A 120,870-nucleotide genomic window follows, 5' to 3' on the forward strand; every position below is an offset into this window, starting at 1 on the left:
AAGATAGGTAAGTTTTTTACCTATGAAAGAGTGATTTTTATTTTTTGAGATGAATTGAACTAGGTTGGCAAGAGGATTACTTTTGAGTACTATATTCAAGGGCTAGCTTAATTACACTCAAGACTTGTTTAGAAATGAGCTCTAATTGCAAAGGTAATTTGATCAAACTGATTGATTAATTGAATTTTAAAGATGATTTAAGATGAATGAAATACACATGAATTAAATTGGTCTTTTGGATTAAATTACCTAATTTGAAGAAAAATTAGATCTAGATTTAAAGCTAAATAAAAAATGAGTTTATATGAGAATTTAAATTCTTAATCTAACTTGATGAAAAATAGATCTCAACACCTATTGACCGTAGAGATTGTTTTCTAGAAAATTCTAACTCCAAGAATTTCTTTTCCCTATTAGTTTTCTCTAAAAATTTGGTTGTTTTACATTGAATTGTTCTTCCCAATTTGAAATCATTGTTATTTTCATAATTAAATGTCAATCCAGTTTCACTTGATCACATTCATTTCTTTTTTCCTATTTAAGTGTTAATTATCAGAAATAATCAATTCCAATGGACAACTCCTAAAATCGCTATGTTATTGTAACTTTTGCTAAAACCCTTTTTTGATTGGCCAAAATTTTGTTTTGATATGATAAATGACAAAAATCCATCGATCAAAAATAGTGTCATTGCAGGGGATGGTGCTAAGATGATCGAGGCAATTTTTCAATGAGGATTTGCCTATGTGATCCACATTACAAGATTGATGAAGTTCTTTTTACCAATTCTCCATTTCTCATCTTATTTTTTTAATTCCATTTTTGTCTTTTATTTATCATTTTGTTTGTTTTGGTTTGATTTTCTTTTCTTAGCTTATTTTGTAGGCTCTCTATTGCATGCTACACTGAGAATAAAATTTGAGGGATTGCAAAGGATTATTATAGACCCTCTATTTTGTCATCTTGGCACATTCCATCCAAGATTGCTTTCCTACATCCTTTGTTGCCCTATTGTGCACTTATGGTCATTTTCCAAGTTGTTTTTGAGCTCTTACTGATGGTATATTGTGACTCTTTCCGTCATTATCTTTGGACTTTGATTTTAGTTTAGGATTTTGTTTGTTTCTAATTATTTTTCTTGGTGCACTTAGGTTTGATTTTGTTTCCTTTCTTGCTTGGTTTTAGGATTAGATGAGTATTGTATGTGGGATGTATTGGTATTCGATCACATGCAATGGATAATTTGATTTTATGTGCATGATATGGAAATCTTGATATTTGATTATATTGATTTAATATATATTGATTTCTAATTACATAGCTTTGATCTTTGTTGTTGATTACGTGAAGTTTATTTTTAATTTTAAATGGCATGTGAATATATTTAAATTTTATTTTGCATGAGAATTAACCTTAGCTATATTTTTGCATGTAATCACTTTTAATTCTCGTTAATGTGTGACTTGCTTTATGGCTATAGATATGTATTACTTACTAGTGTTGTGGTACTCTTTATTTACTTAAGGATTTGAGGATGTAGGTTCAACATAGCTATGGAGTCTTTGAGATGAATAGATCAAGACATTTGAATGATTTTTGACCATATGCCAGCTAAGACCACTTGCTTGCATCTTAGATGTATGTCATCATATCACGTGACCATCATGTATTCTGAGAGGGGTCACCTGTGTGCATTTTGGTTACACCACAACTTCACAGAATAGGGATGTGGAGAGTTCTAGAGACTTTCCAAATAGATAAATCAAGATTACATAAAATAAAATTAACGAAGATAAGAAAAGTTGGCTTGGCTTGGTAAAACACATGAGAATAGAGACCTAAAACTATCATCGCCTCCTTATGTGTGAGTGCCAACAATTGATAACAGTTCCAAGATACAATCTCAATTGGCTTACAATAGTATCTCTTTTATGGGCATGTCCATAAGAAGATGATGAAGAACACAATGAAGAACACATCCACAATCAAGTTGCCCAAAAAAATATGAAGATTTAGGATGAAAAGACATAAAAACTATGAGATATGGAGAAGAGAAGAATGATATGTAAATATTTTAGGATAATATCAAAGATAAAAGGAAAGTATTTTTTTATTGAATAAAAGATAATCATTGTGTATATAATGGATAATAATAACAAGGCTCATAATTCCTTAATGGTTAGAAATATTTGAGGTTATTGAATTACATATTAAGTTTGTATTTTTTAACCTTAAAAATAATTGACTTTCCAAAGTGAAATATATTATAATTATCCTATTTTTATATAATCAAAGTTTTAAACTTTTAAACATTAAATTTCCAACAATCCCCCACAAGGTTTAAAACTTTATAATTAACAATAAACAAAATAAATAACAAAAAGAAAGAATTGAGAAACTTTATATTATGCGATCAGTATAAGTGTCTTTCGGACTTGAACCTAAACTTAGTATCGGTAGTTTTCATTTGAGGATTCATAGTAAATTGTGTCTTGAACTAGGTCCTTAAACCAAACTTCTCCATGTCACATATATAATATTGAAATGAGAATTGATTTTAAGCAAGTTAACACTATTAATGATCAAGCACTAGCATCTTGATTCTCATAAGAGTTAACAGGGAATAGTTCAACCCTCATATTTGAAAACTTTTGAGATATTTGTCACAATAAATATTTTCCTTATAGGACCAACAATACCTTAAAGAGAGAATCTTGATTGCATTTCATGTGATAAGTTGAAATGCATTTACCATTGTTAATATTAGATATATTTTTTTTAAAGTGATCCGTTTAGAAAATATATTTTTTCCAAGTTAATAAACATGTTTTTAGTTATATGGTTTTTTTTTCTCTCTACTTTCATTACCATTCACAAATTAATTCTCATACCACTATATAAATAATTTGCTTTTCAAGTATATTTATATAGTCTAAAATTATCCTAGTTAATCAATATAAAGATGATCATAATACATTCATATTAAGTTGATTCCAATAAACAAGTATATATGAATATTTAAAAATTAAATATATTTTCTTCATTACTTCCTTAGAAAATCGAACCTTCTTAATGTTTAAATGTTATTTTAATATCTGCCATTGTATACTTTTTTCTCTATTAATATCAATTAATCACTAAATTATCTTTTCCTTAAAAAAATGTAATCTAGATTATTTAATGTATTTTGACCATTAATCATTTTTTTCTCATCCTATCATAATCACAAAAATATTTCCTTTTTATTTATTTATTTATTTATTTATAAAATAAATATTTAATCCATTATATGTAATATTACCTTCTATATACGTTTTGAATATATATATGAAATTTTATTAGAAGATTATTACCATTTACAAAACAAAACCAAAATTTGGACCTTTATTACTTAATATTAGAGACTATAACAGGTTCAAATTCTTTAAATCTTTAGTTCTTCTTATATATTAATTGATTTAATAACTTATAATTTATAAATTAAATTCTCAATAAAATATTAAAAATATAAAAATTTTAAATAACTCTTAAAATTTGAATCTATCAAAACAAATCTTAATCCAATGATTTTGCCTAATCTACTTATAATAATAATAATAATAATAATAATAATAATACTTAATATATAGGAAATATTTCTTAATTGTTTTTCCTTTTTCCTTAATTTCTCGATCAAGAGATTAAAATTAATGTAGGATTTTTGATATGGAAAATTCATTTTTCTCCCTTCTAGAACAAAATTGTCAAATCTTTACCTTTTACATAATCTATCAAAATTTTACAACTATATATGTATAAAAGATTAAGAGTGTGTTTGATAGTGATTATAAGAAATGTTTCTAACATTTCTAACACTTGAAAATTTTTATCTTTCAAGTGTTAGAAGGGTTAAAAATGCTTTTTATAATCACTATCAAACAGACTCTAAATCCTTTAAGGCTATTTGAATTATACATGTAATTTTCAATACTAAAAACTTAATTTGATAAATCTTTTATACCTTTATGATAGATTTTTCCCCACATAAGAGTTGATGTTGTAGATTAAGGAGAAATTTATAAACTTTATAAAATAACTTAGCTAATAACTTTAATTTCTTAATAACAATTTTCAACAAATAAATTATAAATCAAACACATATAGGACAATTTCTACAAAACAAATAAAATTATAGCATATACTTTTAGTATCCAACAATTTCAAAATAATCTTAGGAAAAATGAATGAATAAATAAACCATCAATAATATTTAAAAATTTCTAACGAGTATGTCAAGGTAGAATTAATTTCTAGATTTCAAGAAATTTTCATTTCTTTTTGCACACATCTTCATGCAACTAGAAGGAGCAAATAGCTCAAAAGAAGTATAAGAGCATGATCTTATTTTTCCTCTAATAACACTTGATTTATTCAAACACCAATAATACTAATGTCAAATGAAAGGAAAGATGATTTTTAAAAAGGAAAAAAAAGAAGGAATTTTAAAACATTTAAATTAAATAGAAGACAAAAATTTATTCCTTCTTACAATAATTTATAATCCAATGTCTATTAATTTGAAACACTACATAGTTACCTATATAGAAATCAAATATGCTATATTTTTCTACTTAGGAAGAATAGTGGTTAAATTGTTAGGAAATTTTCCTACTACATAAAAAACATGTAACTTTTAATACATATAACAAATGATAAATCAAGATTACGTAAAATAAAATTAACAAAGATAAGAAAAACTAGCCTGACTTGGTGAGGCACATGAGAACATGTTGTCTTAAAATTGTTATTGCCTCCCTACATGTGGGTACTAACAATCAATAGCAATTTCAAGATATAACCTCAATTGACTCACGTTAAAATCTTCTCTATAGGCATGTCCATAAGAAGACAATAAAGAACGTAACCATAATCAAGTAGTCCAGAAAAATATAAAGAGTCAAGATGAAAAAACAAAAAATAAAAAACAAAAAACTATGAGATATGAAGAAGAGAATAATTATATCTAGATATTTGAGGGTAATTTCAAAGATAAAAGGAAAGTTTTTTTATTGAATAAGAGATGACATTGTGTATATAACGAATAATAATAATAAGATTCATAGATCCCCAATGTTAGAAGTATTTAAGGTTATTGAATTACATAATAAGTTGGGATTTTTTAAATTTTAAAATAATTGACTTCCAAACCAAATGAAATATATTATAATGATGGTTAGGGTTTTTTCTCTGAAGGATGGAAAATGAAAAGTTATCTAACCTTAAACACTAAAAGGGTTTATATAAACCATTAGTTGGCTTAAATGACTAAGGGTCATCATATGGGCTTAGGCGCCTTTGGAATTCATTTTCATGGTTGATTGTGATTCTCTGTTATTCAAAATATAAGACCTTTTAATGTAATAAATTTTGCCAAGAAAAATCAAAGAAAGAGTCATTACAACTTTTGTAGTACTTTGGGTGTTATCCTTAAGGGTTGACCTATAGAAGTTTTGTGGGAGGGTTCACCAACAACTTCAATGATTGAATTGAATTTGAAAGAATGAGTTTACTTAATGTTATGTGGTTGATATGCAATAGACAAATTTCCATGTTAGGATTCATTAATTTCTTTTTTGTTCTTGTTTAAGAAATGAAAAAGTAATTTTAGTGGATTTGTGTTTTTAGGTCTATGTGATTGTAGGTTTATAACTACTTTATGTATAAATATTGATTTTTTTTATTTTATAACAAATCACATGTTTAGCAAACATGTTGTTTTCAAAATGTTTCATGTCAATAAAATTTTAAAATTCAAATAGTTTTATGAGGTCCTTTGTCTTTTCTCAGAAAACAAACATAGTTATGAATACGTAAAAATACAATTTGGGTATAAAGGAAGGGTTAAGCATGCAATTAGAATGAAATAAATTTGGTTTTGGTTAGAGCTGTTAGTATTGTGAGGAGTTGTCTTAATTAGTTGTCAGTGTGAATGAAAGTTGAATAGTTTTTTTGTGAGAATCATTTGAGGTTGGTTTATTTGCTCATATCAATAAGAGCGGGTTTTTATGCATGTTGTTTTAACATAATTTTAAGGTCAACATCGTGCTTGATGTTTTGATGTATCCTACTGTTACTTTTGTCCATCCTTTAGGTTTATAGATGTTTATGAGAAATGTCTTGTTCATTATGACAATTAGGGATGGTAATGATTGGGTCCTAAAAGTAATCTTTTATTTTTAATGTTTCTATTCTTTTCATTAATGTAAGTTTGTTTGAAGTAACACTTATCGAATGTATTTAACCTAAGTTTTTAGAAGCTTATGGGCTACAAATTACATCATTTAAATGAAGTTGAGTTTTGAACAAACAATTTGAATCTTTACTTTCAATTCTTTTTCTAACTTGTTCAATCTATTATTTGAATTGACCATTAAATCTATAATTGGTTGTTTGATATAGTAAATCTGATTTCGAATCTGAGAGTGAAAGACTATCCAAATCCTATTGTTGAGAGTTAGGATGGTACTATTTACTTTAAGAATTGGCTTTAACAAGAACATGATAATTAAGATGTCGTTCATTCTATAAGTTGGTTGCAATTTCCATATTGGTAGAGAATTTGTCCAAAAAAAGTTGAAATTCTCACAAAATATGCAACTTTATTGTGGGTTAGAGAATTTTGGCACTCTAGATTACAGGTTGGAAAAAACTTTTTTTTCTTTTTTTTTGTACCTTTTGACCTACCTCTAAAAACAAATGCATGGTAAAGTGCTGAGAAAAACCGACCACATTTATAATTTCATTGTGCTTTGAAGTATCAATTGTTTAGCAAACTTCTTTTTCTTTAACCTAATAACAGGTAAGAAGGCATACCCCAAATTTGAATCTATATTATTAGTCCATTACTAAACCGTTGAAGGTTTGGAAGAGATTGTGTGGTCAGTATGTTCACCTTTGCTATAGTAGTTATTGTACTTTAGGTACTACCTTAACCATTCTTAGATACTACCTTAATCAACCTTAGGTACTACTTATGCACATTTTGGCTTACCATGTATGTGAACCTTAGTTACTTTGTTCGGTGGTACTTATTACTTTATTGTTGCATAGTATCTTCACCTTAGTTGCTTACCAAACCTAATTCTTATGTAATTCATTGTTTTATTGTTTGTAACAAATTTTGTTATGATTAAGCAAATCAAAGAAAACATATTCTATTACATTCACGAAGGCGATGAGGTTGTTAAGTGTGTTGATGGGTCCATACAATATAAAGGTGGTCAGACCAAATGCATTATTATTAGCGGAAATATCTCACATGCAAAATTTGTTTCAAAATTGTGTGGTAAACTGAACATTAACCTAAAATCAATCAAATTATATTTCACGGTCAAGTGCTATGTTCTGAGAGCTCGCCACTCTAGCCTTTAGAAGGTAACTCCGTTTGACCCATCATGTATACTACTATTACATGATGAAGTTGTTGTACTCAAGATGTTTAGATTCAACAACATGTTTTGTCGTGTCTATGTTTTCCCATGTACAAAAGTTGGTGAAGGGTTGAATGCATATACTAGGTACATATGGGCTTAGCATCATCATATTAACTTTGTTTAATCACTTTTGAAACATATGTAGATAATTGACAAATTTGTTTCCATGTCTTATTTTTAGTGGCCCAACACCTATTGTTGGTTCTAATTCGATACAAGTAGTTTCCTCTCATGTCGATGCACCAATGAAAATTTGTAATGACTCCCCTATAATTGACTTATACGGGTTTTCCCAAAGATGTGCTTAATCAAATATAGTTCAACTTTAGTCAAGACTATTTGAAAATGCTGTTATAGGTAGTAGACAAACCTTTCCTAATGCTGCTGAGTTTCGAGAAACGGTTTATTTGATGTTCTTGGCTTATAGATTCTGATATTCCTTTAAGAGGAATAACCCAAAATACATGACAGAAGTTTGCATAATTGACGAATGTCCTTGGAAAGTCACTGCTCGTGCATTAAGGGGTTTCAAAATCATTCAGGTTCACACATTCCGAAATGTCCACAACCATAGTTTGGAAGATGTCGCCTCCTCCCAACCTTTAATGAGATCCAAGCATACCTCATTAGTCATAAATGATGTCAAAAGGTCATCTCCTAATTACTAACCAAACCAAATTTGTAAGGACTTCGTAAGACAACATGGGATGTAGTTGACTTATCTTTAAGCATGACAAATGAAGGAGAAGACAAAGGATCACATTTATGGACAACCCAAATATTATTACAAATTGTTGCCTTAGATGTGCAAGAGAATGGTTAGTATTAATCTAGGAATCATCGTTGAGTTCAGTCATTCAAGTGATGACCATTTTTAGCAACTCTTTGTTGCTTATGCAATATTTATTCAAGGGTTTGCAATAGGGTGTCGACCTATCATTGTTATTGACTCAACCCATATGAGTGGCCTATATGGGGGTGCGTTATTTTCAGTCACCGCATATAATGCTAATGACTCCATGTTCCCCTTAGCCTTTAGTTTGATAATATCTGAAAATTATAAGAATCGGTCTTGGTTTTTTCAAAACTTGAAAAAAGTTGTTGGAGATAAGGAAGTTGTTATCATCTCCGGTAAAAATTCTACCCTCCATCGTAGTGTTCTATAGGTGTTTGGCCTTGAAAACCATGCCTATTGTTACTGTCACTTGAAGTAGAATTTTAGTAGTTTCTTGAGTAACCATAAACAAAAGGAACAGGGGTAAAGAAAATGCACTTCAATTCCTAGATAGTATTGCCTATGTAAGGTTAGAGCATGATTATAATGTTTTCATGTATGAACTACAAAAATACAATGATGTTTTAGCCACATGGGTAGAAGAAAATGCACCCGATCATTGGGCCATGTCAAAACTCTCAAAACAAAGATGAGATAAAATGACCACCAACCTTGTCGAGTCGTTAAATGTTTGGTTAAGGAATGAAAAACATCACTCGATTTGTAACTTTTTAATATAGCACATGGCTAAGTTAGGCTCTATGCTTGTGAAGCATAAAAAGGAGTCCAACAATTGAAAGGGTCTATAGGGCCAAAAATTGAAGATAAGGTGCTGAAGAATATTGCCAAGGGTCAGGTACATCCAGTCACTCCTTTTATGAATGACATTTTTGGGGTTTATATCGGGAAAACCTTCTTGAATGTGGACATTATAAAGCGTACTTGCACATGTGGGGGTTGACAAATGTTGGGAATCCCTTGTGAACATGCAACAACTGTTATTCTTTCCATTGGCCATTATGTTGCTGATTTTGTAGACAATTGCTACAAATTCCCAATGCAAGAGTTGATCTACACAGACTCCTTTTCCGATATAGAGACCCATTACATGTCTTTTGTGGATGACGATGGTTTGGTACGAACTATCATCGATGAGGTTTTCTTCTCTCTAAAGCCTCTTCATACAAAATGTCCCAATTTCAAGATAAATAGAGTGTCTATTGCTTTCAATGTCATATGTTCAGAAATAATAGGAAAACGTGAAAGAATCATTTGTCTTAAGTCCATTATTGTCACCTTCTTCCATTATTAAACCTTTGTATTACTGTATTGTCATTACTTTTTTGGGAAAAACTGTACACAGGTTGTTACCAAGTCTGTAAACTTAATCATGTGTGTGTTGTCATTGTTAATATTCCTTCCAAATGGTGATCACATTCACATTTCATTTACTTGTCTTCGCGTTCACTTATATTCTTTGTTTGAGGTTATTAAACTAGTTCCTTGTGCTGAACTGTTACTGTGTAATTGTTCTGTGCCTTTTCCTATCATTTTCCGTCTTCTATGTGAAATTGACAATTTACGGTTACACTGTTAGTGGAAGTGTCCCAACCGTGTAAACTTTTTTGGGGTTTGTTTCATAAATTTTGTTGCTCTATTCCATAAATATCTAGAATGCATTAAGGTACTATTGGAGGGCATCAATTACTATAGACTTCCTGTTGTGAAATGGATGACATGGTAGATGACTCATGATGATGAGGACCACCCACCCACTTATTTGCTTTGATACATATCTTTGATGAGTGATATGTCTAGAGCATTGTGTGAAAGAAAAGACCTATATGACCACCAATGAACCAACATTCAAGTCCCACATGTGAGCAGTTGAAAACCTGGAGAAAGAACATAATCCATTTTTTTCATGATAACATCTCCTAAAAACACCATACTCCCATGCATCAAATATAGGGTAGAGGGAATTACAATTCATTATCAATTTGAAGTGAGTTATTATATATCATGTGAATTCTTAATGTCCCACGGTATTTAACAGTTGATGTCTTCATTGTTCAATTACTGTCCAATTTCGATTTCCAATTTGCTAATGACCCAATAGGATACATGAGTAAATTTGATGTCCCTAATTATACCCTGAGTTGAACAAATGGTTTCTTACAGTCATATATGTTTGTGTTGACAGATTGTCAATCAAATGACTTATTCTTCACGAATCTGCAGCTTTTGCATGCTTTAATTTTGATAACTTTTGGAAGTAATTATAATTTTAAAGCTACCAAAGTTAATAGTTCAATGGTACATATTATCTGGAAGAAGTTCAGGCCTATATTGTCATTGAATGGACTCTCATCTTTATTCTAACTTCCAGGATGGTAGGATGAGAAAATTGTGCATTAATAAATTTTGTTGTCATGTAGTTTGTGATGTCAAAGGTATGATGATCCAGGTAATTGGTGGGTTGTAAGGGACTGTGTTAGCTTTTTAAAATCAAGGTATAGGTATCCTTCTTTTCATTTATACCGCCAACTTGCTTTTTTAGGTAATTGTTCTATTTCTAGTTAAAATTACCAACCTTGTCATAGGCTGTCTTTTCTTTTTACCATGGTCTACTATAATGGTATCTATTGCTTTGGGTTATAAAGAAGGAGATTAAGGGAATTCTTCTCCACATTCTCTCACTGTTAATTTTACAAAGCACATTACATTTTTTTTTTACTTTATTATACAAAATTTATGTTTATCTTCAAAATGTCTTTATTTGCCATATGAAACTAGTTGTATGGAAATTACACTTTACCATTCATGTTTTTCATTGTGTTATATTCAACATCACTAGTATACTTTCCTTCTTCTACAATTCTTGGTGTATTTTTAATGAAATTATTTATTTAGATTTGGTTTCTTACCAAAGAGGCCATACAACTCAAACAATCACACAACACAATGCTTAACTCTAAATTACCAACAAAGATAATCAACTAATGTTAAAAAAAAAAAAAACTATTCTTGGTTAGCTAAAACTTTGTGCATTTAACAAAAGATACAAAATATTTTATTCTTTTGTCATTATAACAAACTATCAGATCTATTGCTCATATAGCAGACTAAAGTTGGGGGATTAAGGTGGGATGTTAAGACGAAATTGACTTTTAGTTAATAATTAGCATAATATTGTTGTATGAGCATACTAAAAATAATTAGCAAACCTACTTGTAAAAGCTTATGCTTTTCAGCCAACATTGTTTTGTAGAAAATTAACACCAATATTCACTAACAAAAATTGAAGTATATTAAATTTCCTTGCTTTAGATAATTTATAAAGTTAAGTTTGTCATTGTATACACAGTTAAAATTGTTGCTAAATTAGTCGGTTTGGAATGATGGAGTGCACAATATGGTTGATGTTGAACTGAACCCCATTTGTGGGAACCAATGGTAAGACCCTACAAATGGAGAATAACATAGAGGACACTATCCATGGTTTAAGTGTCATGTTGGTCAAATTGATTGACAAAATCAACATGTCATTAATCAAAGTACACCAAAACATTATTCTTAATAATAGAAACATTAGAACATGGTAACACAATTTCATATATATAGTTTGATTAATAAAGTTATAACCATTCCAAAATCACCAATCCATAGGTAAGTGAATATCACTGAATAAGGTAGGCCTAAATGAGATAACAAAACTTAGGGCAACATTAAGGTACACATTGCTTGTACCTATACATCTAAAGGATAAACTAACAATGTAACATTTGGTAGGTGAAAGAAACACGCATTTTGACAAGACCATTTAAGGCTTTCTCAAACAAAATAAGATAAAAACAAATAATGGCAGCAACACATCAAATAAACATCATAAACTTTTATTTGGAGGAGGCAATTTACTCTCGTTTTCTTTAAAATTGTGCTGAAGAAAAGTGTCTCCTCTATTCATGTCCATAACAAGAGCTACATCATTTCCACCAACTTATAGCTTCAGGAAAGTATGTGAGAACTCCTTCACAATACCTATCAAGGTCTTCTTACTCCTCTAGCCTACCATGGTCATTATTGTAGTGTCTTTAGTGTGGCAACTCACCATTGATGAAGCCATTCCGACCAATTGAATAGTCTTTGGCTTCTCAGGAAGCAAATTTAGACCATTATTGACAACAACTTCATCTTCCTTGTGTCTTCCCAATTTTCCTCTTCAATTGTGTCATCTACAAGATGGGTAGTTTTCCTAGGTTGTGGGGACTATACATCAAAAGGTCCTATCGTAGGAAAACATGACCTACTGTTCAAAGAAAATGAGCGTACAAAGGTCCAACTTCCATTCTCGTATTGTACTTTAAGAAGTCGTATGTAGGCTGCTTCCAGTATAACATGATGAAGTGAAGCTAGTATTGGTTTTATAGTAATAACAATTTTCTTTTTTGTATGTTTATTAACTTTTTATTTTTTACATCGAGTACATATGTGTTTATATATACACAAACAAAACTTATAAATATAAGTGCATTATATATAGGGAAGGGGTGTACATTTTTTATCATCAAACAACTATATGCATAGGCAAACTGAGAAAATGGCATACCATCATTCATGAATCTAATGGTGTTTATTACATAAACGGGTGTACTTAAGTTACAAATTATGGGGATCAACCAATCTAAAGATGTACTCAATCATAGTAAAATATTTATAGCCTGTGAATGGTCAATTGCAATTGTTGTTCTTCAGGCACTAACTTTCACAAATTTCCAAACTTGTATTAACAAAATATATTACAATGAAAAAAATAACAAACAAGGCATGACATCCTTACTTCATCTATTGGTGAAGATATATGTATATGACAAAGAAAAGTCAGAACTAAGAAATAGGAAATAAGCAGATGTCAAGTATAACTCAATGTCTTCCCTATATGTAATATGTTCTTCCATCCTTCCAAGCCATATGAATTGAACTGTCAACTGTGTAGTGATGTCATCAACTCTCATGTGTCCATCTTTAGGCAGTTCAACATGGTTAGCATCTTTAAACTGCGTTGCAACAATAAAAATGGCCAATGTAATGTTGTCACCATCATAGCTACACATTGTCAGTTAGTCACTCCATTCGTAAGAGGATGGTTGGTCCCAACTATAATAGGCGTCTCTTACTTTGTCTTGGGTGCTTGAAAAAAGATGGAAAAATAGTAGTTGAAAATAGACCAGAGATACCGGGAAGCATTGAAAATGAAAGTAGATTTCTATCAAGGTTTGCTAGGTGTATGATAACGAAAGTTTCAAAATGAAAAAATTTTATGCTATTATGCAATTGATACCAATGTTGTACTAGCAATGTGTTATTCTCCTAATCATCCTCCTAATCACCCATTACCCAAAATTGATCATGTTAATGAGATCATAAGAGTCTAGTCGGAACCCCCCAATTTACTCACCTCAAAACTTCAAGATCCTTCATTACTCCTCTTTCCAACATCAAATCAACTTCCAAACACTTGCTTTGTAGATAAAATGTTTTTAATATTGCAAAATGGAGTAATCATAATGGTTGGATCGATTTATCTTATATCATCACTCAAATTGAAGCTTACAAATTATCATAATCAAATATTTTAAATATTGCTCAAATGAGATTATAATGGTTTTATTTGATATCATCACTAAAATTCAAGCCTTCAAACATCCTCTATAAAGAAGTTCCAAAAGACTACAAGAAAGAGTTTCCACTGAAAGCAAACAATGAAACCATAGACGCTTTGCGAAATATGTACCCACATAGTCCAACAAACTATAGAAATTCACAAACACTACCTACAATTTTTGCTAACCATAAAAAAATTTATGCAATTTAATTCTTATTGTTATTATTACTTTCAGTGTGAACAACTATGATTGAATTATTAAGTATTTGCCCTGAAGAGGATCTTGCCTAATTATAGTCATCAAACAACCATTTTTTTTTTACTAAAATCGTCCAAGATCAACGCCCTCGTTACTTATCAATTTTGCATTAAGTGGGTATTGATGTTAAACCATATATCAACCATCTCAAGCCACTAATCAGTAGTGAATAACAACTTATATACTATACAATTGCAAACTTGTGTTAAAACCAATAGGAGCCAAATAACAAGAAGTTTGAGCAAAGGAAAACACAGAGAAAATTGGATTGAGCAATAGAAAAAAAATGCATATTAAGCCACAAAAAAATTCCATTAAACAACACTAACAGAACAAGCTAACTTATAAAAAAAAAAAAGGGGCCTCATAGAGGGGTTCCAACATCAATGAGATTATTCAATGCTGGAAATGGCAACACAGGTATTCTATTGAGCTTATCAATGATCATCAAAATCCTAACCCTAATTTTGGATCTCAATTTGTCTCCCATACATGTAGTACAAAGAAATTAGAAATGGAATATACCATATACGGGATAAGAACTTAGAAATGGAATAAACAATGTAGATATGAAGAAAATAAAAAAATACAAAGCTGATGAAAAAATGCCTTAAATGGAAAACTCATATGCGATTGATTAATCAGAAAACACACACACACGAGGGAAAACTCTAGGTCAGTTTCCAAATGGGTATCTGATTCGATTTCCAACACGTGAAGCTTTTGGTTGATTTCGATTTCAAATGAGGTACGAAATGACAAGTTTCAAAGATTTGGGGTTGGGCAAATCTCAAATTTGGTTGCTCATAAAGTAAATTGTAGATTTGAGGCTACGGATTCTGTTTTTGACAAACTAAAATGCGGATTCCAATTTTTGAGAAAGTAAAATGCAATTCCATTTTAGGAAATTTGAGATGTTTTCGATTTGGGAGAGACAAATGAGAGAGAGGAAGAAATATTAGATTTGGGAATTTTAGATCCGATAAGGTGGAGAAATGTAATCCAAATTTCAGACAAAGAATTGGTTTTTTTTTTTTTTTGAAATAATGGTTGATGTGGCTATTGATGTGGAAGTCGATGAAGGCAATTTGGACAGAAAATTGACTCACACAAAGGGCACAATTCTCATATTAGTTTGCCCATTAATGGTTGCTTCTCATATTTCATATACTTGGGATCCGAAAACATATATTTCCCTAATAGCAGCCCCAAAACACAAGTTTCTTTTTCCTCTTCCCCAACCAAAGGAGGGACCCATGTGGCGGTTGGATAAAAACGCCTTGATCCCCAAATATATGGCTGGGAATTGGGATTCGTGTGCCGACACGTAGGAGCAGTTTCTTTCGTAAATCCTACATAAGTAAACTCATTAACCTTGGCCCTGGGATATGAGTGGATTAAATCGAGAGTGACGAATCCAAATCCGAATCCAAATCCAAAGGAGAAAAGGAGGAGTAGACTCACACGGGACACGGATAAAGATATAAGAATCCTAAGCAGATAACAGCAAGAGAGAAAAAGGATGAATGCTCTGGCCTTCTTCTCTGCCTCCTCGCCCCTCAATCTTCGTCGCTCCACAAATGCACTCGTCTCTTCATCATCATCATCATCATCTTCTTCTTCTTCTCTTGATGTCTGCAGTGTGAAATCCCCTTCCTCTGCTGTGGTGCACCGCAGAAGAAGGACGATATCTTGCGAGGTGGCTCTGAGGTCGGATTCCGCGACATCATCATCATCAGCAGCCTTTGAACAAGTACAAGAGGACGCAGCTGAAGAAGCCGGCAAGATCGGTGCTAGGGTTAGGGTTAAGGTGCCTTTGAAGGTGTTTCATGTTCCGAGGGTGCCTGAGGTGGATCTCACCGGAATGGAAGGTGTTCTTAAGCAGTATGTTGGAGTATGGAAGGGCAAGCGCATATCCGCCAATCTTCCTTTCAAGATCGGGTTCGTCGCGGACATTGAAGGCCGTGGCCCTGTCAAGTTCTTTGCCCATCTCAAGGACGACGAGTTTGAGTACGTTGATGACCCTTGAAGAATTGTAATCTAAGGAAATTTCTTATTTTTCTTTTCTTCTCTAGTTTTCCGTTTTTGAAATCAATCTCTCCCTTCTACTACTGATGTTGCTGCTTGCATGCTCGCTTCCTTTTTCCTTCCTTTACTTTCATTGCTCAAGTAAATTCATGATAGCTATATAAATATCAATGGAGTAAGTTTCTACTACTGGTCGTTTGAGGGAAAAGTGTGCTCAAAATACTTTGTTAACTTGGATGAAGCAATGCTACTACATCTTTCTAATACCTAATAGTGAGTAGAAAGCTTTTGGGCCACATAGAAGAAGGGCAAGAATGGTGTGTTACAAATTTGAATGATAATCCATGACTGAGCTAAGCTCCTTATGCTTCTGACGGACCTCTCAACCCTGATATTCCGCTTCATTCTTGAAAACAATGAGTCTCTGTTTGGGTATTGGCAAGTAATGGGGAGAGAAAAAGGAAATGTTCAAAGTGTATTGAGAAATGAATTCATCCTTTAGTAATTTGTGGCGTTTTGATTTCCTTCCCAGGTTCTCTCCCAGGTCTTTGTGTCCACTTGGACTCAAACTTGGAACCTCCCTCAACTGCACCCTAATTCCTTAACACTTGAGCCACGTCTCAGGGGTGCTGCCATTCTCTAAATCTCTCTTCAATCAACAACATCTAATGGCTTTTGATTGATGACTGAAGCTTGAATGATTGTCACTGTGTTCTTATTCATATTGGTGTATGACTCAGAATTTGTTTTTAGTGCCTCTTTTAATATAAATACTCTTCTTTACTCATCAAAAAAAAAAAAAAAAAGACTCAGTATTTGTTTGATTCAACAGTTCTTCGTGGCTTTTGTTCTTGAATGGGTTCTTATGGAGTTTCTATTTGATTAGTTGATTTTAATGGTGATTTTTAATATTCTTTTCTTCCCAAAAATGAACTTTTTCTATGCTGAATTCACCTTGGTTTGGTTCTGGTTTGTATCAAAATAGCTTTACTGTTGTGTTAGTGATGCATTTCTGAGAAAAGTTTTAAAATAGTAGTTGAGGAGAATCAACTCTCTTCTATGCAGATTTGGCATATGCTTCAATGAGATATTTTTAGGTATATCATATTTTTTTATCAGATATTTTTGGGTCTATCATATTAGCATCGTTGCAACTAAATTCGCTAATGTAGATGTGTATTACATCATTTGATAATTCATTGATAAGGATGATATGATTGTGCAGTATGAACTGATTGTATTGGTTTTTATCAAAGTGTTGTTTTGTTGCTAAATAGGCTTCTGAGAACAGTTTTAGGTAGCAAATATGGATGGAGTTGTGTCAGGGAGGTACCTTTTGGACTCATTTTGAAGTATATTTTGGTTGGGACCTGTTTTGGTGAGATATTTCTGGTTTCATTGTGCTTCAGTCTTTCAGTGGAAAAGTCTGGAGAGATGGTTTAGCTGCAATAATTGACAAACTACATTGATTATCTTCCAAAAAAATTGGGATTTTGTTTTTCTTTTGAATAGGTAACATTTTTTGTCTGCTGGGAATTAAACTTGGAACCTTCCACATCCCCTTCCCAACTCCTTTTTTTCTTTTTCCTTTTTTTGATAGGTAAATTTTTGTCTCCATTGGGAACTTGGAACCTCCCACAAACCCTCCCCGCCCCATTACCACTTGGACTAGGCCTCAAGGGCATCCCCTTTCCAACTTCTTGCCACATACCTATTCATATATCGTTTCACTTACCTAAGGTTTAATTAACTAGCTACTGCTAGCAATTGTCATTTGACTTAGATTCTAGATCATGAGATGCTTGACCTGGTTTATTTGTGTTGTCTTTTTCCCCATAAAGGGAGATTCATTTGAGCATAGGATTCTCCCTGACAGAACGCAGTAAAGGAATAAAAGGTGCACAAGAGAGATCAGTAGGAACCCCAATGGCAAAACAAATGCACAATAATTATAAAGAAAGATTAGGTTGATATTATGGACCAAAGTTATAACTCCATCTTGGGCAGTGCTTCAGTTTTGCCCATTGAAATGGGACTGGGTTTGCATCTCTTTATGATCTGTTTTAGTTTTGAAGCAATGGGGTTAAGCTCATTTAGTCATCTCTTTTATGTATAAATTTATGCATGCCAAAACAATCTCTTTTTCTAAATCTTTTGCAGTGGCATAATTCAATTATTTCAGTTCTTCTGCTCCTCTAATATTGCCTAGCTTCAATATACTTGGCTTTTCTATCTTTATCTACCACTATGCATGTGGCAATGGTGATGCTGAATTTTGAAAGTGTGATCCCAAAGTATTCAAGAATGTCCTAGGAGGAATCATTTCATTTTGTTTCAACCAAAACTTTAACACAAATATAAATATTATTTTTTTTAAAATAGGAAAATGAAGAAGATAAATATTAGATAAGAGGTACTTTGGCGTGCCCCTTTTGGTGTTTTAATACAATTTGCACTTACCTATCAAAAAAAAAAAAAAAAAAAGATAATACACCTAAAAGAGGGAGGAGGGAGGAGGGAGGGGGGGATGGATATGGATGTGCAACCCAAGTACATAAGAAATCTACAAGGCATACCAAAGAAAATAAAAGAGGAAACACGACAAACCCGCAGGTCTCTACCTATCCCAACCTATTAACAAAATATAGAAGGAAAGATAGATTACATCCAGTTCTTTTATTTGCTTTCCATATGGTAAAAAATAAGCGCAAAATGGTCATCCTCCAAATAGACTTCTTCCCTTTGCTTGCAAGACTCCCATCCAATCCTATATGCATTTCCTTAGTCATATGGTGAAGGAGCTATGATGCACTGAACAGAGAGAAGACAAAACTCCACAAACTCAAAGACCACAGTGCATTAGGTTATATCCACAAACTCCTTTATTAGCAGAAAGAGCCTTAAATGGCCAATGATTATACATGTCTAGTAAGCTGATCTTTGTTAAAAGAATTTTCTAGTGTACTGGATCCTAAACATAGAAAGCCATCTTCGAAGGCGCCTTTAAGTCCGATAGCTCTTTGCCTGGGAATGAAATAGTTGCCCCAGAACATTAACTCCTTGTAGTAAGATCTAACTAAACTTTCATTTCTTTGAGGCCTTCCACAACAACACTACAGTCTACAGACTCACACTAAGTTCAAAAGTTGCAAAAAAGAGTCCAGTTCTCCTATATCCCAGTCAAGAAGCTTCTCCCTAAGCTTGTACCAGCAGCCCTGTGCCTAAACCTCTCTTTCTCATAATCTACAACCCATACTTCTTTATTAACAACAAGATCAAAGAAATGCTTCAAGGGGGTTTTTCCATACCAAATATCAAATAATAAACTTAGTCCCACCACCATGCTTGACAAATATACAAACTCTGGAGTGAAATCATTCCCACTTTTAAGCTTTCCAAATGTCTGTCTCATAAGCCTCTCTCTCCTCCCTTGAACACCAATCCCCCTTCAATTTCTCATATTTCCCTCATCAACTCTCCTCCACAATCATTTCCCTCCCTTGCATATCTCTAAAGCCATTTCCCAAGTAAAGCCTAATTAAGAGCCTCCTTATGTGTCAATCACTCTTGCCTTCTCAGTACAGATAGTATCCCCATCGAACTAGATCAAATTTCTTCTCTATGGATCCTCCAACCAAAAGAAAGTCTCATTGTATCTTGTCCAACCAGTCTTTAGACCTTACTAGGGATCATAAAGGAGGACATAAAATAAAGTGGGAGACTTGAGTGGATGCTTTTAATAAGTATAAGCCTACCACCTTTGGACAGGTCTTTGTGCCTTGTCGAAGAAGCTACCCTTTTCTTCAACTTACTTGTATAGTAGTATGGAATCCCACATCAAAAAGGACATAAGAGAATCCCAGATGTATGACCAAGTAGTTCATAGGCCCCTCACTTTTAAATTGGAAGCTAACTCGTCCATATCCTGTACTGTTCTTATCAGGATTTTCTTTTATCCAAGCTAATCTTAAGACCTGAAATTGCCTTAAAGGAGAGACGAATTCATCTCAGGTAGATCAATTGCTTTACCATTGGTTTCATGAAACATCGAAGGACCAATGTGTGAAATCTCAACACCCTGACCCTTCCCCCTTCCCCCTTCCACCTTAAAACCACTACAATACCTCCTTCCACTGCCCTTGAGTAGAGCAACTATACATTCCATCACCAAAAGTAACAAAAAATGCGGATCCCCTTGCCTCAGCCACGTTGAGCTCTGAAAGAAACTATTAGCAGTCCCATTGACTAAAATTGAGAAATGAACTGTGGAGTCTTTTCAAATCCCGTAAGTTTTGTCATTGAAAGCAAATAGTCCTAGTTCATATGGTAATAAGCTTTTTCTTTGTCTAGCTCACATGCCACCCCTCTCTTTAAACTCTTAAATTTGGAGTCAGCCGCTTAATTGGCAATCAGGACTACACTTGGAAGTTGTCTACCCTCAACAAAACCGTTCAGGGAATCTAAAACCACCTATGCAATAACCTTTTTCAGCCTGTTCACTAGAATTCTAATCTTAAAGTTTGTATACCCCACCCACTGAATTAATAGGTGTCAAATATTTTATATTCACTCATCCCCCCTTCTTAGGAACCAACACCTGGAAAGAAGCATTTTCCTCTCCTTAAATCAGCTTTTACTGCAAAAGCCAAGACCTTTCCACCCCCAAATGAAATTTCCCCTCCTACGAGTGTTTGCCATCCCATGTAAAAACTTGGTATTTCTGTCTCCTTCTCTTAGGCACAGAACTATGGACTTCCATTCGTGGGAAGTTTCTTCCATATCTGCAAGTAGACTATCATGTTGAATGGCAGCGTTCCTGGCCACCACCTTATGTCGTTACTCACCCTTATATTGGTCAAATCCCAACTCCTGATCTACTCTGAATCACAAGCTTTCCTAACAGAAATATTATCAAACTGCCAAACACTATACCCTGCCTCTTTAAGTTTTCCTTAAGCTACCACAACTTACGAGCTAAAAAGAAGCTCAGAGGTCCCAAAACGACATAGCTGTCCCACTAACTTGAGATTAAACCCCTAATCTGTGCTCTTTGACCAACATATTTTCAAATCTGAAGGGACGTTTCTCATTTCCTAACTCCATAGTCCAGCAATATTGCATAACGATGGGGAGTGGGTTCGGGGTGTGGGTTCAGGGAGGATGCTCCAGTACACATTTCAGAACTGATTTTGTCAATCCCACAAAATAAAAGAGTTGGTCCAATCCAAAAATTTACCATCCTAGCCCATGAGACAAGCGAAACTCCTCAAAGGGACATCCACAAGGTTAACTCATTGATGAACTTTGAAATGCTTCTCATTGCAAAGGTAAGTGCTCATAGGAAATATCCACAATGTTGAACTCATCTATGAACTCACCAATGTTCCCTTGCTCATAGGGAAGTGTGCCACATTGAAGTTCCCCCAATTATACATGGTTCCTCCCATGAACTTCTAATGGCTCCAACTCCTCCCAAAAATCTCTCCTCTCCAAACTGGACCTTAGAACCCTGCAAACACCAGACGGAAACCATCCTCACAGCTTGTTGAATTTGTAAGAAAATGAGAAAGGCCCAACCTCCATGTCCCTTACTTGTAACCTCTATTGTTCCAAAAGAAAAAAATAACAAGGCCACCAGCCTCCTCCAGTGTCAGAGGCTCCCACTTCGAGAACTTACCACCCCCCAGGCTTTTAACCACCTCAAGAAACAATCCATTAATTATAGTTTCCTGAAGGCACACCAAGTCAGGCCTCTGTTATCTGATCAGAGATTGAACTGCCTTCCTTTTACTCTTCTACTCAGCCTCTTCACATTCCTGAAAACTATTTTAAGCTTCATCAATCCCCACATGAACAAGAGACCGACCAATAACCTGATCCTACCTTGCTACCTTATCCAAAAGGAGGGGTTCTATTGATTGCCTTTCCTAACTTTTATAGCCATCCTATCTAATTTTCTTCATCTTTGATAAATTGGTAAAGCACATCAGGCCATATTTTGCAATGTGGACCTTCTCTTGGTAGCATATAGGATGTGCTCGCTTCTCTTTTCATCTTTGCTTTCTTTCGGGAACATTTTCGGTTCTAGCTTATTAAAGTATTGCTGAAGATATTATTTGAGTTAAAGCAGGCTGTTTGATTTCACCAAAACTTTTAAATACAAGTTCATGTTTATGTCCTTTGATTTATGGATTTTTATCTCCATATAGGTTATATTTTTTGTTCTTTCAACAGGATCCTTATATGTCTGCCACACATATCAAGACATCATAGTTCGCTCTCTTGGTGATATTTAATATACTTTTATTATGTCTAGGTATGGTTCTGGAAGTGAGTGATTCTAGTTTATGCTTTTAGTGGTTACATGCAAATATGGTAGATGATATGACATTATTATCCTAGATGATCTCCATACTCCTTGCTTTATATGCTGATTTTGCATAGTTTAATGGATCTTGCTGCTCTAGAGATATTTGTAGAAATACATGCTGTAGCTGCTTAATTTGGAGGACTGGTTAATTGATTTTATGACAACCACGCCTTTGATTTGTCAGTTTCGTAGCTTACATATGCTGAACCTGCCTGGATGTGATACTTATCTTCAGTTTGTCTGTTTGCTCCCTTTACATGCTGTACTGCTTCAATCTGGTTCCATCGATTTGTTAATTTGTGTGCTACATGTCCTGGACATGGCACTTTGTGCCTCTTGAGATATCTTGTGTGGTGCATTAAGAATGAAACTTGATGGATTGATTATTTGGGAGAGCATTGATTAGTGATACTTGTTGCTTATGAATGTTCATAATAGTTGGTGACATGAGTAATAAAATGTTTCATGATGGCGTGAGAAGACCTTTCAGGATGAAGTGATGATGAAATCCCCTGGGCATTTTTGCTTTCCTAGTTGAGTCGCCTGGTTATTTGGAAGTTCGGGGTTAGACTAGCTTTTTCTGGGTGCTATTCTTATTGTGATGGATTTTCATATTTAGAGCTGAAGAGTGAAAAATGACATTGCAGCGAGTGTCTTGAGTGGCAATGGGATTAAGGCCATCCGGATCAAAGAAATGGTAATGGAATGAAAGGTGAGACTCATGTCATATTATTCCAAGTGCACAAAATTCTCATGAAAAAGAGGAAATGACAGGGATTTGAAATGACATCTATGTTCAAAAGGAAAAATGTTGAAAAGGTTAGAGAAGGGAATTGAAATGGCATCTAATAAGCACCAACTTGGACATGAAAGAATTCAGAAAATCATACATGTTTCCTTATTTTCCAATGTCTTGAATATGGTAAACAAACGCAACAGTTTGTTCAATAACTACGGCCTTACTTGATCCAGATGATGTGGTTGGCGCCGCTACTCTCTTCCAGTGTGTCCTATCCAAATCAGACAACCATCAAATCTAATTTTTGCCATATATATATATCCACACGCACACAAGAGAAATGAGAAGATCCATTCTATAATGAGAGAGAAATGAGAAAAAGAAAGGAAGGAAATAATTTTTTTACTCTAGCATGGGTTTATACGATAAAGGGATAAGATTCTTAGTGAGCAGAAAATATTTTAGGTAGGTATCAATTGAAAAGAGGGATGTGAATTGAAATATTTAGATGTGGATATTAGTAGGATAACAAGGATAAGTGGGTATCAATGGGAAATTTAATTTTTTTTAAAGCCCTATAATAAATAAATTAATCAAAATAAGTGGATAAAGTGGATATTAGTAGGGTAATAAGTCAAAATGATATAAGTTAGTATCATGACAAATTCAATTTTTTGTTATTTGAATATGTTAAAAAAAATCATCTATTTTTTTTTCATCCAGAAATGTGGGTGTTCTTGAAAAAAGTATTATCCAAATTAATTAAATAAAATAATAACAGGATGTAAGCGTATATAAGTGAGATAATAGGGAAAAAAAATCGTTTTTTCAAATAGGCAGCCCCAAGTTTCTTAGCGCTGGCCTATCAAATTCCAATAGCTTTCCTATCCTATAAAAGTTATGAAGACATAATAAGCCCAATTATCAAGTCATCGGCCTAGGTCTATCAACAAGAAGTCCACAAAGAGAATACGAGGTCGTAAAATGAAGAAGAAGAATAAATTTGAGGAAAATTCTACTGTACCACTTCGGTACCATACCCAAAAAACATTCTTGGCCATTGAATGAAGGTGGTTCAATCTGGACCGTCCAACTGGTTTATGCATTAAAAAAAGAGAGAAGGGAAATAAGCTACAGGTTGCTAGCCTCATCTTGTTTTCCCACTCTATCTTGTCCAAAAGCTTGTAATAAGAGTGTTGAAGCTGTTGGAGCCACATTTCAGCATGAACACCAATGTAGATTGATGGGCCTATTGATTTTGTAGCTATTAGTGTTAACCAAACTTTTATAAACTTTATGCAGAAATAATTATTTTAAAAAACAATTTTGGATGCATAAACAAACTAAATGTAAATACTAAAATAATGATCATATTCTTACCTTGATCCATGAAGTGAGATTGAGTCACCTTGTGAATTGTATTGTCAAAGTTTTCAACTCACTACTCTCATATAGTGGATGAGTCACTTATGTAGTGTATCTTGTTGAAAATAAAACAACAAAAAAGACATAAGAATGAGAGTGTGACTTGGGACCTCAACTTATAAAAATTGTACATCCCTTAGTCTTCCTATCAAAAACTATATGAGAGTTATACTCATTATTTACACTCATTATGTACAAATTAATGGGTAATGGTGGGTTATGAACTTGAATGCATTTTTATAATTGCATAGGTTATACTTTTCCATTTTCCTCCATTACTCATAAACATAATGTACCAAATAAATTTCATAATGATGGGGTTACAAAAGTTGTAACACCACATTCATATGAGTTAAATTTTCTAACTCCTCATTTATAATTTGAGTCTTCCATATATAAGACCATTGGATGCCCAATCAATTGATTCACCTACCTATCAATTGATACCCTTAAATAATATTCATACAAATATAATTATATATGACCACACATTATAGGAAAAAGCTAACAATCTCTCACTTGGCCTACATAATTATATTTGTAATAGATTAAAATAAAATATGACCATAACAATTTCTCAAACTAGGCATCCTTTACATTAAGATTATGTTTCATGGAACCACTAACACCAAATCATTGAAATGATTGGATCACACAACGATCCAATATTCTTCAAGGATTATAGTACTAGCACCTCCATTAACATGAATCAATGACTTTTATGACATTAGCAACATTAAGGTGATAATGCTAATTCATTCACATAATGGTCCCATCAACTTTTAAACATCTAGATTGTGCACAAAAATGATGTATAAAAGTAACATAATAATCATCAATATATCATAATCAAGAACTTTATTCTCATTATAATGTGATTACATACATTACACTCTCAATCAATCTAAAATTGACAAACTTGCCACCAAGCCCATGCGCGCAACATAAAAAGGTTAGGTGGAAGACCTTTTGTCAATGGATATGCCAACATGAGTGTATTTTTAATATGTTCAATAGAGACAACTCCATTTTGAACTTTCTCCCTTACAACCAAATACTTTATATCAATGTGCTTTGATCCTCCTGTAGTCTTATTATTTTTTAGAGAATCGCACAACAGCACTATTATCACAATATATTCTTAATGGTCTCATTATCGAATCAATAACATGAAGCCCTGAGACAAAGTTTCTCAACCATATTGCATGACATGTGGCTTCATAACATGCTACATATTCTGCCTCCATTGTAGAAGAAGCTATCAATGATTGCTTATGGCTCTTCCATGAAATAGGTCCATTTGATAACATAAAAATATAGCCAGATGTAGACTTTTTGGTATCCTTACAGCCGACATAATCAGAATCAGAATAACCAATAATCTCTAGATTATTTGTTCTTCCATATGTAAGCATGTAGTCCTTAGTCCCTTGCAAATAATGCAATACTTTCGTTACTGCTTTCCAATGATCAATACTTGGATTACTCTGGTATCGACCAAGCATGCCTACCACATAAGCTATGTCTGGTTGAGTGCAAACTTGAGCATACATGATACTCCCTACTGCAGAAGCATAAGGAATTTTGTCCATTTGTTTCTTTTCAAGATCATTTTTGGGACATTGAAGTTCAAAAAATATGTCCCCTTTCACAACGGGAGCAACACTACTAGAACAATTTTGCATGTTGAATGTTTTAAGAACTTTTTCAATATAGTTCTTTTGGGATAATCCTAATAATTCACATGACCTATCTCGATGAATTTCAATTCCTATCACATAGGATGCTTCACCAAGATCTTTCATATCAAAATTCTTGGATAAAAATTGTTTGGTCTCTAAAATCATTCCCATATTATTGCTAGCAAGCAACATATCATCAACATACAATACAATAATACAAATTTTGCTCCCATTGATCTTAAGGTATATACATTGATCCACTAGATTCTCTTTGAAACTAAAAATGATGAGAATTTCATGGAACTTAAGATACCATACCCACCCATAACTCATAAGGAGTTTTGGGTACAACCTTACTAGGAACATGATTGAGAATGTGAATAGCAGTTTTCAATGCTTCACCCCACAAATATTCAGGCAAGGTTGAGTTACTCATCATACTTCTCACCATGTCAATTAGAGTACGATTTCGTCGCTCTGCTACACCATTTTGCTCTGGTGTTCCAAGCATTGTGTAGTTTGCAATGATACCATGCTCTCTTAAAAATAAGGCAAAAGCACTAAGATGTTGACCTGATTTGGTGAACCTATCATAATATTCACCACCTCTATCAGATCTTACATTTTTAATTCGCCGATTGAGTTGATTTTCAACCCCAACTTTATAAATCTTAAAAACATCTAATACTTCAGATTTTTCACGAATAAGATACACATAAGAATACCTTGAAAAGTCATCAATAAAACTAATAAAGTACTAATGTCCATTGATAGTTGGAATTGAATAAGGTCTCCAAATGTCAAAATGAATACATTCTAACAATTCAGTAGCCCTTGAGGCACCTTTTTTCTTAACCTTAGTGTATTTTCCCTTTATGCATTCAACACAACTAGTAAAATCAGAAAAATCAAGTGAAGTCAAAATTTCATCTTTAATAAGACGTTCCATCCTTTCTCTTGAAATGTGACCCAATTGCTTATGCCACAATATGGATGAATTTTCATTCACTCGATTTCGTTTTTTTTATAGAGAATTCATACAAATGATAAGATAAAAGAGATTGTGAATATTTGCAATCTAAATTCAATGAATAAAGATTACCATGTAAAGTGCCAGAGCCAACCAAACAAGAATTATAGAACAAGGAAACTCCATTATTTCCAAACTTTAATTCATAACCATAAGAATCAAGTCTTGGAACTGAAATTAGGTTTCTAGTAAAAATAGGAACATAAACTGTATCTACTAAATCCATAATGAAACCAGTATCCAAAATTAAACGAAGAGTGCCAATAGCCTCAATTTCCACTTCTGTTCCATTTCCCAAAGTAATGGTTCGCTCTCCTTTACTTAGTCTTTTGCTTGTAAGATATCCCTGCAATGAATTCGTTATGTGAATGCTTGCACCAGTGTCAATCCACCAAGAGTTTGGTGAGATATCAACTAAATAAGATTCATAAGACACTAAGCATTGAGTTTTACCTTTTTTTTTTTTTCCAACCAAGCCTTAAAGCTAGAACAATATCTTCTTTTGTGACCTTTCTTGTGGCAAAAATGACATGGTATCTTATTTTCGTCCTTTTGCCCATTGTGAGATACATCATTACCTTGCTTATTTTTCTTACCTTTACTTTTCTTGAAGGATTTTTAATTTGGACCAATGGTGAGGTGAGCCATATCGGGCTTTTCCACTTTAAGCCTCTCTTCTTCTTGAACACACATGACAATTAGTTCACTAATTTTCCACTTATCCTTCTGAGTATTATAATTAATTTTGAAAGGACCAAATTGTGAAGGAAGGGAAGTCATTATGAAGTGAACAAGAATACCTTTAGAAATTGCCATGTCCATTCCTTTCAATTGAGAAGCCATGTCACTCATCTTCATGATGTGCTCACGTACACCACTATGACCATCATATTTCATTGTTATCATTTTGATCATAAGAGTACTTGCCAAGGACTTGGAAGTTCCTAAGAATTGTTCTTCAACTGATTTAATATAACTCATTGCATTATCTGAATCTAGGATTGCTCCACAAATTGCAGGAGTGATTGAACCTTTCATAATCATTGGACTCATGCGACTAGAGCGCTCCCACTTTTCATATAAAGCCTTTTGTTCATTATTACTTTCAGAAGTAGGCTTTGTGGGTGTAGGCTCTCTCAAGGCATAGTCCAAATCCATGCAACCAAGAACAATTCCAATTTGTTCCTTCCATTTTTTAAAATTTTCCCCACTTAATTGTTCAATACCAGACAAATAGCCTGTAATAGTAGTAGGATTCATTGCTGCAAAATCAAATTTAATTCAAAAGGAAAATTATTTTATATCATGACAATATTTAACACCATACTTTACAATAATCTAACTATAACAAAAATTAAGTTAGATATCACATTAATCATAAACATAAGATATCATATCATAGTTCTTTCGTTGGACTGAACTACAATCATATAATTCAAAAGTACATTATTATAATCCTTCCGTTGGGTTGAATTATAATAATTCATAAATCATATAGATATGACATAATTATACAAATAAAAGTATTGAAACGTAAAGAAGTTTAATACTGTTGGGTAAAAACTTCATCAACCTTTTTATTATTAAACTCTTGTCATATAATCAAACATGGTGATGATCTTCCGTTGGGTTGATCAACACTTGTTTCATAAGTTGAACAATACACACACACACACACACACACACACACATATGATCATCTTCAAACAAACAAGTAAATAAACATGCATACTAGAAAAACTATTTCTTGCGATTTCCATAATCACACATTTAAATTACTAATCATATTTTTGCAACTTTCATAAAATCATGCAATAGAGATGATTGAAATGATGAAACATTGACAATGTGTGTTACTACATCATTCATATGCACCACATCATATATATTTTAATTGTCCATAAGATCAAACAAAAATAAAAAAAAAAGGAAAAATATGTTTTATGATCCAAAATTGGTTGGCTCTGATACCAATTGTTAACCAAACTTTTATAAACTTTATGCGGAAATAATTATTTAAAAAAAAAAATTGGATGCATAAAACAAAATAAATGTAAATACTAAAATAATGATCATATTCTTACCTTAATCCGTGAAGTGAGATTGAGTCACCTTGTGAATTGTATTGTCAAGGTCTTCAACTCACTACTCTCATATAGTGGATGGGTCACTTGTGTGGTGTATGATGTTGAAAATAAAACAACAAAAAAGACATAAGAATGAGAGTGTGGCTTGGGACCTCAACTTATAAAAATTGTATATCTCTTAGTCTTCCCATCAAAGACTATATGAGAGTTATACTCATTATTTACACCCATTATGTACAAATTAATGGGTAATGGTGGGTTATGAACTTGAATGCATCTCTATAATTGCATAGGTTATACTTTTCCATTTTCCTCCATTACTCATAAACATAATGTACCAAATAAATTTCATAATGATGGGGTTAGAAAAGTTGTAACACCACATTCATATGAGTTAAATTTTCTAACTCCCCATTTATAATTTGAGTCTTCCATACATAAGACCCTTGGATGCCCAATCAATTGATTCACCTACCTATCAATTGATACCCTTAAATAATATTCATACAAATATAATTATATATGGCCACACATTATAGGAAAAAACTAACAATTAGAGCCACGTTTCAGCATGAGAACCAATGTAAACTGATGGGTCTTATAACTTTCCTGGGTTTTAGATAGGTGAGCTTAAGAAAAATGTTTGAGGGTGTGGTGAGGGAATTTTCTGGTGAAAAGATAGTTTATAAATAGAGTGAGCTGAGTGGAGATTTTGGAGGAGAAATAAGAGAGAGTAAGAAAAAAAAGGAGCAGACTAGGGGAAATAACTCTGTTTAACGCCAACATGGTTTGGATTGGCGATACCTCGGAAGGAATAAATCTCATTTCCAAATAAATAGCAGAATCAGGCTTTGGCGGTTTGATGTTGAATCCAAGTATCGGGAAACTAATCAAAGATTGAATCATCTGTTCTGATTCTTGTTGAGATTGCCAAAATACTGGTAATGTCCCCGTTGCAACCAACTCTAGGCTTTCACCACTCCCCTTGAACCTCTTGGTTATCATGGTGCAACAATTGATATTCCTCTTGATGGTGCAAAGGTAGATCAAAGTTGACAAAGATGTTTCTTATTTATTTATTAAAAATGAAAAACAAAAGAAAAAAAATGTTAAGTTATATATTACATTTTGTTATCTGTACATTCTTTGCAAGCATGCATTTCAAGTTTTTAGTTTTTCTGTATTCAACTGTAGGACACAAAGGCAAAGGAGAGGGAACTTCAGACCAAAGAGGCTGAATTGAAAAAATGACAACAGGTACTTCAATCATCTTATGTCATATGGTGGTTTGAAATTGATTTTGATATAATTTATAGATTTGATGCATCTAAATTAAGTTAGGCTAGTGTTTGATATCAATGATTATGAAATAATGTTGAGTTTGCCTTTTTAATCGTGAGGTTCATTATAGGCATCTCTTTTTAAGTGATAGAAGTCCATGCTGACTTGTGAACTAAACCTTATAGGTTGACAAGATGTGTAGGAATGGAGTATTGTCTATCAAAAAGGATTGGATCACCACTTCTCATTATATATATATTGTGGATTTTTTTTTTAAGATAAAAAAATTTAAAATAGCATACTCTAAATTTAACTTTTGTATTTTCTATTTCTAATCCAACACAACATTATTATATTAAAAAATTATAAATTAATTAATATAATTTTAAAAATTGCCTTTTTGATATGCCATGTCATTTTGTTCCTTTGAGGATGAGAATGAAAATGATATTTTGAAAAACTTTCCTCTAAATAGCATAGTTGAGAAAATACATTTTAGGTTCATTTCATCCTACCTACTCTATAATTTATTTACATCATTTTTAGTTTTTTTTTTAAAGTTATATGAAAATAAAAAAAAATATATAAATCAAAGGCCTATTTATGAATTTATTCTTTTTTTTTTCTCTCTATAAAAATAAATCAAGTAAAAGATTCTACTACCCCATATCTCTCAAATTGCATCAACGATTTAAAATTAAATTTTAAGCCTATATTTGATCTGAAAAATTTGAGAGAAATGTAAGGAAAAGAAAATAAAATGAAAAAAGTAAGAGAAAATAAATAAAAAAAGATTTAAAGTAAATAAATTATTTTTATTTGCTAATTTAAATTTATTTTAATTAGTGTAATTCATCGATATAATGATTAATTAATTTTAAAATGCATAAATTCCTAATTAGTTGTAGAGTGCGTTTGACACTGATTTTAAAAAATGTTTCTAGACTTTTGAACGTTTGAATGATAAAAAATTTCAAGTGTTAGAAATGTTAAAAGCGCTTTCTAAAATAACTGTTAAACATACTCTTAATTATATTTGACTTTCTTTGATATTTTTCATAAGATAATCGTATGAGAAAAATATAAGTTTCCTTAACCCTAATAATTTTTGAGAACTAAATATAATTTAATACTTAGGGTTTTTTTTTATATATAAAAAAAACTCTTGAATAATGAGACATGGGACTTAACGAATCATATTCTTTTATTACATTTAATAAACAATTTAACGAATCATTGGTATTTGTGTGTTATAAATCTTGATCAATGCAATATTCATATCTTGGATTCATTACCATCAAGAGAAAGGGATGACATGCAAACTACATGTGTGAGATCAGTGGTATGTCTTATATTTTAATCAATTTAATGCATGTTTTATTTTGCTAAAAGATATAATGATACGAATTAGGTTGACGACTATGCACATTTTTTTAATCTCAATGGGCATGACAAGAATTTATCAAGTTTTCCCATTGAAAGACCTACATGGGTACATGTGCAAGACAATGGGTAAGTAAGCATAACTATTTTTTCAAATATAATGTGTTCAAGATAATATTTCTATGTACTAACTAGATAATTTGACTTTTTTTTTTTTTGTTAGGTGGGATTGTGGAGTCCATGTCATTAATCATATGCGAAGATCTGAGTACATGGACTTAAGTTCAACCCCTTTCCGTTGGGACTCTACACTTACAAGACACAAATTGGTAATTGGATTACTGCTTGATGATGAAAATAGTGAGAAAGCCATAATACTAGATAAAGTTCACAATCATGCAAAAAGCAAGAGAAGAAGAGTATAGAATACAATCAAGAGTTGATTTTTTGTCTACATCATTTTTTGCATTGTAGTACTACTCATTGGTTTTGATATGAAGAACTCGATCCTGAAAATCTGGATGTGAAGTGGTTTATGGTGACCTACATTGAAAATATTTACAATTATAAATAATATTTTGAAAGAAAATCCATATGAATAAATACTAAATGCTTAGAAACTTCATTCAATATATAGATAAATGATATGTGGTGTATATAAGTTATTCTATGACTCTTACTTGGTTTGTGAAGTAATTTGGTGGATGTAACCTGAGCCATGAATCATATAAGCTTGTTTCCAGACCATTCTGAAATGTGCCAAGTGTTGTCTGTAATATGATTTAATTTTTCAATTACTCTCATAAATAATATTTTGCACATCATAATAAAAATTACTAAAAAAATGTTAAACTTACATTTTGAGAAAATTCATTTGTCTCATGTCTTGATCCACCTTCCATGTTGTGATTTAGTAATGAAGGCATGTCCCCTTGTATTAACATAAAGAAATCAATTTTTTCTTTCAACCAATTAAACTAAATAAAAATAACTATAAAGTGAATAATTAATGAATTTAGTGAATGCATGTTTGAACGTACCATTTCTTCAATTGAATCTTCAATGTGGATGAATGCATTGTGAGTGCTAATGAACTCTGGGCATTTTCAAACAGCGTGTCCTACTTTCTTACATTTGCCACAATGTCTTGGTTTCTTAAATTTGTCTTTTAAAGTACCCAAATTACCTTTGGTCTTCACAATGTTAGGATCTCGAACATGGTGTTTTGTAGTTTTCAAATTTTCCCGTTCACCTTCTTTTGCTGAATTTTTACAAAGTTCTTCTATTTGACAAGTGAGTCTTTGTATTTCATATATAGCCTCTGTAAAAGCTTTTTTTTGATTGAGATGCAAAATAAGGCATCTGTGAGCACATAGAACTGAGTGCACTATATCGTATGATGTTAGTCGCATCGCCTTGACTTTCATTGTCATGATGAACTTGGACTGTTTTTTTTTTTTTTTTTGCTAACTTAGATCACCTTTTCATAATACAACTCTTAGGTATTTCTTCAAGGTGTTCTATCTTCATTACAACAATCATGTGGGGATATGGAGAACCAACTAACTCAAACATCATACAAGTACATTTCATAGACCGATCACCATTACCATAACATACTTTCCAGAATTTGTCAGGGCTTCTAAACTTGGTCAATGTATAGACATGATAACATCCATGATTTTTTGTACTGATAAGGAAAAACAATTCCGCATTCTTCATCTCATCCCTAAATTTAAGAAAGGATTGCCTTGTGAAAATAGTCTCTTCATGTTTCTCAAGTGCATAGAGTTTTGTTGTTAGAAAAACTGAAGAATGGTGTGTCTCAAACTCTGCATTTGCCTCATTATGAGGAATACGTGAGAGTGCTCTATCAAAATGCTTCGCAAACTCAAACAGCTTCAAATGAGTTCCAAGGAAATGATTCAAGTATGCATTCATGCTCTCACACCTTTGTGTGCTTCTTATACCTACAAAAAAATGTCCCCTTAAATAAGCCTCTGCCCATGTAGAACGCTTAGCATATATATATATATATATATATATATATATATATATATATATATATATATATATATATCACCCACTTATGTCCATGAAGATTAAACATTTCCAACATGTCATTCCATGCACATTCAAATTCTTCAACGGTGCCTTCCATGAACATGCACTTAGAAAAAAGATTAGAAAAATCTTTGGCATGGACATTAATGAATGCATTGCGCTGAATATGCCAACCACATAATCGATGATAAGAGTTTGGAAATATCCTCTCAATGGCTTTCCGCATTGCTTTATCCCCATCAGTAATAACAGAAAGAGGCTTCTTGTTATTCATTGCATCCAGAAAAGTCTCTAAGACCCATGTATAAGTGCTAACACTCTCATATACCAATAATGCACATCTAAACACTATAGTTTGATGGTGATGGTTAATGCCAACTAGTATGACCAATGGTTTTTTATAAGCATTAGTCCGATAAGTTGTATCAAATGCTAATACATCTCCAAAATAAGTGTAATCCAATTTACTTGTAGAATTTGCCCAAAACAGGTTTGCTAGATGGTTGTCTTCATCAACATTGTACTTGTAATAAAATGATGGATCCATTTCAGACTTTCCACACAAGTAAGCCAATGCACCCTCTGCATCACCATCTCTCATCTGAACTTTACGATCAAGATCAACTTGGTTATATAGATTTTTTTTTTGTGAAGCCAACATTGTTATATCCACCTGATTGTTGCACCATGTAATCCATAATTTGGCTAGTTCCCATGCCAACATCTTGCATTGCATTCAATTGAGCCTTATTTGCATTTTTCATGACCCTATGGGATTAAAGGAATTGAATTTTTTTTTTTTGTTCCACCAAAGGATGATTATGATAAGCCATAAACTCTTTCACAATTCATTTGTCCATTTGTTTGTTAAACCCAATCTGAAATATTGCCTCGCAACCAACTCTAGTTACTACCTTAGGTTCTCGTTTTCGATTTTCATTCTCCAAACACACTTTTTGTCGATATGCTTCTTTTGAGCAAACCCACTCAGGATATACTATATTTTGACTCTTATCCCATTTCACATCATCCTTTCTAACACTGAATCTAGTAATTTTAGCAAATAAATTATAAAATTCTTATGCCTCATCTATTGAGCTGAACTCCATCTTCCATACATCTTCAAGAGTTAAACCATTCAAAATCTTCTCTGAAACTAGTATGGCCTCTTCATCAGACTGAGTTTTCACATTGCTATCATATTGGTAATCAAAGTCTTCCTCGTTCAAATCGATGATGAATTCCTTTCATTTGCCTTTGTCCATCGTATCCATAAAGGAACTCAAATATAAAAGAAAGAGTAGTTAGAAAATTACATTATCTAGTCATACTTGTCATCAATTTGGTTTAAAAAAAAATGTTTTTATATTATTTTATACCTTGTTTCAAATGTTTTATATGATTTCTTAAACTCTTTTAAGTTTTTTTTTTCACTTTTTTTTTATAATAAAGATATGAGTAATATTTTATAATCCCTAAATATGTTTGTACATTTTCTTAAAATGTTTGTACCACCTCTCACAATATTCGTACATATTCTCACAAAGTTCGTACCCCTTCTCACAATGGTCATACCATTTCTCACAAAGTTAGTACCCTATCTCACAAAGTTCGTACTCCATCTCACAATGATTGTACCCTTTCTCACAAAGTTCGTATCATCTCTCACAATGTTTGTACCACATTTCACAAGGTTCGCACCCCTTCTCACAATGTTTGTACTCCCTCTCACAATGTTCGTACCTCTTCTCACATTATTCGTACCTCATATCACAATGTTCGTACATTCTTTCACAAAGTTCGTACATCATATCACAAAGTTCGTACAATCTCTTACAAAGTTCGTACCACTTCTCACAATGTTCGTACCCCCTCTCACAATGTTTGTACCCCATCTCACAATGTTCGTACCCTATCTCACAATGTTCGTACCCCATCTCACAATGTTCGTACCCCATCTCACAATATTCGTACCGCCTCTCACATTGTTCATACCTCATATCATAATGTTCGTACCCTATCTCACAAAGTTTGTACAATCTCTCACAAAATTCATACCCTCTCTCACAATGTTCGTTCATCTCTCATAAAGTTCGTACCACATCACACAATGTTCGTACCATATCACACAATGTTCATACCCATTATTACAATATCAGTACCTCATCTCACAATGTTCGTACCCCATCTCACAAAGTTCGTTACCCATCTCACAAAGTTTGTACCCTATCTCACAAAGTTTGTACCATTTCTCACAAAGTTCGTATTATCTCTCACAAAGTTTGTACAAACACACACTCTCTCACAAAGTTTGTATAGACACACTCTCTCTCACAAAGTGCGTACCCTTTCTCATAAAGTTTGTACCATCTCTCACAAAGTTCGTACTCTCTCTCATAAAGTTCATACCCTCTCTCACAAAAGTTCATACACTCTCTCACAAAATTCATACCCTGTCTCATGAAGTTCATACCCTCTCTCACAAAGTTCGTACTACATCTCACAATGTTCGTATATCATCTCACAATGTTCGTACCCCTTCTTACAATGTTCGTACCCTATCTCACAATGTTCGTACCCCCTTTCACATTGTTCGTACCGCATCTCACAATGTTCGTACCCCCTTTCACATTGTTCGTACCTCATCTCACAATGTTTGTACCCCTTCTTACAAAGTTCGTACCCCATCTCACAAGTTTGTATCATCTCTCACAAAGTTCGTATCATCTCTCACAAAGTTTGTACCCCATCTCACAAAGTTCATACTCTCTCACAATGTTATACCGTCTCACAATGTTCATACCATATTTCACAATGTTCGTACCCCATTTCACAAAGTTCGTACTCCCTATCACAATGTTCGTACCCCCTCTCACATTGTTCGTACCCCCTCTCACATTGTTCGTACCCTCATTCACAAAGTTTGTACCTCATCTCACAAAGTTTGTACCCTCTCTCACAAAGTTTGTATCCCATCTCACAAAGTTCGTACCCTCTCTCTCACACAATTTGTACCCTATCTTACAAAGTTCGTACCTTATCTCATAAAGTTTGTATCCTATATGACAGAGTTCGTCTCCTATCTCACAAAGTTTGTACCATCTCTCACAATGTTTGTACCCTCTCTCATAATGTTTGTACTCATTCTCACATTGTTTGTACCCTCTCTCACAATGTTTGTACCCTCTCTCATAATGTTTGTACTCCTTCTCACATTGTTTGTACCCTCTCTCACATTGTTCGTACCCCCTTCATAATATTCGTACCCTCTCTCACAATGTTTGTACCATTTTTTACATTATTCATACCCTCTTTTCACATTGTTTGTCACTCTTCTCACATTGTTTATACCCTCTTTAACATGACATTTCCACCTACAAAATTTATATTTAAATAAAAAAAATCAAATTTTACCTTCAACACTTGTAATAAATTAGAATCCTTCATATAATATCTTCCCAAGAGACAAAAATTATTGTTTTTATTCTTCAAGATATATAAAACTTCATCTTCAAATTTAATCTACAAATACACAAAATAATAATATAAAAATATTGATGAAAATTTCATAACAAATGACTAAAGGGTCTCAATTTGATTAATAATAACTCATAAAAAAATTCAAAAATTTAAATGTTATAAATCATTACACATTTAAATGTCATTTAACATGACATTTCTACCTACAACATTTATATTTAAATGAAAAAATATATATCAAATGTTACCTTTTAACACTTGTAATCACTTGACATCATATAATGTCTTCTTCAAGACATATAAAACTTCATATTCAAATTTAATCTATGAATACACAAAAAAATGATATAAAAATATTAATAACAATTTGATAACAAAAGATTAAATTATCTTAATTTGATTAATAATAAACTCATAAAAATTAAATTTTATAAATCATACATATTCGTTATTTAACATAACATTTCTACCTATAAAATTTATATTTAAAATATTAAGTATTACTTTTGACACTTATAATCACTTGAAATCCTTTATTTTCTTCATAGAATACAATTTTTAAATTTTCTCCCTAAAAAAGTTTCAAACTTGATTTTCAAATTTGATTTATCAAAACACATCTCACATATTTTGTAATATGGTAGTTGAAACTATTCAATTTTCATATTAAGTTAGTATCACTTTTTGTATATATATATATATATGAATAATGAGAGAATAAGGGTAGTTGGTAGGATTTTAATGACATGCACTTTACACGTATCATTTTATTATTAGGGTCAAAATGTGGATAGGTACCCGAAATAAAGAGTGGGTACCAAAGAACAACCCTAAATTTGAATATATATATATATATATATATATTAACTTTCATAAGTCTTAAATTATTTTTATAACTATCATATCTTTTTAATTAGAAAAAGGTACAAAAATCACAAATTCTTGCAAGTTCCATAATTGACGTGCACAATTTCAATTTTGTCCTTTACGAATGATCTTTTCTAAACTTGAATATGAAAACCTTTATTTTTTTGGATAAAAGAATCAGTTTTTTATTTTTTATTTTTTAAAAATATATATTATTTAATTTTATTTCAACTTTATAATTTACTAGTATTTATCAAATGTGTTTTCTAAATTAGAACAGAAAACTGAACGGTTAACAAACAGACCCCAGTGTTTTCATAAGGAAGATCGAGAGACCCGGCCGCCTCTGGAATGGTAAATGGTTACAGGCTTACAGCGAGTCCGTCTAGGGTTTACCGTCTAGGGTTTACATTGTGGTTAACACTTGCTTCTCAAAATTCCAGAAATCTTTAATTGCAAACAGCAACCTTTAATTCCATTTCATGATTTTTAGATCTTTGATAATTCACTGAATTGGTAAGACTTCACAAACTCCTTGTTCAAATCTGTCCTATAATCAAATAAATTCTAATATTTTTTTCCCTAATATCATGTCTACAGCCATTTCGCTTCATATTTATCATCCCTGCCATTGCTGATGCTGTTTTGTATATTGTCCCTGGTGTTGATTATCAGTAAATTCTCACATTATAAATTGATTTCTGTACTAATTATGCTATATAATCATGGTGGTGTTTTGCAAATTTGGTTGTTTGGGTTGTTTTTTTTTCTTTCTAATTTCTATCTTTCCTTCTTTTGCCCCCCTTTTGGTGCCGTATATGCGTGAAAGATATGTTGTGGGATGTGATTTTGGAATCTTGGGATCTGATTAAGCGCTTGCCGGCTGAAGGGATTAGAAAACCCAAAGCTTTTGGATATAGTCTGCAGTCATCGAAATGGTGGAATAGAAAAGCAAGAGAAATTTTGTTGGAATTTTCGATGAGTGTGCAAGAATTTCCCCTAAGAGAAAAATGAACTAATAAATTACCATTGCCTTTTTCTATGCAGAAAGGGATTGGCAACTTTCCTGGTTCTTTGTCATGAAAAAGTTCTAGACAACAGTTTTGGTTGTCTTCATTCAGGTTGAGATATAACTCAAGTGGAGTTTCTGTTGGAAACATATTATTGTGATTGAATGATCAACTTAGTCATGGCTTTTTTTGCTGGCTTTAGTTAATTTATATCTATACTTGACAGAACGACAAAGACTTTTCTGCCACTTCTAACTCCTGGAGGCTTATTGCTAGGTTTGAATGAGCCTATATATATACATATATACACACACACACACACATTTATTGATTTGATGCAAACTAATTCATTAATAAGAGTTTTTAAGTACAAATGATTCAATGAAGGATGAGAAATCCTTTCAAAATATACAAAGTCTTAATTAAAAAGGAGAAAGAGAGTGGACTCCTGAAAAGGAACAAGAGGACAACTATACATTTCAAGAATATCTACATTCCTCAAAGCTGTAAAAAATGCCCTAGAAAAGAAGTCTAGTGCTTGGCATCTTGTTTTGCTAAATGATGGCAATGTGATTAGTTGAATAGGGAGACTAAGGTGGTGTTTGTTTTTTTACTTAATTCTAAAAAGAACCTTAATGCTTAATAGTGTTAAATCTTAGGTTGTTTGTTTTTGTAGTATTTTATTTCTATTAAGTATTAAAAAGTAAAAAAAATCAATGTGTTATTTTTTCTATTTAGAAAAAGTTACATATTTTGGCTTTTTCTATTTAGTAAAAAGTTTATAATAAGTCATGAAAAAGTAGAAAAACAAATAACTTAAATTCTAAAACTAAATTGCTTTCAGCAAAAAGCCAAAAAAACAAACACCACCTAAGAGAAAGATCAACCCAAGTCGCTACCAACATTTAGAATTTGGCAAAGCCACTCGTTATAAATCCAAGGCTTTTTCTCTGAATTAGATACCCAAGATATCACAATAGGGAAATCCCTTCCATCCATATGTTAGAATTTTTTTTTTTTTTTGATAAGTAAAGCAAGATATATTAATGAAGAGGCAGAAAGTTACAAGTATACAGGGGGTATACAAAGCAACAACCCCCTCTCAAAGCCAAAAAAACAACAAGGCTCACCACCCCTTAGTTGGACGCCAACCATTCCAGAAACCCTATAAGGGACACACGCTCCTCACCAATATACAATCTAGCCCAGCTCCACAAACTACAAACAAAAGAATTCTTAAGCTTTTGGATATCTAACACTCCCCCCCTAAAAGCTAGCCTATTTCTTTCATTCCAAACCGTCCAAAAAATACACAACGGAATGGATTTCCATATCTTTTTCCTTTTCTTTCCCACAAAAGGGCCCCTCCAGCTAGTTAAGACCTCCTTTACAGTTTCTGGAAAGATTCACTGCACACCTGATAACCCAAGAACAATATCCCACAGGACTCTGATTACTATACAATGAATAAGAATATGATTTACAGTTTCTTCTTCACAACCACGTAGAAAACAACAATTAGGAAGCTGCCATCCTCTTTTCTGAAGTCTATCAAGAGTGAGCACCCTCCCCCATGTAGCCTCCCAAGCATAGAATGCAACCTTGGTTGGTACTGAATCCACCCAAATGCATTTAGAAGGAAAAACAATATCATTGGGTCTGGCCACCAAACTATAGGCTTCTTTGACCCTAAATTTGCCATTCCTTCCTCCCTTCCAACAGATTGAGTCTTCCTCCATAGAAGGCTTGTAATCCCTCAGAACATGCAATAAGTTCCCTATCATATCCATCTCCCAATCATTAAAGTCCCTCAAAAATCTTAGATTCCACCCCCCTTGACCAAAATTCTGATCCCACATCTCCTCCACCGTCCCATTCCTATGAGCAGCCATAGCAAATAGGTGGGGGAAGTTTTGGGACAGCCTTGTACCCTTACACCAAACATCAGTCCAAAAATTGATTTTGCTTCCCTTCCCAACTATGAACCCCATGTTATCCCAGCACCAATCAGTTTCCTTCCATATTTCCTTCCACACCCCCACGCCGAAAGCCCCATAAGCCCTCTTTGCTCTCCAACCATGACCCTCTTGCCCATATTTCGTTGTTATCACTTGCTTCCAAAGATCATCTTTATCATAAGCAAATCTCCAGATCCATTTACCAAGCAAAGCTTTGTTCAAGAGCACTAGCTTCCTTAAGCCTAGTCCTCCCTTGCTCTTATCCTCACAAATCGCCTCCCACTTGATTAGATGAGCTTTCCTTTCTGCACTTCCCCCTCCCCAAAGGAAATCTCTTTGAACTTTATCTAATCTCCTAGCCACTGACTTAGGCATTCGGAACAAAGACATGTGATAGATTGGCATGCTAGCCAAAGCGCTTCTTATAAGAGTGATTCTCCCCCCTTTTGAGATATATTGTCGTTTCCACCGCGCTAGTCTCCTCCTCACTTTCTCTTCCACCCCATCCCAAACTGAAGTGGCTTTATTAGGAGCCCCTAATGGCAAGCCCAAGTAATGAGAAGGAAGAGAACCCACCCTACATCCTAATTCCACTGCCATCTCCTCAATCTCCTCCACCACACCAACTGGGATAATTTCACTTTTGTCCAAGTTAATCCTTAAGCCTGAAGCTGCTTCAAACCACAAAAGAATCCAGCTCAAATGTGTTAGGTGCTCTTTGTTAGCCTCACAGAACATGATTGTATCATCAGCAAAGAAGAGATGGGAGATTTTTAGATTGTGTCTCCTATCACCCTCGATACTGCAACCTGAAAGGTAGCCTCCCGCAACTGCCCTTCTAATTAGGGCATCTAGCACTTCCATTCCCAAGACGAAGAGGTAAGGAGATAATGGATCCCCTTGACGAAGCCCTTTAGAACTCAGGAAGAATCCAGTTGGAACCTCATTAACTAGAACTGAAAACTTAGCTGAAGATATACAACTCCACATCCACCCCACCCACTTTGAGCCAAATCCCATTTTGTGTAGAGTCTTCAACAAGAACTGCCAATTGATGCTGTCATACGCTTTCTCAATATCCAACTTGCAAATGAGCCCTTTCTCTTTTCTTTTCTTCCATGAGTCTATCACCTCATTCGCAATTAAAGAAGCATCAAGGATTTGTCTTCCCATCACAAATGCATTCTGAGTTGGGGCTACCACTTTGTTTAACACTCTCTTGAGTCTATTAGCTAACACTTTAGCCATCAATTTGTATAGCCCCCCCAAGAGGCTAATGGGTCTAAAATCTCCCAAATCAGCCGCTCCCCCTTTCTTAGGGATCAGAACCAGGAAGGTGTTATTGAGGCTTTTGAGAAAGGAGCTTTGCTCATGAAACTCCTTAAACATCTCCAAGATCTCCTCTTTCACAAAATCCCAACAACTTTGCCAAAACGCCATAGTAAAGCCATCCGGCCCAGGGGCTTTATCCCCACTCATCTCCATTAAGGCTGAATGAATCTCATTTTCAGAGAACGGAATCTCAAGACTCTCTGCTTCTTGCTGGCTAATTTGATCTAATTGGATCCTCTCAATATCCGCCTTCCACCCCAAGTCTTCTGAGAGCCTCTGTTGATAAGCATTTGCAATCCCCTCCCTTACCTCCTGTTCCTCTACCAGCCAAACCCCATCAATTTTAATTCTGTCCAAAGAGTTGTTGTTACGGTGGGCATTCGCCATCCGATGAAAAAATCCCGTATTTTTATCCCCTTCCTTAAGCCATACCTCCCTTGAGAGTTGTCTCCAATGACTTTCTTCCAAAAGGACCCATTTTTTATAGCTTTCCTTTGCTTCTTTTTTTAATTCTGTCTCTTCCAAAGACAATCTTCTTTTGCTTTCCACACGGTCCCAATAATCCACTTGCTGCAGGGCTGCGCTTTTGTTACCTTCCAGATTTCCAAAGACCTCTCTATTCCAAGCTTTCAGTTTCTGTTTGAGCTCCTTCATCTTTGCTGCCAATCTATAGCTAGCAGTGCCTCTGACCTCAATTTCCCTCCACCAACTTTGGATAAGGTCTAGAAAACCCTCAACTTTTAACCACATATTTTCGAACCTGAAGGGAGATGGACCTCTCCTTAGCCCGCCTCCTTCTAGCAAAATGGGAAAGTGGTCCGAAACAGGACGAGGCAGCCTTCTTTGAATCATCCCACTGAACTTATCTAGCCAACTAGGAGACACCAAGAACCTATCCAATCTTGCCCAGGACTGGTTATTCAGGCCCCCGCTCCAAGTAAACACTCCCCCTTGCAACGGGAGATCTACCAGCCCTAAATCATCAATAATATGAGCAAACCTCCTCATGATCGGGGTTATTCTCCCTTGGTGGCTTCTTTCTCTTTGATAGAGGGTACTATTAAAGTCACCCCCTAGGCACCAAGGCTCGTCCCAGATTCCTCTTACAGCCCCAAGCTCTTCCCACAGGCAACCTCTTTCCTCTTTGGTGAATGGGCCATAGACTCCCGTAAACACCCAAACAGCCCCATCTTCCACATTCTTGAATCTACACGAAAGGGAGTACTGTCCCTCCTCCCAATCCACAATTTCCAGCGACCTTTTATCCCAGCAAATCAACAGTCCTCCCGCCGCCCCATCCGCATCCAAAGCCCTCCAATCTAAGAATCTTCCCGAGCCTAAACTTCTCACCACCCCCTCCGACATTGGCTGAATTTTTGTCTCCTGAATACACAGTAAGTCAACTTTTTGATTCCTTATAAATGTCTTGATAATTTTCCTCTTGGACCTGTCATTTGCCCCCCTCACATTCCAACTTAATAGCTTTAGCTTCATTAATCTACTGCAAGCTGATCCCCTTTGCCCTGTGAAAGGCTTTTTTGCTTACATCCTTTCTCATAGTTAACTGAGCACTCCAGTCTCTTCAATTCCCTTTCAAATTTTGACTTCTCCATCAATTCTTTGCTATGAATTCTCTCCCGTCTCTTTCTTATTTTGATCAAGAAGTTCAAAATTTCCTTTTCCAACCCTTCTGTCGAAAAACCCAAAAAATGACTGAACTTGGCCAAGCTGCTTTCTTCCCATCTATCCTCTTTCTCAGTTTTGACTTCTTGAAGTTCTGTCCTCTCTGAATTCCACTCCACCCCCCTAGCCAAATTGGGGTCCTTATTGAATTCTACCAAGTCCCAGCATCCATTGTCATCCATTCCGGGACCAACTTCATTACTTTCCTTTAGCACCCCAGGGTGATCGAAAGGCTCCCCCACCGGAGTCCGATCAAAAGAATACAAGATGAGATGAGAAGACCCATAACCCCTTTCCCTCTCTATCCTTAGACCAGAATCATACCTCATGGCTTCCTCTGCCAACGCCTTGTCTGTTGCTGAAAGTATGGCTTTCTCCCTTGTCTTCCTTGCTTCCTCTGACTCCCATATGACTAGGTGTTCTCCCTCTAAAGAGCTCCCGTTGCTAGCAATTCTGCAGTCCAGAAGACTTCCTTTCTCCAGGGGTCTTTTACCTTTGTTTTGGACCATGGACTGACTTGATCTGGCCTTTTCCAACTCAGCCACTGGGCCTCTCCCAACATGAGCCCATCTTTTGGGCCGGCTAGTCCCTGGTCCATTAGGAATGGTCATCCTTTCCTTTAATGTCGGGCCCCTCACTGCACTCAGCCACATGAGCTCTTCTCTACCCCCTTTATCATTGACTCCTGGGCCTGATCTACTTTTTCTTTCCAGCCCAAGTTACTCTCCTGCCAGCCCAGCCTCTTATTTGAATTTATCAACTCCTCGGGCCGTTCAAAGTGGGCCGTGGGCTGAATTGAACTGGCCCCATTCATCAAACAACCTTCCCCGTCAAAAGCCCAGCTCTTGGACGGCCCAACCTCTAGCCCCGCCCCTTCTTTCATCACTCCCTTTAGCTTTAGGCCCGAATGTTTCGGCCCACAGACCCTTCTCTCATAACCCATGGGCGTTGATTGTTGGGCCCGGTCAACTATCCCCTCCCAGCCCATAACCCTCTTCTGTCTCCCCATCCCCTCCTCTGACGATAACAACACCTCAGTCTTTTCAATGGCCTATTCCACCTCCACGCGCGAGCCGGAGCGTGAGATGTTGTCATCCCTGACCTCCCCCCATCTTCGACTATCAACCCTAAGCTTCTTGACTGACGGCCTGAGCTCCCACTAGAGGGCGAGGGTGAAAACTTCCTCCTCGATCCCAATCTCCAGCGTACTCGGTTTGTCTCCGCCGTCCGACCTAACCAGATTCCTAGCCCATTGGAGCTCTTCCAGCTTCTTCGTCTTCGAATCGATGTCGATGAAACCACCGCATTCATCCCCCACCCTTCTCAACACAGTCGGGTTCCACAACGACACTGGTAGTCCAAAGATTCTAACCCAAATCTCGTTACTTTCTTCCTCCTCCTCCCTGCATCCACTCTATGGGCTCCATTTCTCGAAACTCAGCCTTATCTCTCCCATCATTTTTTCACCTGATAGGGAAACCCGTTGAGCTTCTTCTAAATATTCAAATTCCAACAAGATTCTGCTTCTCTCCAATTTTGCCAGCCCTAGGCTTCCTTTCAATCCCCAAGAGCTCGCCAGAAATCTCCCTAATTTTTCCAAATCTTCTTCATCTCTAGACCTAGGGTTCCAACTCCCGACAACACGATGCTCCAATTTTTCCAGATTTCTTTGGATTTCCTCCCTCCATACCTTCACCTGAACTGGATTTATAACTCTACAGATCGGTCTCTTCACCACTTCCGTGAACGTTCTCTTCAGATCCATGTTTCCACCTACCTTTTCTTCTTGCATATGGTTCTTTCTATCGATTGACCTACGCAGAATCTGTAGATTTTCCGCCATTGCAGTCCATCCCTTTTTTTCTCCTCTACCTTTTGGGATGTAGATACAGTATTGTTTTCGTTCCAAATCAGTTACCGCTAGTCGGAGGAAGCATCCCGCTTTATTTACACTTCGCAGCAGAGAGAAGGATCTCCCTTGTTCCTTCCATTCCTTCACCCATCTGTCTTCCTTCTCGTCCCTTATACAGTGGTTTAGGCCCTCCATTAGAAACCCTAAACTCTCCACTCCCATTCTGATCCAAGACGAGACTCCCCCTTTGCTTTCCTCTATAAATATTTGGGGTTTTCCTCTTCTCTCTAAAAGCTCCAGCTCAAACACCTTGGATTCAACTGCGAACCTGCTCCCCCTTCGCCTCCTTCGAGACCCCTCCTTATCTTCATCTCCCTCGCCGGCGTAATCTCGCCTTTTTCCTTCCTCACAAGCTCGCTCGCTGCCGCGCTCACTCTCTCTCTCTCGCTCTCTCTCTCGCTCTCTCTCACCCATTTTTAATGATATATAACTTTGTCACTGATAAAATCACATATGTTAGAAAAATAAAGAGCTTTAGCCTTTTAGCAAACCCTTTAAGACAACTAAAATATTTGCATTGATGGTGAAACCCTTTCTAGTCAGTTTTGAAAAAGCCCTTAGCACTATAATAGTATAGGCTTTGATCATACCTCCAATCCCCATGTAACTTGGGTTATCCAAAGCCCATCCATTGAAATTTAACTTAAATGAATCTACTGCGGCAAAATCCATGTAGGGAACAAATCCCCATCTAACATTTTAGACCTATATACCAAGTTCCAATCAAGTGGTAAAATAGTGAGAAGAGTACCCCTGAAATATGTCATGGTAGAGGCCTAAAAAGAGGGATGAAAATAAATCAAGTCCTAGGTCATCACTAAGGTTTTCCACTTGTTTTAAAAAGTCCTTGCACTTCTCTCTCACCAAACTGTCGAGATCAATGTGAGATAAGTAACAACCAAAGTACTTTGCCTTTGAGAGGACTCCTAACCTTAAAGAAAATAATTATTATGTCACTCACGCTTTTAAGGGAAACCTCAATCTATCCCTACTAGTTTTAATAACCCATACCACATTTCTAATGCCACCAAATATTGGGAAAAAGGTGATCAATCAGTTCACTACTCCCTAAAGACATAGTGAACAGTCAAGACTAAGGGCTTTATAAGGCCTCCTCACTTGTAGCTATTCATTGGCATTGACCTTTGCTTCACAATCAACTATGCAAACACCTTTAATTTATATGCCACCTTAGATTTCTAAATGGAATTAAAGGAAAAAGGGGTTGGAGACACAAGTTTAGGTAGATCTGAAAAGAATAATTTTATCATAAATAAATCTGAGGATGTCAATGATCAAACTTTCTCATCTATTAAAGCTAGAAATATGTACACATAAATAAGAGAGGATAGAAGAAATTCAAGGTCCTCAATAGGTTACAAGGACATTGAATTTTTGTGATTTTATTTGAATTCCACTGCTCCTCTCTCTCTAACATACACCTTCACAAACACATGAACACACAAACACATGTTTTTTTTGGTATTATTCAGATTTTAGGAGTTATTCCTCATCAATATTTTTGGTCATGTGATAGTCTTGTATCAGATGAACCAATGGATGCATCAATTACAAATGTTAGAAATGTGGAAATTGGAAAGCACAAAGGTAATACTGACCAAGTTGAGGGTTTCAAATCTTGTGTTGATGACATATTCACAAAGGTTGATAAGGTAGTATTTTTTTTGTAGAAACTATTTCCGATTCCCATATTTACAATTTTAATTTCAACATTTCATTATGCTGTGTGTTTGTTTTTTATTTATTATTTTGATGATTTTTCATTATCCTAGAATTGTCAATAAATTTTTAAAGGTTGTTATTTGAATACTTATTCATGTTAGATAATCATACTTAAAATTTTGGGAATTGCTACCAAATTTCTACCTCATAAAAGATGTGTAAACGAAAGTTTTCAATGACAACTAAAAACACTTGTGTTGATATTCCTATAACCATACATAGCTGAAATGTTGGTCATCACTGCATACATCTTCTTTAAACCTAAAGTATTAAAATCATGAACAAATTGTTTAGATTCTTGGCAGCAGCAGCCTTGTATCCCTTTGATCCAAGTTGGTCTAGTAAGGCTCTTGCACATAACAAGCGATTTGAACAATGAAGATTTTTTTGTAATATTTTTTTTAGCTTTCATAGACTCAAATTTTTTTAAGCAAAAGCAATCAATTTTTTTTTTCTTTTTCAAGCATCTTGTTGTACCGAGCACTATTATTGGTGTACTCCCATTCAGCATTACAGTATTGGTCTAGTTCCTGCCACAGATCCCCTAACATACTATAATATTTGGTCGCACTTTGGCCCCCTTGCTTCATCTTGCAAATTGAAGTTCTAATCTCAATTATCTAAGCTAAGTTTTCCACGTCTAGATAGGTCTCAACAACATCCCACATCTCTTTTTCTCGTTGATAAGAAAAGATATGTTTGGCCGATATCGGGTTTGATTGAGTTGACTAGCCATGCCATAACCATGGAGTTCTCTGCTTTCCATCTGTGAAACGACAAGCTTTGTGGATCCAGTGAGATATCTAAACTTCCCTTTCCCATGAACAAACATCTTTAAGGGTTGGGACCATTGTAAATAATTCTACCCATTTAGCTTGTGAGTTGTGATCTAAGTGATGGGGTTTCATGAACAGCTTGTTGAATCAACCATTGAGGCTATTCAGAATTGTTTCTGGACGTCTCTTCTCCAGCAACTCCTGACATGATTAAAAATAAAATAAAAATGAATGATGCATGCCTAAGATCAGAGGCGGCTTTGATACCATGTAAACTAGTTGGGAAAAAACATAATTTTATTCATAAAAAAAAAGGAATACAAGTGATATAGTATATATATATATATATATATATAGAGAGAGAGAGAGAGAGAGAGAGAGAGAGACTTTAAAGAACTATAGGACTAGGATTTGTTTCAGTAATTATCCTAATGTGAACATGAAACTAATTTAAAATAGGAGATAACTATCCCTGATTTGTCGGCCTACCAACCAGACTTATCACAACTAATTCTCCTAGAAATATAACTCCAAAAACAGAAACATTTTTACATATCCCAAGTAGCTTCCCATGCATAAAAACAAGCCCTCAAAGGTACACAGGTGCCCTAGCTCTTTTGCGTTATATAAACCTTCACCTTACACCATCCCTCCTATCCTCACTCGATTTCAGACTATCCTCCCCGCTCCAAGCTAGACTCACAGAATGAATGCACTCCAAGAACTGCCCACCACCCTCCCACTCCTGAAAAGCAGAATATGGTGATTACTAGCCTGTAAAATTCCCCAAAGCAAAAATGCTTTTATGATGGTATCTTTTTTTATATTATTGTCTATTTTTTATTTTTATCCTGAAATGTTATATCATTTAACTCTTTCAAGTTTGTAGTTGTTCATTTACTTATCAAAAAAAAAAAAGAGAAGAGTCTATAGTTGTTTATTTATTATTATGGAGGATCCTGTGTAAATATGCTAGAATTTTCTAACTACTGGGAATCTCTTGTTTTCTGGCATTCATAAATTGATGATCAGTATTACGTGTTTTCACTTGCAGCTTGAGCAAAGAGTGAATGAAGTTGAGCTATTCTACTTGACCGCTAGCAAAAGGCAACTGAATGGTTATAAAGGTAGCTCAGTCCTTAAAGATAAGGAGAGGCATGTTGCCAGTGCAAAGAAGCAGCAACAAGATGCATCACGCAGAGAAGCAGCTGCTGTGAAGAGAATGCAAGAGCTTATGCGTCAGTTCGGCACAATATTGCGTCAGGTTACCAATGCTTTGCAAGTGTTTGTAGTCATTGGATATTGTTTTATGCTATAGTTGCTTAAGTGTATTCAGTTGATTTAAATCTTGAAATAGCTGAGTTCTCCCTCAGTTCAGTAGATTTCTATGTCTATTTCATTTAGTCTCAAAATCTCTGGGTGAACTTAAGTTTTGTTATCTTACATTCATTTTCTTTTGAAAAGTATACTCAATTATGATAAGTGGCCTCTAATGTGAGGTTTCATACCTGATTGGAAATTAACTACTAAAACACCATAGAGGTTGGTAAGATGTTATATAATTGGAAGATCAAAGTTTCTTTTGGAAGTTATATTCAAGCCTCAGTTCCTGTTCCCTTATGTAAAACGTTACTTCAATATCTCTGTTTAGATGACCAACTAGTTAATATAAAATTATATTGTCAGTTCAATATCTCTAATGTGAGGTTTCATATCTGATTGGAAATTAACTACTAAAACACCATAGAGGTTGGTAAGATGTTATATAATTGGAAGATCAAAGTTTCTTTTGGAAGTCATATTCAAGCCTCAGTTCCTGTTCCCTTATGTAAAATGTTACTTCAATATCTCTGTTTAGATGACCAACTAGTTAATATAAAATTACATTGTCAGTTCCATTTCTTGAACTTCATATTAAATGGGCAAACAGATACATGGCACATCTGTCTCCTATATAAGTATTTTAGGAGTATGGAATCTATCAATTTCTAATTTGATTGATGTGATATATTGACATACATTCTACTGATGCTGATGACTCTATTAGTAAACTGCAGGCTTTAGTGGTGTAAAAAAAGGTGTTGTTTGTTTGTTTTTTAGGGGAAAAATTAGCTGAATCGATATGGTCGGTTTATAGTTGAACCAAAACTAAACCGGCCTTTTAGTGATGAAAAAACTGAACCAAACCAAGCTTGATTAAGGTTGGTTTGGTTCAGTTTAGATGATTGGTTGGATGCAAGTTAATTTAGGCTTAATTTGTTTTTAAGATTAGTTGAAACCAACTTTGATTTGAAATTCAAAATATATTTAAATTTTTTATCCCAAACTATTTTTTTTTTTTGATAGATAAAAAGGAAAATTTATTAAGAAAAGGCACCCAAACTATAATTAATGCATTTAAAAATTAATTTATCCATAGTCCAAGAACAATGAATTACTTTAATGGAGTACAATATAAAAAACTCATCAAACATTGAACAGTTATATATAAGTCTTAGAATGTCTGTTTGGTTAAGCTTTTATTGGTTAGGAGACAATGAAATCGAAAATCAAATTAACAAAGTTAGTTTTCAAAATTCTCAGACTGAATGGACCTTTATAGTTATTGAAAGCCGAATCAATTTGATCAGTTTTGGTTGGTTTGGATCAGTTTTGTTGGTTTTATGTACACCCCTAGCAGGCTTTATATTATTGAATGAGTAACAATTTGAGATAATCCAGATAAACTACATGTTTTTATTATTGTTGCCAATTTTGTTTGAACTTTGACACATAATGTGAGAATCAAATATGGGAATCTGTAAATCAATGTCCAAACCTTCAGTACTTGCACGTAAATTAAGAAGATGCCAAAATGAAATCATTTGAAATATCCTTTCTAATAAGTAATGAAAAAATTTTGTATTGTGCAAAGTGGTCACATGATGAAGGATGGAAAAGGATTTAATCATCCTGGTACAAGGTTGCTTTAGTGACAGAATTTCTTCAGCAAAAAGGTTTTTATGGACTAGCAACCTGTGAGCTATCATCTTAAGGAATACTTTCAAGGCCAAATATTTTCTTGAGCCAAAAATTATGGAGTATGAGATTTCAATTGATGGTGATTTCTTGCTAGAATAATTTTGCCTGGTGTTTGCTCTCTTTCTAGATAATACTCATCAATTTAACTATGTTTCCCTTTCATATACCTATTTGTTTGAATGTGTGGACATCATTTTCTGATACTTGACTGCAATGCTAAATTTGAACACATTGAGCAGGCTTTTACATCTATCAGAAGCATTTTGATTTGTCTTTTCTTTTTAATTTTTTTTCCAGTGCTGCTTTTTCTTCCATGTGCTAAACTTGAACATATATGTGGTTTTGCCTTTAAACTGAATCCTTTTGTTGGAATGAATCACTTGGATGTTTAAGGCTAAAAGGAAGATAACAAATCATGGCTCTTTGGCATATTTCCCTGATGTCTCTGAGGTTTTACTGGCAGATCATGCAACACAAGTGGGCTGGGCCCTTTTTGCATCCTGTAGATGTTGAAGGCCTTGGTTTGCATGACTACTATGAGGTATAGTCTTTTGCTTCTTTCTGAGTTTTCTAATTGTTGATCTATATGGCAATCAATGGAATGAATATGTATACTGTTTGTATTAAAGATATTTGCCTAATTGTTAATTGGCATGATATACATTATTGGCTTACTACCTAGGGGCTTCAACTTTTGGGTTGCTTGATGGTTTTACCTTGCATTTGAGCCTCTTTTTTTTGGAAGGTCTTTATGATGGAATCTCATCATTTCTTTATTATCCATTACTTCTATTTGCTCCTTTTTGTTTCTCCAGAGGTCTTAGGTTGGAACCTCACTATTTGTTATATTTCCTATTTAATAATTTAGGATTCATTTGTCTCCCATTCTGCCTCTCCATTTGATGATCTTGAACATCTTTGCAACAAGGAACAACAAAAACCGTGGGGTGTCCAGCATGACAACTCCTAAAAACTTTTAACTGTATGGAGCAGTCTTTGACAGTCAAGATGAAAATAGAAGTCATAATAAAGCAATATCCACATAGTTGGGCTTTAGTGGGTCATATTATTTTTATTTCTCTAGAAGTCCTGGGTTGGAACCTCACTATTTGTTTTATTCCCTATTTACTAATTTAGGCTTCATTTGTCTCCATTTTTGCCTCTCCATGTGTTGATCACAAACATCTTCTCAACAACGAACAACAAAAACTGTGGGGTGTCCAGCATGATAAGTCCTAAAACTTTAACTGTATGGAGCAGTCCTTGGCAGTCAAGATGAAAATAAAAGTCATAATATAAGCAATATCCACATGGTTGGGCTTTAGTGGGTCATATTAATAAATTATTGTTGAAAATTTGACTCTATAGTGGTTCTCTATGGTAAAGTGCATGGTGTACACCTTTTACTTGTGATGTTGCATTTGCAGATTAAGGTGACATATGCAAACACCTGTGCTTATGTCAGTCACATCTAGGCTTACTTGTTTGACTAATTAATACTTAACAGTGAGAATTATGCCAACTAGTATTGGTTTCTGCTGATAATGTCCATTTCGGCTCTTTTAGTGAATTCGGTATTGATTTAGTTGTGATAGCTTTTTCTTGATTACTGACCATTCATTGTGTTGGATTACTTGAGGGCACACCTTTAATTAATTTGCTGTAGATGGTATTTTAACAGGTAATTGATAAGCCCATGGACTTCAGTACAATAAAGAATCAAATGGAAGCTAAGGATGGTACTGGATATAAGAATGTCAGGGAGATATGTGCGGATGTGAGGTTGGTTTTTAAGAATGCAATGAAATACAATGATGAGAGACATGATGTTCATGTTATGGCCAAAACTTTATTGGGAAAGTTTGAGGAGAAGTGGCTGCAACTTCTGCCTAAAGTTGCAGAAGAGGTAACTATCATTAATCTTTCTCATTATGATTTAATTACTTTTAGGTCATGAAGTCACCAAGGTTTTGGTATTGTGGTTTAGTTTTCCATGGAACGAGGTTAAATTTCTTGCTTCATGTTTTGGATCATTTCTAGAGAAAATAGAAGCAAAAGATTTTTGTGTTATTTGTTAAATTCCAAAGTGATGTACTTGCAGGAAAAAAGACGAGAAGAGGAAGAAGCAGAGGCGCAGTTAGACATGCAGCTTGCTCAGGAGGCTGCTCATGCCAAAATGGCAAGAGAGATAAGTAATGAGGTATGTTAGAATTCGAGAACCTTTTGAAGAAACCAAATTCATAATTAAAAGAAAGCCTTCCTAAAATAACTATAAAATTTCTGAGTATGTTGAAGTTGTTCTTCTTATTTGCATATTCAGTTCAATAAAAGAAAAAATGTTATCTTATATTCTGGGAGAGTGATGTGGAAATTTTTTGAATGTATTATTCTGAAATCTTTCCAGCTTTACGATATTGATATGCATCTGGAAGAAGTCAGAGAAATGGTTATTCGGAAGTGCAGGTTTGTTCTATAACATTATGTCTAATACAGCAAAAATACAATTTCAAAAGTTGTTTTGGTTCTATTTGGTATTTGCCTATCCAAAAGAAAGGATTTGTATAGATTTTTAATTTGTATCTACTTGTCACTGTTGTTTTTTCCTCTGGTTTGATCAATTGAATACTACTAGAAACCATGTTCTTTTACAATGTTAATGATTAGGAAATGGAATGATTTACCCTGTGTTCCATCTATTGGATGCTTAATTGGTTTAATTTAATATATTTTGAAAAAGATTGCTTCATTTTTCTTATTTATCTGGTAGTATATAATACTAATGTCTATAAATATTATCATACCAAGTGTTGTCAATTAAGTAAAACTTTGTTTTCCTGTTGCACTTTAGTATCTGAAGATGAAACTATGGTTCGTAATATACTCATGCCAACTCAAAAAAGAAACAAAGAAAAAAAAAAAAGAAGAATTCCTTAGCTCAACTACTTGGGGTTGGCTATCCAAATCTGTCCTCACATGTCGGCCTACATAGAGTCCTTTTTGTTGCCTTGTTGCAAACTTGTATCTTATTAGATAGGATAAAACTAAGGATTTGTGCCAAGCACATTAATTCTGCTTCTTTCTTTTCCTGTCTTGCCACACCTCCTTCTCTATCCTAACATGGTTATGGCTGCCCCCAAGTTAGGGCCTTTACCCTACTACTACTGTGATTTGAGTGGTTCAAATTGGTGCACTCTTATTTCTGAATGTGTTTTTTCCCCTTTACTAGGCAATGGTGCTCAGGATGAAGAATTGCTGGCCTTAGTCATCTAACATTTTGTTTTATTTGTTTTTTTGTTTTTTTTTTTTTAATTTTAATTTGTTAGTTAATGACCACACAAAGTTCCAAAAGTGCTTCTTCGCTTGGTCCTTGCAATGATTTTATGTTCAATTCTTTCTTCAGGCTCCTTCCTTTTCAGATGATTATTCAAGAAAACTAGTCACTGGTCTGCTTTTTCCTGGACTAGATGTACACCTAAATTTTCCTGTGTAATGATCTGATTATCTGACACATCATCACCTCCTCCCTCCTCTTTTGATTGTAAACCTTTTCATAATTCTGGCCTGAAATTCACCTCTAATGTTGCATTTTCAACTGCTGATAGAGGCTGATAGCAGACCTTTGATGTAAGTTGTACTTGTGCAAGTTTAATTACGATTTAAAATTACTTGTCACCAATTTTTCTCAATTGCACCTATCAGAAGATCAGCATCCATGTTGCTTCGGTGAACTTGCATAATGGGAACTGAAATTTTCTGCTTTGCCTCAAATTTCATTCAACAACAAAGTACTTAAAATGCTGCCTATTAAAAAAAAAACACAAAAAGGACACATGCACATACACGCAAGTACACAGAACAAAGTAATGGATGTGTCACTGCTGATTTATGTAATGAGAGTTCAATTGAGATGCCTTACTGTGAAATTGGTAAAAATCTCAAGTGTTGTAATTTGCATAACAATTTCCAGACATTTTGACTCTCAACACCTACTCCATGTCGATACAGAGGTTGGTGAGGGGGGACACATCAAAACAAACCTAGTTTTGTTAATTAGCTTGGTGGACAATAATTCTGATGTAACATTGTAAATACCTGATTTTTCAGTAGTTGTGTATGCGAACCAGATCTCAGCTCATTATTTGAATGCATCTTTGTTGCATCAAAATAGTGCAGTGGAAGCTGATTCAGTGAATATTATTTCAGAAAAATGTCAACTGAAGAGAAAAGGAAACTTGGAGCAGCCCTCTCTAGATTGTCCGCTGAAGATCTGAGTAAGGCTCTGGAGATTGTTGCACAGAATAACCCGAGCTTTCAAGCCACAGCTGAAGAGGTGGATCTTGACATTGATGCACAGGTTGTCATATGTTTGCTATGAAAAGTGTGCTGAGATGCTTTTGCTTGCTAATGACACTGGTTATTTGAGTGCGTTGTGTTGTTTATGCAGACGGAGTCGACCTTATGGAGGTTAAAGTTTTTTGTGAAGGATGCATTGGAAGTTCAGGGAAAGAGTTCAGCAAGCAAGGGGGACAACACCAACACCACCACCACTGCCACCAACAACAACAAACGGAAAAAAGAGATTTGTGATGCTATTGCCAAGACTGCAAAGAAGAAGAGTAAAAAGCTCCCTCTCGATTAATCTTGGAGAATTGAGAGCGATGCTTTCTGTTTCCCAGATGGGGCCAAGAGCGGATTTCGAAATCCTTTTCTGTGTAAATCCATTCGCTGCTGGTGCTCTGGACCATGATTGTAAAGTCGGATTTTATGGATCAACAATTTGTTCACTTTTTGTTGTCTTCTGATTATCTTGATCTGTTCTGCTTCAATTTTTTTTCCTCGCTTAACATTCTCTTTCATCTGAATCCTCGGCCTGTGCTTAAAAGCTAACTTAAATTGATGGCTTTCTTTCAAGTCTATGCTTGAAATTTCTGCCTGGCAAGTTTCTATTGGGTAATGGCTACTTCAAAAGATATCTTATGAAAAATTAGGGGTTTGTTTGAAATCATTTTCTAAAATGGTTATGAGAAAATAGTTTTTGAAAATTGCTTTATGCTGATAAAAATGTGTTTGAAAATTGAATTCTTAAAACGACGATTTTGTTATTAAGAAACAAAGAAAATATGTTTGGTTGAATCAATAAAAACGATTTTATATAACAAATCAAACAAAAAAACTTAAAAAATGAGTATGTATTTTTTTTTATGATTAACATAATGTTGTAAAAATTATATTCTATAGATTTATAAAATTTAAATTTTATAATACAAATATATGCTTAATTAAAATACAAAAGATTTCATCTTTAAATATTTTTCATTTTTCTTAAAACAAATCTTTATTGGCTATTTAATGATATTTTGTGTAGGCATGTCCATTTGTAGTTGATTCCATTATTCTTATTCATAAATTGATCAAAATTTTAGTAGCGATTTGTCCATTCATGATTTGACAAACCTTTTTTTATCTATAAAGTTATTTGTATATAATTTAAACTTAAAATAATTACAAAACTAACTCTGCAAACATTAAAACAATTAATGCTTTTGGGTATTATGACACCAATACTACATTTAATATAGTATGGTAAATAAAAGGCGATAGAGAGATATTTGGTTAAATTACCTGAAATAGTTTTACAATTGAAAAAATAACCTTCCTTCGTCTTTTTTTTAAAAACTAATCCATTGTTGACATTTTTGTCCTTCTTTATTTCAACTCGTTCCCCATTCATTTCCCTCCCATTTTGACCTAGCTCTCTCTCTTCTCCTTTCTCTCTCAGTTTGCTCCTTCAAGTGATAAAGATTCGCTAAAAAAATTCTTCTATCAAGGGATAAAATCTGTTGTAAAATTCTTTCATCTTTATTTTTTTTCTTTTTTCAAGATTTTCATTCTCTATTTTTGCCGTAGCTTTTCGTCAGGGGGTTTTAGGTATTGTTTTTTATTGAGATATTTGCAGTTATTTTTAGTCGAGATTTTTTGCATTTATGGTTTGTAGATGTTTTTGTTAGGGTATTTTTTTTTTTTTTTTGCATTGTTTGGATTTTATTGTTTTTGGTTTTTTTACATTTGTATTGAAACTTTTATGATTTTTTTTTTGGTTGGGGTTTTTTATAGTTATTTTTTTCCAAAGATTTTTGTTATTTTGTTAGAGTTTTTTTTGCAGTTGTTTTTAATTGGGATTGAGTTTTCATTGGATTTTTAATTAAGATTTGTAGATAAAATGAAAACTTAACCTCATTTAAGTTCTTTTTAAATGAAACTTAACCACAGTACAATTTAGGTCATTATCATTAAGTTTTGTATAGATGAAAGGGAAACTTAACATCAATTAAGTTTTTCCCATATAAAACTTAACTATAATATAGTTCATGTTATGATTATGATAGAAACCTTAACCTTATTTAGTTTTTTTTTAAACAAAATTTAACTCCCATGCGTAAAAAGGTGAACACCCTTCATGATATATATATATATTATCATTTTAATTGAAAACTTAAACTTATTTGGTTTTTCTTTTTCATTTCATGATATATATCATGAAATAAACAAAATAAGTAAGAAGACATGCTTTTGGAGGGAAACAAATTAAAAAAGTAAAAAACAAATTAAAAAGGTAAAAGAGTCCAAAATGGGTCATCTTTCAGCAAAATTAAGAAGGGAGGTCATTCTTGCAATTTGATGATTGTTTTAGCCTATCTGCCCAAATAACCCTTAGATAAGGTGTTGATAGGGTTCATGATGACAATTTTTAAGATAGTATATACCTTTACTTAGTAATAAAGAAAATAAGACAAAGAAAGATGATAAATAACAAGGAACAAATGATGATACTACTTACAACAACCAATAAACAAAAGTAACTCTAGGGATTTATTATAAGTATTAGGGGTCGTAAGTTGACAACTAGTACTTGAAGTTGCTATGGATCATACTTGTTACCTTAAATAAAGTAGTGTAGATGTTCTTAAAATATGAAATTTATTAAAAAGAATGAAGTATGTTTTGTATATTTCATCAATATCATTTTTTTTTTGAGTTAAATAGATATACCTACATGATATAATGGACAATAATAGAACCAACACTATAGTTCTCTTTTTTAGAAATGAAAGGGTGCCTGCTCTATGGCTACAATAACATAAGGGTCTTTTCTCCATCCTCCTTTTGTAGTGATCAATGCAATTTTAAAATTGTATTTAATTATTATCAATTAAATATACATGACATAATACTAAATATATATATAACTTGATTGGTTTGATCCTTACAAGTTGTCATAATTGGTACACTCTCAATAGACAAATCAATTAAGTGGACTATGCTACTTGTGATCGACACTTCACCTTGGAAAAGGATGCCTACCTCATATTGCCTAAATAATTGATTATTCAGTGTTGATAGATAAATTCCATTATGAATTGTATAATATGCAACAACAATTAATGACTGTCTTCTTGGCTTGTAATAAGGCATCATTGTCAATATTGGAAACCATGATGAGACAGAACCCTTAGGATAGAATCCTTGAAAGCATGACATGTTGCAACATAATAAGAATTAATTAATATATTTATTTATTATGATTTCTTGTTCCCATTTATATCCTTGATTGCTTTAATTAATTGTATGAGCATTTATGCTTGTGTCACTTGCATACTTGATTGCATTAATTAATTATCTGAGCATTTATGCTTGTATCACTTGCATTGTACATGACTTAAGTGTATTAGGAGTTGCATAAAAAATCTAAGTCATGGGTTCCTTGCAAGATAATGAGAATTTCACAATTGGTTCATGGAATTAGGCAATCTATAAGAGAATGTAGGGCATTACCTCCTAATTGAAGGGATGACTTGTCTTGGTGATTCAGGTGGTTCTCATGGTGAGTACACTATTGTATATGGTTATACATTGAACAAGACATACGTTGAATCATGACATTGGCTATTAGGTAATCATGATTCACCAAGCTATTATGTTGCATGGACTTTGAACTTTGAGAGAATATGAAGATAGTGTTGAGGTCTTCAGTGGCTTTGACCTATGAGTGAGGTCCTAGGGTGGTCATATATTCCATAGGAATTGGGTATAACAATTATTTTTAAGATAAACACCATGATATTTCTTAGAATTAAGACAATGTATTCCCTTGGGTGATTCTAAGGATTTGTGATCATGTAAACTATGACCATAATAATTCTTTCTAGAGTATGTCAGTCGATCACATAATAAGAAGAAATGTGACTCAAGGATTTGAGAGATAATCTTGATGGGTTGATAACACTACCCTATTAGATTATAGACACCAATTCATAGATAGCCTACATAATAATTAGTAGGTCATGGACCCAAGCTTTGTCTCATTGTAATTTCATAGGATATTGGAGTGTAGTTAGCTCTTGTTAACGAAATGTTGTTAATTTTGTCATTAGATTATGAGGGATATGATATTTTCCTATGGGTCCTAATTGTCTCCGTTGGAGCTCTTAGTTCATGGTCGTATGTTTTATTTGAGGGATTTAGGTTGTAGTTCATAAGTGTGTGGTTTATCATTGTTCTTTGGTTTTTAAAAAAATTTGAAAATAGTTTTAACCATGAAGTTTCACTGAATTTTTTTTTAACTAGATTAGCCATTGAAACTTTTAGTTTTTAAACCAAAAATAAAAAAACTAACAAATGTATAGTGGTTAGATTGTCTCTATAAGGAACCTTATATTAACCATGCTAAGAGTAAGAGTTTTTGGGGTATGAGTATAGGTTGGAACGCAAATTTTTTAATATATATTGACAAATTTGGAGAGAGGAAGGGGGCCTAGAAACTAGAAAATAAAAAGTAAAAAGGAAAAAAAAAAAAAAACAACAATGACAAGCTCTAAAAGTAGAGGATTACTGAAATTCATTCCTTTAGGTTCAACCCTCTGACATAATGCTAGTACTATGCTTATGGCTTTAGGGCTAGGCCACGGGTTTACACCAACTGGAGTGCTCCTATTGACATGAGCATCAATTGCCTCAATGAAAGACCAACGTGGTCTGATTGCTCAGATTTTAATACTCATAATCAAATAATGCTAATGGGTTTTTACTCATGTTGAAAGGGTTGTTTATGCTACAGGGGTCTTCAAGTGATTATTCTTTACAATCAAATAACTTTTGGCTTAGGTCATTATTCCTTATAGTCCTCATAACTACTATCCCAAGAAATAGCATTTTCAACCACAGATAGTTAAACTAATGGTGAACTAAACTAAAACATGGGACCTTAGATCCCTTTCACTCGTTGGAGCAAGAAACACAAAAAGAAAAACACATAATAAAAATGTAAAGTAGAAATTATAAAAGGAAAAATTTATCAAAAATAAAAAGAGACAATTACAAGAAAAAAGAAACACAAGACATAAAACAATCTAACTTATTTCCTTAGTGATCCTCTCTCTCTTCATTTTCTATTTATAGGTTTTGTATTTATAGGAAAAAATTTATTTCCCCCTATTTCTCTGAAGTTGTCCTTAGTTAGCTAAGCCTTTTACCCATCCTGGTGGTCTAGTGTGTCAACGCAGCCATCAATCAAAAGATGTCAGGATGGAGTAAGTGGTTGCACTTCCTATATTTTCAATGTGACGACATGGTGTGCAAATGGATTTGTCATGTATACCCTCCAATTTGTCCTATTAGCACTTGTCATCTTATACTAGTCTTCCCTCATTTTATACTCTCTTGTGGTATACACTTAGGATCTTATCTCGTTTAGTTGTTGATCATGCCCTTGGTGGTCCACTATTAGTTTTCTTATCACTATATTTTTAGGCCATTTTGGAGACTTTTTTAGAGGGATTATATGGATCCTTAGTGTGATTTTAGTGACTTCTATGTTTAATTTAGGAGTTTTTTTTTTTTTTTTTTAGTGAGTCATTCTTTTTTTTTTTTTAAAGTTTTTTTTTTACTTTTAGTGTATGATTGATTTTGATTTTTGTTGCATAATATTAAAATTTTGATTTTTGCTGCATGATATTGAGATTTTGATTTTTAGTGCATGTGATTAATTTTGATTTTTGGTGCATAATATTGAGATTTTGATTTTAGTGCATGATATTGATTTTTAATTTTTAGTGTATGTGATTAATTATTATTTTTAATTTTAAATTTTTAAAGACATGATTGGGTTTTGATTTTCAGAGAAGGGGTTACATCTGAAAGCATGAGGTGGGTTTGGAAGAAGTCTATAGGACTTGGACTTGGTTTTGGCAAACTTGTCTTTTCCAAATAAGGAGTCACTTTAGGGTTTTATTTCTTATTTTTTTTCCTTTAAAAGTAAACAAAAATATATGGCAACTTCCCTTTTTTGAATTTCTTTTTTCACTAAGAAATGAGTCTCGCCATTGAGTGGGGATGCACGTGAAAAATGCAAGTCCACAAGTTAAAGCTATAAGGGCGATACTTGCCGCACAACCTTGATGAGTGTGCAATGATTGAAAGGTGTGACTTGGGCACTAGGTGAAACGATCAAGGCAATGCGTTGAGATAGAAGCTATCTTGGTGCACTTCATAGTTGGAGGAGAGAACACACTTTATTATTAGGAAGGTGCGCGTTGCTTATTGAGGAAAATTACGCACCTTAGGTTATTGATGTGTGTTTGGCTTATTGATGAATAATAGATCACTTATGGTCATTGGGATGTGCTTTGTGAGTCTTATGCAAAATGTCGTGGTGTGGTGTACTTTCCTCTCAACGCATTTGAGAAGTGCACAGTTGTTGAAATGCCTAAAGGGTATGCACTACTAGGATTAAGCCCGTAAAAGTAAGACAAGATGTAACGAAGTTAAACTTAACCATTCTTTTGCTATCATTTTGGTGTATTGATATTGATTTTGTTGGGATTGAGACCCTAAAAGTAAGATATGATGTAATAAAGTTAGACTTAAATATTTTATTGCTATCCTTTTGGTGTATTGACATTGATTTGAGCATTCAGTCCATATCTCTTACATTGTACATGACTTAGGTGCATTGAGAGTTTCATAAAAGATACAAATCATAGGTTCCTTGTAAGTAGATAAGTTGTCCATAGTTGGTTCATGGATTTGGGCAATCCAGTAGAGACTGTAGTGCACCACCTTCTAATTGGAGGGACGCCTTGTCTTGGTCGTCAGGATGGGTTTCCCATGGTGAGTGCACTAGTTATGTGATCTACACTGGAAAGGACCTACGATGAATCATAACGCAAGACCATCAATTATTATGATTCACCAAGCTACTATACTACAAGAGGCTTTGACTTTTGGGTGAGACACTAAAGTGGTCATATATTATTATGAATTGGTTCACTATTGATGGAGGCTGGTGGCAACATGTATTCTCAATATAGGCACCATAATATCTAATGGGAATAAGACAATGTGTTTTCTTGGGTGATCCAAAGGACTTGTGATCATGCAATCTGTGGCCACAATAATTCCTTTAGTGGAATTTGACATGTGCTTCTTAGAGCTAGAATATGTCAATTAGTCACATAATAAGTGGGATCTGTAACTTAATGATTTGAGAGGTAATCTTGATAGGTGATAGCACTACCTTATTAGATTATGAACACCAATTCATGAAGAGTCTACATGTAGTGAATAGTAGGTCACAAACCCAAGTACTTAGTGTTTTATTGTTATTTACATAGGATACTAGAGTTCAATTGATTCTCTATAGTGGGATGTTGAATCAACTTCATAATTGGATTATGAGGGAGCCAATACTCTTATGGGTCCTAATGGTCACCGCTCTAAGCTCATATACCTTGTTGACACAAATTATGAGGATTGGATTGGCTTTAGGTTCACTTTTGTGCATAAGGGTGTTTTGGTAATTATGCAAGATTGCACACGGGTAAGTGAATAAGGTCATTGGATTAGGGTAATTAATTAATTAGTAGGCCCTATCAAGTTATTTAACCAATTAGGACCCATTTTGGTCTAGATTAAGTGACCTAAGCCCATCTGGGCTCAAGTCACTTAATCCCAGTTAAGATTCCTACAAATACCCCTTAGAGGTTAGGATTTTCATAACTTTTGTTTTCCATCATCCAGAGAGAAAGAGAGTCATAACCTTCACCCTCTTTTCTTTCCCATTGAAAATGTGCCAAGAACAAGGTTGAGTCATTAGGCAAAAGATCGTAGGTTTACGAGACTTCCAACAACTTTGAGATCATCTTTAACATTTGGAATTTAAAGTTTGGGAACATCCAAATGTAAATGTTAGTACTTCAATCCTAAAAGATCAATTTTAAAAAAAATTGGTAGTACTTCTATTACTTAAATCTAAGATGCCAACAATTGGTATTAGAACATAATGTTATAAGCATGCTTAGATATTTATTTAGGGTGTGTTAACATTTTTTTTTAGCATTACTATTATCCCATGGCCAAGGGACGCTTGTATGTTCCTTTTTATTATTGCTTGTGATGATTAAATGAGATGATTTGTTTTCTTTCTTTGTTTTTTCATAGATTTGGTTGTTAGCTCCATTAAATGAGCATAAACTTTCTTTTTCTCTTGTAAAGTTTTAATCTTTTCGATAGATTGGATTGTAAGCTTCGTTATAGGAGCATGTAATTTCATTTTTGATGTAAAGTCCTGTTTTTTACAATCTTTGGAGGGTTACAAAAGAAGATTTCCTCAATGATGCTAATAAAGATTAGATATTTCTTGGAGCATCATCTATGAAGATTCAAGGATTTTAATGGCTGTGAAAGAAAGGTTAAATCATTCATTTGATTGAATAATAAAAAATAAAAAAATAAAAAGAAGGAAAAAAGAGCTTGCCGACCCACGCGATCCAAACACCACTCACACGCCATCAAGTTCACTATGACACGACATCATGCATTGAATCACGACTCGTCAAGAGGTGCCTCCTGATAAGCGTGCGAGAGTAACGAGTGAAGCCTTCATAGGATCGATATAGGCATGGCAATGATGCATCTACTCTTTTCCAAGACAACAAGCTCGCTTGAGGGCTCTTTGGTAACCTAGGAAGAGGAGGGGCACGACCGAGTGTGTGGGGAGGACACTTGTTACATGAGGGGGAAAAGGACATTCGCATGCCTTTCAATAGGTAATGTCAAGCGAAAGCCATGGGTGAGCCCCCCGGGTGAGTCACGACGTTGCCCATTGGCACGTTTTATCGAGACAACATTCCTACTCAAGGGCTCGAGGGCTCTTTGGTGAGTCATTTAACCCAATAAGGCCTACTAATTAATCAATTAGCCCAATCTAGAGACCTTGTTCACTTACCCTTATGCAACCTTGTGTAATTACTAAAATGCCCTTATGCACAAAAGTGAACTTATAGCCAATTCAACCTTCATAATCCATGACAATAAGGTATATGAGCTTAGAGTGGGGACCATTGAGACCCATAGGAATACTAGCTCCCTCATAATCCAATTCTAAAGTTAATTCAATATCCCACTATAGATAATCAACTGAACTTTAATATCATATATAAATAACAACGAGACACCAAGTGATCAGGTTTGTGACCTGTTATCCATTGTGTTCAATCTCCCCATGAACTAGTGTCCGTAGTCTAATAAGGTGAAAACTATCAACCTGCCAAGACTACCTCTACCATCATTGAGTTATAGATCTTCCTATTGTGTGTTCAATTGACATATCTTAGCTCTCAAAGAGCCTATGTCAAGTTCCACTTAAGGAACTACAATGATCATAGTTTCCATGAACACACCTCCTTAGGATCACCTAAAGACATAGTGTCTCAATCCTAAGAGATATCATGGTGCTTCTATTGAAAATACTTATTGCTACTAGCCTCCATCAAGAATGACCCAATCCATAGGGAATATGTGATAAGCTTATGATCTCACCCATAGATCAAAGTCATTGCTAACTTTGGCATAAACTTAATATTCTCTCAAGGTTGAGAGACAACACAATGAAGCAGCTTGGTGAAGTTGTGACTACTTGATAGCCTTAAGTCATGACTCACCATAGGTCTTGTCCAATGTGTAACCATACACACTAGTGCACTCACCATGGGAAACCCATTCCAATAGCTAAGACCTGTCATCCCTTCACTTAGGAGGTGGTACACTACAACCTCTAATGGGTTGCCTAGACCCATGAACTAGTTGTGAACAAGTCATCTATTTGCAAGGAACCTATAACTTAGATCTTTTGTGTAATTCCTAATGTACCTAAGCCACGTACAATGCAAAATATGTAGGTAAGAATGCTCATAAAGTATAATACATGAAATAAGGATAGATAAAAGTGAAATTGGAACATCATTAAATAAATAATGAATTCTAAATTTATTACATCATGTAATGCTTTTAAGGGCTTTATCCTAACATTTGCTCATTGGCATGTTTTTTTGAGGCAACATGCCCGCTTGGGGACTCATCGACAAGTTGAGACGGGGTCGAGTGTGTGGGAAAGACACTCGTTGTATGAGGGGGAGGGACATGCACATGCCTTTTGATGGGCAACGTTGGGTGGGAGGCATGGGTGAGCCCTCGGGGTGAGCTATGACATTGCTTACTGGCACATTTTTCCAAGGCAACATGCTTCCTTGAGGGCTTGAGTGCTCCTTGACGAGCTAAGATGGGGCCAAGTGTGTGGGAATGACACTCGTTCCATGGGGAAAGGAACATTAACATGTCTTTTGATGGTCGGGTGGGAGGCATGGGTAAGCCCTCAAGGTGAGCTGCAATGTTGCCTATTGACACGTTTTTCCAAGGCAACATGTTTGCTACAAGCTGAGGCAACGAGGGACAGGGTCAAGTATGCAAGGAGAACACTCATTGAATAGGGAGGAGGTACATTTGCATGCTTTTCCATAGGCAACGTGGGGTGAAAGGCATGGGATGCGTTGGGGGAGCAACGTGGATGGGGCACGGGGTGACTGCAGTTGTGTGTGAGAGCTCCGAACGATGTTGTGGGTGTGCTCTATTCGCATTAGCTTGTCATGGGCATAAGGGTGGCATATGACGGTGCATGCCTACGGTGGCATGGGCGACTGCACACTAAGGGCGGCAAGCACTGCTTGTATGCCTAGGCAGGTGGTGCTGCCAGGCCCATAGAGGCAAACACCCCATTCCCCAATTAAAGAGCATTTTGAGTCATTTTGGAAATGTCTTAAGGAGGCATGACACATGTTTGAGGAAACATAATGGTGTTTTTTAATTAGAAAAGAATTCCAATTTTTTTTTTTTCATAATCTCTTTATAATAATTATATGAACCCATGAAAAAAAGAAAAAAAATGGGTTTAGAAAATATTTATTTTAATTTTTTATTTGAAAAATAGGGAAAAATCGTGTAAATATTTTTAAAAATTGTATTTCACATGGGAAAAATACATGAAATAGGAATCCATGAATTAATGCAACATTATCTTTTAAAAATTATTATTATTATTTTCAATATTTTTTCTTAAAAAATAGTAAAAAATAGGGGAAATTAGTAAAAATTAGTGTAAATATTTTTAAAAATTGTATTTCACTAGGGAAAATTTTCTGGAATATGAATTCAAGGATTGGTAAAATTCTCTTAGCAAAAAAATTATTTATTTTAATTTTTTTTTACTTAGAAAAATAGTAAAAAAAAAAAAGAAGGAAAATTAGTAACAATTACTTTAAAGATTTTTACAAATTGTATTTGTGATGGGAAAAAAATTCTTAAACATGAATCCAAGGATCGATGCAACTCTCTTTGTCCAACAATATTTATTTTAATTTTTTTTTACTTAAAAAATATATAAAAAATAGGAAAATTTAGATAAAATTGGTTTAAATAATTTTAAAATTTGGTTACCATTAGGGAAAAAAATTTGCAACATGAATCCATGGATTAATAACATTCCATGATTAGGAATAGCCATAATTCGGAACCTTGTCAAGGCATCGGGGTCAAAATCCAAATTAAGGACGAGTGGTGTTAGCAAGTTTCACAACGTGGGTCATGGCACCTATCATGACATGAGCCTTGGCATGCATAATGGTATGCGTCATGTGTCTTGGCACAACCTCTACCACCATGTCATGGGTCATTGCAAGTGTTGTGGCACGGGCGATGACATGCAAAACGTGTTACGGCTTGGGTCGTGGCATCATGTATGGGGGTGTAGACCCTCAATTTTGTCCTTTTAGCACATGTCTTGTTATGTGTTCGTTTGGTATTTTACAACAATTCCCTAGTGGCCCATTGCTACTTATACTACTTACATTTTTTTAGCCACTTTAGAAACTTTGGTTGAGAGATTTATCTAACCCCTATTGTGACTCTTAGCAGCCCTAATTTAGACTTAGACACTGTCCTAAACACCTTATGCTCACTTAAGTATCACCTTAGGCCCACTTAGGCATTTTTAGACTCACATTTTATATGACTTGCATGATTGCATGACTTGTATAACTTTCTTTATTATTTTTATTTTATTATAAGTTTTCTAAATCATATTTCTTGGCTTTTTTGGCATGAGGAAATGGGCTATCATCTATGGATGGAGAGTCATCGGAATTTTGGAGAAAGGAAAGTGGCAGTTTTTTTTGTGGGAAAAATGAAAATTTCCTTTTGGAAAAACGGATATAAAAAAAAGAAGGGAGAATTACCCTTAAGGGTAGGCTGGGGAAAAATATGACCGATGAGGGTGGGTAAATTTGATAATTATTGTAAAGGGTAGGGTAAAATTATGATAATTCCTCCAAAGGCCTTATTTTATTTAAATGTCAATACTACCCTTAATAAGTGAAAAGCAACAGAAAATAAAAAAGAGTCTTCTTTAACCTACCTGGAGCTTGTCGGTGTTGTAGAAGAAAAAAGGGAAAGGAAAAAGGTCCAGCACTTCAGGTCATTATCTGCAATCATTTACACAAAACTTGTTTTTTTTTTTTTTTTTTGTGAATCTAGCAAGAAATCCATTAAAGGTCAGTTTTTTTTTTTTTAAATACAAAAAAGAAGAAGTCAATTTATGGAAAAATAAATAAATAATTTAAAAATCGGATTGAATGAAGGAAAAGTTAATAATTTTAACAATGTAGATGCAAGATATTAGATATGAAATATTGAAGGAGGTTTTGAGAAAGAAATTACATTTTTTGTATAAAATGTTATTTAAATTTATTATTTTGAATTTTTTTATATTATTTTGGTCATATTGAAGATGTGTTTTTATTTTTAATTTATTTTCCGGGTTGTTTGATATGATTATTATTGATTTCCATTGAAAATGTTTGCACTTTAGTTTTGTTGTTGAGACTTGTTTGACATGGCAAAAGAAAAAATTTTCTCAGTTGTTTCTTGGTTGTTTGGAACCACTTTATTTGAGTATTTATGAACATGTTTGAATTTTCATTGAAAACTCAAAATTATAATCAATTGAGACATATTTTGTATAATAAAGAACAATATTTGTTGTATATTAGACATATATATGCCAAAAAAACCCACAACTGCCTAGTTTCATAAGAAATTTGAAATTTTAAAAATTTTATCTTATCGTAATGTTATTGTATTTATATTGTAATTGTAGTGTATTTTTATTGTACATTTATATTTTTATATAAAAAAAACCCACAATTGCCCAATTTCATACAAAATTTGAAAATTTGAAAATTTTACGTTAGCATAATGTATTGTAATGTTATTGTATTTATATTGTAATTGTAGTGTATTTTTATTGTACATTTATATTTTTATATAAAAAATTAATTTTATAGATTTTTTTTTATACATTTGGATTACCATCAACAACTTCATGTATTGAAATTACAATAATATATTTTTGTTGTCTTTTTATAATTTTGGCTTGTAATGATGCTTTATGATAGGAATACAACATGATAACCTAGAAACGTTAGTTCAGTAAAAAACGAATTCCATATTTTGTCAATTGAGAATTCCATATTTTGTCATTTTGGTATATTATAATGTATCGTAATATTAATATTTTTTTATTATAACTATATTGCATTTGTATTATACTTATACTTTATAATTGTCAGGAAAGAAGATGTACTTCTCAATTGGTAAATGAATTTGAGAAATTCAGGGTAAATTGGTCTAATAAGGCCTTCATAAGAATTATCAAATCTACCCATTATTTTTAGTTTTTTTTTTTTCAACCTATCCTTAAAAAAAAAAAAGAAAAGGGGGGGGGGGGGGGGTGGGTGGGTTTTCAAAAGAGAGGGATTGACAGCACGCATTGAGAAGAGGAGAGAGAAAGGAAGAATTTTTTTTTTTTCGCTTTGGTGAGAAGAAAAAGAACTCGTGTCCACCGGTCTTTAGAGGGGTTTTGGAGAAAGAGAATCGATCTCACTTGAAGCCGAGGAATACTTCTCAAAGGCAGGTTCTCCCAGGTACGGCTACATGAAATTCACATTTCTTAACTCCAGATTTTTTTTTTTTTTTTTTTTTTGCAAATCCCGGTGTTATCTTGATTGATTGTTGTGGACATTTAGAGCTGATCGTTTCTCCTGCTGAATGTGTTTAAATATGTGCTTGGTTATGCACTCTTTTCCTAACTCTGTTTTCTGGAGTTCTTTTTTTTTTTCTTTCTTTTTTTCGGTACCCTTTCTTCGTCAGGCAACAATTTAACAAGGACAATGAACATCCTTGAGGAGGACTCTTGTGTTTCATCCAACAGAAATCGATTCAGAAACGTCCTTACAACAACTAGAAATTGATTCTGAAATTGAAGCATCGTGGTGGAGTAGAGTGAGAGAACCGGAGCCAAAGACAACTCCTTTATTCTCTCTCGTGTTCTTGTAATATTGGTTTTCCGGCGCCGGAGTTTGTCGGACTGTCCGTCCGTCTATGGCGATTATGTCAGATTCTGGCACTGAGATCTTGGTTCCGGCCTGCGCCATCATTGGGATAATCTTTTTTGTGGTTCAGTGGATTCTGGTCTCTCGCGTCAAGCTTTCTCCAAAGCGGCACTCGTTCTCTAACTCTAGCAAGAATGGCACCGCTGAGTATCTGATTGAGGAAGAAGAAGGCACCAATGGTCACAGCGTCGTTCACAAATGCGCTGAGATACAAAATGCTATCTCTGAAGGAGCAACCTTTTTCCTCTTTATCGAATATCTGTATGTTGGAATCTTCATGGTTGCTTTTGCAATCTTGATTTTCGTTTTCCTTGGCTCTGTGGAGGGTTTCAGCACAAAGAGCCAACCTTGCTCATACAACGAATGAGAGATGTGCAAGCCAGAACTTGCCAATGCTATCTTCAGCACAATATCCTTCTTGCTTGCTGGTTTTCCTTCTCTGCTTTCTGGTTTCCTTGGGATGAAAATTGCCACTTATGCAAATGTCAGAACCACTCTAGAGGCAAGGAAGGGTGTTAGGAAGGCTTTTATCACTGCATTTAGATCTGGTGCAGTCATGGGTTTCCTTCTTGCTGCAAATGGTCTTTTGGTCCTCTATATTGCCAACAACCTCTTCAAGATATACTATGGTGATGATTGGGAAGGCCTTTTTGGGGCTATAACTAGTTATGGCCTTGATGGTTCTTCCATGGCTCTCTTTGGCAGAGTAGGTGGAGGAATCTATACAAAAGCTACTGATGTCGGTGCAAATCCTCATGGGCATCTTTGGTTTGGAAATATCAGGAAAACTAGAATGATGAGAAAAACAAAAAAGATTGGTCACCTTTGAACTTGTGTGATTTCCGAATATTAAGGATTCTGGAGGATGGAGTATCCAAGTTGTTTCTGAAAGCAAAATGACTTTTGGCTCTGTTGAAGATACAATAGAATGAAGTCAACCTATTGAAGAGAATTCGCTGATTCGGGAGAACTTAACATGGGAGAGGCATTGGCATAAGGAGCTTTTGATAATTGTATTAAGGTTCCTGCATAGGTCTTTCCCCCAAGCTGCAGTTGGCAGCTCTCGTCATAGAACTTGAATTTGGATGGGATTCCCCTGCTCGACTCTTCCTCTGTTTATGCCTTTTTAATTCGTTTTTGATGTCTTAATTGAAGTTTGTTGGATTCGGTTATGTGATTAAGTTTTATGGTAGAGTACCTACTGGTTCATGGTTCAGGTTTAAAATCTGGTTTTAATTTTAATTGCTTAAAGATATTCGACAATGACCATTGCAGACAACCTGCTGCTGTAAAGGTTGTGATACTCGAATGTCAGTGTGAAGATGTGATTGGGGTGAAAGTGCTGAAATCAGAGCTCAGAAGAAGGTCATCGGCTGTTGATTCTGATATGGAATACAATTGGAATGCCAACATTGAGATATGCTTGAGAAGGAAGAGGAGAAAAAGCTTGGTCTGCCTTTGGATGACTATGTCGAACTCATGCTTGATGTCTGTCCTGAATATTTTAATTCCCATGACAGGGAATTCCGTGTAGCTTCCCAACTAGGTTGTGATGACTTGGATGCAATGATAACTGAATGTCGGCTATTGAGGTTCTCAAAGGGAAACAAGACTGACTAGATTATTAAAAAATGAGGCTGACGATGAATTTAATGACAAGCTGGCATCATTTGGTCACTTACTGTTCTCTTCAAGTGGACTATGAATCAGATAATTGAGATATGAATGACTTTGAATGTTGTTGGCCAGAGAGCAGTTTTGAAGCCTGCTCAGTATACTGGAGTTCAGGCAATAGCTGAAAGGCACATACCAGACTTCGAAGGAAATTGAGATTGCTGAGAGAAGGAACAGGAAGCTGAATACCATCGTGATGTTCTGCAGATGGGGGGGCATCTTGAACTAATTTAGAATAATGAAGGGATTTTGGAGGGTTATGTCAAGTAAAGGGTTACTGATGCTCTGGACGAAGCTGCAACTAGAGAATAATTAAGCCTTACGAGAGAAAGAATTCCCATGACGAGCCTTACTCTCTGAACACTGTCATCGATAATTTTGGCGCACAAACTACTCATGAAAAGGAAGGGTATTTGAGGATGACTTCCAATCGAAAAAGGGGATGATCAACTTGTAGTAGAGTTTGAATTATCTGGTAATGGTTGGGTTTCAGGATTGAGAAGCCTTCCAGTTCTGATCAATTTCCCCTTGGTAGCCCTACCTGCTAACATTTTGAGGCACAAAGTTTCATAGCTGAAAAGGAATAGAAAGTTAAAGTCTCACAAGTTTCTAAAATCAAGTCCGAAAAGGTGCCTGGAGTTGAGAGACTTCAGGATGGAAATTAAAGAACTTCCCATGACTGGCAAATTCAATACTTTGTTTTGAACAAAATGGTGTCTTGTGAGTTTTGGTATCATGGCTCTATGATGTATTTCTCGCCAACAAATCCTCAAGTTATATTGAGCAAAGTTCAAATGAATCTCGAGTTCTTGAAGCCTGGTGGGACAGCATTGATTCAGAAAACTTCATAAATTCTCACAAGAATAAGAGAGATGGAATTTAGTTTCATGCCCCGTCTGACTAGTTCTATCGTGCGCCTGAGCACTACAAACCTGTGAGCAAATAATTCATTAAGTAGCCTCAATATAATCCAGAAATTTATGAAGGTTATTTTCCAATAGCAGTCTTCTGAATCATCATGGCACAGAGTATGACCCCTTGCCCAATGAACAGAATGCTAACAATCTCTATTACAATTTTTAAACTGGTCCTTTGTGTGAAATGACCAGCCTAGATTCGAGACTTATTATCGAATTGATTTGGTCACGAAAGATGAAGTACTGCACTGCACATGGAAAACTTCTAGATGAAGACAAGTGGCACAATTTTGATGATGGTCATATAACAGCTAAATGAAGAGAACATCAAATCCGCTACTGCTTATGTGCTCTTCTGGGAGGGTGAGATTCAATGATGTTTCTGTAAGCAATGGAGCACAGTCCTATGTAGATTATGAAAATATTTTGTCCCCAGACGTAGATCTTAGGCATGTTCTGTACTTCAGAAAGAGAAGAGTTGTATATTCTGGAATGCATGGCTTGTTTGAAGAAAGGAAACTATGCAAGACAATATTCCTGCTTATGCTTTGATCGCTTATAAAATGAGTGATTGCTTAGAACTTGTATCTCCATGATAGAAACTGTCAGTAGGCTCAATGACATTGCTGAATTTGTGGTATTACCTGTTTATGTGGGGCAAATTTCATAGACCAGACGAAGCTTCGTAGCTTGACTTCGAGGGGTGGAAACTGACATGAGAAGTTGCCTTCAAGAATGGTCTGGTTAAGCTTGCTAAATTCGCAAGAAGCCTCAAGTCACTGTCTCCAGAATCTGCATGTCCAATCCCCATTCGCTGCCAGAACCATAGATCGATTCACATTGTCGTCGTCATCTTCGATCTTCTTTTTTTGCAGCGAGAGTCTGAAAGCAATCTCAATTGGGCCAACCGCAAACCACTCAAATTGTTGGTGTGCCATCTCATGCCATGTCAATGTATTGGCAAGGATATAATAAAACATCAATCAGTACCTCTCATGCTCCACAACAACCTTCCCCTCAGGCAACATCCACAACGTCATTTCCCTCAGCATTGCCGAATGAGTTGCAGGCTCCTGAAATTCAGGCATCCCTATTTGTGAGCTTGACAAATGCATTGGAACGCATTGCTCCTGCACCTTGGCTTATAGCATGTGATCCTACACCTTCACTTGTACCATCTAATTCTATGTCTTCACTTACCCCGTTGAATTCTGCACTTTCAAAATTTTTCATATTCTCTTACTCAGGAACAATTTTCTACTTCTTCTGATACAATGTCCTTGTTTGCAAAGGCAACTCTACCATCATACTCTGTACCTGTAAATTCGAATATAATAAACATGCCTTCATTTCCTTCATCTTATCAAGACGTTAACACCATCGAAGCTCCAATTACTGGTAAAATAGTTTTTGATCTGGTATCGGTGCCTCCTATCCATCCCCTGCATCATTCTGCATCCACAATTGGGGGTTCCACCTCTGGCCTCCTTCTGACTCTACCTCCAACTTTATTAACTCCTGATCAATTAGCACAACCCATGTCATCCATGCTTTCTTCCTCACCAAAAGTATACCCTGGTCAGATGGATAAGGTTGCTCTAACATCAACTTCTCCTAATACTTTGAGCACAATGTCTACTCCAGCATTTCAAGCACCATTGTTGCCATTGACAGCCTCTGCTCAACAGTCTCAGAAGTCTATTGTGTAGTTCACTGAAGAATTCAATTTCATAGTGATGAATGAAAGGTTTAAAAGGGATGAAGTTTGGGGTTATCTTGTAAAGACTCATTTGATTCCATTCGAAATTCCTGCATATGTTAGTGAAAATATTCCTGAGTCAGTTCACCTCAATAATGGCCCTACTAGACAATTTATCACTTCTGAAAGTAAGACAGATGGACGAGTAAAGGTCGATCCTCTTATGGGAAGTTGAGGATTACGATTTTCTCGAATTTGAGTCAACTAATCCGAAAGTTGTTGTATTCGAGGCTAATGCTTTCATCCAGTTGGAAAACTCTAGTGATGAGGGTACCCCTTCTGAAGAATCAAGAAGTTGTTGAATTTGAGGCTTCCAATGGAGGAAATTTGAGCTTCTTCTAATAAGACTTCCAAGGCTGTCATGCTCATTACATTGCAGTTCAGAATTCTACTTTGAAGTCCTTTCAAAACTCACTTTCCAAAAGGCTCAGATGCAATGTCACAACTTATCAAAATTGCTAGCATTCATGTTCTTGAAAGACAGTCTCCTAAGTCTGATCCCAAGGAGCCTTTGAGGGTTTGTTGCTCCGTTCTAGAATATGGAGAAAACGATATCGAGTGAGGACGCTGCCATAGCTGGGATTGAGATTAGTTTTCATTACAATCCACCCCATGAAATGAATGTTCCAATACAGGCTGCAAATTGAGAAGGCCAGTTTCGAATTTTGATTTTGATGATGGGTAACCACAAGGGAGTAGTTAGCCTATCATTATCGCATAAGCAGTAGAGAAGCATTTCATATCTCAATTACGCAGTATTGCTCCAGCAAACACTCATGCTGAAAGGCAAACCCAGAGTTCAGGACTTCAGCATAATCAACAATCGGATGCTCCCATGTCTAATGATAGCCAACCGGCAGAAGGGGGCTATAATACTGGAAGCAAAGAGGTGAAGGGCAGCCCGAAGAAAACAGTAATGAAATAGTCAAGATGATCTACTGACCCAAGATGTCTTGGTACTTGATACAAGTGCTGAAGTTTTTATTGGTCAGGTTGCTGACCTCAAAGAACAACAGAATGCTTTTGAAATCAGCCAGGAACACATCAAAATCGCTGCACTACTGGAGGACTACATTGCCCTGAATCCAGCCAAGCATTTCACATTTGTTTCCCATAGTGCTGGAGGTACTCTGCCAAGACGTTCTGGAACGCTCAAATATTTTAATTGGAGGATTTCTAATGCTTCAATAGCACTCACCCTATGATGAAGACTCAGTTTGTGATGAAAGAGTGGGGTTTCTGGCATCCACCCATACACCAAATGCGGAACCAATATTTGCTCATCTTATAGAAACAAGCGGTTTTCACTGCAAACCAAGTGATCAAGATGATGTAGGCTGTAAGAATTTCCCGGAAGCATTGCAAATGGCCAGGCCAGATGATGAAGCTTTTCTCCAAAAGCTGAGGCAAATGTTATTGGAAATGGGAAAATCGAAACAGAAGTTATAATGCTCTCCTTCTCTCATGTTCAAAATTAAAAAGGATTAAGGCAGTTGATGAAATGAAACTCATTTGATAGAAAGGATTTTATTTGAATCAGAATGTATAGTGAGTAGTTCGACAATGGCTGGTTCTAGTAATTATGCACTAAAGTTGGATCAAAGCCTTGCATCTCTTGGTGAATCTGTTTCACTTCTTAAAACAAAAACTGCGATTCGAAGACTGTGCAGTCTGATTAGAAATTGACTCCCTTCAAAGCCACCTTGCCATCCAAATCGTAAGGGTTCAGAAATTCCAGCTATTTGAAGTGAAGTTAAGAGGCAGTCTTGTCCATCTTCTAGCATAGACATAGCTTAGAATAATTCTGCAGGTGCTTCGATCCTAGAATTTGAGGAGGCAGATCGTGATGAAAGATCAAGTGATACATTCAATGATGATTTTTTCCTGTGCGAACAGAATATAATGGGCTTGATCTAAAATAACAGAAACCATAGAAGAGTCTAAACCAACATCCGAAATAGCAAGACCTCCACAAGGACCATTGCGAACTTCATCACTACCAGCATGGCAATCCATACATGTTTCAGGAGAGGGGCCACGAGCATTGACAAGCATACGTGAACCAATTGATCTTGGTTCTTACTTCATGTGATTTCTTAGCACATTACGCAATATTCCTTCATTTTTACTCTTTCAGACATTGAGCAATGAGGATGAGAAGGCATTCACTAAATTGCAAGCTATGGAAAGTAGGCTTTGTAGAGAGGAAAGAAACCGTCTTCAGAAAAGAAACTTTAGGCTCAACGCAACAGCAAATAAACTGCATGCTCTCAAGTACTTGCTCATCTAGTTGCTGCTGCAAGCACTCCTTAGACCTGGGGAATTCTCTGAAGCTATTGGCAGTCAAAAGGGGTAGTGGAATTAGGTCAGGTTTGTAGCAGAAAGCTTATGGTTTTTTTTTAAATGAGTCTTTAAATGGTGGGTTTATTGGGAACAACATGCAACTGGTCTTCTGATGGCTATCTGTCTGGTGCACTGTATGGTCTGAATTTGTAGAGGCATCTTGTACTTCGTCTCGTAAAGATTTGAATGTTATGCTTCTGGCTATGAATTGTGGAAAAAGTTTGAAGGAAGTTTCAATGGTGGAACCAGAATTGGATGGAACGTCCTGTGACCATATTAAACCTGGTACTGAATTTTCAAATGCTGTTGACAATGAGACTGATCTGGGTGGCAAATTATCTGATGCAAGCCATCTCGAGAATGATGACTTCTTCAGAGTGTCTGTACAAGCACAAAGCCATCCTGTGGATGAGTCATATGGTGGCAATCCGAATTTCCTTTTTGATGTTCTGCAACTCATGTCAAATGCTCCTGACCTGGCTCTTGAAAAGGAAAGTAGTGACAATTTTGTGAATGGGGTTCTACAAACAGAATGTGGAAATGATTATTCCATTGAAACGTTGAGCCATGGAAAGATTGATTCACCAAAACCTCTTACGTTATCTGCAGAAGATCAGCTTCTTGGCTCAACCTTGTCAGGATCACTGCATAACTGTTCACCTACCTCAAGTACTGCTGATGGTCAGAAAAACGCCAAGTCGAGAGGGCCAGACTGGAATCCAAACTTAAAATTCAGGAGTACAGGCAACCTACTAGGTTGTCCCTGCAGGCTTTAACCACCCTAACTACGTTGTATCAAGTAAGACTGTTATTAACTGACCAAGAATCAAAGTTTGGAGTTGGAAATATGTTCCGAAATCAAATTGCAGGCATACACTAAATGGGAAGAACATCCTGATCTCTAGAAAATCTTGGATGTTATAGAAATGCTACTAGCTATCCCTTCAAGCACCCCTTTTGCTAAGGCTCTTTCAGGGTTGCAATTCTTGCTTGGCAGAGTCTGGATATTATAAGAAAATGGCTCAAAATTCGCTATTTCCGATCAACTGGAACCTATTATTCTCTTAACATACTCATAGAAAATATTGAGTTTGATTCTTGGCCTGCCTTGCTTCATGAAGCTCAGGATCAGTATGAGATTAATGGTGGGAAGTTGTGATTTCCTTTATACTCAGTTCTTTGGCATAGGCAATCTGTTGGTATCACTGCATATAATCATTCAGTTGATGTTTTTGCTTCTCCAAGTCAAAAGGATGGGAACTTTAGGCCTGCTATTTTAATAGATGGAGATTGTGAATGGCTCTTGATGTAGCCAAGGGGATGAATTACTATCACACAAACCATCCTACTACTGTACATAGAAATCTGAAGTCTCCAAATCTCCTTGATAAAAACTCGGTTGTCAAAGCTTGTGATTTTAAGCTGTTACATCTAAAGCATCATACTTTTCTACCTTCGAAGTCTTTTTTACTGAAGTGTCTCTCTTTTAATCCTCAAAGCAAGGCAATTGCTTGTAGTCAGAGGACTTTCCCCCATGGTTGCTGATCCCAGACATCCTGCTGAATCTACGAGTGCAACAAATGAGTCAGTTCTGAAGGTTGCTCTTGACCATGGGAAAACATCATCAAGCAGCACCATCAACACCAGCATTGCAGTCTCAATCACATCTCTAGGCTCCCCCCATACAGTTGCCACCTTGGTGCACATCATCCTTCCCTTATTACTTCTTTTCTTTCTTGTGAATTTTCACTTTTTTTTTAATCTGGATTTCAAAACCATTTTTCGTCAAAATAACTCTAGTTTTCTTTAAAATTCCTTAGGAGTTTCTAGGCATAAAATCCAAATTTTAACGTACTATTTGCTGCCATTTTCCTTACGGAACGTGTTTTCATTATTTTTAACTAATTTTCTTGATTTTTTTTAATAAGCATGAACAAGCTTTATGATTCCAAATAATGGAATTCATTGAACCAATTCATGCAAAAGCAATTAGGGCCTTGGTGGGGGCCCAACATCCATGATATTTTGTTTAATATTTTTTTTTGTTCGATATTTAATTGATTGTGCTTCCTCTTTGTGGAACATGAGATTATTTTGAATTTGTTATTGGGCTAACCTTGTTTCCCCTAGAGGCGTATTAGCTTGCTATCCAAGTACGCCTCCCCACACTTACTTTCAAGAGTTCCATGGACACGTATGCTATTGATGACTATATCCATGCTTGATGTGATTCTTGGATGCTTAGATGTATGCTTGAATAAAACAAATGTTGTGTGTTGTATTTCTATACTAACTTTGATGTTTTATGATAGCACTTGAGAAGTAGTTCAAGTACACACTTTGACTTTCTTTTATGATCATGATTGGACTTTTAGCTTGAAATGTTAATTCTAAAATCACCTTAGCCTACCTGGGTATCTATAACCAACCAATTAATTACCTCATTTCCCTCAACTTAGTCAGTAGAGACCTTTGTAGGGCTTAGAGGGGTGCTACCTTCTAGAGGTACCTTCCCAATAGGTAACCTGATTCCTAGACCTAGACTTGGGTTTTTCAAAGACACGCTTTTCCAAAAACTATGGAGTTATTTTTTTAGAGTTTTCTTTCTTGTTTTATTTTTCCTTTTAAAATAAAATAAAATAAGTGGTGACTCTAACTTTTCCAAAACCAATTTTTCACTAATAAAAGTGAGTCTCATCGATGAGTGGGAACGCGTGCGAAAAATGCGGGTCCACAAGGGGTTATGGCACACATCGTGGCATGGGTCATGTGTTCTAGAATATCCTCTAGCACCATGCCATAGGTCATTACAAGTGTTGTGGCATGAGTGGTGTCACGCGTCATGTATCTTGGCTCAGGCCATGCCACCATGGCATGGGGCTCATGGCACACATCATGGCACAAACGATGACACACATCACATGTCTTGGCATAGACTATGGCACCAAGCTAAGGGTTGTGGCAAGGGGCGATGGCATGTGTCACACGTCTTGGCATGGGTGATGGCACATGTCATGACACGGGCGATGACATGCGTCATGGCACAAGTGGTGGAATGCGTCATATGTCTTGGCTTGGGTCATGGCACGTTGGTAGGGGTCGTGGCGCACTTCATGGCATGAGCAATGGCTCATGACGTGTCTTGGCACGAGCAGGGACACCATGCCAAGGCTCATGGCACGGGTAGTGGAAATCATCACATGTCTTGGCTCGAGCTATGGCACCATGCCAGGGGCCTTGGCAAACATCATGGCACGAGCGGTGGCATGCGTTACATGTCCTAGCACGGGTTGTGGCACCATGGTAGGGGCTTTGGAACACATCATGGCATGTGTCATGTGTCATGTGTCTTGGCTTAGGTTGCCGCACCATGGTTGGGGTCTTGACACGCGTCATGGCATGGCCAGTGACACGAGTCTCGTGTCTTGGTATGAACCGTGGCACTATGCTAAGAATCGTAACACTCGTTATATCACGACGGTGACATGCATCATGTGTTTTGGCTTGGGTCGTGGCACCTTGGCAAGAGTTATGACACACATCATGGCACGAGCAGTGGCGTGTGTCACGTGTCTTAACATGGGTCGGGGCATCATGCCAAGGGTTGTGGCACGCGTCATCGCATGGGCGATGACACACATCACATGTCCTAGCACGAGTTGTGGAACCATGGTTGGGGCCTTGGCACGCATCATGGTATGGGCAGTGGCACCTGTCACGTGTCTCGACACACATCACCTGTCTTTGCACACATCATGTGTTATGACACCATGCTAAGGGTTGTGGCACGTGTCATGGCACGGGCCGTGGCATGCGTCACGTGTGTTGGCACGGGTTGTGGCACCATGGCAGGGCCATGACATGCGTCATGTCACGGGTAGTGGCACGCGTCATGTCACGGGTGGTGACATGCATCATGGCACGGGTGGTGACACGCGTCATGGCACGGGCGATGACACTCGTCATGGCACGGGCGATGGCACGCATTATGTTTCTTTGCTCAGGCTGTAGCACCATGCAAGGGGTTGTGGCACACGTTATGGCACGGGTAGTGGCACACATCATATGCCTTGGCACGAGCTGTGACACCATGACATGAGTCGTTCATGTGTCTTGGCATGGGCTATGGTACCATGGCATAGGCGATGACACCTGTCACGTGCCTTGGCTCGAGTCATGACACCATGGTAGGGGCGTGACATGTGTCTTGGCAAGGGTAGTGGCATGAGTCACATGTCTTTACACAAGTTATGGCATGCATCATGTCATGGGCGGTGGCATGTGTCACATGTCTTGTCAACAAGCCACAACACCATAATTTATGACTCATGTTGCTTTGTTTTTCACTTTATTCTAGACTCTAATGCTTTGTATTTCAAGCATAGTTGACAACTTGATACACTAGTCAAAGAAGATGATCCCTTCAAGGTAATATCCTACCACTTTACCTTGTTAAATTTTAATCTAGTTGAGCACATTGGGGACAATGTGTAAATTAGGTTGAGGGGGGAAGACATATGCCTTAAATTTGTTTGATTTTTTTTTTCTCAAAATCCCTTAACTTTGGGAAGTTAATGTAATTCATGTCTTACTATAGTGATTCATAAATTCTTTTATATGCAATCTTTGTAAGTTTAACATTTTTCTTTGGAATTTGAAAAGAACCATGAATAGATAAGAGTATTAGTTTATTTACCTTTTCTTTTTATACCTTTGATTGCAAAAATAGTTAGGTTGAAAGCTTATGACACCTTAATTTTTCTTTTGAGGGTGATTTCTGCTTAAAAGTCATGACACACAGAGAGCATGTGTACCATTTTGATATTCTGATTTAGACAATTTCCTTAACTTTAAAGGATTGTTCTTAAGTGACAAAAGATATATATATATATTTAAAGTAAGACTAATGGAACTTGAGAAACTATCCGATGAGGTAATGAACTTGTGTCTTCAAGCCTTGGTGGCCAAAACCAACTAGTTAGGAGTTATCAATATCTTGCTCATTACACAAGCTAAACTCAGTTTCAAAAAAAAAAAAAAAAAAAGTAGAAATTAATATTTGGGAAATTCGACCTTGTTCTACCTTAAGCTAGGATGATGTCTAAGGAGTAAGTGGCTTGTAAAGGTCCTCAATACCTAGTACCTTGGTTGAAAACTTGAGAGTTTTCAGTGGTGATTTCATAAACTAAGAAAAAAAAATCTTCATTTTTTAAGATAAAGAAATATGAAATTTTGAGTTTAATGAAAAAGTATTAAGAAGAATACTATGAAGGGACACCAAATTTAATCAAATGAGATTTAGGTGGAAAAACCAAATCAAGGGAAGTTTGAGGGGGATGCTAAACATTGATGCATGCTTATGTATAAGAAGATAAGGTGAGGAAACTATGAAATTTTATATCTTATGTTCCCTTCTCAATTCCAAGAAAATATGATGGCTTAAAGAATTATGTGTAAAAAGTATTGATTGAGTCACTATACTTGCATGAACTCCATTGTGCTTGTTCCATACTTTTTATTCTCTCTATTTGCTAGGGACTAGCAAAGTTTAGGTTGAGAGGGATGATTAGAGCCACAAATTGTGCTATAATGGCACATATAGGAATGTATTATGAAAATGTAAAGACTCAATTCACCCAACTTAACTTAAATTGTTGCTAAGAACCTAGCCATGGATCTAAAATATATCTTGAGATAAATCTCAGGTTTAAATGATAAAAAAGATGCAAGTTGGAGGAGTCATTTTTAGTCATGGTGGAAATGAGACTAGATATGCTTAGAACGAGCTCCAAAAGTGTGAAACATGAGGAAAATTTTGATAAATGAAAGTGGAGCAATTCACATCATGAGAAAAAGAAACAAAGGTTGTGGAAAGAATTAGAGAGCAAGAAAACACGAGAAAGAAGGTTGAAGGATATGGCTTAAAGTTCACATACTCCAATTGGAACTCAAATTCTAGTAACACCATATACAATGACTTTGAGATGATATTTAAAGTACTTCATGAGGTTTTTTTTTGGAATTCTATATATCTTTTGAAGCTTGAGAAGTCAAGAATCCAATGCTTCAAATGGTGTGCAAATCGGAGTTGAAACGAGGAAGATATGGATGATTGAAAAGAACTATGCAAAGAGGAATCAAAGGAATGTCAACTTCGCATGAACAGGAAAAATGGACCAGAGAGATTGTTTTTACAACAACTTGGGAATTAATTTCGCATGAACATGCGAATTTTTGCACGACCATGCCAAATGTGCCAAAATGATGTTAGAATGTTGTCGATCCATTTATATTTCACATGACCATGCGAAATGAATCATCCTCATGTGAAATCGACATCTTTTCATTAAAGGCTCCCATGACTCAAATTTTTTCAACTTTTATTGAGAGCTATTGATTTGAAAAGAAGATTTTACATGCTCTCTAGGATCTTTCCATGTGTCAACTTAACTTTTAGTCTATAAATAAGGCATTAGAGTTCTTAGATTTTCTTAGGACGAGAAGACGACATTGAAGATTCTCAATTTGTTTTCTTTATTTTAATAAATTGTTTCCAATTTCTTTTTATTTAAGAATGGTTCTTTATTCTTATTTTATGAATTGTGTGAATGAAATCATCACCACGAGAGACTAAAAAGCCATCTTGAGGTTTAAAACATGAAAACCTAGGGTTAGAGCCAACGAAAAACAATGGGTAAAATTGAACTAATAATGGAATGAATGAAGGGTTGAGGCATAATAGATGAAAATAGAAATATAATATAATGTTAGTTTGAATTAGGGGATGGTACAATAGCCCATTCCTCGATACTAGTGATCTTGGTAATTCTTGATTTCTAGTTATATGAGGTTTTGCTATTGTTATCTACCCTAAGACAAATCTACACAAAGTGGTAAAGGCCTAACTCCTAGACCTAAACCCAATTTTAGTAGCCATTCATCAATTTCGTATTTTAGTAATCAAATAAAATATTAAAAGTTAGGATACGGATGCAACCCTAAGTTGTGGAACTCAAGTTGATCTCGTTTGACCCCACATTTTGAATACCCTAAGACTAATTAAAATTGATATCCTTGTTTTGCTTGAGGCCCTATACCCAAAGTTGGATTGTGGAACCCCTAATATTGAATTATTAGAATTAGAAATCAATCATTCTTTTGCAATTCATTTAAGGTTTATTTTATTAAATTCAATTTTGTTAAAATCATATTTTTATTTTTTCTAATTGAAGAATTTAGCAAATAGCAATCTTTTAGACCTAGTTTAACAACTTCCATAGGTCAGCCCTTGAGGACGATACTCGAAGTACTACAAAAGTCGTAGTAACTCTTTCTCTGGATTTTCTTGGCCAAAGTTGCTACGTAATTTAGGCTTAGTATTTTGGACAATAGAGAATCACGGTTATTCACCTAAACCCAAATGAATGAGAGATGAATGTTTAAAGAACTCAACCATTTTTCTTTTCAAAAAATCCATTAAATGATTTGCATGAAGACTTGTATGAGATTTACTTGGAAAGAAAACAACCTTAAAAAGGAAAGAGAAAGAAGAGCAAAGAACCGATTGTTGTTGACTCATTTTTCCAAAAAAGAGAGAATTTAATTTTAAAAGGATATGAAACCCTTAATCTACTGGTTGGAAAAAGATCACAAAAAGAAGTAATTTGGATAGATATACCCCTGCACTTTAAACGATCCAAAAATAGGGTAATATAAAACTTTTAGCAAAAATATTTTTCCCATACTTTCCTAACTCTTTTAAAATGATTCAAGACAATCAACACTTTGAGAATAAGGTTGATTCAAATTCATTAAACACAAACTTAGTTACTTAGCTTGGCCTCTTAGCAAACCCAATGTCTTGATCTTCATAAGTCAAGTAGTCTAACAACACTTAGGTATTTTTTTGGGAATTCCCAACCTAACTACAATACTCACAAAGTGCCTAACCAATCAAAGAAGCTCACTAAAGTCAAAGGACAATCATTTATAAGCAACTTAGTCTTTGACCAAAGAAAGAAAACAAAATCACTTTTCAGCCTTTGGAATGAAAATACCTTGTCATTGGATGTTATTTTCCAAGCCATCTACAACAAACATAGAGAGCTTACACTCCAAACCTTTATGCATTTTTTTCTCCACAAAAGAACCATGCTACCCCAATAGTGTCTTTCTAACCGACAAGAGAAGCACCCAAAAAATGCAAAAAAACAACCTATAAAACCCTTGTCTTTTCATAGTGGAGAAACAAGTGATCTATGGAGTCTTCATACAAATGGCAAAAATAATACCTATTTGCTAAAGACCATCCTTGTCTCTAAACTTGATCCAAGATTAGAACTTTAACCCACACCAAAAAAAAAAAAAAAAAAAAAAAAAAACTAACTCTAGGTTGTACCTATGAAAGCCAAATTTCTCTCATTGGGAAAAAAAAAAAAAACCTTGAAGTTTTTGAGTTTCAAAATATTATAAAGGGAATTAACTATAAACTTGTCATTCTTTGTCACTGTCCAAAGAATTGTATCTTTCGCATCCTTAAACACTTTCTTCCCATGCAAACACACTAGAAATCTCTCCAGACAATCCACCTCCCAATCATTAAAAGGTTTAGAGAAACAAGGATTCTAACCCCTCTTCCTCTTTTCAACTAACTAATTCCAAACATCCTCCACCTACGCATTAAACCGAGCTTGCTTTAATTGTAAAATAGTTATGTTCCTAAAAAACTATCACAGAAAAGTGTTGTGTGATAAAAAATTAACTTGCTTTCAAATTTGAACTAAACTATACTACATTAAAATTTGAGTTAGTAGTCAATTTCTACATAAAAATAAAATTAATTCATTCACATGGTCAAGTTGATCAATTCAGATTGTAAGGAAATTTTCTTGGGTGGTAGTTATGTTCATGAAAAGCATTAGAAACAAGTTTCAAGCTAAAAATAAATTAGTTTGCTTCACCAATTGAGTTAAACTATGCAAGATTAAATTTAAGTGGTCAATTTTGATAAACTATAAATTTGATTCTTTCAAATGGTCAGGTGGAACCATTTGGATTATAAAATAGTTATGCTCTTGAAAAATCACCACAAACAAGCTTCATTTGATAAAAAATTAGTTTGCTTATGAATTATAGCTAAGGGTCTCCAACGGGCGGGCCAGGCCGGGCCGTAAATAGGAGGCCCACGACCCAGCTCGGGCCGGGCCTATGGGCCCGTTGACTGGTCAACGGGCCGGGCCGGGCCGGGCCATGATAAAATTCTAGGCCCGCGGGCTAGCGGGCTGGGGGGCGGGCTGGGCGGGCCGGGCCGGGCATCGGGCTTTTTTAAATAAGCCAAAATGGCTTTTAAATAAATGAAGGGAGAGGGGGGGATTTGAACCCCTCCCCTCAAGCTTAAATTTCAAGGCTCTAACCAACTGAGCTACATTCCTTTTGTGTTTATTAAATGAGTTAGTTATATATATATAAAAATAAAGTATATTTTTTTTAATACTTTTTATTTTTGTAGTTTTTTTTTAAAGGGGCGGGCCTAAGGGGCGGGCCTACGGGCCTAAAATTAGGCCCGCGGCCCGGCCCGCCCATAAATGGGCTAGGGCCGGGCTTTAGCCCGTCGGGCCGGGCCGGGCCTAAATTGGGCCGCGGGCCGTGGGCTTTTTGGAGACCCTTAATTATAGCTACACTATGCTACATTAAAATATGAGTTAGTGCTCAATTTTTATATACCAATAATTTTAATTCATTCAAATGGTCAGGTTCAGCAAGTTGGATAGCAAAGAAATTTTCTTAGGTAATAGTTATGTTCCTGAAAATCATTATAAACGAGTGTCAAGTTAAAAATAAAAATAAAAAATCAGTTTGCTTCATTGACTAAACTAAACGATACTAGATTCAATTTTTGTAAGTGGTCAACTTTTCAAATGATTAGGTGGAACAATTCAGAATATAAAGATATTTAATTGTAAAATAATTATATTCCTAAAAAAATCATCACAAACAAGTGTCATGTCATAAAAAGTAAGTTTGCTTCTGAACCTTAGCTAGACTATGTCACATTAAAATCTGAATAAGTGATCAATTTCTATAAAACAATAAATTAAATTCGTTCAAATGGTCCAAGGATTGCAAATAAATTTTCTTAGGTAGTAGTCATGTTCTTGAATATTATTATCAACAAGTGTCATGCTAAAAAAAAAAGGGAGAATTGTGTTTTGGGCCCAATTGGGCCCAAAAATTAACAAATGGTCCATATATCTAACAAAATTTATAGAAAGGCTATGAGATATTAACTGACTAATATGCCTTTCATTATTTTCAAGTCAGATGGTTGTAAATTAAAGTGGTTTCAAAGGTGTTAAACTTGAAATGCCATGTCATCTGATTGAAAAATCTCAAATAAAAGGCAAAAAGGGTCACCACCCTCCTACCCCTTTCTCTCCCTCCGTAAACACCATGGTCAAAGACGAAGCCAACTATGAATGTCCCCCAATCGTGCAACCGAGGATTGTGAGTAACTCAGAAAAGCCTTTGCATGTATGTGATCATCATCATTCCCAAATCGAAATGAGGGTGTGTGTTAATTAAATTTTCTGACATTTTGATTTCATCATGTTGGTTCCTTTGATGATGTGGTGGATGTTTGTTTACAAGGTTTGAGGAAAGACATCCGTTTTGATATCGTGTTGGGGTGTTCTTAAAAAATTTTGAACTTAATAACAGCGTGTTTTAGGGTGCAGGGTGGGGTATAAATGAGGCTTTGATCATATCCATCTTGTCTCATACGAATGAAGCACAAGCTAAGTAAATGAAAGAAAGTTTCAGTTAATCCGTCGAAAAAGATCTCCTAAAAAATGACATTTCAGCTGTTTGAAAATTCCTCACTTTATAATTTGGTTGTTGGGTTTATATTCTAGAGAATAAATGGGTATGGTGCAGACGGTGAGCTGTGGGGACTAGTTAGTGCACTTATGATGAATAGGAAACTAAATTGGGTTTCATTTTCCCCCTTTTCACTGAGCTATGACATTGGGAAGTGGTTAACCGGCCCATATGCACTCGTTAAGTTGTACCTAGGTCGATCTCCTGCAACTGTACAAGGCATTTACACTAAGTGTACAAGGCCAATGTACTAAATGTATAAGGGTGTACAAGGGCGTGTATCTTAAGGGTTTTCAAGTGATTTTGAAGAATTTACTCATTTACTTTTTCCAATCGTCGGGGACATTCCTCACACATATTGCTTGAATGGTGCCTCATTGCACGCATTTTATCTGATGGCTACCATGTTAATTCATTCTATTAGCTCCCTTACTAATGATGCATATGAAGCGAAACGAGGCTTAACATTTTCCTCATTTTCCCTTATCCATGAGAGTGGAACCATTGTTTTCCCACCCATATGCACTTGTTCGGTCGTCCCTATTATGGATTTCTCCAACTATACAAGGCATTTACACTAAGTGTACAAGGCCAATGTGTTAACTGTACAATGGTGTACAAGGGTAGCTAACTTGAAGGATTTCAAGTGATTTTCAAAAAATTTGTTGCTTATTTCTTTTTTTATAGGGGGACATTCCTTGTAACCCCTCATCATTTCCCTTCGTACACATTCATTGGAATGTGCTAGCACACTTATGATGAATGGGAACCTAAATTGGGTTTCATTTCCCTCCTTTTCACTGAGCCATTACATTGGCAAGTGGTTAACCCGCCCATTTACACTCATTCAGTTGTAGCTATGTCGGATTTCTCCTATTGTACAAGGCATTTACACTAAGTGTACACGACCAATGTGCTAACTGTACAAGGGTGTACAAGGTTACCTAACTTGAAGGATTTCAAACGATTTTCAAAAAATTCTTTGCTCATTTCTTTTTTCATAGGGGGACATTCCTCGTACTCCTTCCTCATTTCCCTTCGTACACATTCATTGGAATGTGCTAACACACTTATGATGAATGAGAACCTAAATTGGGTTTCATTTTCCCCAGTTTCACTGAGCCATGACATTGGCAAGTGGTTATCCCGCCCATTTACACTCATTCAGCTGTAGTTATGTCGGATTTCTCCAACTGTACAAGGCATTTACACTAAGTGTACAAGGCCAATGTGCTAACTGTACAAGGGTGTACAAGGCTACCTAACTTGAAGGATTTCAAACGATTTTCGAAAAATTCTTTGCTCATTTCTTTTTTCATAGGGGGACATTCCTCGTACCCCCTCCTCATTTCCCTTCGTACACATTCATATGAATGTGCTAGCACACTTATGATGAATGGGAACCTAAATTGGGTTTCATTTTCCTCATTTTCACTGAGCCATGACATTGGCAAGTGGTTATCCCGTCCATTTACACTCATTCAGTTGTAGCTATGTTGGATTTCTCCAACTGTACAAGGCATTTACACTAAGTGTACAAGGCCAATGTGCTAACTGTACAAGGGTGTATAAGGCTACCTAACTTGAAGGATTTCAAACGATTTTCAAAAAATTCTTTGCTCATTTCTTTTTTCATAAAGGGACATTCCTTGTACTCTTTCCTCATTTCCCTTCGTACACATTCATTAGAATGTGCTAGCACACTTATGATGAATGGGAACTTAAATTGGGTTTCATTTTCCCCCTTTTCACTGAGCCATTACATTGGCAAGTAGTTATCCCGCCCATTTACACTCATTCAGTTGTAGCTATGTCGGATTTCTCCAATTGTACAAGGCATTTACACTAAGTGTATAAGGCCAATGTGCTAACTGTACAAGGGTGTACAAGGCTACCTAACTTGAAGGATTTCAAACGATTGTCAAAAAATTCTTTGCTCATTTCTTTTTTCATAAGGGGACATTCCTTGTACTCCCTCCTCATTTCCCTTCGTACACATTCATTGGAATGTGCTAGCACAATTATGATTAATGGGAACCTAAATTGGGTTTCATTTCCCCCCTTTTCACTGAGCCATGACATTGGCAAGTGGTTATCCCACCCATTTACACTCATTCAGCTGTAGCTATGTCGGATTTCTCCAGCTGTACAAGGTATTTACACTAAGTGTACAAGGCCAATGTGTTAACTGTATAAGGGTGTACAAGGCTACCTAACTTGAAGGATTTCAAACGATTTTCGAAAAATTCTTTGCTCATTTATTTTTTCATAGGGGACATTCCTCGTACTCCTTCCTCATTTCCCTTCGTACACATTCATTGGAATGTGCTAGCACACTTGTGATGAATGGGAACCTAAATTGGGTTTCATTTTTCCCCCTTTCACTGAGCCATGACATTGGCAAGTGGTTATCCTGCCCATTTACACTCATTCAGTTGTAGCTATGTCAGATTTCTCCAACTGTACAAGGCATTTACACTAAGTGTACAAGGCCAATGTGCTAACTGTACAAGGGTGTACAAGGCTACCTAACTTGAAGGATTTCAAATGATTTTCGAAAAATTCTTTGCTTATTTCTTTTTTCATAGGGTGACATTCCTCCTACTCCCTCCTCATTTCCCTTCGTACACATTCATTGGAATGTGCTAGCACACTTATGATGAATGGGAACCTAAATTGGGTTTCATTTCCCCCATTTTCACTGAGCCATGACATTGGAAAGTGGTTATCCCACCCATTTACACTCATTCAGCTGTAGCTATGTTAGATTTCTCCAACTGTACAAGGCATTTACACTAAGTGTACAAGGCCAATGTGTTAACTGTACAAGGGTGTACAAGGCTACCTAACTTGAAGGATTTCAAACGATTTTCGAAAAATTCTTTGCTCATTTCTTTTTTCATAGGGGGACATTCCTCGTACTCCTTTCTCATTTCCCTTCGTACACATTCATTGGAATGTGCTAGCACAGTTATGATGAATGGGAACCTAAATTGGGTTTCATTTCCCCCCTTTTCACTGAGCCATGATATTGGGAAGTAGTTATCCCACCCATTTACACTCATTCAGTTGTAGCTATGTCGGATTTCTCCAATTTTACAAGGCATTTACACTAAGTGTACAAGGCCAATGTGCTAACTGTACAAGGGTGTACAAGACTACCGAACTTGAAGGATTTTAAACGATTTTTGAAAAATTCTTTACTCATTTCTTTTTTCGTAGGGGGACATTCCTCGTACTCCTTCCTCATTTCCCTTCGTACACATTCATTGGAATGTGCTAGCACACTTATGATGAATGGGAACCTAAATTGGGTTTCATTTTCCCCCTTTTCACTGAACCATGACATTGGCAAGTGGTTATCCCGCCCATTTACACTCATTCAATTGTGGCTATGTCGGATTTCTCTAACTGTACAAGGCATTTACACTAAGTGTACAAGGCCAATGTTCTAACTGTACAAGGGTGTACAAGGCTACCTAACTTGAAGGATTTCAAACGATTTTCAAAAAATTCTTTGCTCATTTCTTTTTTCATAGGGGGACATTCCTCGTACTCCTTCCTCATTTCCCTTCGTTCACATTCATTGGAATGTGCTAGCACACTTATGATGAATGGGAACCTAAATTGGGTTTCATTTTCCCCATTTTCACTGAGCTATGACATTGACAAGTGGTTATCCCGCCCATTTACACTCATTCAGTTGTAGTATGTCGGATTTCTCCAACTGTACAAGGCATTTACACTAAGTGTACAAGGCCAATGTGCTAACTGTATAAGGGTGTACAAGGCTACCTAACTTGAAGGATTTGAAATGATTTTCGAAAAATTCTTTGCTCATTTCTTTAAAGCTATATTCTTTCGAACCTCCATTCTTCCCATGTTCATCCTCCTTACCTTCGATGTCACATAATGTTGCCTACCGTGACAAACTAATTTCGAGTGACATAGTATCTTCAAAATGCCTTGATTTATGCAAGTGTTGTATGTGTGCATAAAAAAGGGCAAGAAAACATTCAAGGTGTGACAGTATGCCATATTAATTTATTATGAGTCAGTTATTGCTACTATTTCAAGGCACCTTGGAGGATGCGAGACTGACTTTACCCTATTTGTTTTGTTCGCTTTCAGATTGAATTTTTGGTTCAGAAGATCGAGAACTTTGATGAGTTGATGGTTGCTACAGCTGAGGAAAGGGAAATTGAAGACTACAAGGAACAAAACTGAATTAATATGTTCTGATCATACTTGTGTCAGGAGTTTTTAATTAAATATAAACAACAAAAAAATATCAATTGATATACATAATTCATAATGTTTTTTGAATTATTACCATTACTTAAGTCTTCACATAATGGACATGTTGATCAATTACTTGCTGTATTTATAATCTTGAAAATTTATCCGAATGGATTATATAACCATACTATAACTGGATATAATTGGAAGGACCCCTTCCATATACGGTTGCATAATTGAAGTAACCCATAGCCTTTGTGTGAGGGCAGTGATAACTTTCGAATGGTGCCTTGTATTACCCCCTTCACCAGCCTTGTGTCAGGCCCTTCAGACATGGATCCAAGGCAAATCACATTGAAAACTTAAAAAGCCATGTCATTTCAACAACCAATTACTAGTTCATAATTTAACCCCCTATAATGCAAAACCACAGTCATAAAATATTGACTCTCCAAGATGCAACCAACTATGTGAGAGAGAATGAGTGTGGCTACTTGACCGGTACTCGACCGAGCCTCGACTAGTCAAATGTAACCGGTCGACCGGTTACCCCGATGACCGGTTGCTCATACCCTCGCTAGTAATAGCCGATGAGATGGATTGGTTCAAAGCTAGAGGTTTTACTTTAACTTCATACATACTATTGGTCCATGTTTCCTCAAGTTTAAATTTTGGGGCACAATGATCAGAAAAAGTGTATAGAAGGCATAACTTAGCTTACACAATTACCAGGATTGTTCAATAAATACCTCAATACGATTTCCCCTTACCTTTCCATTCCTTTCCCCATTTCTCTTCTTTTTCGTCCTTTATGCAGTGGATTAGGCCCTCCATGAAAAGCCCTAGACTTTTTGGTCCTAATCGGACCCATGACGAGACCCCTCTCTTCTGCTCCATGATGAGAAACTAGGGTTTCCCTCTTCTTTCATCGAAGACGATCTCAAACATCTTGGACTCCACCGTGAAGCTACTTTCCTTCCTTCTTTTTCGAGTCGCCTCACTATTCTCTCCTTCTTCTCCATCGCACGCTCTCTCACTCTCTCTTTCACCCTCTCTCTCACTCTCTCCCATTTGCTAGGTTGAAAGTGCTCCACAAATTATAGTTAGGGTTCTTTTTTTTATTTTATTATAAGCACAAAGTATATTTCTACTGAATATATAAAAAAGATGCTACAAAAAGAGATACCACAGGGGCATACCAAAGTTTACAAAGGGCACCCCTTGTCGATGTTGATGTTAAAACCTGAAACTAACCCAAGTATTTTGAAGATAAGCTCAAGGTTAGATAAACCCATCAATTCCAAAAGTAGAAAATGGTAATGAACCCACAAAAACTTTCTACCAACCTTAAATCATTCAACAAGATCACATTATGGATAAGAGCAATGAAGAGTTGGGACTCCTATTAACAACCCCATCATGGTAGAATTTGTCAAAAAACTTCCAAGATAACTTTGCCTAAATAACTTTTCAAGGAGCTTTCTTCCTATCAATCTATAAAATGGTCCATCAAATCTTTTCCTCCTAGAAAGTCCACTTCAACACTTGATATGGGCAACAAATCTAACCCTTCAATCCTCAACCTCTCAATGTTCCTTCACTCATAAAGGAGATCAAAGAACCTTAAAATTTCCACATAAATTAGATACTAATTCTCTAAAATACAACCATGCTCCACATAAATAGATGTGATTAGCTTTTTTTTTTTTCCTTCTTCTATTAGCCACCATATGATTTTTTTTCTCTCCAACTTTACCAAAGAAGCCTTCAATCCAGACTTTAAGATAAGCTTTCAATAAACCAAGCTTTTGAATAACCTTCCAACCAATGACTTGGGCCACACTCCACCACTTCTTTATAGTCCTAAAATCAGGTGTTGAAAGCCATAAGTTCCTAAAGCTAGAAAGGTTAAGGTTCCCCTTATACTTTTGCTTTAGAAGTTTTCAAAGCTTTAATTACTTTTAAGTTATCATGACCATCACACTTCATGATTGTCACCAACGAAGGACACTAACAACTTTCATCACAACATGACATATAGTAAGCCTTATCCATTAACATTGAGATTAGCAAATTGTTTGAAATAGGATTCTTAACAAAAAATGAGGTTGGCCACTTCGATGCTTAGGTGTCCATGTTGGAGAGGGGAGTACAAAATATTGAAGAGTGATAAGGAAATGGAAAGTATAGTAGTAGTCTCCAGAAAGACTCCTAAAATTTAAAAATCAGAAAAACAAAAAACAAAAAATCTCAAAGAACTTAAAGACTTGGCTTTTTAAGCTATAGCTTTTCAATCAACCAAATCCCCCTTTTTGCTATGATCCTTTAAGTTTATTCACATGGATTTTCTAAATGGAAGCCAATTAAACTACAACCCATGAGCCAATGAGACAATTCATGTGCCAACCAGCCAGCCATTTCAGTAGGAAAAGCAATAAAAATGGAAAGAGATAGCCCTTTTTTTTTTCAATCTGGATACAACAAGGTTACAACAGCACAAACTATTCCACCCCCAACGAGATGGTCACTGCCTTTGTAGCATGTTGAGAGTGGCCTCTCCTTCATTCACCTTATGAGGCGGCTTCCTCCATCTTTAGATAAAGTAAGAGAATTTCCTTCAGCATCTGCCATGAGTAAGCATCCACTTCTTGTGAGAATCCAAGGAACTTGGGCAACCACCCAAGGTTTCCACCATATTCTAGCACAGGAAGGAGATCCATTCCCATTGGTTGCAGTAACCGTGTAGAAACAAAGGGCTACATGGAGTTAGACCACTAATGGTATGATTTTTGGGTAGTCATCCATGTGTCACTAACCATACATGTCAAAATAGATTCATGAAACACACTTATTATTAGTCAATGTCACAGCACAAAATTAGATGTCAACACTAATGAACCTTATTGAATCTAATTCCATTTTTATTTAAATAATAGTTTCCACTTGTTTTCTTAACCTCTAGTTACAAGATGATCATATGCATATTATCAGCATTTGAAAGAAAGGGTTGGAGGAGGTTAACCATTAACATCAATATTCTAGTTGCATTATCACTCCAATAATTCAATTACTATTTTTTTTTCTAGCAAATTCCCAGCACACCTATAAAAAGTTGACATTAATGTTTTCTCCCTATTTAACCTCAACAGCCATAACTCATGAACTCAAAGTGCATTATCATGCCACAACTAATAAATCAATCAAGAGATAAGTATATATAGTTGTGGACCTGCATTTTTCACGTGCGCCCCCACTCGATCGACGAAACTCGCTTTTTATTTGTGAAAAATTAATTTTTAGAAAATTCGAAGTCGCCACTTATTTTATTTTTATTTTAAAGGGAAAATAAAACAAGAAAGAAAAACCCTAAAATGTGACTCCATAATTTTTGGAAAAGCATGTCTTTGAAAAACCCGAGTCTTGGTCCGGGGATCAGGTTACTTATTGGGAAGGTACCTCTAGGAGGTAGCACCCCTCTAAGCCCTATAAAGGTCTCTACTGACAAAGTTAAGGGAAGTGTGACCATTAATCAGTTAATTATAGGTAGCTAAGTAGGCTAGGTGATTTCTAATATTGCATGCCTAACAAGAAAATCAACCATAAGAGAGAGTCGAAGTGCGTACCTGAACGGCTTCTCAAGCGCTATCATGAAACATAAGAGATTAGTTTGGGAACGTGACACATTATATGTATTTTATCAAAGATGATCAAACAAGCATCAAGACAATCAATTATGGCATCAAACATGGTCATGGTTCATGATAATATGCATATTCATGGAATTTTAGAGTTGAAGGGTAGAAAAAGCGTACCTGATTAGCGAGCATCCACACGTCTATAGGAACAAGGGTATCTCAACAATAAATATAAAACGAATTCATGTATGTCATCAAGGAGAATAAAAAAAATCAACATATCAAGCAAACAATATTGAAGAGAGTATCATAAATGTCAGGCCCCCACCAAAGCCCTAATTAATTTTGCATGAGTTTGTTCTATGAATTCCATTGTTTGGAATCATAAAATTTATTCATGCTTAGAAAAAAAAAATCGAGAAAATCAGTTGAAAATCAAATAAAATAGTGAAAATGCGTGCCGGAAGGAAAATAGCAGCAAAAGGGTGTTGAAATCTGAATTTTATTGCCTAGAGAAGGTCTAAAGATGAATTTTTCAAAGTTGAGAATGTTTAGTTGAACAATGGTTTTGAAATTCAATTTAAAATAGTAAATTCCCAATCAAAGAGGCAAGTAGGGGAGAAGATGCTTGTAGCAAGGTTGCTATGATGGAGTGGAGCTTGTGAATGAGATTTGAGACTGTCTTGCTGGTGCATTCTGTTGAACTGAATAAAATTATGTTGACCCTCAAATCTGAATTTTGCAACTTGGATTCATAATCGGCAGCAACATTAGAGTTACTGACAATGGCAAGCTCTGATTCTTCTTTACTCCATATACATCAATGACCTTGTTCTGGTTGCATCTTCATTCTGATATCTACAGGCTGTATGTTGTGGCTTACATTTTGTTTTAGCTCCGGCTAGAGACTAGTACGGTGTGCTCCATAGTGTAACCCAACACCTTTGTCTAGTTAAGATCCATGATAACAAACGTTAACTGCCAATCTGAACTTCTGGATTGTTAATTGGATGCATAAGAAGTATATCAAGGTCTTTAGATACCACTTTTAAGCTCATAAGTTGATGAAAGCGAGTTTCCTTAGACTGGGCAGACTTTGCAGAAATTGTTTTAGATGTTCATTGAATTGTCCCTAGTTTGGTGAGCAAAAAAGCTATGACTGTCTAAACTAGAAGAAACTATTTTCTGATTTGAGGAGTGAGTTCCTTTCTAGCAAATCCAGACATCTTCTTAGAAATAAACATGATGTGCCCATTTTTAAGCCACATTTTGCTACTCATCATCATCATCTTCTTCAGACAATGGCTCATTTGAATCTGGTTGCCCATGATCTATGTTTAAGAAACTTACAAGATTGTTTATTGCCAGATTACTAAGAGATTGAACTTGGGAAACTCTATCACCCATAAGATGCACTGTTGAGATTATTGAGTTTTCCTTACCTTGGGGTTTTTCCTTATTTCTTTGGTCTGAATACAAAAAAAAAAAAAAAAAAAAAAAAATCATAACTTGTAGTTTTCTCCTTGAGTTCAATGATCTAAGGAAGAGAATCCCCTGAATGCTTCCTGGACTCTATTGCTGAAGGGCTTCTAGTTCTTACTTTTTCCGGGGATTCAATTGCATTGAAATGAAAAGAAAGAATCAGTGCCTCCTTTCTTTAATTCATTTTCCCCTTTGTCAGGGTTGCCATCCACCCTGTGTGAATCTAGAGAAGAATTCCATCTTGGCTTGGCAGGTGACTCCTTGCTAGGTTTATTCTCTTATCATTATCATCTGCTGCTTCTGAATTTGACTTCTGAACCCACACTTACTTCTCATGAGTTTCTAGACATGCTGAATAATCTTCATAACCTCATCTCATCTATCTACTTTCTTCGAGGGAGTAATGGAGAAGCACCGAGGTGGTCATACATGTGAAGAAGAGAACCAACAACAAGTTAATCTTAAACTTGACCAGAAGAGGGATAGCCATAGGGTTGTCCACATGTAGGTTCAGAAGGATGGCTAACTTGTGGAGGAATTGGTTGTTCTGCATGTGGCATCCGCTGAGTAAGATGTATTGTCGCTGCTGGTTGAGCGAGGGACTGCCATTATAGCACAATTTGTGGCTCTAATCATCCCTCTCAACCTAAACTTTGCTAGTCCCTAGCAAATAGAGAGAATAAAAAGTATGGAACAAGCACAATGGAGTTCATGCAAGTATAGTGACTCAATCAATACCTTTTACACATAATTCTTTAAGCCATCATATTTTCTTGGAATTGAGAAGGGAACATAAGATATAAAATTTCATAGTTTCCTCACCTTATCTTCTTATACATAAGCATGCATCAATGTTTAGCATCCCCCTCAAACTTCCCTTGATTTGGTTTTTCCACCTAAATCTCATTTGATTAAATTTGGTGTCCCTTCATAGTATTCTTCTTAATACTTTTTCATTAAACTCAAAATTTCATATTTCTTTATCTTAAAAAATGAAGATTTTTTTTTCTTAGTTTATGAAATCACCACTGAAAACTCTCAAGTTTTCAACCAAGGTACTAGGTATTGAGGACCTTTACAAGCCACTTACTCCTTAGACATCATCCTAGCTTAAGGTAGAACAAGGTCGAATTTCCCAAATATTAATTTCTACTTTTTTTTTTTTTTTTTTTGAAACTGAGTTTAGCTTGTGTAATGAGCAAGATATTGATAACTCCTAACTAGTTGGTTTTGGCCACCAAGGCTTGAAGACACAAGTTCATTACCTCATCGGATAGTTTCTCAAGTTCCATTAGTCTTACTTTAAATATATATATATATCTTTTGTCACTTAAGAACAATCCTTTAAAGTTAAGGAAATTGTCTAAATCAGAATATCAAAATGGTACACATGCTCTCTGTGTGTCATGACTTTTAAGCAGAAATCACCCTCAAAAGAAAAATTAAGGTGTCATAAGCTTTCAACCTAACTATTTTTGCAATCAAAGGTATAAAAAGAAAAGGTAAATAAACTAATACTCTTATCTATTCATGGTTCTTTTCAAATTCCAAAGAAAAATGTTAAACTTACAAAGATTGCATATAAAAGAATTTATGAATCACTATAGTAAGACATGAATTACATTAACTTCCCAAAGTTAAGGGATTTTGAGAAAAAAAAAATCAAACAAATTTAAGGCATATGTCTTCCCCCCTCAACCTAATTTACACATTGTCCCCAATGTGCTCAACTAGATTAAAATTTAACAAGGTAAAGTGGTAGGATATTACCTTGAAGGGATCATCTTCTTTGACTAGTGTATCAAGTTGTCAACTATGCTTGAAATACAAAGCATTAGAGTCTAGAATAAAGTGAAAAACAAAGCAACATGAGTCATAAATTATGGTGTTGTGGCTTGTTGACAAGACATGTGACACATGCCACCGCCCATGACATGATGCATGCCATAACTTGTGTAAAGACATGTGACTCATGCCACTACCCTTGCCAAGACACATGTCACGCCCCTACCATGGTGTCATGACTCGAGCCAAGGCACGTGACAGGTGTCATCGCCTATGCCATGGTACCATAGCCCATGCCAAGACACATGAACGACTCATGTCATGGTGTCACAGCTCGTGCCAAGGCATATGATGTGTGCCACTACCCGTGCCATAACGTGTGCCACAACCCCTTGCATGGTGCTACAGCCTGAGCAAAGAAACATAATGCGTGCCATCGCCCGTGCCATGACGAGTGTCATCGCCCGTGCCATGACGCGTGTCACCACCCGTGCCATGATGCATGTCACCACCCGTGACATGACGCGTGCCACTACCCGTGACATGACGCATGTCATGGCCCTGCCATGGTGCCACAACCCGTGCCAACACACGTGACGCATGCCACGGCCCGTGCCATGACACGTGCCACAACCCTTAGCATGGTGTCATAACACATGATGTGTGCAAAGACAGGTGATGTGTGTCGAGACACGTGACAGGTGCCACTGCCCATACCATGATGCGTGCCAAGGCCCCAACCATGGTTCCACAACTCGTGCTAGGACATGTGATGTGTGTCATCGCCCATGCGATGACGCGTGCCACAACCCTTGGCATGATGCCCCGACCCATGTTAAGACACGTGACACACGCCACTGCTCGTGCCATGATGTGTGTCATAACTCTTGCCAAGGTGCCACGACCCAAGCCAAAACACATGATGCATGTCACCGTCGTGATATAACGAGTGTTACGATTCTTAGCATAGTGCCACGGTTCATACCAAGACACGAGACTCGTGTCACTGGCCATGCCATGACGCGTGTCAAGACCCCAACCATGGTGCGGCAACCTAAGCCAAGACACATGACACATGACACATGCCATGATGTGTTCCAAAGCCCCTACCATGGTGCCACAACCCGTGCTAGGACATGTAACGCATGCCACCGCTCGTGCCATGATGTTTGCCAAGGCCCCTGGCATGGTGCCATAGCTCGAGCCAAGACATGTGATGATTTCCACTACCCGTGCCATGAGCCTTGGCATGGTGTCCCTGCTCGTGCCAAGACACGTCATGAGCCATTGCTCATGCCATGAAGTGCGCCACGACCCCTACCAACGTGCCATGACCCAAGCCAAGACATATGACGCATTCCACCACTTGTGCCATGACGCATGTCATCGCCCGTGTCATGACATGTGCCATCACCCATGCCAAGACGTGTGACACATGCCATCGCCCCTTGCCACAACCCTTAGCTTGGTGCCATAGTCTATGCCAAGACATGTGATGTGTGTCATCGTTTGTGCCATGATGTGTGCCATGAGCCCCATGCCATGGTGGCATGGCCTGAGCCAAGATACATGACGCGTGACACCACTCATGCCACAACACTTGTAATGACCTATGGCATGGTGCTAGAGGATATTCTAGAACACATGACCCATGCCACGATGTGTGCCATAACCCCTTGTGGACCCGCATTTTTCGCACGCGTTCCCACTCATCGATGAGACTCACTTTTATTAGTGAAAAATTGGTTTTGGAAAAGTTAGAGTCACCACTTATTTTATTTTATTTTAAAAGGAAAAATAAAACAAGAAAGAAAACTCTAAAAAAATAACTCCATAGTTTTTGGAAAAGCGTGTCTTTGAAAAACCCAAGTCTAGGTCTAGGAATCAGGTTACCTATTGGGAAGGTACCTCTAGAAGGTAGCACCCCTCTAAGCCCTACAAAGGTCTCTACTGACTAAGTTGAGGGAAATGAGGTAATTAATTGGTTGGTTATAGATACCCAGGTAGGCTAAGGTGATTTTAGAATTAACATTTCAAGCTAAAAGTCCAATCATGATCATAAAAGAAAGTCAAAGTGTGTACTTGAACTACTTCTCAAGTGCTATCATAAAACATCAAAGTTAGTATAGAAATACAACACACAACATTTGTTTTATTCAAGCATACATCTAAGCATCCAAGAATCACATCAAGCATGGATATAGTCATCAATAGCATACGTGTCCATGGAACTCTTGAAAGTAAGTGTGGGGAGGCGTACTTGGATAGCAAGCTAATACGCCTCTAGGGGAAACAAGGTTAGCCCAATAACAAATTCAAAATAATCTCATGTTCCACAAAGAGGAAGCACAATCAATTAAATATCGAACAAAAAAAAATATTAAACAAAATATCATGGATGTTGGGCCCCCACCAAGGCCCTAATTGCTTTTGCATGAATTGGTTCAATGAATTCCATTATTTGGAATCATAAAGCTTGTTCATGCTTATTAAAAAAAATCAAGAAAATTAGTTAAAAATAATGAAAACACGTTCCGTAAGGAAAATGGCAGCAAATAGTACGTTAAAATTTGGATTTTATGCCTAGAAACTCCTAAGGAATTTTAAAGAAAACTAGAGTTATTTTGACGAAAAATGGTTTTGAAATCCAGATTAAAAAAAAAGTGAAAATTCACAAGAAAGAAAAGAAGTAATAAGGGAAGGATGATGTGCACCAAGGTGGCAACTGTATGGGGGGAGCCTAGAGATGTGATTGAGACTGCAATGCTGGTGTTGATGGTGCTGCTTGATGATGTTTTCCCATGGTCAAGAGCAACCTTCAGAACTGACTCATTTGTTGCACTCGTAGATTCAGCAGGATGTCTGGGATCAGCAACCATGGGGGAAAGTCCTCTGACTACAAGCAATTGCCTTGCTTTGAGGATTAAAAGAGAGACACTTCAGTAAAAAAGACTTCGAAGGTAGAAAAGTATGATGCTTTAGATGTAACAGCTTAAAATCACAAGCTTTGACAACCGAGTTTTTATCAAGGAGATTTGGAGACTTCAGATTTCTATGTACAGTAGTAGGATGGTTTGTGTGATAGTAATTCATCCCCTTGGCTACATCAAGAGCCATTCACAATCTCCATCTATTAAAATAGCAGGCCTAAAGTTCCCATCCTTTTGACTTGGAGAAGCAAAAACATCAACTGAATGATTATATGCAGTGATACCAACAGATTGCCTATGCCAAAGAACTGAGTATAAAGGAAATCACAACTTCCCACCATTAATCTCATACTGATCCTGAGCTTCATGAAGCAAGGCAGGCCAAGAATCAAACTCAATATTTTCTATGAGTATGTTAAGAGAATAATAGGTTCCAGTTGATCGGAAATAGCGAATTTTGAGCCATTTTCTTATAATATCCAGACTCTGCCAAGCAAGAATTGCAACCCTGAAAGAGCCTTAGCAAAAGGGGTGCTTGAAGGGATAGCTAGTAGCATTTCTATAACATCCAAGATTTTCTAGAGATCAGGATGTTCTTCCCATTTAGTGTATGCCTGCAATTTGATTTCGGAACATATTTCCAACTCCAAACTTTGATTCTTGGTCAGTTAATAACAGTCTTACTTGATACAACGTAGTTAGGGTGGTTAAAGCCTGCAGGGACAACCTAGTAGGTTGCCTGTACTCCTGAATTTTAAGTTTGGATTCCAGTCTGGCCCTCTCGACTTGGCGTTTTTCTGACCATCAGCAGTACTTGAGGTAGGTGAACAGTTATGCAGTGATCCTGACAAGGTTGAGCCAAGAAGCTGATCTTCTGCAGATAACGTAAGAGGTTTTGGTGAATCAATCTTTCCATGGCTCAACGTTTCAATGGAATAATCATTTCCACATTCTGTTTGTAGAACCCCATTCACAAAATTGTCACTACTTTCCTTTTCAAGAGCCAGGTCAGGAGCATTTGACATGAGTTGCAGAACATCAAAAAGGAAATTCGGATTGCCACCATATGACTCATCCACAGGATGGCTTTGTGCTTGTACAGACACTCTGAAGAAGTCATCATTCTCGAGATGGCTTGCATCAGATAATTTGCCACCCAGATCAGTCTCATTGTCAACAGCATTTGAAAATTCAGTACCAGGTTTAATATGGTCACAGGACGTTCCATCCAATTCTGGTTCCACCATTGAAACTTCCTTCAAACTTTTTCCACAATTCATAGCCAGAAGCATAACATTCAAATCTTTACGAGACGAAGTACAAGATGCCTCTACAAATTCAGACCATACAGTGCACCAGACAGATAGCCATCAGAAGACCAGTTGCATGTTGTTCCCAATAAACCCACCATTTAAAGACTCATTTAAAAAAAAACCATAAGCTTTCTGCTACAAACCTGACCTAATTCCACTACCCCTTTTGACTGCCAATAGCTTCAGAGAATTCCCCAGGTCTAAGGAGTGCTTGCAGCAGCAACTAGATGAGCAAGTACTTGAGAGCATGCAGTTTATTTGCTGTTGCGTTGAGCCTAAAGTTTCTTTTCTGAAGACGGTTTCTTTCCTCTCTACAAAGCCTACTTTCCATAGCTTGCAATTTAGTGAATGCCTTCTCATCCTCATTGCTCAATGTCTGAAAGAGTAAAAATGAAGGAATATTGCGTAATGTGCTAAGAAATCACATGAAGTAAGAACCAAGATCAATTGGTTCACGTATGCTTGTCAATGCTCGTGGCCCCTCTCCTGAAACATGTATGGATTGCCATGCTGGTAGTGATGAAGTTCGCAATGGTCCTTGTGGAGGTCTTGCTATTTCGGATGTTGGTTTAGACTCTTCTATGGTTTCTGTTATTTTAGATCAAGCCCATTATATTCTGTTCGCACAGGAAAAAATCATCATTGAATGTATCACTTGATCTTTCATCACGATCTGCCTCCTCAAATTCTAGGATCGAAGCACCTGCAGAATTATTCTAAGCTATGTCTATGCTAGAAGATGGACAAGACTGCCTCTTAACTTCACTTCAAATAGCTGGAATTTCTGAACCCTTACGATTTGGATGGCAAGGTGGCTTTGAAGGGAGTCAATTTCTAATCAGACTGCACAGTCTTCGAATCGCAGTTTTTGTTTTAAGAAGTGAAACAGATTCACCAAGAGATGCAAGGCTTTGATCCAACTTTAGTGCATAATTACTAGAACCAGCCATTGTCGAACTACTCACTATACATTCTGATTCAAATAAAATCCTTTCTATCAAATGAGTTTCATTTCATCAACTGCCTTAATCCTTTTTAATTTTGAACATGAGAGAAGGAGAGCATTATAACTTCTGTTTCGATTTTCCCATTTCCAATAACATTTGCCTCAGCTTTTGGAGAAAAGCTTCATCATCTGGCCTGGCCATTTGCAATGCTTCCGGGAAATTCTTACAGCCTACATCATCTTGATCACTTGGTTTGCAGTGAAAACCGCTTGTTTCTATAAGATGAGCAAATATTGGTTCCGCATTTGGTGTATGGGTGGATGCCAGAAACCCCACTCTTTCATCACAAACTGAGTCTTCATCATAGGGTGAGTGCTATTGAAGCATTAGAAATCCTCCAATTAAAATATTTGAGCGTTCCAGAACGTCTTGGCAGAGTACCTCCAGCACTATGGGAAACAAATGTGAAATGCTTGGCTGGATTCAGGGCAATGTAGTCCTCCAGTAGTGCAGCGATTTTGATGTGTTCCTGGCTGATTTCAAAAGCATTCTGTTGTTCTTTGAGGTCAGCAACCTGACCAATAAAAACTTCAGCACTTGTATCAAGTACCAAGACATCTTGGGTCAGTAGATCATCTTGACTATTTCATTACTGTTTTCTTCGGGCTGCCCTTCACCTCTTTGCTTCCAGTATTATAGCCCCCTTCTGCCGGTTGGCTATCATTAGACATGGGAGCATCCGATTGTTGATTATGCTGAAGTCCTGAACTCTGGGTTTGCCTTTCAGCATGAGTGTTTGCTGGAGCAATACTGCGTAATTGAGATATGAAATGCTTCTCTACTGCTTATGCGATAATGATAGGCTAACTACTCCCTTGTGGTTACCCATCATCAAAATCAAAATTCGAAACTGGCCTTCTCAATTTGCAGCCTGTATTGGAACATTCATTTCATGGGGTGGATTGTAATGAAAACTAATCTCAATCCCAGCTATGGCAGCGTCCTCACTCGATATCGTTTTCTCCATATTCTAGAACGGAGCAACAAACCCTCAAAGGCTCCTTGGGATCAGACTTAGGAGACTGTCTTTCAAGAACATGAATGCTAGCAATTTTGATAAGTTGTGACATTGCATCTGAGCCTTTTGGAAAGTGAGTTTTGAAAGGACTTCAAAGTAGAATTCTGAACTGCAATGTAATGAGCATGACAGCCTTGGAAGTCTTATTAGAAGAAGCTCAAATTTCCTCCATTGGAAGCCTCAAATTCAACAACTTCTTGATTCTTCAGAAGGGGTACCCTCATCACTAGAGTTTTCCAACTGGATGAAAGCATTAGCCTCGAATACAACAACTTTCGGATTAGTTGACTCAAATTCGAGAAAATCGTAATCCTCAACTTCCCATAAGAGGATCGACCTTTACTCGTCCATCTGTCTTACTTTCAGAAGTGATAAATTGTCTAGTAGGGCCATTATTGAGGTGAACTGACTCAGGAATATTTTCACTAACATATGCAGGAATTTCGAATGGAATCAAATGAGTCTTTACAAGATAACCCCAAACTTCATCCCTTTTAAACCTTTCATTCATCACTATGAAATTGAATTCTTCAGTGAACTACACAATAGACTTCTGAGACTGTTGAGCAGAGGCTGTCAATGGCAACAATGGTGCTTGAAATGCTGGAGTAGACATTGTGCTCAAAGTATTAGGAGAAGTTGATGTTAGAGCAACCTTATCCATCTGACCAGGGTATACTTTTGGTGAGGAAGAAAGCATGGATGACATGGGTTGTGCTAATTGATCAGGAGTTAATAAAGTTGGAGGTAGAGTCAGAAGGAGGCCAGAGGTGGAACCCCCAATTGTGGATGCAGAATGATGCAGGGGATGGATAGGAGGCACCGATACCAGATCAAAAACTATTTTACCAGTAATTGGAGCTTCGATGGTGTTAACGTCTTGATAAGATGAAGGAAATGAAGGCATGTTTATTATATTCGAATTTACAGGTACAGAGTATGATGGTAGAGTTGCCTTTGCAAACAAGGACATTGTATCAGAAGAAGTAGAAAATTGTTCCTGAGTAAGAGAATATGAAAAATTTTGAAAGTGCAGAATTCAACGGGGTAAGTGAAGACATAGAATTAGATGGTACAAGTGAAGGTGTAGGATCACATGCTATAAGCCAAGGTGCAGGAGCAATGCGTTCCAATGCATTTGTCAAGCTCACAAATAGGGATGCCTGAATTTCAGGAGCCTGCAACTCATTCGGCAATGCTGAGGGAAATGACGTTGTGGATGTTGCCTGAGGGGAAGGTTGTTGTGGAGCATGAGAGGTACTGATTGATGTTTTATTATATCCTTGCCAATACATTGACATGGCATGAGATGGCACACCAACAATTTGAGTGGTTTGCGGTTGGCCCAATTGAGATTGCTTTCAGACTCTCGCTGCAAAAAAAGAAGATCGAAGATGACGACGACAATGTGAATCGATCTATGGTTCTGGCAGCGAATGGGGATTGGACATGCAGATTCTGGAGACAGTGACTTGAGGCTTCTTGCGAATTTAGCAAGCTTAACCAGACCATTCTTGAAGGCAACTTCTCATGTCAGTTTCCACCCCTCGAAGTCAAGCTACGAAGCTTCGTCTGGTCTATGAAATTTGCCCCACATAAACAGGTAATACCACAAATTCAGCAATGTCATTGAGCCTACTGACAGTTTCTATCATGGAGATACAAGTTCTAAGCAATCACTCATTTTATAAGCGATCAAAGCATAAGCAGGAATATTGTCTTGCATAGTTTCCTTTCTTCAAACAAGCCATGCATTCCAGAATATACAACTCTTCTCTTTCTGAAGTACAGAACATGCCTAAGATCTACGTCTGGGGACAAAATATTTTCATAATCTACATAGGACTGTGCTCCATTGCTTACAGAAACATCATTGAATCTCACCCTCCCAGAAGAGCACATAAGCAGTAGCGGATTTGATGTTCTCTTCATTTAGCTGTTATATGACCATCATCAAAATTGTGCCACTTGTCTTCATCTAGAAGTTTTCCATGTGCAGTGCAGTACTTCATCTTTCGTGACCAAATCAATTCGATAATAAGTCTCGAATCTAGGCTGGTCATTTCACACAAAGGACCAGTTTAAAAATTGTAATAGAGATTGTTAGCATTCTGTTCATTGGGCAAGGGGTCATACTCTGTGCCATGATGATTCAGAAGACTGCTATTGGAAAATAACCTTCATAAATTTCTGGATTATATTGAGGCTACTTAATGAATTATTTGCTCACAGGTTTGTAGTGCTCAGGCGCACGATAGAACTAGTCAGACGGGGCATGAAACTAAATTCCATCTCTCTTATTCTTGTGAGAATTTATGAAGTTTTCTGAATCAATGCTGTCCCACCAGGCTTCAAGAACTCGAGATTCATTTGAACTTTGCTCAATATAACTTGAGGATTTGTTGGCGAGAAATACATCATAGAGCCATGATACCAAAACTCACAAGACACCATTTTGTTCAAAACAAAGTATTGAATTTGCCAGTCATGGGAAGTTCTTTAATTTCCATCCTGAAGTCTCTCAACTCCAGGCACCTTTTCGGACTTGATTTTAGAAACTTGTGAGACTTTAACTTTCTATTCCTTTTCAGCTATGAAACTTTGTGCCTCAAAATGTTAGCAGGTAGGGCTACCAAGGGGAAATTGATCAGAACTGGAAGGCTTCTCAATCCTGAAACCCAACCATTACCAGATAATTCAAACTCTACTACAAGTTGATCATCCCCTTTTTCGATTGGAAGTCATCCTCAAATACCCTTCCTTTTCATGAGTAGTTTGTGCGCCAAAATTATCGATGACAGTGTTCAGAGAGTAAGGCTCGTCATGGGAATTCTTTCTCTCGTAAGGCTTAATTATTCTCTAGTTGCAGCTTCGTCCAGAGCATCAGTAACCCTTTACTTGACATAACCCTCCAAAATCCCTTCATTATTCTAAATTAGTTCAAGATGCCCCCCCATCTGCAGAACATCACGATGGTATTCAGCTTCCTGTTCCTTCTCTCAGCAATCTCAATTTCCTTCGAAGTCTGGTATGTGCCTTTCAGCTATTGCCTGAACTCCAGTATACTGAGCAGGCTTCAAAACTGCTCTCTGGCCAACAACATTCAAAGTCATTCATATCTCAATTATCTGATTCATAGTCCACTTGAAGAGAACAGTAAGTGACCAAATGATGCCAGCTTGTCATTAAATTCATCGTCAGCCTCATTTTTTAATAATCTAGTCAGTCTTGTTTCCCTTTGAGAACCTCAATAGCCGACATTCAGTTATCATTGCATCCAAGTCATCACAACCTAGTTGGGAAGCTACACGGAATTCCCTGTCATGGGAATTAAAATATTCAGGACAGACATCAAGCATGAGTTCGACATAGTCATCCAAAGGCAGACCAAGCTTTTTCTCCTCTTCCTTCTCAAGCATATCTCAATGTTGGCATTCCAATTGTATTCCATATCAGAATCAACAGCCGATGACCTTCTTCTGAGCTCTGATTTCAGCACTTTCACCCCAATCACATCTTCACACTGACATTCGAGTATCACAACCTTTACAGCAGCAGGTTGTCTGCAATGGTCATTGTCGAATATCTTTAAGCAATTAAAATTAAAACCAGATTTTAAACCTGAACCATGAACCAGTAGGTACTCTACCATAAAACTTAATCACATAACCGAATCCAACAAACTTCAATTAAGACATCAAAAACGAATTAAAAAGGCATAAACAGAGGAAGAGTCGAGCAGGGGAATCCCATCCAAATTCAAGTTCTATGACGAGAGCTGCCAACTGCAGCTTGGGGGAAAGACCTATGCAGGAACCTTAATACAATTATCAAAAGCTCCTTATGCCAATGCCTCTCCCATGTTAAGTTCTCCCGAATCAGCGAATTCTCTTCAATAGGTTGACTTCATTCTATTGTATCTTCAACAGAGCCAAAAGTCATTTTGCTTTCAGAAACAACTTGGATACTCCATCCTCCAGAATCCTTAATATTCGGAAATCACACAAGTTCAAAGGTGACCAATCTTTTTTGTTTTTCTCATCATTCTAGTTTTCCTGATATTTCCAAACCAAAGATGCCCATGAGGATTTGCACCGACATCAGTAGCTTTTGTATAGATTCCTCCACCTACTCTGCCAAAGAGAGCCATGGAAGAACCATCAAGGCCATAACTAGTTATAGCCCCAAAAAGGCCTTCCCAATCATCACCATAGTATATCTTGAAGAGGTTGTTGGCAATATAGAGGACCAAAAGACCATTTGCAGCAAGAAGGAAACCCATGACTGCACCAGATCTAAATGCAGTGATAAAAGCCTTCCTAACACCCTTCCTTGCCTCTAGAGTGGTTCTGACATTTGCATAAGTGGCAATTTTCATCCCAAGGAAACCAGAAAGCAGAGAAGGAAAACCAGCAAGCAAGAAGGATATTGTGCTGAAGATAGCATTGGCAAGTTCTGGCTTGCACATCTCTCATTCGTTGTATGAGCAAGGTTGGCTCTTTGTGCTGAAACCCTCCACAGAGCCAAGGAAAACGAAAATCAAGATTGCAAAAGCAACCATGAAGATTCCAACATACAGATATTCGATAAAGAGGAAAAAGGTTGCTCCTTCAGAGATAGCATTTTGTATCTCAGCGCATTTGTGAACGACGCTGTGACCATTGGTGCCTTCTTCTTCCTCAATCAGATACTCAGCGGTGCCATTCTTGCTAGAGTTAGAGAACGAGTGCCGCTTTGGAGAAAGCTTGACGCGAGAGACCAGAATCCACTGAACCACAAAAAAGATTATCCCAATGATGGCGCAGGCCGGAACCAAGATCTCAGTGCCAGAATCTGACATAATCGCCATAGACGGACGGACAGTCCGACAAACTCCGGCGCCGGAAAACCAATATTACAAGAACACGAGAGAGAATAAAGGAGTTGTCTTTGGCTCCGGTTCTCTCACTCTACTCCACCACGATGCTTCAATTTCAGAATCAATTTCTAGTTGTTGTAAGGACGTTTCTGAATCGATTTCTGTTGGATGAAACACAAGAGTCCTCCTCAAGGATGTTCATTGTCCTTGTTAAATTGTTGCCTGACGAAGAAAGGGTACCGAAAAAAAGAAAGAAAAAAAAAAAGAACTCCAGAAAACAGAGTTAGGAAAAGAGTGCATAACCAAGCACATATTTAAACACATTCAGCAGGAGAAACGATCAGCTCTAAATGTCCACAACAATCAATCAAGATAACACCGGGATTTGCAAAAAAAAAAAAAAAAAAAAAATCTGGAGTTAAGAAATGTGAATTTCATGTAGCCGTACCTGGGAGAACCTGCCTTTGAGAAGTATTCCCTCGGCTTCAAGTGAGATCGATTCTCTTTCCTGACAATTATAAAGTATAAGTATAATACAAATGCAATATAGTTATAATAAAAAAATATTAATATTACGATACATTACAATATACCAAAATGACAAAATATGGAATTCTCAATTGACAAAATATGGAATTCGTTTTTTACTGAACTAACGTTTCTAGGTTATCATGTTGTATTCCTATCATAAAGCATCATTACAAGCCAAAATTATAAAAAGACAACAAAAATATATTATTGTAATTTCAATACATGAAGTTGTTGATGGTAATCCAAATGTATAAAAAAAAATCTATAAAATTAATTTTTTATATAAAAATATAAATGTACAATAAAAATACACTACAATTACAATATAAATACAATAACATTACAATACATTATGCTAACGTAAAATTTTCAAATTTTCAAATTTTGTATGAAATTGGGCAATTGTGGGTTTTTTTTATATAAAAATATAAATGTACAATAAAAATACACTACAATTACAATATAAATACAATAACATTACGATAAGATAAAATTTTTAAAATTTCAAATTTCTTATGAAACTAGGCAGTTGTGGGTTTTTTTGGCATATATATGTCTAATATACAACAAATATTGTTCTTTATTATACAAAATATGTCTCAATTGATTATAATTTTGAGTTTTCAATGAAAATTCAAACATGTTCATAAATACTCAAATAAAGTGGTTTCAAACAACCAAGAAACAACTGAGAAAATTTTTTCTTTTGCCATGTCAAACAAGTCTCAACAACAAAACTAAAGTGCAAACATTTTCAATGGAAATCAATAATAATCATATCAAACAACCCGGAAAATAAATTAAAAATAAAAACACATCTTCAATATGACCAAAATAATATAAAAAAATTCAAAATAATAAATTTAAATAACATTTTATACAAAAAATGTAATTTCTTTCTCAAAACCTCCTTCAATATTTCATATCTAATATCTTGCATCTACATTGTTAAAATTATTAACTTTTCCTTCATTCAATCCGATTTTTAAGGGTTTTCTTGTTGGATGGTACTTCAAGCCAAACGTCAGACACACCAACGTTCTAGAGGCATGGCCTTGACTTTAAGCCCAGATGCTGGAGAGGCTAGCCGCAGGTGCTTATTAAAGTTTCATTAGGAACCCGTATTTTCAAATATGATTTGGGGATGGAGCATTCCCACCCAAGAGACCAAAATCTGTGCTAGGCTTAGGTCATAAGAGTACACGATTACTATGAATTCTTCCCCAGATGGTGGCCTATTCTTGTGCCTAATGATCAATTAGGGCTCAAACTCTTACGTCTCATGTTAACAGAAGTCAATTTCTCTATTGTCTCACCTCATCATCACCCAAGGAAAATTAGCTTTAAACCCTTATGCCTCACATTAATGGAGGCTGACGCTTGTGTTGTTCCAATTAGTACATGAAGCCTGTAAAATTTCAGCTGGTTGGATTAAAAAATTTAGCATATTATCAAACATTCTGATTACTTTGTAGGAACTTTTGGCCAATCTCGGTGGCTGAGATGAGAACTTCACATCCTTACCAACAACATATACAACGTATTAAAGTAAATTGAAAAAACCACATTAACCTTAGAAATCAAGTTCATTTTTTTTAATTATGCATATCTGAGATTGCCTAGTATATTCAGCCTACCTAGGATCTAGTTCAGAAATCGATGTTTCATTCACAGACCATGGCGTTGACTTGCTTGCAGATTGATCTGATTTTAGTACATTTATTGGAAAGCCTGACCGCGTTCCACTGCCAATGCAGAATGCTGGTTGTTGAGGCAATGGTGGAGTAACAGAGTAACTGCTGAGCATGAGGACTACTGATGCCATGGATGGTCTGTCCTCAGGATCTTCTTGAACACATAATAAACCCATATGGATGCATCTAATGACTTCATTTCTTGCATAGGAGTCCCCCATGATCGGGTCCATCAATTCCAGGGGTGTACCATTCCTCCAAAGTTTCCATGCCTGCATCCATTCATCAACTATTGTTAGATATTCAACTATATATTTTCTTTAACTCTAGAGGTGATGGCAATGAGATTTCAAAATCAATGAAAATAAAAATAATCCAATGTTATATTCACACTCACATAGCTTAGAAGGTCCTCAGTTTGGCCTGATTCGTAGAAACAACTGTTCTTCTTGCCACTTATTATCTCCAAAACTAGGACACCGAAACTGTATACATCTGACTTGGCAGAGAAGTGTCCATGCATTGCATACTCTGGAGACATGTAGCCACTACAAGCTAGCAACATAAGTATAGAAATCTAATTTAAGGAGATCCTTGAAATCCTATTGCAGTTTGAAGCATATCATGGTAAAACTGTTTGACCTTAATGAAGTAGTATAAAATGCATAGAGGGTAATACCAGTCAAAGCATATAATGGTAACTTGTGGAAGATTACAGAAACATTGCATCTTGATGGTGATTGTCTTTTAGCTGTTAAAATGATTATATTTTCTTTTCTTTAGTAGCTTGGGGTTTATAGAATGGAACAACTAATAAATCCAATATAAAAATAGATTATGAAAAACAGATTTTAGACTCTGAACTTACTATGTGCCAACAACTCTTTTGGTACTTCCTCGAGTTTGATCTACTCCAAAAATCCTTGCCATGCCAAAATCTGAAATTTTTGGGTTCATATCACCATCTAACAAAACATTGCTGGCTTTTAGATCACGGTGTATAACTTTGAGCGGAGAATCTTCATGAAGGTAAAGAATCCCTCGAGCTATTCGTCCAATAATCTTATACCGTCTTGACCAATCCAGTTGTCCTTGTTTATCAGGGTCTATGTTTTAATCAAAACAAATGTTAAAGTTAGAATGAAGTATTGGTGAACTAATATTTTAAAAAAAATGGAACTCGGGAATTTGATTCGTGAGATTTAAACACAATTTGATTCCATTTCAGGAACTTAAATTGACGAGTAGAAGTAAAGTCAGGATGTGGCAGACCAAACAGAAAGTGGTCAAGGCTTTTGTTGGGCACATATTCATAGACAAGTATCTTCTCTTCCCCTTCCAAGCAAAATCCCAATAACCTCACTAGGTTTCTGTGTTGAAGCTTGGCTACCAATACAACCTCATTCTTGAATTCTACTGCGCCTTGTGCAGAGCTTCTAGATAGCCTCTTTATAGCAATTTCTTTTCCGCTAGAAAGTGTACCCTGATAACATGCAAGAGGCATTTAAATTTTTGGGAAAAATGCTTACTTTCAAGTGCATCTGAATTTTGATCATAGCAGGCTACATAACCAACCACATTTATAGAGTTCTACCTTGTACACATCACCAAATCCACCTTCACCAATCTTGTTATCATCAGAGAAGTTATTTGTAGTAGCTTCAAGTGTGCCAAAATCAAATTGCAATGACTGCACAGTGGTGATATCATTCTCAACTGCAAGCAGAAAAAGAGTTCTAACAAATTTGTTGAATATAAATTGTAAATAACATTGCTACAACAAGAAACAGAGGGTCCTTCGGATCAGGTATTAATATTTCACCTTTTTCCTCTTCTGTAGAATTGTATTTCTTCTTTGCTTTCCTGCATATGAAACAGTAGCATAGAATAGAAAAGATCACCACAGAGAGAATATTGGAATAACTATGATGATAATTGTTTGTGAAGATATTCCACCTTTTCCTCTTTAGCCAACAATAGCAGAGGAAGCCAGAAATTATCAATGTGCCCGCTACTGGAACAATGATAGCAATTAGAAGTTGGGAAGAGTTTCCCTTTTTACCTATACAAGACGAAGAAATATTGTCATGCTTAGGGAGGATGGATTTAGAATCCATGCCAATGCTTAAAAATAGGGGGAAAAAAAAGAGTAATATTGTACAATCCCATAATTAGAATTCATGATGTAAGTATGATATAGATAATCTTAAAATTAGTCAATTTCACTTTGATAAATCTCTAGGAAGGCTCTGCAACTGGCATATTTAAAATATTTTATATCTGAAATCACATTTACCAATTTTTATCAAACAGAATTTTAAGGTATTTTGTTTTGCTTGCAAATATTTTCTCTTACCATTAAATTTGAGTTCTAATTTAGTGGATGCATGACAAAAATCAGCTCAATGAAGATATTATAACCACTTTGAGTCCATTTATATTGAACTCTGGCTTGTGAAGAAGGAAGTAACAAAGATCCAAAGCTTAGTCCGTTTATTATATTTAATATTTGTAGACTGGACTAGAAAACGCAAACCATGACTGCTGGGTTGGCTTAATGCACACAACACTACAACAGTGAGATCACGTTGTTGCTCTTCTATCAACTCCAAGTTCATGGTGATTTGTCTCTGTTTAAGTTGTACAATCTTTTAAGTTTTTGGACATGGTCAGGATTCAGGAGTATTGTCACAGTTCAAAATATTTTGCCGAAATTTCCGAATAGAAGGGACTAAAAAAGTGGTCTTTTTATGATTAAGATGCTTCCAAAGAAGTAGGAGAACAGATCAACAAATATTGCTTAGATTCAGAGGCTGTATTATTACCTGGAGGTGACAGAGGTGACAGAGGTGAAGGTGCAGGTGGTGTAGCTGCTGCTAAGTCCCCATAGAATGGATGCAACTCGTACCTGAAGTTGCAGCTGGGAACTAGAATCCTGCCCCCTTGCTTCCCAAGGCAACAATTGGTAATACGAGAAAGAATATTCTCGAGGCACGTACTACAATTACTGCCGGATAAATCTGGTGTGCACTGCACCAAGCCATATATCTTGGTGGACGCATTAAAATTTGCTTCTCCAGTCTCAAACATGTCCCTCTCAAAAGAATTATGGGTAGCCTTTTCAATCAAACCCACCATGGTTTCATTCACAATCTGATCAAACCTATCTGGGTCCTCCATATCGAGTGAGTCAAAACTAATCAAACTTGGCCTTTCTTCCATGATTGAGAAGATTGATCGATTGGAGTACCGAAACATGCACTGGTCGTACCAACTTAGTGCCTCTTTTCTGTTGGGACACTTGGTCAGGATCTCTTGACTTGCAGTCTGGACGCAGTCCTGGCATACTGCATCTGTGACATCTCCCCGGCATAAGTAGAGGCCATATACCATGTCTGGCGCTTGGCCTGCGGTCGTGTTGTGGAATTTGCGGCCGTTAAGTATTGTAGCATCTGACGACAGGGAAGTGAGGAGGAGGTTGAGGCTACTCTGGTAAGTGCTATTGGGGACATAGTTGGAATTTTCAGTACAAAATTTGTAGAGGAGGGTAGGCTTTGGGCTTCCATGGATGATAAGAGAAGAAAGAAAGAAGAGTAGCACAATTGTTCGTTCTGAGAGGATTGCCATGTCTTTTTGTTATCTCGGAGAAAACTGAGGAGAGAGTGAAGAATCATGGTATTCTCCCAGATATGCTTCTGATATACCTAGAAATAAAACTATAGCAACTGGGGTTGTTTTGAAAATTTGAACAAACCATGTATGGGCTTGGTCTATGAAACACTTTAATTCCTTGGCTTTCTGTTGCTTCATCAATCAGATCCAGTCCCCATATCAGGAGGAAAAGGGAGTTCTAGAAGCACATCCTTACCCGTCTCAAGACGGTTGTGCCCTGCCCTTCAAGTCAACGCACGAATTTGGAAAATAATGGAAAATAAGAAAAAGTACTAGAGACATGATGCCGCCTGCAGTGGAAGGAAGAATTCGAAAGCAGAGTCATCGCATCAGTTAATGTGATTTATAGCATTGAGTCATCGCATCAGTTAAGGTGATTTATAGCATTGGTCATCCATTAAGTCTATGTGGACTTTTAAGCACTGAAGATAAGGTCTGCGTTTGTTATCCATTTCGCTTGGTGTAGACGGGAGAAAAGTGTGTGTGTGTGTTTTTTTTTTTAATGAAGAATTCTTGTGATTCTTTTTTGTTTATTTTATTGTGATACCTGTTGATGCTAAGTCAAGCGAAAGAAACACTTCTCCTTTGTTCCTGCAAAAGATGTCCAGACACACCCTCCAAAGCTCAAGTCAAATGAGTAGTTAGAGAGAGTGTCCCCTTTTTTTAGAAGCTTAGGAAAGAATGGATTAAAATACTCCCCCCTCTTGCCTTTGGGTCGTAGGAATGCTTTTATAGTGTTTGGAGTCTTGTCACATCTATGCTGAGATGGCTTCTTGACTTTCGTAGTCATGATGGCAGCATAGAGGATGGCAGAGCAATCATCATCCTTCAGGCGGCTAATAGAGATTGCTAGTGGGACGACCTGGTGGCTAGCCTATCACCTCAGTCTGCGGGTGGCATGGTGCATAGCGTAGCAAGTCGCTTGAAAGGACATGGAGACGTCTTGTCAAGCGTACTTCTGGCGGGGATAAGAATGATTGCTCGTGGGAGCTAGTTAGTGAACCTGCTTGGAGCGCATCATGCACTCTTAGAGGAACACAAGGTAGCCGGCCATTGATACTTAGGGGCCGGATTGGGCGTTCCAACTTATTTGCGCTTTTCTAGATAGAGATGGAGGGATGCCACATGTCTAATAGAAGGGTGTTGTGTGGGGCCAAGGCAATCTGCCATGTGGTCACAAAAGGGATGTCCTTACAATGCCCCCTTTTAACCCAGTCATTTCGTCTGGTCAGAAAAGGCGAGTTAAAACATTTTTCAAACCCCTATAATGACCTCACAACATGTGGCATCTAGGATGGGCATTTATGGTGGGACACCGTTATTGAAGTTGTTGCCAGGTAGCATGTCGCCTCAAGTGGTGCGTTTTTGAGTGCCATGCCTTTTGGGGTTTCTAGCGAATTTGCCTCTATAAATAGGGAATTAATCCCTAGGGTGCACACTTCTCTTGATCGAGCAGCAGGTTTCTCTGAGTTGCTCTAGTGGTACAACTGGAATCGATCAGTTCATTCGGTAGAAATCCAGAGAAAACGCCTAAGTTTTCAAATGCTTCTGCATCTGCACTTTATTAGACTGTCCCCCGTCATCCATCAGCAGCAACATTTTACTCAACACTTTTGACTCCGCCAAGTGACTGCTTCAGAATTGAGGTCAACACCAACCCGTGAGTTTTCAGATCCTTTATTAGTAGAGACTTAATTATAGGGCTTAGAGGAGTGTTACAGTTTATTATCGTATCTTCCCGATAGGTAATTTGACTCCCAAACTCAAACTCGATTTTTACTATCTTTTATTTCTTATTTTATTTTTCTTTTAAAAATAAAACAAAAATAAGTGACGACTCTAAGTCTTTTTTAAAAATCAATTTTTCATAAATAAAAAGCACGTCTTGAACAAAAAATTGTAATCGGAAAAAGCTTCAACTATTTGTTTCAATGGTAAAAAATAACGATATTGCTATATAATATTTATTTATTCATTGCTATTTTAGAGGATGATTTGTGCTAATGTTAAATGTAACATCAAGTTCCCATATTTATTGTTTCAATGGATGTTTTGTTTCATGCCTGTAAAGCTATTGGCTCCAACTTTCTATATATTTTTTTGCTTAGGGAGCACCTAAGAATGGAAATCGGTATTTTCTACAATTTTTTAAAATAATAATAATTATTTTGAAATATATCATTACAAATTTGTTGTTTAAAAAATAAATACAAACATCATATGCTACTTATGACTGCATTAAATATTACTCTTTTTTTTTTGTATATATATTTTTTATATTGAACTTGTCTTTCAAATTATAAACAATTTTTATATTCAACTCATCCTTTAAACAATTTCAGTTTTTACATTTAACTCGTATTTTTAATTAAAAAATTACTTCATCTTTTTTAATACTTTAAACTCATCCTTCAAAATATCTGGAATTCCACATGTACTCTATAAAAGAGTCCAATCTTCTATTTTAACTAATAGCTTTCAAGAGGGTATGTTTTTTATTTAAAAAAGTCAAAACTCTATAGACAAATGTGAAACATTCTTCCTTTCATTTACTGTCAACCATGAATGAGTAAAAAAGGAGGTTAATGCATGTGCCAAATCATCGAGTGTATTATTCTGTTTGTGTTGAATGGGAGGTTGATCACATTTCAACCTCCTATCTTCCATTTTCGGAGTTGTAGAGCCCATAGTTAGGTCATCATTTTTCATGTTATTTAATCTATTTTATTTATTTTGAATATTTTGTATTACATAAATTATATTCATATGATTGATTCCCTTATTTCAATTCCCTACTTTTTAAAATGTTTGCTATTTAAAATATTTTAATTAAGTACCATTTTAGTAAACCAATTTAATATTTGGATTTCTTTCCTTGTTAGTTTCATTTTGTTTCCCTTAATTTTTTAATTTGTTATATTGCTAAATACAATTATTGTTGTTCCACGACTTTTTGGTTGAGTTAAACTAAAGGCCACCAATTATGGCAAAAACTCAAAAACAATGGGCCGCTAATATTTTAAACCTATTTACGCCTATTTTGTTTTAACTTGCCGTTTTTATCACTAATTTCCAATATGCTTTCAGGGCTAATGCTTAGAGCATAGACTTCCACAACATTTGCCTCCTCCATTAGTTAGATTAAAGGTATTGTATGTTGGGAACATGAGTTAATCTACCTTCCTTATCTTTGTACCACCTTACCATGCACCAGAAAAATAAACTAAAACAAAAATTACACTAATGCAAAAACTTTTCAAATGGTATGGAATCCATAACTTACGTCTTTCAAGGAACCCATATGTTAAATCATGTATAATGCAAAAAGTGCTAGTTCAAAATGCTCATGTTCAAAATGAAACTTTAATCTTTATTACATAAATAATAAATTCAATAATTGTTACATCATTTAATGTTTTTAAGGGTTTTATCCTAACAAAATTCAATAACTTTTAATATTAATTTCAAAAGAGACACAACCACAAATATAGGTTAAATTAGTTAATTTATTTGCAATTATAAGTCCATGTAATTTCTACACAAATAAAAAAACTTGCATTTCGCTAATCCCCTACCTACCAAAGCATGACAACACTTTCAGATTAATAGAAATGCTACATAAAACTCCCCTCTAAATACAATTTCCTAACACACCTAAATCCGAGTATTAAAAACCTATAATCATTTTAGTTCACCATTCATTCCATCTATATGCAAATAAGTGACTTGTTGTTTTGTTGCCAACTAAATACGCTAAAATAATTCCTAAGTGTCCATACATGGTAACTTTTTCATGATTCATATTCCTTAAGAGAAATCATTGTTTGAACGTACTACAATTTTTCTATGATATGCTAACCATTGTTTTGCAAAGTTTGTTTTTCATCCCATGGCCAAAAGGGATGAATGAATGGATGTTTTTTATTTAGTTGTGTTGGTATGATATTTTTATTTTTGTTCTCTACATGGGTTGTATACTCCACAAGGGGTATAAGATTTTTTATTCTAATGTAGAAATCTTGTTTTTATTTTTAATAAATTTGTTGTAAACTTCTATTTTATTTTTAATAAATGAGGTAAATGGATGGTAGCACTACCTCATTTACAAGGAGAGTAGCGGCTATTCCAACCAGCGTGTTAGCCTTTAAGTTTTATGTTTGGGGTACTCTCTCGACGACCCATTTGCCTAGTTTTGCTAAGCTATCTTGTATTAATGCGAGATAGTGAGCCATGCATTCATCCTTAGCTTCATATTCCTTC

General features: G+C 35.8%; 3 protein-coding genes and 2 long non-coding RNA genes across 9 annotated transcripts; 3 read left to right on the top strand and 2 right to left on the bottom strand.

The window, feature by feature from the left end:
• Nucleotides 1–15,438: 15,438 nt before the first annotated feature.
• LOC100257686 (ferredoxin-thioredoxin reductase, variable chain, chloroplastic-like) lies at nt 15,439–16,388 on the top strand. Its single transcript, XM_002271270.4, has one exon. It carries the CDS (start codon nt 15,694–15,696, stop codon nt 16,198–16,200), a length of 507 nt encoding a protein of 168 aa, XP_002271306.1. The 5' UTR covers nt 15,439–15,693; the 3' UTR covers nt 16,201–16,388.
• A 22,465-nt stretch (nt 16,389–38,853) lies between these two features.
• Nucleotides 38,854–56,868, top strand: LOC100852419 (transcription factor GTE6). 5 transcript variants are annotated; one of them, XM_059739907.1, is made up of 10 exons: nt 38,956–39,123; nt 39,208–39,281; nt 48,040–48,175; nt 50,076–50,285; nt 52,506–52,583; nt 53,724–53,948; nt 54,144–54,242; nt 54,447–54,505; nt 56,246–56,396; nt 56,487–56,868. In XM_059739907.1, the coding sequence occupies exons 3-10, from the start codon at nt 48,059–48,061 to the stop codon at nt 56,679–56,681; spliced, it is 1,134 nt and encodes a 377-aa protein (XP_059595890.1). In that variant the 5' UTR covers nt 38,956–39,123; nt 39,208–39,281; nt 48,040–48,058; the 3' UTR covers nt 56,682–56,868. The 5 variants fall into 5 exon arrangements, with proteins under 5 accessions (XP_003633062.1, XP_010655953.1, XP_010655952.1 ...); XM_003633014.4 differs by lacking the exon at nt 39,208–39,281 and having other exon boundaries at nt 38,854–38,961; XM_010657650.3 differs by lacking the exon at nt 39,208–39,281 and having other exon boundaries at nt 38,892–39,123.
• A 13,374-nt stretch (nt 56,869–70,242) lies between these two features.
• LOC132254410 (uncharacterized) lies at nt 70,243–77,775 on the top strand. The gene is made up of 2 exons (XR_009466696.1): nt 70,243–70,410; nt 70,637–77,775. It is a non-coding gene; the product is annotated as an uncharacterized LOC132254410 (long non-coding RNA).
• A 26,021-nt stretch (nt 77,776–103,796) lies between these two features.
• LOC104880604 (uncharacterized) lies at nt 103,797–111,195 on the bottom strand. Its single transcript, XR_786808.3, has 2 exons — nt 111,162–111,195; nt 103,797–110,935 (listed from the first exon to the last, which is right to left on the bottom strand). It is a non-coding gene; the product is annotated as an uncharacterized LOC104880604 (long non-coding RNA).
• Nucleotides 111,196–112,670: 1,475 nt separating this feature from the next.
• LOC100266208 (cysteine-rich receptor-like protein kinase 10) lies at nt 112,671–116,956 on the bottom strand. Its single transcript, XM_010657648.3, has 8 exons — nt 115,764–116,956; nt 114,895–115,000; nt 114,761–114,801; nt 114,533–114,654; nt 114,211–114,421; nt 113,807–114,044; nt 113,336–113,486; nt 112,671–113,210 (listed from the first exon to the last, which is right to left on the bottom strand). The coding sequence occupies exons 1-8, from the start codon at nt 116,563–116,565 to the stop codon at nt 112,878–112,880; spliced, it is 2,004 nt and encodes a 667-aa protein (XP_010655950.1). The 5' UTR covers nt 116,566–116,956; the 3' UTR covers nt 112,671–112,877.
• Nucleotides 116,957–120,870: the final 3,914 nt, after the last annotated feature.

The sequence above is a fragment of the Vitis vinifera genome, chromosome 10 (genome assembly GCF_030704535.1).
Source record: "Vitis vinifera cultivar Pinot Noir 40024 chromosome 10, ASM3070453v1".
In the NCBI taxonomy this organism is placed as follows: domain Eukaryota; kingdom Viridiplantae; phylum Streptophyta; class Magnoliopsida; order Vitales; family Vitaceae; genus Vitis; species Vitis vinifera.

What these genes read in the sequence shown, in the direction of transcription:
- LOC100257686 (XM_002271270.4), top strand. Translation starts at nt 15,694, where the DNA reads ATGAATGCTCTGGCCTTCTTCTCTGCCTCCTCGCCCCTCAATCTTCGT.
- LOC100852419 (XM_003633014.4), top strand. Translation starts at nt 48,059, where the DNA reads ATGGATGCATCAATTACAAATGTTAGAAATGTGGAAATTGGAAAGCAC. An exon ending in ATGGTTATTCGGAAGTGCAG is followed by an intron (nt 54,506 to 56,245) that starts GTTTGTTCTATA and finishes ATATTATTTCAG; the next exon opens with AAAAATGTCAACTGAAGAGA. An exon ending in ATCTTGACATTGATGCACAG is followed by an intron (nt 56,397 to 56,486) that starts GTTGTCATATGT and finishes TTGTTTATGCAG; the next exon opens with ACGGAGTCGACCTTATGGAG.
- LOC100266208 (XM_010657648.3), bottom strand. Translation starts at nt 116,565, where the DNA reads ATGGCAATCCTCTCAGAACGAACAATTGTGCTACTCTTCTTTCTTTCT. An exon ending in GTCACCTCTGTCACCTCCAG is followed by an intron (nt 115,001 to 115,763) that starts GTAATAATACAG and finishes CGTCTTGTATAG; the next exon opens with GTAAAAAGGGAAACTCTTCC. An exon ending in TGTTGGCTAAAGAGGAAAAG is followed by an intron (nt 114,802 to 114,894) that starts GTGGAATATCTT and finishes TTTCATATGCAG; the next exon opens with GAAAGCAAAGAAGAAATACA.